We start from the raw sequence: 144,179 nt of genomic DNA, 5'->3' as shown, positions 1-144,179 counted from the left end.
GCAAACACCACAAAAATAAATGTAGCAGACAAGATCCAAAACTGTGTGCTCACATTAGCCAGCAAGAGTTTGAGGAAAAGGATTTTCGTAGACTCGAAGTACTTCTACCACGATACTTAGCAATACGAAACCAACCAGTATAAAGTGAAAGATAGTCACTTTACCGTACAGAAACCCAACAGACACCAACCTAACCATATAAATAACACTGGTAATAAGACATCAACATCCTGAGCCCCATGCTATGAAGTACATCATTATTTTTATGACATTCTTTCTTTTTTTTTTTTTTTTGCGGTACGCGGGCCTCTCACTGTTGTGGCCTCTCCCGTTGCGGAGCACAGGCTCCGGAAGCGCAGGCTCAGCGGCCATGGCTCACAGACCCAGCCGCTCCGCGGCATGCGGGATCTTCCCGGACCCGGGCACGAACCTATGTCCCCTGCATCAGCAGGCGGACTCTCAACCACTGTGCCACCAGGGAAGCCCATGACATTCTTTTTTAAAAAATTTTATTGGAGTATAGTTGATTTACAATGTTGTATTTTGTGATGTTCTTGACCCCCCCAAAAATGCATAACCTAACACCAATCACAAGAAAACATGACAAATCCAAATTGAGGGATATTGTTCAGAATTACTGATCAGGACTCTTCAAACGTATCAAGGTGATGAAAGATAAGGAAAGTGTGATGAACTGTTACAGAAACTAAGAAGTGACAACTAAATAAAATGTGGGAACTTGGGTAGGATCCTGGAACAACAAAAAGGACATTAGTGGGGGGAAAATGGTGAAATTTGAATCAAGTCTGCAGTTCGGTTAATAATATTGGACCAATGTTAACACCTACACTTGACAACTATACTACGGTTATATAAAATCTTATCATTAGAGGAAGCAGGGTAAGGGATAGTAAGGAAATCTTTGTACTACTATTGCAACTTTTCCATAAATTTAAAATTAGTTCAAAATAAAATGTTGAAAAGCAAAAGTCCCTAGCTGAATGGTAGCCAAAGTTGAGAAAAATAATTGGGCCACCCTCAATGGCCCAATTCCTCCCTGCCTCCTTTCTCCTCACTCAAGGAAAATAATTTTTTCCTGTCTTGCCCTCATCAAGTGGACTAGTTTGGGGTGGTTGGGACAGGGTACAACACTAAGTAACAACATCGATGCTACAACCAGAGAAATGTCCACAGTGCGTGCCATGGGACCATATACTTGGAGCGTAAACATAGTGGTAGACACATATGGTACTTGGCTGCCCTGATTCCATTCTGCCTCCTTTTGATACGAGCATCCCAATTTATTTTTAAGGAATTGCCTATCTCCTTTTGATAGTCTTGTCATTCCAGGAGTGGGCTATCCTTGGATTTTGAATCTTGAGAAGAGTAATACAAGGACAGCAATGTCTGGACAAAGCTATCTATTAGCTCCCGTTAACTAGACCTAGAGTTGCTGTGGTTCCAGTACTTTTCCAAGTCTTAATCTCTGGCTTTTACTTTGATTCTCTGAGTTACCAATAACACTTCCTTCTTATTGAATTAGCTAAAATCAGCGATTCCTTGACACCAAGAAACTCTAAGAAATACAGGTGTGCTGACCTAAATCCACTGATCACCCAATCCGGGTGGGAAGCAGACATCTGAATGCCATCCAAAAGCTATTAGTGATACTAAAAGATGTATTCCTGACCTCAATAAGGGTCAAACTTAAGGAAATTGTTAATGTTTCAGGCAGAAGAAGGGGTCTCCCTTACTGGAGGGTCAAATACTTGAGAAAAAAGAGTACACTTACAGAAAAAAAGACATTTCAAGTTATGGCAGAAAGAAATCTCAGCACAGACTATGTTGGAATTGTCTGTCTTCCTACTAGGTTACGAGAGGCTTGAGGGCAAAAGCAAACCAAACATTTATCTAGCGCCTTATTTGTGCTAACACCTAGCACAATGTCTGACATAGAGTAGCTCATGATAAATAATTATTGAATGAATGGATAAAACAATTGCCACAATGACTTTAAACCAGCTTTATTAAAACTCTATGTTAATCTAAAGTTTGCTCAGTCCAAGACTTGTGTAGGTTGATGAACCCAAAAAAAGTCTAGGAGGAAAACAATCTGTTTATGTAATAATGTGGCCTCATTCCTGAAGAGACCTTCATTTTAATAAAAATAATAATTGCATAAAAATCTTTAGCTCAAACTACCACTATTACTGTCCTGCTCACCGAAGTTCCTTACCAACTATTTGGCTTCCTAAAACAGCCAAACTAATAAGAACGGCCTGCATGTGATGTGAATAAGGTAGAAGGAACACTTGAGGAACATTTATGACTACTTGCTGGTCCAGGCTGCTGGCAAGGCAGGAAAGGCTACAAGAACCTCCCTGCTGGCAACCCAAGGACACCACTCAGGACCCTACACAGGGTGGGAAGAGTCTGTACCCTTATTTATAGAAAGCCTCATTCTTACAGAAACTGCATTCTTATATAAGAATGTTAGGACCCTTTATTACACTTAACCATGTTGCATAATTAATGCAAGGGAATCGTGGTGTCAGGGAGGAAGATGACATGAGATAATGGGATGTTTCAGCATCGTACAACTCAGGGTTTTTGTTTTTGTTTTTGTTTTGCGGTACGCGGGCCTCTTACTGTTGTGGCCTCTCCCGTTGTGGAGCACAGGCTCCGGACGCGCAGGCTCAGCGGCCATAGCGCACGGGCCCAGCCGCTCTGTGGCATGTGGGATCTTCCTGGACCGGGGCACGAACCCGTGTCCCCTGCATCAGCAGGCGGACTCTCAACCACTGTGCCACCAGGGAAGCCCCCAACTCAGGGTTCTTCATTGCCAACCACAGAATCAATTCTATGTGGTTAAAGTAGGAAATGATTTATTAAAAGATATTAGAATCCTCACAGAGTCTTTGGAAGAACTAAAGAAACAGGCTGTGGAGTGAGCTTCCAGAAACAATCCCCAGAACCCCAATGTAGAACTGGCTGGGGAGGGAATTGCTGCTCCTGGTGATTCCAGAACTACAGCGCCACTCCCACCATCTGTGCATGCAAAATAGATGCCCTGCACCCCACCTGCTTCCTCACATAAATCACTCCTGTATCCATATCTCTGTATGTGCATCTGATTAGCAGAACCTAAGTCACATGCTCCCTGGAGGCAAAGGAAACTGAGAAACGTTGGGGCTTTGCATTCTATCCTGGGAAGATGGGATTCACACCATGGGGAACCAACATAATGTAGAAGGAGTGTCGAAAGATTTGGCTAACAGGGTAAACTAGAATGATTTAGGCTTTGAAAGGCTCCAGCCCTTGATTAATTACACTAACCTGCCCCCTGGCGTAATGTTCTCAGCCATCAGGTTGAAGTGGGCCTGAGTATCAGCTTCAGGATGCTTGCTCCCAACATCAGTCATTTCCCTGCTAAATATCTCATAAGGGGAAAGAATTATCACATACTGAACACACTCTATGTGCCAGACACTGTGCCAAATGCTTTATATGCATTATGTATTTAATTTCCTCCATAACCCAATTCAATGGTACTGTCTCCATTTATAGATAAAAATTTGGTGTTGAGAAATTAAATAGTTTTCCTCAAAGTCACTCAGTAAGGTGGGGCTAGGATTTAATCCAAAGTCTCTCTCTTGAGTTATGACAGATGGTCCTCAACTTATGATGGTTCGACTTACAATTTTTCAGCTTCACGATGGTGCAAAAGCGATACGCTTTCAGTAGAAACCATATGTCAAATTTTGAATTTTGATCTTTTCCCAGGCTATACTCTCTGGTGATCCTGGGCACCCCCCTCCCAATCAGCCATGCAATCACAAGGGGAAACAACCGATGCACTCACGGCCATTCTGTACCCATATAAACTTTCTGTTTTTCACTTTCTGTACAATATTCAAGAAATTACATGAGATATTCAATATTTTATTATAAGATAGGGTTAGTGTTAGATGATTTTGCCCAACTGTAGGCTAACGTAAGTGCTCTGAGCATGTTTAAAGGAGGCTAGGCTAAGCTCTGATGTTTGTAGTTTAGGTGTATTAAATTCATTTCCAACTTAGAATATTTTCAATTTATGATGGGTTTATCAGGACATAACCCCATCGTAGGTAAAGGAAGATCTGTATATTGGATTCTTATGTAGACCATTCATGAACCCACTGAAGAAGGTACTGGTTTCAGGAGACCTTGTAATTGTGGCTGTGCATCTTTCTCGGGGGTCATCTATAGCTTTTATCAGATTTCCAAAGGGGCATGTGATCCTCAAACAGTAATGAACTACTATACTACCCAAACATATAGTCCATTTGTTTATGATCATAAAGCTGTTGTTGGGAAGGGGGGGTACCCTCCAACTAATTTTTTTTTTTGATCTTAGCACTTATTGACTATGATATCATTTTGTAGTATGAGATTCAAATTTAAAATCTGAGTCAAGAGCCCTATCTTTTGGGGGCGAGGGGAATACATGTCTGTGTAGGAATGAGGAAGGGTTAAAACTGACAAGAAAGGTTCTCTCTGCAAGATGAGAAAGGACTGAGCAAAACAGAAACATATTTTTCATTTAACTACTGAAGTCCTAGCTGTACATCAGAAAGCCTAGCGTCTATTTGTGACTTTGTCACCAACTCCATTTATCAGGGCTTCCATCACCTGTATGATGGGGGTAATATAAAACCTGCCATCGTTTCCTCCATCGCAATGTTATGAGATTGTTTTGAAAGTACTTTCATTTCCCCAACAGAAAGGCATTATAGATCTATCTATCTATCTATCTATATATATACTTGTTATGACTTCTTTGGGGGAAAGAAAAGCACCTCGGAGAAGACTTGGCTTACGACTTCTAGGACTGAACGATTTCTGAGCCTCACAGGCATACGTTGCAGGAAGTTCTTTGTGAAGAACAACTTGTTTACTACTTAGTTTTTCATTTCTAGTAGGTTGCCTCTTCTCCTCTTTCCATTTGTTGTGTTTAAAAAAAAAATCCAATATAAATAATCCTCTCAAATTGCGTTAGCTAGATGGAATGTCGCTTTAGATGGTTCATTATTTATGTCTTGCTGTCAACATGCATATTATTTTCGCAGAACACAGAAGCTTTACTCTAGAAACAAGATAACAATTGTTTTAAATCAGAAAGGTGCAAAGGAGCCCAGGAGAGTTAGCCCGGCCCACTTGTAGACGTAGCAGTAAACCCATAAATACAGGAGCCTGTCTAAATGTAGCATTTTATGAACAGGGTCAACCATCTGAGTGTGAAATGTCCCCTTCTTTGCCAGCTAGTCCCCAACCATCAGTTTTTTAAATGGCATTTTAGAAAGGTAATGAATATCTACTAACACCAGATGTAAACTTAATTTCAAAGCTGTGGAATAGGCCATAAATAAAAACACTGAGTGATTTCCATAGCTCAGCCTGTTCATGCCCATGGAAATATGGGTGATCAACAAGGGAAGTTAAGAGGTCTTCTCAAATAGAGTAAAATGGCAGAGAGTATGAAGCACAATTGGTGTTTCTTGCTGTTCTTACTGTTACTGTTGTACTGTTTTTTTCCTTGAGTGGTTTTCATAAAGAAAAAAACATAAATAGATTAACAATTATGCTGGTATCTAATATAAGGATTCAGCATATGATGTTCATGAAGCAGGTGGCAGGGAAGAGAGACAAAGGAGAAATTTTTAAAACAGTGTCCCCTTGATGTTTTCTTCCAACTATTGTAGTTCATAATTTCAAAGCACAATATTACATATGATATCACTTGGATGAAGATTAATTGTACTCATTCCATTAGATGCCTAATGCAGGAGCAGGCGGTAAGGAACTCTTCAGTTCACCACTGGCAAAGGAAGCCTGAGCCATGTTGTTTTGCGTACGTAGGAAGCAGACAATGCTCCAGCTCTCAGAATTCCCTCCATAGCCAGTCAGTCATCGTCTTGTTGATTTTTCCTTCGTGTAACTTTCCCATTCACTGCTTCTTTTCCATGTTAATTTCTGCTCCCCTGCCTCTGGTCCCCATCACCAATAAGATTATGGCAATAGCTCACTAAATGATTTCCTAGCTTAAAGTCCAGCCCTTCCAATTTATCCTGTATCCCCATACCAGATTAATCTTCCAGAAATACTGCTTTGATCATGCTACTCTCTAACAAATCAGTAAGATAAAGGGCAACATTCTTAGCCTGGCATGCAAGGCTCCATATCTTTCCAGGTTCACCTTCCAAGTCTCACTCCACAGATCTCACACTCATGCCAAACTGGATTATTCATCGTTTGTGACTCAGACGCTAGGTCAGTCTTCTCCCCCATAAGTTTCAATGCACCTAGGAGCCTATTTAGCCCTTCTTGCCACCCATTCAAGTTTTACAACTACTCAAATTCTATGTATTTGCCTAAACTCAACTAAAATCCAGACCCCTTGGTGGCAATTGTAAAACATGTCCTCCAATTCTTTGATACTTCTCCCACTGAGAGGTGGGGTCTAGGTCCCCTTCTTTAAATGTAGGTTGACCTTTAGGGATTCTCTTTTAACCAATGGAATGCAGCAGAGGGGATGCTGCATAATTTCCAAGACTCTGCCAGAAATGGTCATGTACCTTCCACCTGCTTGTCTTGGAATGCTTGCTCTGGGGGCAACCAGGAACCAAGTAAAAAGTTCACATACTCTGAGACTACCACAATGGAGAGACCACATCTAGATACTCCGGTCTACAGCCCAGCTGAGCTCTAGCATAACTGCCCATCAAGGAAGGAGACATCTTGGATATCCAGCCCATAGAACCTTCAGATGACTGCCTCAGTCAACGCCCTAGGAAAGAATTGTTCCACCAAAGCCTGCTCGAATTCCCGACCCCAAATCAGGAGCAAAATAAACAATTATTTTAAGCTACTAATTTTGGGGGGTAATTTGTTAAGCAACAGTAGTAATTAGAACATTCCCACAAATTCCCCCCCTGACCTCCCTAGAATCAACTCTCTTTTAAATTCCAAAGCAATTATTCTCTATTCTCATCATTCCAGCAGTATTAATTGAAGCATCTGCTAAGTCATATAGACCCTGTGTTGGATGCTGGGGAAGCAGCAGATTTTGAGGAAGACACGAATTCCTGCTCATAGATATTTATAGTCTGATGGAGAAAGATGAAAAAACAGGCAATTATATTGTGTCTACAATAAATATCTGAGCATCTATTTTGTGCAGGGCAGTGTGACACAAAGTGATACATTTGAAAATGCTGAGTTTTATAGGCTGTGGGATATCGATGCAGAATTATCCTAGAGATAACTGAGTATGTAAATCTGAGGTTCTGTAAAGAGAAGTGGGCTGCAGAGTTAGATCTGGGAGTCATCAGCACTTGCTGATAGTGAAAGCCATGAGCAGGGATGAGATTCCCCAGAAACTGGGGTGGGAGGGGCAGGGAGCCTAGGCAAGAAGCCTAAGGCAAAGGAAGAGTGTCCTCCAAAGGAAAAGAAGGATCAGAGAAAAGGCAAGGGAACTGCCTTGGTCAGTTCAAGGTCAGTGGCTGTTTCAAGGATGGGGGGAATCAACTGTGCCTAATGATGTGGGGGCCAGATAAATCAGGCCCAAAAAGCATAATGTTGATGTAGACAATCAGAATATCTCTGACATCCATTTAATTGTGGTCTAGGGCAATTATTTGAAAACTAAGGTCTCTCTAAAGCTTGCAGTTCTTTGTGGATAGTGATTGCTTATGTTGCAAATTTCACATAGTTACAAGACTCAGATAGGTAAAATGAAAACTATTTTTTGTTAACTGAAAGGAACTATCTGGTTCCCATTCCTGCTGATGGCAGATTTAATCTTGCCATCGTTCATGTAATGTAGTTCTTTCTATTTTAAAACACACTCCTTTTTTTTTTTTTTTTTTTAAGTACATGCTCAAATCCAATATTACATGGCTTCCCAGGGGTGCTGTTGTATGGTTCTGGCAGGGAATGTGTTTCCCATTAGCGTCCACTGCATGTGCTGAATTCTGCTTGGGTGGAGCTCATTCCTCCAGATCTTGAGCATCAACCTGTGTCTTCATTGTATCCACTGCTAACATCTGAGGCCCCATCGTGGCCTGCAGTTGTTGATCTACACAACCTGAATCATCTCTGTTCTCTCTCAGGTCTGCTAGTCACTCCCTCCTTGCTACTTGCCTTATCCTCCACTATGGTGGCCAGAATCCTGGGAACCCTAGACATCTCCCTCAGTCATTCTTCCTCTACCACCCAAGAACCACAGTGGACATGGAGCTTCCCAAGAGTTCATGGTAGAAATTCTCTAATTTTACACTAAAAAGAAAAAACACTGTTATATATTTCTTATTATGTCTTGTTATATATTTCTTATTATACCAGAAAGAAAAAATACTGTTGTATATTTCTTACTCAATACCAATTCAGATCAAAGAATTTCATACATGAAGCCAAGTTTTCAACATCTCTCCCCAAACCTATTCTCTCTTAAGAGCCTTAAGATCTCTTGAAAATCAAAAATGTTTTAGGCTTTCAGACTACTGTCTCTGCTCTGTACTTTAATAACCTTCTTGAAAGTGAACATTGCTTTATTCTAGACTGTATCATTCACCATTTCTTGACCAATAAATGCCATTGATACAATAGGGAGAAAACAGGACAACTAAGATTTTTCCAGGAAAAAAAATTACATCAGATTATTTATTTATTTATTTATTTTGCGGTACGCGGGCCTCCCACTGCTGCGGCCCCTCCCGCCCCTCCCGTTGTGGAGCACAGGCTCCGGACGCGCAGGCCCAGCGGCCACGGCTCACAGGCCCAGCCGCTCCGCGGCATGCAGGATCCTCCTGGACCGGGGCACGAACCTGCGACCCCCGCATCTGCAGGCGGACTCCCAACCACTGCGCCACCAGGGATGCCCCATCAGATAATATTTTTAAAGTATTATCCAATTCTATTGGTTATATACATAGCAAATAATCAAGTTATATAATTTTAAATATTTGCTGATGGTTATGTGTTATGAGACAGGCAACTGAGTTGGCCTAACGTTTGCTATCTTTTTGTAAATTTGGGTTTCCAAGGTCAATCTTTAAAGGACCCTATTCCATTACTAGGACTTAAACTATAAACATTTAAACTATAAATAGTATCAACCATCATAGTGTTGTTGGTGGTTATGGCTTTGCTGTCGCCAAAAATGATGTCCCATAGGCATTATTAAATGAGAAATGATGATTAGTGTGTTTTCCCCTGTAATTATCATTCTTTACATGAAAGTAAAATTCTTTATTAAATCAGAAAAGCACAAATACTTATTAATATTACTACATAATTGCTGTTTAAATGGGACACATAATTAGGATGTAATTTAAAGAAGTATAAGATTAAATAAATATAAAACTACATCCTCCTTTCTCATAATCTTTATTGTTAATCATTGCTTAATTTAACCCTGGGTTAATTCTGAGTTTAAATTGAATTAACCCACCCTTTACCTTCCCAAAATTCAAACCTCAAATTTCTGGACCACTTTCCCCAACTGACACACCTTGACTATTTCTGATTAAGGAATATTCCTGTATCTGCTGATTTTTCCAGGGTACTGTGAAAGCAATTTCCAACAAATTCTAACTCTCTTCTTCTTAGAGCATATCCTTGTTCTTTTTCTCTTCTTTGTCCAGAAATCTTAGCAGAAATTGAGAGAGAAATAGAGAGAGACGTGTAGTATATCAGCAATTACGGCATAAATGCCCTAAAAAACCTCTTCTCTAGACTAAGAGAAAGTTCTCCATATTACCACCTTGCCAACCCTCTCTACTGAGGAAACATCTTTCATCTAGTAATCAATCCTGAATCATGACTTCATATGTAAAACTGCTTTCAAAATGGGCTAGGTTTACAAAGCAAAGCTTATCAAAGTTACCTTTTCTAGTTAGAGCCTTGGATTTTTAAAAAAGAGATATAAAATAATGTCACCCTAGTTGGGCTAACTTTCCTCTAGCAGAAAAGCAAGGCAATAATTTTAAGGGTGAATACATGCCCTTGACAGTGTTTTTGTTTTGTTTTTTCACAAGGAAGAGAAGATAGAGAGGAGGTAAGAGCCAATCAAATCTTAGGTAGCGAACTACAAATATGGCAAAGTTGGGCAAATAAAGTTATTGAAAATAAAAGAATGGTGGGAGAAAATAATAAGAAAACAAAATGCTACTAAAGAAAACAAGGGAAGAAAAAAGCTGAATCAGACTGCTTCAAAGAGAGATCAAAGTGTTTAAAGTCAGTGAGGGAAAAGGAGGAAGCATATAGATGATTTCAAAACCGGAACTAAGGAAATGTTGGTCCTACGGTTGGAAAAAATATTTTTGTTGTAATATTTATGGTGAGTGAAGCAATTTACAAGCAGTGCCTACTACCTCCCCTGTGAATTATTAATACGTATTTGTTGACTAACAAAAGCTAAGGATGGGGCTTCTTGGAGGACACGGGAGTGTGTGCATGAGGAAGTGGCTGACAATGTTCTGTGCAGGGAAGATTCAGCTGGCTTACCAAAAGGGGGAACGTCTGCGGCTAACACCTGATCTATGACATACTTAAATATTTTAGGGATGTGTTTATCGCCGTGGTATCCCTCCCATGGCTCACAGTGGGTGGGTATGTGGCACACCACACTCTAAAAGGCCTCTTTACTGACTTTAGAGGATCACCCTGAAAAATCCGTCTCCTCATATGAACCATTCCTTCACTCTTTTCCTTTCTAGCTTCAGTGCTAAAAGCACAAAATGAAGTTACAGAAAATGGTATATCATTTATAAAGTAAATACGTCTTCTAGTTACTTTCAACATTTTCTGTCTTTACAATTTGTGGAGATTAGAGGTGATGTTTGTTTATCTAGAAAGCACACTTACTTCCTCTATTTCAGACAGTCTTTGGCTGGAAAGTACCAGTGATGACTCCTTGTCCTCAGACAATCAGGCATAACCTAAATTTTACTTAATTTTAATTAATTTACTTAAAATTAAGAACGGTGTGTTTATTTGAGAACCACATTTTCAACAATGTTCTTTTCTACTTCTGGTGAGTCTTCTAACACTTTCTCTAGTAAATTACTGAATTAAAAATGTCAGATATGTTCAACAAAAAGACCATGAAATGTTATCTGCCTCATACGATCATTTTCCTATTGTGCCTTATAAGACAAAAATGTTCTGGGCTATTTGCTTTAAAATAATCCTCTGGGGAATGCGGATTTGGAGGTTATAAGCAAAACAAGATTGGGATCTGTTGATAGTTGTTGATGCTGGATAATAGGATGAGAACGTTCATTATTCTATTCTGTTTTTGTAATTAAATAAAATGTATATACAAAGATGTTCACAGTAATAATATTTATAACACGACAAAAGTAGAAATAACTGGATTATTTAATAATAGAGAATGGCTAAAAAGTGATAAATGATGATACATTTTTTAAAAATTAAATTATCATAAAACAGAATTATCATATGGCCACTAAAGAAAAATCATGTTTTCAATGAATATTTAATGATATGGAATAATGCTCACAATCTGCTAAGTGAAAAATCTGGGTGGAAATCAATATGTACAGTGTGATATCCATTTTAAAATATAAATGTTTGGGATAAAATTCCCCAGGCTGGCCCAATTCTAATTTTCACCCTAAGAAGATAATAAGAAATGCATAAAAAAGAGTTATGTATACAGGTGTTCATTACAGAGTTAATTAGTTTTTAAAATAGTAGATAATTTAGAAATTGGTCAATTTAATGTGATATGCCTATTTAGTGGAAAACTACACAATCATTAAAAGACATAGTTTTGAAGATATTTAATGAAATTGGAAAATGATGTCAAGTTAAATAGCACAATACCAAACTCTATATAGATAGTGTTGTTCCTATTTATTGAAAAAGGAATCAAATCAATTTATAGCTTGGTAATAAGGAATTTTAAAATTTCAAGTATAGGGCCAACAATTGAAGCAGAAGGTGATTTTCTGGGTTAGAGTTATTCTTAGGTTAGGGCTAAGTCACAGATAAAAACTTAACAGCACTCCTACAGATTTCTAGTTCTTTTCTAAAACTCACAAGGCCAATCAAATTAGGCTCTCTGATCCAGGCTTTAAAGCAAAATCTCTCTTGGACAATATGGTAGATGAAGAATTCCCCATATATGTTCCTTGGTCCCTAGGCTGAAGCTTCTAGGCTTGTGATATTTTGATGACTGACTAAACATCCACTTCTTTCTTAAGCCCCACAATGGCTTCTCCCAGGTGAGATACTTTCCCAAACTTCATCTCCAGGATTGATAAGAGAGACCTACAGACTTGGCCCTGGGGCTTAACACCCACGACCTGTCCTCCACTGGAGATGGGTGCTACTCTCAGGTAGGCATTTTCTTTTCCTGACTTTGTGTAGTTAGGAAATGGACCTCAGTGAATCAGTAAATAAAGGGTCACTTCATCTTAAATCCCTACCTGCCTTCATATTTGTCCCGAATGGGACTTCTGACATTCTTTTCAGAGGGCTTCCCACGCTGATTCATTTGGAACAGGAGAATCTGAAGCAAGATTATGGCCTGACTGCTTACCCTTTTACCAACATTGCTCAGCACCCATGCTCGTTCAATAACCTTCCATTCTTGTTCGTAGCGGGGTATGATGACAGGAAACCATACCTCCAAATGATCCAAGTAACGTGATACTTTTGGAGGGCAAATCATTCCTAAAACCACACAGACACACACACACAACATACACACACGCATCAAATAATCCCTAATATAAAAATAGCTCTCAAAAATCAACCCACAAAAAAAAACTCCTTAACCTCCAATAGAAAATTAGGTAAAAGGCATAAAGAGATAATTACACTAAAGAAGAACCCAAAAGACCAATACATGTGAAAAAGTATATTTAGTCTCTCTGATAATTAAAGAAAGATCAATTAAACCACAGTTAAATATATTGTTTGCCTATAGATTTGGTGTTTTTTATTATATGATAATATTCAGTAGCAGCAAGAGAATAGCTTCATGGGTACCATCCTGTCTTCAGGTGTGGGTGTAGAGAAGTGTAACCTTTCTTGAAAGCAATTCAGCAGTATGTATTAAGACATATCAAGAGGTTTGTTTTCTTTCACCTAGTAGTTTAATTTCTAGGAATCTGATACAAGTATCAGCAATGTTAACAAAGATTTAAATATAAGCTTTTTCATTACAGTAGTATTTATAATGGCAAGGAATCAGATACACCCTACCTGCCCAATAATAAGAGACTAGTTAAATTGGGGCATGTTTATACTGTGAAATATTACGAAGCCATTAAAGCAATCATATTTATAGGCTAGCCACTACTAATCCTTTAGCTATCTGCTCACTTCTAGGAAGTCTTACCAGATAGATGCTACTCTCATATTTTCTATTCCATGTTATGCTACTACCTCATTCCATTATAGTTGCTTTTTAATTGCATGTCTTCTCATTCGACTACAAACTCCAAGAGGGCAAGGGCCATGTCTATTTTTTAATTAGATATATCCCAAGTGCCTGGAAAAATACCTGACACATTGTAAGCACTTAAAAAATAGTTGCTAAGTAAATATTAAATAATTTGAGGAAATTGTCATGATAAAATTTTCCATAAAGAAAACAAGATTCAAAAATATGTATAAAATCTGATCCAAACTCAGAAGATAAAGAGGAGATATTATGTGTGTATACAGTCATATATATATGTATATATACTGAAGAAAAAACAAAACTGCTTGTATTTGAGTGGTATCTAGATGATAGGAATGTAAGTTATTGTTATTCTCCTTTTCAAACTTTTATACATACATTTTCTGCAATAGGCATACATGTATTACTTTTGTAAACAAAGAAAAAAAGTTTATGAATTCCCAATGCAAAACTGAGTGAAAAATCTCCAGAATTAAATTTCAGTACATTTCTAACTTCTCCATCATTTGGAGTTTTTTTCCTACCCTTGAAGTCTTTTTCTTTTTGTAAGAAAAGAAAACAAATTCTACTATTAACATCATTTTAAAAAACAAATGGCATATGAAAATTGTACTTTTTTCTAGTCTCATGGGAGATTGTGTGTGTGTGTGTGTGTCTGTGTGTGTGTGTGTGTGTGTGTGTTTGCCACTAGGATTTTCTAGGTCTGAAACTAAACTCAGTTATCACTGATAATGACTGCTCATGCCACCTACTCAGACTGGGTGTGTTTGGAAACTCGCCCTGCGAATTGGATGAGCTAACAGTCTCCCATCATGCCTTCTGGCTCACTGTGCATTCCAATGTGCAGAGGTAGTTGTCCTAGTTGCTCTGGTTACCAATTTTTAAAATGCAACAACACAACAAAAATTATAGGAAGAATGAAACCTTTGAAGCTGGAATCATTATATTCATGCTATTACTTGAAAATTAAACAAAGACAACTCTTCCCCCTAAAATGTGTAGGTATAGATTACTTGAAGTTTAGTTTCCTACTTTTTATAGATACTATTGACTACAATTTATGACAATATTAACTGTGATTTATTTATTCCAGTATTTATACACACAACACCGAACACTTGTTCAAGTGCCACAAATGACAAAGGGAACATTTTGCAGGTCAAAAAGTACTTCAAGGACAAAGAAAACGATGGTAAAGGATGAGAGAGAAGAGTCTCATGGTGAATAGAGAAAGGGCATTTAGGTAAAAGAGCACTGCCCTGAGCCATTAAAGGTTGAGTCTTCCCTGAAGGAGGTCACTAACTCAAAACTCATCACGTTCACTGAGGAGAGGCACTCTGCCTTGCCCCTCATCTGGGGAACTGCAGCCTCGTCCTCCTCCAGACTTCACCAGCCCTCTATTTCCCAGCCTCCCAAACTCTGCAGGCCTGCAGGTAACCGCAGAGATGAATAAGCACAATGCAACTGAGGGCCTGCATAATCGGTCCACACGAGCCCAGCATGTACTAGGAAGTACAGGAAAGAATGCTTGGGGCTTCCCTGGTGGCGCAGTGGTTGGAAGTCCGCCTGCCAATGCAGGGGACACGGGTTCGTGCCCCGGTCCGGGAAGATCCCGCATGCCGCGGAGCGGCTGGGCCCGTGAGCCATGGCCGCTGAGCCTGCGCGTCCGGAGCCTGTGCCCCACAACGGGAGAGGCCACAACAGTGAGAGGCCCGTGTACTGCAAAAAAAAAAAAAAAAAAAAGCTTGGTCCCTCCCAAGAGCTCAGCAGTGTCGGGACAGCTGGAGCCATGGAGCATTTGGTCTGTAGAATAAAGCAACCCCCTGTGATCATATCTGCCTCCACTCCATAGGCCCCAAGTGCCTACTTCTAAATTGGATGCTGCAGTTTTGAATTATAATGGTCTCTACAATCAAGATACATAATATTATCAGTTTGGAAAAGAGACTGTGTGAGTGGGTGGGTACGGAGTACATCAGGCTCTTCACTCAGAGCAGTGATCCTAACAATTTATTGTGCTTTCCATGTCACTCTCTTTAAGATTTATGAAGTATATTGTTAACACCTTTTGGAAGACATTATCAAAACTCTTAAAATGAAAATAAAAATTTATAAATTTGTCCCAGCAAATATTCTTCTAAAAAATTACTCTAAGGAAATAATCAGTAAACAAATCCTTATGCACAAGGTTATTTATCAAGGTGTTGCTGTAATACCAAACTATGAGAAACAATCTATGAAGTACGATGAAATAAATGATGGTACATACACACCATAAAATATTATTGACCCATTAGATACTAAAATGCAGTCATCTTTATTGTTAACTTAGAAAGAGGTCTAGACTTCATCAAATGAAAAATTTAGGCTAAGAATAGTATGCATGGTATGATCCCATTAAACTTAAACATATACATAGAAAAGAGTCTAGAAGCTTCTCAACCAAATTATTAGCAATATTTATCTCTGGAAATATTGTGGGTAAATATCACTCTCTTCTTTATATATTTCTATGCTGACTGAACAAAGCATTAAATAAAGCAAGTGAAAAAGAATCCAACCCTGCCTTCTGGGACACAGAAAGTTTATTATTAGAATGATCATTTGAATAGCCTAATACCCCATTTTTCTGTGTAACATGCTGTTTGTGTCTGCACTGGGAAGCATTATGATCCTGGCTTGAGTTTGAACCAAGCAGTAGGCATACAGATATGACATATTTTATTCTCCAACTTACTAGCTCTGGAGTGTCAGGAAATCATACTGACTACAAGTTGAATAAAATCAGTCCAAATAGCATTAGCATCTTATCTCCATGCTGTCAGAATATGCCCATAATCTTCCAACTGCAATCTGGCAACCTCATGGATGAATAGTTCTATTCATCAGAAGATTCTTATTCAGGGATTAAAAATACATGGCATGGCTACCACCACCACCTCCTCTCACAACCTTGGCAGACATCATTAATCACACTTTGTCCTGTGAACCCAGATGTGGCCTCAAAATCTTTTCCAACACAGCTGTGCTCCAGGCAGCCCCTATCAATCATTTATTTCAACTCAAGTTGAAACCTATTAGCCATATCTGCTCTGATTACTCTGGCTGCAACATTATTATTCCTTTGACTGGTTCCCAGACTACAGAGTTGAGAAGCATGACCACTTTCCTTCTCTAATGATCTCTCTTCCCTTAAAATGTCTAGAACTTATGAAGGTGTTACTGACATAAGGTTAATTCTCCAAGCAGCTTGTTTTAGAAAGCCCTCTACCTCCAGCCCTGAACCACATAAAAGAACTATCTCCTTCCAAGAATTACAGGACAAAAATTTGAACGCTATTTTCCCTATGATGGCTGCATTTATATTCCACATAGAATAATAGAATATTAAGAAATGTCACAGGGCTTCCCTGGTGGCACAGTGGTTGAGAGTTCGCCTGCCGATGCAGGGGACACGGGTTCGTGCCCCGGTCTGGGAAGATCCCACGTGCTGCGGAGTGGCTGGGCCCGTGGGCCATGGCCACTGGGCCTGCGCGTGCGGAGCCTGTGCTCCACAACGGGAGAGGCCACAACAGTGAGAGGCCCGCGTACCACACACACAAAAAATCAATATGACATCAGACTTCTCAGCAGAAACACTGGTTGCTAACTGACACTAAGAAACCTCCTCAAATTTTTAAGGGAAAGGTATTTTGAACAGAGTATTTTATTCCTAGAAAAACTAACACTCAAGCTAAAGAGCAACAAAAAAAGACAACTTTAAGAGTGAAGAACTTCTTGCATTAAAGAATTTATAAGGGGATTAAAGTTCTAAAATGATAAGACAGTTGGGAAATTGTATTTTAGTTTGAGAGGAAGCAGCATTTTGATAGCTTTTAAAATAGTTCTCAAGAATATTCAGCAAATTTGCTAAAGATGTACATTAAAAAAAGAAAAAGAATGGAGCAAAGATAGTCTTCTCAGCAAATGGTGCTAGAACAACTGGACATCCACATGCAAGAAAATGAATCTTAAAGAAATAGAAAATGAGTCTAGACACAGACCTTATACCCTTCACAAAAATTAACTCAAGTTCACTCTTAATGGCGTTAACTTAATTAACGCCATTAAGAATGGATCACAGACCTAAATGTAAAATTTAAAACTATAAAACTAGAACATAGGAGAAAATCTATATGACCTTGGGTATGGTGATGACTTTTTAGATATGACATCGAAGACATAATCCATGAAAGAAAATTGATAGGCTAGACTTCATTAAAATTAAATTTTTCTGCTCTGCAAAACACAGTATCAAGAAAATTAGAACACAAGCCACAGACTGGGGGAAAAAGACACTTCTAATAAGGGACTATTATCCAAAACATACACATAACTCTTAACACTCAACAATACGAAAACAACCAGATAAAAAACTGGACCAAAAACTTGAACAGTCACTTCACTAGAGAAGATGTGCAGATGACAAATAAGCATTTGAAAAGATGCTCCATCTCATATGTCATCAGGAAAGTACACATTAAAACGAGATACGGGGCTTCCCTGGTGGCGCAGTGGTTGAGAGTCCGCCTGCCGATGTAGGGGACACGGGTTCGTGCCCCGGTCTGGGAAGATCCCACATGCCGCGGAGCGGCTGGGCCCGTGAGCCATGGCCGCTGAGCCTGCGCGTCCGGAGCCTGTGCTCCGCAACGGGAGAGACCACAGCAGTGAGAGGCCCGCGTACCGCAAAAAAAACCAAAACGAGATACCACTAGGCACCTATTAGAAGGGCCCAAATCTGGAGCACTGACAACACTGGAGCACTGGTGGGGATGTGGAGTTATGGGAACTCTCATTCATTGCTGGTGGGAGTGCACCTTGGAAGACAGTTTGGAAGTTTCTTACAGAACTAAACATACTCCTACCAGATGATCCAGTTATCATGCTCCTTGATATTTATCCAAAGGAGCTGAAAACTTATGTCCAGATAAAGACCTACACATGGATGTTTAGAACAGCTTTATTCATAGTTGCCAAAACCTGGAAACAACCAACATGTCCTTCCGTATCCAAGCGAATGGATAAGTAAACTTTGGTACACTCAGGCAATGGAATATTATTCAGTGCTAAAAAGAAATGAGCTATCAACCCATGGAGAGAGATGGAAGAAACTTAAATACACATGACTAAGTGAAAGAAGCCAATCTAAAAAGGCTACATATATTATGGTTCCAACTATACGACATTCTGGAAAAGGCAAAACTATGGAGACAGTAAAAAGATCAGAGGGAATGAATACGCAGAGCACAGAAGATTTTTAGGGAATTGAAAATGCTGTGTAGGGTAACATAAAAATGATACATGTCAGTATACATTTGTCCAAACCTATAGAATGTGCAACACCAAGAGTAATGTCAGCTGTGGACTTTGGGTAATAATGGTGTGCCAACATAGGCTCATAAGTTGTCCAAAATACCACTCTGGGGGAGGTGGTGTTGATAATGGGGGAGGCTATGCATGAGTGGGGACAGGGGGTATGTGGGAACTCTCTGAACCTTCCTTTTAATCTTGCTGTGAACCTAAAACTGCTCTTAAAAAATTAAGCCTTAAAAAAAAGATTATTGCAAATGAAAGGAAGAAAGGGGGAGAGGGGAGAAAGAAAGAAAGAGGAAGGAAGGGAGGGAGGAAGGGAGGGGGAAAACAACTTCCTTCAGAAGCTTAGTTAAGGAGCAGTGAAAAGTCCTTACCTTCCAACAACCATTTAGTGACTTACGTGAAATGAGCCTGTTCTGAAGTCCAGTTTCCTATATTTGGAATTTTGAGTTTTATATTCTCAGCAGATATGGCAAGTGCTCTGTCCATGTCCCCTTTTCCATGGCAAGGGCAAAGGGCACACAAAAAGATCTACTTCCCTACAGATTCCTCATCGTCACCAAAAGAATAGCTGGTTTCCTATGAAGCTGTATGAGACCCTCTTTCACCTATGGAATTAGGTGACAGGAAAGGGCATTGTTTGTCCTACACAGCAGTAGAGCCTTGGCTTCCTCAAATAACCACATAGATAAAATGGTTGTTTGTATGCTGTCTCCCTTACCATGGTGTATATAAAGTGTCATTCATTTACAGTATTTTCCTGATCCCACAATATGTAAACAGGAAGATGGTCCAAGGGAATCATGAGGTAACCTTCTTGTAAAATAGTAACAGCTAGCTTTGTGTCCAAAGTGCTTTCACATAATTCTGATTCAACCCTCACAAACAGCCCCGTGAGTTGGGAAGGACAGATATAATTATTATCTATTACTTTACAGAAGGATAATTTTCATCCCAGAGCATTTAATAAACGTCAAGGAACATTCAGCAAGTCAGTCAGGCTGGCTTCATAAGCACCTCCTGTGTGTCAGTAATTACCATTCTGAACACGGTCCAAAAGCTGGGAAGTCCCTCAACAGGGGGAGTAGCAGGGAGAGACAGGTGACAAACACACGTCTTAGTCCTTTCGGGCTTCTGTAACAAAATACCACAGACCGGGTGGCTTATAACCAACAGAAATGTATTTCTCACAGTTCTGGAGGCGGGAAGTCTGAGATCAGGGTGCCAGCATGGATGGGTGAGGGAACCTGTTCCAGGCTGCTGACTTCTCCCTGCGTCCTCATGTGGCGGAAGGGGTGAGAGATCTCTCTGGAACCTCTTTTGTAAAGGCACTAATACCACCCACCTCCCAAAGTCACCACTTCTTAATACCATCAGCTTTGCGGTTAAGATTTTAATATATAAATTTGGGATGGGGGCACACATTCAGACCATAGCAGCACATACAGATAATTTCAGGCACTGGTAATTGCCACGGGGAGAATAAATAAGTCGCAGATGACGACCTGAACTGTGGTAGGTGGGGGGGTCTCTGCTTTGGCTCTGGTGCAGTTGGGGGAGTTTTTTGAATTGAGTCCTGGATGTTGAGAAGGAGGCAGGTGTGTGAAGATCTGAGAGAACAGCATCCCTAGCAGAGGAACAAATAGCTTAACTTGGCACGTTAGACAGGTAGAATCAGGACCCATGGAGCTGGGATACAGTGAGCAGAGCAGGTCAGGAAGAACTGAGGTCTGAGAGTTAGGTAGGGGTGTAAAGCTTTGCGAACGATGGTAAGGAGTTTGGGTCTTATTCTAACTGTAATGGGCAGTTATTTTTAAAAACATTGTTATTAAGGTATATTTTACATATCTAAGAATTCACCTATTTCAGGTGTGCAATTCAATGATTTTTTTAAATAACTCAACTAAGGGGTGCAACCATCACCATAAATCAGTTTTAGGACACTTTTATCCTCCCAATAAGATCCCTCATGCCCACTTACAGTTATTCCCTGTTCCCACCTATCTCCCTGCAACTGCTAATCTAACTTCTGCCTTTTAGAATTTGCCTTTTGTAGCATTTCACGTAGATGAAATCATAGCGTATATGGTCTCTTGTGTCTGGCTTCTTTCACTTGGCATAACGTTTTTAAGTTTCCACAGCATGTGTCAATCGTTTGTGCCGTTTTATTGCTGAACGTGTTCCACTATATGGATATACCAGGATTTGTTTATCCATTTACCTGTTGAGGAACATGCAGGTTGTTCCAGTTTACAGCTGCAATGAATGATGTTGCTATGAACAGTTGCATGCAAGTCTTTGTGTGGACAGATGTTTTCATTCCTCTTGGGTAGCTACCTAGAAGTGGAATTGCTGGTTGGTATGGTGGTTTCATGTTTAACATTTTGAGAAACCGTCAAACTGTTTTCCAAAGTGGCTGCACTATTTTACATTCCCACCAGCAATGTATGAGGTTCCCATTTCTCAGCACACACACCAACATTTGCTGCTGTATGTCTTATTTATGATAGTCCTTTCTAAGTGAGTATGAAATGGTATCTCATTGCGGACTTAATTTGCATTTCCTTAATGACTAATGAAGCTGATAATTTTTTCTGTCCTTATTACCAGTGGACAAGTTGCAAGCAAGAGAGAGATATATTTTATGCTTTAAAGCTCAAGCTTGTTGCTAAATGGCGGCTCGACTATAGACAGGAGACTAGTTAGGAGACAGCTGCAGTAATCCAGAGGGAGGTGATGGTGTCTTGGACTCAGGTTATAATAGTAGAAGTGGAGAGGAATTGGAATACAGATACATTATGGGGGCAGAGCCAACAGAGTTGGCTGATGAATTGGATGTGGGGTGTGAGTGTGTGGGAAAGAGAAGTATTTAGCTGAACCACTGTGTAGGTAGTGGTACCATTTATAGCCTTGAGAAAGGTTTATAGGGCGTAAATATGGTGATTATACTGGGGGCTGGTAATCAGTACTTATTTTAGTCACATTACATTTTTGGTTTTTATTACACATTCAAGAGGAAATGTTGAGTATGTAGTTGAATATGAGGGCCTGGAGCTCAGAGGAGAGGTATGGGCTGGAGAGATAAATTTGAGAGGCATCAGCGTATGGCTAGTCTTTAAAGCCTCAGGACCTAAGGAGAAAATGTAGAGAAAAGGAGAATAGGGTGGAAAATGAAACCTCAGGGGCATTTCAAAAGAGTTGCTTATAGAGATAAGAGGGTAAGCTACAATTTGAAAGCTGGGATTGGGGTGAGGGCAGGCTAAGGGAAGCATCTAGAAATACGTTCAGTGGATTAGTGAGTCTATACCTGTCCTGTCCTGTAGTCACTAGCCACCTGTGGCTGGTTGAGCACTTGAAATACGGCTCATCGAATTGAGATGTGGGTAAATATAAAATGCACAGTGGATTTCAAAGATTTAATACAAGGAAGAATGTAAATTCCCCTTCATAATTTTATGTTTTTATTTTTACTTTTTGGCCGTGCTGCACGGCACGTGGGATCTTTGTTCCCCGACCAGGGATGGGAACCTGCGCCTCCTGCAGTGGAAGGGCGGGGTCTTCACCATGGGACCGCCAGGGAAGTCCTCTTTCATAATTTTTACATTGATGACATGTTGAAATAATACTTGGATATACTGGGTTAAATAAAACTATCATTAAAATTAATTTCCTCTGTTTGTGTGTTTTTTAATGTGGCTTCTAGAAATTTTTAAATTGTATATGTGGCTCACATTCCATTCCAATTTCTATTGGGCTGGTCTATAATGTTCTGCACACAGTCTCATCCTGGTTTTCCTGAAATGTCATTGCAGCATATTTGTGTACCTTTGAGTTTGTATGAGAATTCCATAGGTATTTGCTACAAGTCTTTCTAAAGACATAGACCACGTCCACAACTTAAAAGTGCCAGTGCCTTGGGTATTTTGGATATGTGCTTACATTGTACAGGTAGACCTATATTTTAGTAAGGACAATGCCACATGGGTCATTTGATCCTTGCTGAACTGAGAAAGTGTTAAAATTCAGGTATCATATCCTTGATAATTGTAAGACTTAAGATGTTCCTGCTGACTATGAAAAAAGTTTAATTAAATAAATCCCTTCTTCCATCTGGTGAAATGCAACTTGATTAAATGAAGAGAAACTTAATTATTTAATAAGGTCACAATATGAGTTAGAAATTACTTGAGTTTTTTCTTTACCATCTCTGAGATTCTTAACATACCACAAAAATCAGTTATATCAAATTCTGTTCCCATTGGTATTATGATAAGAGTTTGCCTTTAGAAATAGGAAAAGTTCCCTTTGATTTGAGATCATAGAGATAAACTGTGTGGATGCAATGTGGTAAAACTCCCCCACTCTTTTCCCTGCCCCCCAGTGAGGAACGTCATTTGAACAAGGTAATACCCCCAAAGGAGTAGAGCTACATAGTTTTTTATGTTTTATAAGACAGATAACTGGGCAGATTTTATAGAGACCTCTGTGAGAACTTTTGTGATCTCAATATAGAGTTTTCCCTAATGCTTACGATTAAAATAACCAATCCAGAGGTATAGTAATAGCTTATTCCTCTAGGTCATTGAAGGGTTGGCTGGCTGTTCCACAGAGATGAATTTTATTTGTACATGTTACTAAGTGGCTAAGCCTTGTACATGTTACTTCTTACAACACTAAATTTTCCTTTCTAAGTACACTACCCATTGCTGGCATGGCTGCCCTGGCAGAAAGTGCTAAACACTTTCATCCCCACTGAATACCTCAGAGAAGCTACTTGTTGTATAAAGACAGTTGAAATTGTCTAGAGACTAGGGAGTCTGATCCTGCTCTGCCATTAGCTTCTCATGATTTAGGGAATGAAACCCAACCTCTCTGGGCTTCAGCATCCTCACCTGCAGAAAAAAGACATCACCCTAGATCAGTAGCTCTGAAATAAACTTCAGCATGCATCAGAGGGCTTGTTAAAACACAAATTGCCCAGACCCTACCCGAGTTTCGGATTGAATAGTGTCCGAGATGGGCCCTAAGAATCTGCATTTCTGATCATTTCCAAAGGGATGTTGATACTGTTGTTTTGAGGACCACTCTAAGAACCGCTGATCATCTCTGCTGTGTCCCTTGTAGCTCAGCCTCCTATGATTTTGTACATGTTAACTGGAAGTTGGTTGGTTGGTTCTTACTTAATGCAGAAATTCCCTAAAGATCTCAGACAGTCTGATAATTCTAAAATAGGATTTCATAAAGCAAACCAGTCATCAGAAATTTTGACATCTCTAATTTTGATAAATGGAAACTAGATTATTAGCATTCTAAGATTGTATATAAAAACACACTTTGCAGATTGGAGAAAAGATAATTCAGTATTAATTTCTTGTCTCAATGTACCAATTACTGCTTCTCCACCAAAGCATTACATTTTAGCTGAAATATAAATCTGGGAAAACATGCAGCACAGACTGCCTAATCACTCCCTACACAACATCCTCTGGTGTAAGGGCTTTTCTCCTTGGGTCATTTCCATTAGACAATCGTGTTTTATTTTTCATTTCTATTACAGTAAAGCTGAGAATCAAAAAGTTTATTTAAAATAGTGTGTTATAAAACTATCTTTATTAATTCAAATCTTTGCAATGGGAATTAACCAGTGTTTTAGTGTTTTAGCACTGAATCAAACATCATTCCTTTCCTATGTCTGGTGCAGAATCTAGTTTTTGGTGCAATAACCACAATACTTTGAAATGTCTTAAATCATGAGAACTTTAGGAAAGTAAATGCTAACTGTGACTCTGCTAGAGACTTGCCAGCTATAGTTGAAGTCATTTGCTCTCATTTTATTTCTGCCTCTTTATTTGTGAAACAAGAATGGCGGTTTCCCTTGTACACAGTGTTTACTGAGGACATATTTCATTTTAAGCAATATATTCCCCCAAGTTACTGACTGAGAAATGCTGGATTCCCTGTCAGAGCAGGTTGTCCCCTTTCCCATGAGTGCAGCTTCTGAAGGTACAAACTCCACAGAGGGAAGGGAAGAAGGTGCCTCTAACCCAATCAGCCAGCTGGACGTGAGTGGTGCAGCCCACTAACCTCACATCCAAATCTCAAGCAATAATGATCATCAGAATCAGAAAAGGCCAAGAAATGCCTCATTGAAAGGACTGAAAATATAGTATTCAATGTGGGCCAGGGCTCAGTGTCAGTAGGAATGAAAGCGGATACATCACTTCTGGAAAGCAGTTTGTCAGGAATCATCACGATCTGTAGAAATCTACTTCCTTTAACTCACTAATCCTCTTGCTAGGAATCCATTCCCAAGAAACGTCAGAGATACCGACAAAGATTTATATGCACAGAGAGTGACTGCAGTGCCATTTGTAATACAGAGAAACCGAAAACATTCTAAGTTACCAGTAATAGAGGGGTGGTGAAATAAATAATGGTTTATCAGAATTTCTTCCAAATTAGTTTAGAGGAATATTCAACGATATAGGAAAATGCTCTTGCTATGTTACGTGGGGGGACAGGAGAGGGGGGAAGCCAGATGAAAACCTATAAAACTGTACGATCATGGGTTGGAATAGGCTGTGTAGACTTAGTGAAATTGGGAATCATGGGTCCCAGAACTCTGAATTCAGTTCCCTACATGGGTTAGAGCTGGCCCAAAGAGAAACTTGTGTGAGATTTAGAAGGCCAAAGTGACAAAGCCACCATGGCTTTCTGAAGGCATCTGTGGCCAGATATAGTGAAGGACAGGTCGAGAGGTGACTAAGAGGCTTCCAGCTCTTCTCTGCTCTGTGTCCAGCATTTCTTGCTTCTGGCCTTGCTGATCACCCAACAGCGGTCCTCAGGCCCAGCACCAGATGCATCTGCAGGTCCATAGAGGACACAGCTACACAGAGGCGATAGCTTTCAATAGCTTTCTTCAGACACATTCCCTTAGTGATCTGACCTTCTCACTGAATGTGTGCAGTTGTTTCCTCTTGCTCCTGTAATGAACTCCAAACTTAGTGGCTTAAGATGACACAAATTTACTCTTTCCCAATTCTGGAGGCCAGATGTCCAAAATCCGTTTCGGTAAGCCAAAGGCAATGTGTCAGCAGGGCTGGTTCCTTCTGGAAGCTCTAGGAGAGAATCTGTTTCCTTGCCTTTTTTAGCTTCTGGAGGCCACCTGCATTCCTTGGCTCAGGACCCATTCCTCCCATGGCTCCAGCTGTCATCACATTTCCTACTGCTACGGTCAAATCTCCTGCTTCCTTTTTATAAGGACACATTATACTGGGCCCACCGGCATAGTCACGATAACGTGCTTGGCTTCTTAGTTTTCTGGTTAACGACTCCTCTGCTCCACCAACATCCCCATCGCGCACCTTTACTTTCCTCCTTACAACTGTGGAAGGTTCAATTCATATAATAAATCCCATAGCATGGTGACTCTGCTCCCCTTGTTTGAACCCTAACAGATAGAAATCCCAATGATGTATAAAATGTATGCTTATGTATGTATAAAAAAGACTAAAAGGAAATATAGCAATATGTTAACAGTGCAATCTCTGGGTGGTAGGAATATAACTGCAGAGAGGAAGAGGTTGAGAGGAGATGGGAGAAGCGCTGCGGAACGAGATCCAGAGCATCTGAGAAGACACTGGCTTAGCAAGGAGGAGAGACAACGTAACAGAAGGAAATGGGCATGAAAACAGGTGCATTTGTAGGTTTCTTGTGGCTCCTATTTTATCTGTGAAGTGGAAAGTGAGTTCACGTGTTAAGATGTGGGGGAAGAGGCTGGGTCTGAAGTTTGAGGAGAACATCTGGGATGGCCCTTGCACAGAATGAGAGAGTGAGCTGGCTGGAAGGGCACCGTGGTATCTGTCGTGTTGAGAGCTTGGTTGAGTACCATCAGCCTGCGTCTGTGATGTTCTCTAGTCACCCTCAGTAGCTGGGGTACAGGGAAGAGAAGGCAGACAGTAGGGCCATCCAGAGCTGGGGTTTTCCAGGCAGCTGAGAAGGAAAGACAATGGGGCAGGGAGTTTAAGCACTCTAGTGCAATTTCTCTCTGTTCCCATGTCCTTTAGGAGAGGAAAGAGAAGCACAGGGTGTTAGATTGACTTATCTGAAGCCCTGGACTTCTAGAAGGTGGAGCTGAAACTAACGCTGCCTCCCCTTCCTCCTTCCCCCAACCCCCACAAACAGCACAGGGTTGTTCAAAATGTTGTCTCCTCACCGAGTCAGAATCACCCGGGATGGGAGATGGGGCCTGCTGGTCAAAACGCAGATTCCCAGGCCCAGATCGCCTGAGTCAGAAACACAGGACAAGTGGCCCAGGAATTTAACAAGCACCTCCAGGGATTCTGAAGCACAGCAGGTTTAAGAACTGTTGGGAAAGGGAAGAGTCCCTGTCTTGCAGAATTATGGCGGGGAGAGCAAGGGAGGGAGGAAGCAGTCACAGTTCAATGTTGAGAAGCAAGTTACATATCTTGTGAACATCTGGGGCAGGCAGTTTGGGCATAACGGAGGTCGATGGATACCAGATGCCAGGTGGGTCTGCAGGGGTGGGTGCGGCTATGTTACAAATGCAGGAAAACCCAAGACACCGCACCCTGTTACCACACTGTTCTCTTTTTTCTTCTGCTGAAGGCTCAAGGGTATCCATAGTCCAAGCAGTATCTCTGTTTCTAAGTAAGACTTAGAGAAATTTAATCTCCTCTCAACTCTCCTACTGACTAAATCTCAAATGCAAATGGAACTACCACAGACTCAGCAGGCTTTCCCTGCAGACCTGCAGCTAGGATAGGCAGGGCTCCCTGACTCCAAGAGTGCCAGAAAGGAAATATTGTGTGCCCCAGCTGGCAGGGGTGCTGTAAGCGTTTCACAAGATGTCAACGTCCAACACCCATGCCAATGGATAGAAAGAATAGATGTACTTCTATGGGTAGTAAGCCTCCTGGGATTTGCATTGTCAGTTCTAAACTAGAAATAGGTTTCATGCAGCAGAGATTTAAAGGGAGAAGCTGTCTTGTTTCTACTTCAAATTTATCTAAAATGTGTAATCGGACACATTTATCTTAAACTTATTTTACCTATAAAACATCCCAGGTCCAGGAAAAACTTTTGTTAGTTTGATTCCGTTTTGATCAATACCTGGTTTTAACCATACTAGCATAGGCAGTCTTGAGATATTGAACATGTAATAAATGTATCTCCTCCTGCCTGCCCATGACCTGCTAGCATCAGGGACCTGTCATCTCTTAGAAAGATGAGTGTTTTAAGAAATAGGAGGAGAAAAATCATAAAATGATTACTTAAATTTCCTGTTTATTGTTACTAAAATTTGGAATCTCAGTGGCTCCAAGCCCTGTCTTTGTGGTGCTCTGGATATCCTAAGTTACCTTCCCAGGTATCACAAAAATATCAACTTAATATAGCACACATGTCATTTTAAGGGTTAACAAAATTGAAAATAATAAGATGCTACCATGCCAAACTAGTTCATATATGTATATAAAAATACAAAGTATCTAGAAGAAACTTTCCTCAGTAAATTAGAGTGATCAACTTTAAAAACATACTGCTATATCTCAAATTTATAAATGCTTTTCCCATTGACATGTCAAATCCATTTTGACAGATACACATGCCCATATACAAAATGATGAAGATAAAAGATGTCTATCCGAAGCATTTTTTTATAATAGCAACAGACTGGAAACAATCTAAGTGTCCACAGTGAGGAACTGGTTTAACAAACTCTGATACATCCACACCATGGAATACTATGCAGCTGTAAACAGAAAAGAAGGAAGCCAATCTCTGTATTGATATGGAAAGTTAGGAGGATATACTATTAGGTTTAAAATAAACAAATCAAAATAAAGCAAAGCAAAACAAACGATCAAGGTAAAGGTCACAGTATAAAGTAGGCTGCTGCCTTTTGTGGAAGAAAGGGGTAATAGGTATTTGTATTTGCTGGTATCTGCACAAAGACCCTGGAAAGACACACAAGAAACAAGTAGATGAGAGGGAGGGAGACTGCTTGGTGTTTACCTTGCTACGGTCTTTCGAATTTTGAACCATATGAATGTATCATTTGTTCAAAACAAATAATAAAATTTTAAAAGACAGAGAATGATGTAAAAATATTTGAAATGTCATATTGATGTTAAAGGAAGGGAACATATCTGTTTATTTGGTTTGTTATAGTTTCTTTCCTTCCATTGAGCACTTACGATTGGCCGAGACAGATTCAGTATCCACCGGCTGATGCCAAGGCTGAGTAGGATTTTCCCCCTCCCTTATCCCTTCCTTGGCCGGTCACCAAATCTAGTCCAAGTAATTACCTGTGTAGTCCATCATTTCTTTTTATCCTCCACTCTCATTGCCTAAGTTCAGGCCACCAGCTTCCCTTCCCTAGTTTATTGCCTCAGCCTTCCCTGGGTCTTCCGGTCTCCAGTCTTATCCCTCCAATTCATCCTCCAGGTATAGCCAGAGTGCTGTATTTAAAATAAAATCTGATCTTGTCCCATTCCTGTTCAAAGGCTTTGGTTATCTCCCCTTCGTCTACTGCCTTCAAGATAAACTCTAACTCATTATTCAGCACAGAAGGTTCTCCATGATCACACCCCTGCTGACCTTTCCAGCCTCATTCCTTCCTGGTCCTACACTCCCCTCCCCACTGCCATATGGAAGGCATAGACGCAGCTTTCCCAACCCACCACCTCTTGTCTCCAGACCTTTCTGAGTGCTATTTCCTCTGCAAGGAACACTCCTTCTCCCCTTCTTGGTTTTCTCTGGCATACTGTCATTTTTTCTTAAACCCTAGCTTTGGTAGGATCTTTGTGGGAAATCTCCCCTGACCACATCATTATATCTCACATTTTAAGAGTTAATGAAATTGAATGATAACAGGATGCTACCTGGATAAACATAGTACAGGATTTACCAGTTTATATTTTCATATAGAACTACGGAATCTTGGAGAAGGTCCCCAGGTTATTTTGGAGTGATCAGCTTTAAAAATTGTGTTATTTAGCAAAGTTGTAAATGCTTTTAGCCTTTCTGGGTTAAGCCACCTTTCTCTATGATCCTATAGCACGTTCCCCGTCCCTGCCCCCGCCCCACACACCTGCACTCCTCATATATCATAGCACTAATCACACCATTTTATAATTGTCTGAGTCCCTCACCAGAGTATAAGCTCCTTGGGGACAGGGACACTGCTCTTTAATTGTTGCATCTCCAGTGCCAAGCAGTGTAACCTACATGATGTTAAGCAAGAAGTGATTAAAGGGCAACACCTCTGAGCTACTCCCTGCCTACTTCTACCAGGGAGGGTGTCAAATAGTGTTGCACAGCAATTGTCATGGACTCCCTAATTCTGAGCTATGACAAAGGTCTTTACAGACCTCCAAACAGGAAATGACTCTTTTGCTTCAAAGGGCTTTAAATGCCCCAAAGAGCTTTAAACGCTTTGGAGTAACCCAAAGCCATAGAGCTGAGAAACAGAATTCCACAGAGAGAACACTTGGAGAGCTTTCATAAACAAGACCTAGAGTAGTCCTTCCCAATGTTAAGAAACAAAGTCTAATCCCTCTCTGGAGCTAGTAATAAGAGACCTGCGGCAAGGAAGTCATCTCCAAACCCATCACAGGAGGACGTCACATAGATACACAACTACACTGGAAGAAAACAACCCAGTCTGGACCCAGAACTTTTCTCTTTGTTATAATAGTTAAAGAAGGATTACCAATTTCTCTGGTGAGGAGAAATTAGAGGCTTATATCAGACTCACTGTTGGAGTCTTTATTATTTGTATACTACAAGATGAATGAGTAAATATACAGTTTTCATTTATAGATTCAGTTATTCTTAACAAAACTTTGTCTTAAACAACCTCTAGTTATCAATTTTATAAACACCTAGACCCAGGGGCTCCCACCAGATAATTAGAATCAAAATTCTAGTCTTCAGAATGGGCAAAACTGGGTAAGTAGCTCCCCCATTCCCCTATCCCCTGTGCATTCTTCCTGCCCCACATCCCTTTCAGATTAGATCTTATTAGGGTTTATTTTTATCTCAGTGCATGACATGCATACATAATTGATGCTTAAGGTTTGTTGAATGAATAAGCAAATGAATGAATGAAATATACATGCCACCTGCCAACATTTCATTTTCTACAGCTTAACATTTTATACCTGTACCACCTTCTCCATTATAAGCATAAAACTAATAAATGGATATCATGTAATTCTGCTATGTTATATTAACAGCTAGTTGTAGCTCTCATGCCAAAGACTGTATTTTCTTCTACCATTAATCTTTCTCCAGCTCATGAGCTGGAAAAGTCATAATGATGGGAGTTGTCATAATGAACCCAAACAGTAATTGTAATAAGAAAACGGAGGAAGAAAATTGAAAAAGAAAATGTCTCTCCCACAGCACCACAGATAAATGACCTTATTCTCTCCCGATTCCAAATCCACAAGGTTATATTTGTTCTTGTCAAGATCATTAGGTACCAAAAGACCATATGACATTAGTGGGAATGATATTTTTAATAGGAGTAATATATTGATGAAAAAAAGAACATACCTCTTATTTCTGCAGGTTCTTGTCTAATTTGCAAAACTTTAAAAGTTAAAATGCATTTAAGATACTTAATATAAAGTTTGTATGAATGAGACATTAAAGTGAGTAACCTGCCTTAGCCAATTTTCTTAAATCGAGATAAGTAATTACTTCTAATAAAGCAATCAAGGACTTGAATGAGAACAGGTTTAATGCTAACTTAGTTCAATATTAACTTGGGGATTTAGAAGATTCTTTCCATAGCTCTTTTCTCCTCTTTTCTTTTTTTTAAAAAAAAAGTTGTTTTCAAAGTCATTTTGATAAGTTACATCTTCCTGTCATTCCAAAGCATTTAGCATACAATGAGAATTACTAGAGAATATAGAGAAATTTATAAGACTGCTAAATCATTCTGACACCTTCTGGGTCCTGATGGATTTAGTAATGAGTTCCACAATGAGATCCCAGACAAATTAAGTAATGAAGCGCTTGATCCAGAGGAAGAAGTGTGGCCTTATTCCGAAGTGCCAAGAACTTACTTTGGAAAGATGGCTCTAACCACTCTAGCCATTTAGCAGTGACGCCCTAAGAAGGCATTACTTACATTAAACTGATATTAATTTCATACTGTCTCCTTCCACAACTTCCTTGTTCTTGCCTTGATGCTTACCTCCCTCCAGGTAAGTTAATGACAGAGAACGATGATCTTGTCCCAACATTTATGCTTTAATTTAGGAGAGTGGAACACACATTCTTAAAATAGAGAAATTATTGCTTCTCCAATCTCTTTATATTTCCCTAGCTTCCTGAAAATGACTACTTCACATTCAGCCCAACTCTTAGACAAAAATAAGAAATCAGAGAAGTAGCGGGTTAAGTCCAGATTCTCAATCCTGGCTGCACACTGGAATCACCAGGGAGCTCTTAAAATAGTCTCACGCTCAGACACCATCTCAGGCCAATGATGTCAGAAGATCTGGGGCTGTGGAGGCTGGATCCAGAGATCTGCTTCTAAAGTTCTCTGAGAGATTCCAGTGTGTCACCAGTGTTGAGAATCCTTAGGAGAGCTAAATCAAGTTGATGGGGTGTGCTCCGAATGACCAAAAACTCAGTTCATTCAGCACTCCGCCCACAGGTAGCATTGGGCCTGCAGATGCTCTAGCAACCTATGAGATACAAGAACCTGAAGGATGATTTATATCTAGGAAAATATCCATGAAAAGACTTTTACTTGGTTTAATTTAAAAGACTTCAAATTCATGCACCATGCTAGTGTAGGGACTCACAGCCACCTACCATAACAGGAGGAATCGGATAAAAAAGTAAAGCGTTGCTATGAACCCAAGGTTCCCAACACCAACTTTTTCATCAAGTTAGTTTCTCTCTGCAGAGAGATCTGCCAAGACCTCACGGACCTCTAAAGGGTCAACGCAAAGGACATAAAAACCTACTGGGAAAATTAAGCCAATCTCTTCTTTAAGAGGAGATAAGGGAAGAAAAGTTCTATCCAACTTGAAGGAGATGCTGCTGCACTGCTATATCACCCAAGGCTGTAGCCCGCACCCAGGGTAACTTTCTGACACCTTAAAATTTCAGGGTTAGAGGACTGGTCATGTGGCAGATGACCAGGAGCAAGACGGCACTTTCAGGGAGCTGGAACTGATTTCACGGACGGATTCCTAGATGGCTTTTTCAAGGACTCTCCCTCACACTGAAGTGAGACCATTAAACTCATAAGCCCAGTGCCCAGTGGGCCAGATGTATGATCATCATGGCGGGTAAAGCTACACTGTATGGTTGGGTTGTATCTGCTCCTACAGCAATGCCTGCAGAAGTGTCTCCATTATTAAGGCCAGTTTGACTCTTTTGGATTCCTACTTCAAGAATGTTTGCTGTGTAGACCTGTCCTAAGCCCAATGCACAGGGATGAGCAAGATTTTCTCCACATTTATTTATCTTTCTTTTTAACTGTAAAATATAAGCTTTTTGAGGATAGGGCCTTTGAAGTCCTCTGCAAGCATTAAAGAACAAAATTGTTTTGGGGTCTCTGTTTCTCTATTAATTTAACAATATCTGGTATAGGTTCTAAATTTTATAGCTTTGCTATTAACCAACACATTTCGCCACGATTTTATTTATTTTTTAAATTTTTTTAGCGTCTTTATTGGAGTATAATTGCTTTACAATGGTGTGTTAGTTGCTGCTGTATAACAAAATGAATCAGCTATACATATACATACATCCCCATATCTCCTCCCTCTTGCTTCTCCCTCCCACTCTCCATATCCCACCCCCCCTCTCCCACCCCTCTAGGTGGACATAAAGCACCGAGCTGATCTCCCTTGTGCTGTGTGGCTGCTTCCCACTAGCTATCTATTTTGCATTTGGTAGTGTATATATGTCCATGACCAGGATTTTATTTTTAATGAAAATACCCAGGGTTAGCAGGTTAATCTGTACAGACTTTCTGAAAGACAACTTTTGCGATATTGATTTAAAAAAAAAATGAAAACCTCTTAAAATATGCATACCCATTCACTCAGAATTTCTGCTTCTAAAAAAAGTGTCCAAAGGAAATAAATAAATAAATAAATAAATAAATAAATATATATATAAGCATATGTGCCAAGATTAACTATAAAGAAGTTCACTGCAGTGTTGTTTATAATAGGAAGTGTTTGGAAATAACCTAAATGAAGACAGATTGGTTAAAAATATTATGGCACATCTGTGATGACCCTTGGGTCCACAGGTTTCCTTGGTGGTACCTTAGGGGACACAGGTAGGTAGGGAAGGAAGAAAGTCAGTGGGAGCCTAAGTGAGTGGGACCCTGGATCTCCCATTCCTGCTTCAACTTCAAAAGCTTGAATTTTATGTTTCATGTAGGGTGGCTCCTTTTGCAAAATTAGTTCTGCTGCCAAAAATAGCTGGAAACTGTCTGAACATGATTGAAATAGATGTCTACAATACCTTGTAAAGTGGAATAAAGCAGACTGTAAAACTACCTCAGTTTCACCTCATTTTTTTTCTATGCATGTATATGTATATAGACATAAAAGATACACACACACCAGGGATTTATACAGCAACGATCATGTTATTCTTTTGAGTAATAGGAAAAATGTTATTTTTAACTTTAAAAATATGTTTTCTACATGATTCTCAACATTTCAAGCTTTTCAACCATTATGATCCCTAAATCAAGTCAATAGTTAACTATCAACTCTTCAACTTAAGACTATAACTTTAAAAAGAATCTTGAAACTAATTGTTGTCTATCGCTTTCAGAGGTAGAGAAACTGAGGAATGAAATGATACTGTGAATTACTGCAAAATTGAAAAACCGCCACAGATCCCACAGATAGTTTCCTTTTCAAGTTATGTTTCAAGTGTTACCACAGAACCGTTCAGTTGGATAAATTAGTTGGTAGGCAGAGGAAAACCATATGTTTCCACAGTAAAAAAACATAAAATTCTAACATGTTTTGTACTCACTGAAATTATAAGAGCAAAGAGATGTTAATGAAAAGTTCATATAACCAGAGGCAGATGGCAAGGTAAGAGGAAACCAGTGGGCAGGATGATGTGTGGCCATTATGAACAGCTGAGGATGGCAGAGAGCAGCAGGGCAGTAGCTTCATCTGGGCATCACAGGCACTGGAGGCATGTAATTCAACTCTAAATGATGGCAGTGGTGATGACGATGATGATGGTGATAGTGATGGTAACACTAACATTTACTGAGAGAGTACAATGTGCCAGGGACTGTACTAAGTACTTTACATGTACTAGCTCTCAATTCTCACCACACCCTTATGGGGTAGGAAATATTATTAGTACCAGTTTCCTAAAGTAGAGACTGAGGAACAGAAAGACTACACAATGAGCATTGATGCCAGGATTTGAAATGTTTCTTTCGTTTTTTTTTGTAAGATCTTTATTGGAGTATAACTGCTTAACAATGGTGTGTTACTTGCTGCTGTAACAAAGTGAATCAGCTACACATATACATATATCCCCATATCTCCTCCCTCTTACGTCTCCCTCCCACCCTCCCTATCTCACCCCTCTAGGTGGTCACAAAGCACCGAGCTGATTTCCCTGTGCTATGCGGCTACTTCCCACTAGCTATCTATTTTACATTTGGTAGTGTATATATGTCCATGCCACTCTCTCACTTCGTCTCAGCTTACCCTTCCCCCTCCCCATGTCCTCAAGTCCATTCTCTACATCTGTGTCTTTATTCCTGTCCTGACCCTAGGTTCTTCAGAACCACTTTTTTCTTTTTTTTTAGATTCCCTATATATGTGTTAGCATACGGTATTTGTTTTTCTCTTTCTGACTTACTTCACTCCACATGACAGACTCTAGGTTCATCCACCTCACTACAAATAACTCAATTTCATTTCTTTTTATGGCTGAGTAATATTCCATTGTATATATGTGCCACATCTTTATCCATTCGTCTGTCGATGGACACTTAGGTTGCTTCCATGTCCTGGCTATTGTAAATAGGAAATGCTTCTTTCATTTTATTACCAGCACTCTAAATCTAAAAATACAAAGGAGATTATTGTCATTGGTTTTATTTTGGAACACATGGAGGCATAATGACAAAAGACCTCTGATGCCAACACACTTAGGTTCAAGTTCTGGATCTGATTTTCCTCTCTGAGGCTCAGTATCCTCATCTGTAATGGGGGCTAATACTACTCATCCTGTAAAGGTGCTGTGAATAAGATTTCATGTATAAAACCTTGGCCCAGAGTGTGCTGCAAGTGGGTATAGAATAAATGGAAGCTAATAAGGTTATTAAAGCAAGAAAATGAAGCAAGTGAAGAGACTTAACTGGATAATATTTTAAGTTATTTTACTACTTTAAAAAGTAAATGAATAAATGAACCCAGGAAAAAGTATGCTTTTATGGTGACTATATAATTTATTATATAAACCAGGAGACTTTAGAGAAGAAAGGGGTTCTATTAATAATTATTCTGAGATAACAGGTATAAGCAGACCCTGTCCTGGGCAAACCAGGATGTGCAGTCATCTACTGGTGAGCAGTCGTTCTGAGCCCACAGCTGTAGGACCTTTCCTGGATCTTCACCTGGCCCACCAGCCCCTACTTCAGGATGGTCATGAGGCCAGGGAGGGAGGAGCACCAAAGAGGAAACTTTCTAGCCTGTACATTAGCAAATGCAGGAGACTGTGAGTTTATATTGCCTTCTGATTAGATGAACTCTGTTCTTAAGAATTATCTTTATTAATTATTGAAAAAAACCAATTCTCATCTGGAATGCATGTTCCAGTATGACATCTTGTCATACGATCACCCACCCCTCTATGGTCTTTGAAAAGAAAGACTATACAAGCTCATAGGTAGAAATTTAAAATCAAACCTCACATACACATCCTCCTTCAGGAGGCTCTGTTGCCCCAACAGCTGTGATTTCGCTGCATGTGCAATATGCTTTCTGAATTTATGTAGCTCTTGCAATGACACGGTACTTGGCTTGCAAATAGCACTTCCCATTCCCATTTCATAGTATAGCAGAGCTTGCAGGCATTCTTTAGTCCAATCCCCTCATTTCAGGCTAAGAGATCTCAAGTGACTTAACTTAGCCAAAGCCACACACCTAGCTAACTTCAGAAGAACCAGAACCCGAATCCAGGATGGAGCTCAGAACACACTATTTTTTTCATTGCTTTACACCTGCTTCCCTGAAAAATAGCCCTACCAGCTCAAAGAGCAATATAGTAATTCCGAAAATAACACATGATTTCAGACATTTCAAGGTTATTAGTAGGAACTGAATATTTCTCCCATTGTAGTCTGTAGCATTCTTATAATTAGACATATTTTTCAGTTTTTACTGGGAGAAAATTAATATTAGATTTATGTTTAAATTCTCTGCATTCGCCAGGTAATAAGGAGGCTAAATAAAACATGTGCAGCAAGGGCCAGATGATAAACATAACCTCTAAGTTGAGACATTTATTTCCAACATTGACAGAGATGGGAATATTTTTTTAAAAATCAGATATCCCAAGCCAGAGTAAGGAAGCCAGGAAAGAAAAACTGATAGTCATTAATCTGGTGGCGTGGGGATGCCAGTCCAGGTATAAAAATGAAAAGTAACCTAAGTCGGTCATTTGTTTGGTTTCTATTGTTTAAAATTTTCATTTTCCCAACCTTTGTATTCAGTATGGTGGTTTAAGGTAAGACAGGAGACTGGGGTGAAAGAGAACTGGATGAATGCTGCTTGCTGGGACACTGGGTAATGTCAACGAACACAGTTTTTTAAAGAAAAAAACAAGTACTCTGCCTCAAATACATAATCCTTTCTAAATAGGGGAATCAGAGAAGAGAGATGGCTTAATTGGGAATGAAAAAAAAAGAACACCAACAAATGGATTTATTTGCAAGATACTGGATTCCTAGACATACTTGGCCTCACCCTACTGAACTTTTTCTCTTCTGACAAAACAAATTCCAAATTCTCCTGACTCTTCTTAAATTGGATTTAAAATATTCAATGAGCCAGGGAAATCAGGCAATAAAAAGAAATAAAAGGCATCCAGAATGGACAGGAATAAATAGATCTATTTCTATTTGCAGATGACACGACCTTATATACAGAAAATCCTTAAAAATCCACCAAAAACACTATTAGAACTAGTAAACAAGTTCAGCAAGGTTTCAGTGTTAAACATTGATATTCAGAAATCAATTGTATTTCTATACATTAGCAGTGAACAATCCAAAAATGAAATTAAAGTCACAATTACAGTTATATAGCATCAAAATGAATAAAATACTTAGAAATAAACTTAACAATAGAAGTACAACATTTGTACACTAAAAAGTATAAAACAATATTGAAAGAGTTAAAGAAGACCTAAAAAAATGGAAAGTTATCCCATTTCATGAAACTAAAGACTTAATATTATTAAGAGGGCAATACTACCTAAACTGATCTACAAATTGAGTGCAATCCTTGTCAAAAATCTCAGTTGGCTTTTTTGCAGAAATTGACATGCTGATGATAAAATTCATGTGTAAATGCAAGGCCCTAGAAAAACCAAACCGATCTTGAAAAAGAAGGACAAAGTAGGAAGACTCATGCTTCCCAATTTCAAAACTTACTAGAGCTGCAATAATTAAGATACTGTGGTACTGACATAAGGACAGACATATAGATAAATGGAATAGATGTAAAAGTCCAATTTATTTTTTGTAATGTGCCAGACAATTCAATGGGGGAAAAGAGTCTTTTCAACAAATGGTGCTGGGACAACTGGACATTCACGTGGAAGAATAAATCCCTATTTCACACCATATACAAAAATTAATGGAAAATCAGAGACTAGATGACCTAAAACCTATAGGATGCAGCAAAAGCAGTTCTAAAAAGGAAGTTTATAGCAATAAAATCTCACCTCAAGAAACAAGAAAAAACTCAAATAAACAACCTAACCTTACAACTAAAGCAACTAGAGAAAGAAGAACAAACAAAACCCAAAGTTAGTAGAAGGAAGGAAATCATAAGGATCAGAACAGACATAAATGAAATAGAAACAAAGAAAACAACAGCAAAGATCAATGAAACTGAAAGCAGGTTCTTTGAGAAGATAAACAAAATTGATAAACCTTTAGCCAGACTCATCAAGAAAAAAGGGAGAGGACTCAAAACAACAGAATTAGAAATGAAAAAGGAGAAGTTACAACTGACTCTGCAGAAATACAAAGGATCATAAGAGAATACTACATGCAACTATATGCCAATAAAATGGACAACCTCGAAGAAATGGACAAATTCTTAGAAATGCACAACCTTCTGAGACTGAACAAGGAAGAAATAGAAAATATGAACAGACCAATCACAAGTAATGAAATTGAAACTGTGATTAAAAATCTTCCGACAAACAAAAGCCCAGGACCAGACGGTTTCACAGGTAAATTCTATCAAACATTTAGAGAAGAGCTAACAACAATCCTTCTCAAACTCTTCCAAAAAATCACAGAGGAAGGAATACTCCCAAGCTCATGCTATGAGGCCACCATCACCCTGATACCAAAACCAGACAAAGATATCACAAAAAGAAAATTACAGGCCAATATCACTGATGAACATAGATGCAAAAATCCTCAACAAAATACTAGCAAACAGAATCCAGCAGCACATTAAAAGGATCATACACCATGATCAAGTAGGATTTATCCCAGGAATGCAAGGATTCTTCAATATACGAAAATCAATAAATGTGATACACCATATTAAAAAATTGAAGGAGAAAAACCATATGATCAGCTCAATAAATGCAGAAAAAGCTTTCGACAAAATTCAACACCCATTTATGATAAAAAACCCTCCAGAAAGTAGGCATAGAGGGAACTTACCTCAACATAATAAAAGCCATATATGACAAACCCACAGCCAACATCGTTCTCAGTGGTGCAAAACTGAAACCATTTCCACTAAGATCAAGATTTCCCACTCTCACCACTACTATTCAACATAGTTTTGGAAGTTTTAGCCACAGCAGTCAGAGAAGAAAAAGAAATAAAAGGGGGCTTCCCTGGTGGCGCAGTGGTTGAGAGTCCGCCTGCCGATGCAGGGGACACAGGTTCGTGCTCAAGTCCGGGAAGATCCCATATGCCACAGAGTGGCTAGGCCCATGAGCCATGGCCGCTGAGCCTGCGTGTCCGGAGCCTGTGCTCCGCAATGGGAGAGGCCACAATGATGAGAGGCCCACATACTGCAAAAAAAAAAAAGAAAAAAGAAAAAAGGAATCCAAATCAGAAAAGCAGTAAAGCTGTCACTGTTTGCAGATGACATGATACTATACATAGAGAATCCTAAAGACACTACCAGAAAACTACTAGAGCTCATCAATGAATTGGGTAAAGTTGCAGGATACAAACTTAATGCACAAAAATCTCTTGCACTCCTATACACTAACAATGAAAGATCAGAAAGAAAAATTAAGGAAACAATCCCATTTACTATCGCCACAAAAAAGAATAAAATACCTAGGAATGAACCTACCTAAGGAGGCAAAAGACCTGTATGCAGAAAACTATAAGATGTTGATGAAAGAAGTCAAAGATGACACAAAAAGATGGAGAGATATACCATGTTCTTGGATCGGAAGAATCAACATTGTGAAAATAACTATACGACCCAAAGCAATCTACAGATTCAATGCAATCCGTATAAAATTACGAATGGCATTTTTCACAGAATTAGAACAAAAAATTTTACAATTTATATGGAAATACAAAAGACCTTGAATAGCAAAAACAATCTTGAGAAAGAAAACTGAAGCTGGAGGAATAAGGCTTCCTGATTTCCAACTATACTAAAACCTACAGTAATCAAGACAGTATGGTACTGGCACAAAAACAGAAACATAGACCTATGGAACAGGATGGAAGGCCCAGAGATAAACCCATGCACCTATGGTAACCCAATCAATGACAAAGGAGGCAAGGATAAACAATGGAGAAAAGACAATCTCTTCAATAAAAGGCTCTGGGAAAACTGGACAGCTACATGTAAAAGAATGAAATTAGAATACTCCCTAACACCATACACAAAAATAAACTCAAAATGGATTAAAGACCTAAATGTAAGGCTGGACACTATAAAACTCTTAGAGGAAAACATAGGCAGAACACACTTTGACAGAAATCATAGCAAGATCTTTTTTGATCCATCTCCTAGAGTAATGAAAATAAAAACAAAAATAAACAAATGGGATCTAATTAAACCTAAAAGCTTTTGCACAGCAAAAGGAAACCATAAACAAAACAAAAAGACAATCCTTAGAATGGGAGAAAATATTTGCAAGCGAAGCACCTGACAAGGGATTAATCTCCAAAATATACAAATAGCTCATACAGCTCAATATAAAAAAAAACAAATAACCCAATCAAAAAAAGGGCAGTACGGGACTTCTCTGGTGGCACAGTGGATAAGAATCTGCCTGCCAATGCAGGGGACAAGGGTTCGAGCCCTGGACCGGGAAAATCTCCCATGCTGCAGAGCAACTAAGCCAGTGCGTCACAACTATTGAGCCAGCACTATAGAGCCTGTGAGCCACAACTACTGAGCCCGTGTGCCACAACTACTGAAGCCTGCCTGCCTAGAGACCGTGCTCTGCAACAAGAGAAGCCACCTCAATGAGAAGCCCGCATACTGCAAGGAAGAGTAGTCCCTGCTCACCGCAACTAGAGAAAGCACACGTGCAGCAGCAAAGACCTAACGCAGCCAAAACTAAATAAAATAAAATTTAAAAATGGGTAGAAGATCTAAATAGACATTTCTCCAAAAAAGACATATAGATGGCCAAAAAGCACATGAAAAGATGCTCATCATCACTAATTATTAGAGAAATGCAAATCAAAACTACAATGAGGTATCACCTCACACGGGTCGGAATGGCCATCATCAAAAAATCTACAAACGGGCTTCCCTGGTGGCACAGCGGTTGACAGTCCGCTTGCTGATGCAGCGGACACGGGTTCGTGCCCCGGTCCAGGAAGATCCCACATGCCGCAGAGCGGCTGGGCCAGTGAGCCATGGCCGCTGAGCCTGCGCGTCCGGAGCCTATGCTCCACAACGGGAGAGGCCAGAACAGTGAGAGGCCCATGTACCGCAAAAAAAATATTAAAAAAAAAAATCTACAAACAATAAATGATGGAGAGGCTGTGGAGAAAAGGGAACCCTCCTACACTGTTGGTGGGAATATAAATTGGTACAGCCACTATGGAGAATAGTATGGAGGTTTCTTAAAATAGTAAAAATAGAGCTACCATGTGACCCAACAATTCCACTACTGGCCATACACCCTGAGAAAACCATAATTCAAAAAGAGTCATGTACCACAATGTTCATTGCAGCTCTATTTACAATAGCCAGGACATGGAAGCAACCTAAGTGTCCATTAACAGATGAATGGAAGATGTGGCACATATATACAATGGAATATTACTCTGCCATAAAAAGAAATGAAATTGAGTTATTTGTAGTGATGTGGATGGACCCAGAGTCTGTCATACAGAGTGAAGTAAGTCAGAAAGAGAAGAACAAATACCGTGTGCTAACACATATATAGGGAATCTAAAAAAAAAAAAAAAAGGTTCTGAAGAACCTAGGGGGCAGGACAGGAATAAAGATTCAGATGTAGATAATGGACTTGAGGACACAGGGAGGGGGAAGGGTAAGCTACAAAGAAGTGAGAGAGTGGCATTGATATATATACACTACCAAATGTAAAATAGGTAGCTAGTGGGAGGCAGCCACATAGCACAGGGAGATCAGCTCAGTGCTTTGTGACCACCTAGATGGGTGGGATAGAGAGGGTGGGAGGGAGATGCAAGAGGGAGGGGACATGGGGATATATGTAAACGTATAGTTGATTCACTTTGTTATTCAGCAGAAACTAACACAACAGTGTAAAGCAATTATACTCCAATTAAGATGTTAACAAAAAAAACTAAAGATAGAGCTAATGTATGACCCACCAATCCCACTCTGAGGCATATATCTTGAGAAAACCATAATTCAAAAGCATGCATGCACCCCAGTGTTCTTTGCAGCACTATTTGCAATAGCCAGGACGTGGAAGCAACCCAAATGTCCATCAACAGAGCAACGGATAAAGAAGATGTGGTACATAAATACAATGCAATATTACTCAGCCATAACAGGGAATGAAATAGTGCCATTTGCAGAGATGTGGATGGACCTAGAGACTGTCATACAGAGTGAAGTAGGTCAGAACGAGAAAAACAAATATCATATAATATTGCTTCTATGTGGAATCTAGAAAAATCATACAGATGAACTTACTGGCTATGCAGAAATAGAGTCACAGATGTAGAAAATATTCTTAATGGTTACTAAGCGGGGAAGGGGGGCAAGAATTGGGAGATTGATATATATATATACTAATATGTATAAAATTAATAACTAATGAGAACCTACTGTTTAGCACAGGGAACTCTACTCAATGATCTGTTGTGATCTACACTGGAAGGAAATCTAAAAAAGGGTGGATATATGTGTACATATCTGATTCACTTTGCTGTACAGCAGACACTAACAACAGTGTAAAGCAACTATAATCAAAAAAACTTTTTAAATGAAGAAAAACGAAAGAAAAATTAAATCAGAGACTAAATGTAAGAGCTAAAACTATAGAATAATAAGAAGAAAATATAGGGACAAGTCTTTGTGACCTTGGATTAAGCAATGGTTTATTAGATATGACACCAAAAGCACAAGCAACAAAAGAAAAAATAAGTAAATGAGACTTCATCAAAATTTAAAACTTTTGTGCATTCTCCACCAAGAAAGCAAAAGACAACACACAGAATCAGAGAAAATATTTGCAAATCATCTATCTGATAGTGGACTTGTATCCAGGAAACACAAAGAGCTCTTATAACTCAAAAATACAAAGACAACCCAATTTGAAAAAGGGCAAAGGGGCTTCCCTGGTGGCGCAGTGGTTGAGAGTCCGCCTGCCGATTCAGGGGACACGGGTTCATGCCCCGGTTCGGGAAGATCCCACATGCCGCGAAGCGGCTGGGCCCGTGAGCCATGGCCGCGGAGCCTGTGCGTCCGGAGCCTGTGCTCCACAACGGGAGAGGCCACAACAGTGAGAGGCCCGTGCAATGAAAAAAAAAAAATGGGCAAAGGACTTAAGCAGACATATTTTCAAAGAAGACATACAAATGGCCAATAAGCATATGAAAAGATGCTCAACCATTAGTAAAAACATTAGCCATGGGGAAACCTTCAAGATGGTGGAGGAGTAAGATGTGGAGATCACCTTCCTCCCCACAAATGCATCAGAAATACATCTACATGTGGAACAACTCCTACAGAACACCCACTGAATGCAGAAGACCTCACACTTCCCAAAAGGCAAGAAACTCCCCACATACCTGGGTAGGGCAAAAGAAAAAAGAAAAGACAAAAGAATAGGGACAGGACCTGCACCACGGGGAGGGAGCTGTGAAGGAGGAAAAGTTTCCACACTAGGAAGCCCCTTCACTGGGGGAGACGGCAGGTGGCAGAGTGGGGACGCTTAGGAGCCATGGAGGGGAGCACAGCAACAGGGGTGCAGAGGGCAAAGTGGAGAGATTCCCGCACAGAGGATTAGTTCCAACCAGCATTCACCAGCCTGAGAGGCTTGTCTGCTCACCCGCCAGGGCGGGTTGGGGCTGGGAGCCGAGGCTCGGGCTTCGGAGGTCGGATCCCAGGGAGAGGACTGGGATTGGCTGCATGAACACAGCCTGAAGGGGGCTAGTGCGCCACGGCCGGCCTGGAGGGAGCCTGGGAAAAAGTCTGGACCTGCCTAAGAGGCAAGAGAACATGTTTCAGGGTGTGCAAGGAGAGGGGATTCAGAGCACCGCCTAAACGAGCTCCAGAGATGGGCGCAAGCCACGGCTATCAGCGAGGACACCAGAGACGGGAATGAGATGCTAAGGCTGCTGCTGCAGCCACCAAGAAGCTTGTGTGCGAGCACAGGTCACTATCCACACTTCCTCTCCCAGGAGGCTGTGCAGCCCGCCACTGCCAGGGTCCTGTGATCCAGGGACAGCTTCCCCGGGAGAACACATGGCACGCCTCATGCTGTTGCAATTTCATGCTGGCCTCTGCCGCCGCAGGCTCGCCCCTCATTCTGTACCCCTCTCTCCCCGCGGCCTGAGTGAGCCAGAGCCCCCAAATCAGCGGCTCCTTTAACCCCATACTGTCTGGGTGGGAACAGATGCCCTCAGGTGACCTACATGCAGAGGCAGGGCCAAATCCAAAGCTGAAACCCAGGAGCTGTGCGAACAAAGAAGAGAAAGGGAAATCTCTCCCAGCAGCCTCAGGAGCAGCGGATTAAACCTCCACAATCAACTTGATGTATCCTGCATCTTTGGTATACATGAAAAGACAACGAATCATCCCAAAACTGAGGTGGTGGACGTTGGGAGCAACTGTAGACTTGGGGTTTGCTTTCTGCATGTAACTGGTTTCTGATTTTATGTTTATCTTAGTTTAGTATTTAGAGTTTATTATCATTGGTAGATTTGTTTATTGATTTGGTTACTCTGTTCCTTTTTCTCTTAGATATAGATATATATATTTTTTTCCTTTTTCTTTTTTTGTGAGTGTGTATGTGTATGCTTCTTTGTGTGATTTTGTCTGTATAGCTTTGCTTTTACTATCTGTCCTAGGGTTCTGGCTGGTTTGTTTTGTTTGTTTTTGTTTTTTTTTAGTATACTTTTTACCGCTCGTTATCAGTGGTGGATTTGTTTTTTGGTTTGGCTGCTCTTTCTTTCTTTCTTTTCTTTTTTTTAATGATTTTTAAAGTTTTAATAATTTTTTTTATTTCAATAACCTTATTTTATTCTTTCTTTCTTTCTTTTTTTCTTCCATTTATTTTGAGCCATGTGGCTGACAGGGTCTTGGTGCTCCAGCTGGGTGTCAGGCCTGTGCCTCTGAGGTGGGAGAGCTGAGTTCAGGACATTGGTCTACCAGAGTCCTCCCAGCTCCACTTAATATGAAACGGTGAAAGCCCTCCCAGAGATCTCCATCTCAACGCTAAGACCCAGCTCCATTCAACGACCAGCAAGCTACAGTGCTGGACACCCTATGCCAAACAACTAGCAACACAGGAACACAACACCACCCATTAGCAGAGAGGCTGCCTAAAATCATAATAAAGTCACACACCCCAAAACACACCACCAGACACAACCCTGCCCATCAGAAAGACAAGATCTAGCCTCATCCACCAGAACATGGGCACTAGTCCCCTCCATCAGGAAGTCTACACAACCCACTGAACCAACCTTACCCACTGGAGGCAGACAGCAAAAACAACAGGAACTACGAACCTGCAGCCTGCAAAAAGGAGACCCCAAACACAGTAAGTTAAGCAAAATGAGGAGACAGACAAACACACAGCAGATAAAGGAGAAGGTAAAAACCCATCAGACCTAACAAGTGAAGAGTAAATAGGCAGTCTACCTGAAAAAGAATTCAGAGTAATGGCAGAAAAGATGATCCAAAATCTTGGAAATAGAATGGAGAAAATACAAGAAACGTTTAACAAGGACCCAGAAGACATAAAAAAGAAACAAACAATGATGAACAGCACAATAAATGAAATTAATACTTCTCTAGAAGGAATTGATAGGAGAATAACTGAGGCAGAAGAATGGAAAAGTGACCTGGAGGATAAAATAGTAGAAATAGCTGCCACACAGCAGAATAAAGAAAAAAGAATGAAAAGAACTGAGGACAGTCTCAGAGACCTCTGGGACAACACTAAACACACCAACATTCAAATTATAGGGGTCCCAGAAGAAGAAGAGAAAAAGAAAGGGACTGAGAAAATATTTGAAGAGATTATAGTTGAAAACTTCCCTGATATGGGAAACTAAATAGTCAATCAAGTCCAGGAAGCGCAGAGAGTCCCATACAGGATAAATCCAAGGGGAAACACGCCAAGACACATAATAATCAAACTATCAAAAGTTAAATACCAAGAAAAAATATTAAAAGCAGCAAGGGAAAAACAACAAATAACAGACAAGGGAATCCCCATAAGTTAATCCCCATAAGGTTAACAGCTGATCCTTCAGCAGAAACTCTGCAAGCTAGAAGGGAGTGGCAAGACATATTTAAAGTGATGAAAGGGAAAAACCTACAACCAAGATTACTCTACCCAGCAAGGATCTCACTTAGATTTGACCGAGAAATTAAAATCTTTAAGGCAAGCAAATGCTAAGAGAATTCAGCACCACCAAACCAGCTTTACAACAAATGCTAAAGAAACTTCTCTAGGCAGGAAACACAAGAGAAGGAAAAGACCTACAATAACAAACCCAAAACAATTAATAAAATGGTAATAGGACCATACATGTCAATAATTCCCTTAAATGTAAATGGATTAAATGCTCCCACCAAAAGACATAGACTGGCTGAATGGATACAAAAACAAGACCCGTATATATGTGGTCTAAAGGAGACCCACGTCAGACGTAGGGACACATATAGACTGAAAGTGAGGGGATGGAAAAAGATATTCCATGTGAATGGAAATCAAAAGAAAGCTGGAGTAGCAATTCTTATATCAGACAAGATAGACTTTAAAATGAAGACTACTACAAGAGACAAAGAAGGACACTACATAATGATCAAGGGATCAATCCAAGAATATATAACAATTGTGAATTTATGCACCCAACATAGAAGAACCTCAATACATAAGGCAAATGCTAACAGCCATAAAAAGGGATATCGACAGTAACACAATCATAGTAGGGGACTTTAACACCTCACTTTCACCAATGGAAATATCGTCTAATGAAAATAAATAAGGACACACAAGCTTTAAGTAATAAATTAAACAAGATGGACTTAATTGATATTTATAGGACATTCTATCCAAAAAAAACCAGTAAACACTTTCTTCTCAAGTGCTCATGGAATATTCTCTAGGAGAGATCATACCTTGGGTCACAAATCAAGCCTTGGAAAATTTAAGAAAATTGAAATCATATCAAGTATCTTTTCTGACCACAATGATATGAGACTAGATATCAATTACAGGAAAAAATCTGTAAAAAAAACCCAAATACATGGAGGCTAAACAATACACTACTTAATAACCAAGAGATCACTGAAAAAATCAAAGAGGAAATCAAAAAATACCTGGAAACAAATGACAATGAAAACACAATGACCCAAAACCTATGGGATACAGCAAAAGCAGTTCTAAGAGGGAAGTTTATAGCAATACAATCCTACCTTAAGAAACAAGAAACATCTCAAATAAACAACCTAACCTTACACCTAAAGCAATTAGAGAAAGAAGAACAGAAAAAAACCCAAAGTTAGCAGAAGGAAAGAAATCATAAAGATCAGATCAGAAATAAATGAAAAAAGTGAAGGAAATGATAGCAAATATCAATAAAACTAAAAGCTGGTTCTTTGAGAAGATAAACAATATTGATAAACCATTAGCCAGACTTATTAAAAAAAAGGGAGAAGACTCAAGTCAATAGAGTTAGAAATGAAAGAAGAGAGTTAACAACTGACACTGCAGAAATACAAAGGATCATGAGAGTTTACTACAAGCAACTATATGCCAATAAAGTGGACAACCTCGAAGAAATGGACAAATTCTTAGAAAAACACAACCTTCTGAGACTGAACAAGGAAGAAATAGAAAACATAAACAGACCAATCACAAGCACTAAAATTGAGACTGCGATTAAAAATCTTCCATGAAACAAAAGCCCTGGACCAGATGGCTTCACAGGAAAATTCTATCAAACATTTACAGAAGAGCTGACAGCTATACTTCTCAAACTCTTTCAAAATATAGCAGAGAGAGGAACACTCTCAAACACATTCTACGAGGCCATCATCACTCTGATACCAAAACCAGACAAAGATGTCACAAAGAAAGAAAACTACAGGCCAATATCACTGATGAACATAGATGCAAAAATCCTCAACAAAATACTAGTAAACAGAATCCAACAGCACATTAAAAGGATCATACACCATGATCAAGTGGGATTTATCCCAGGGATGCAAGGATTCTTCAATACACACAAATCAATCAATGTGATAAACCATATTAACAAATTGAAGGAGAAAAATCATATGATCATCTCCATAGATGCAGAAAAAGCTTTTGACAAAATTCAACACCCATTTATGATAAAAACTCTCCAGAAAGTAGGCATAGAGGAACTTACTTCAACATAATAAAGGCCATGTAGGACAAACCCACAGCAAACATCGTCCTCAATGGTGAAAAACTGAAACCATTTCCTCTAAGATCCGGAACAGGACAAGGTTGTCCACTCTCACCATTACTATTCAACATAGTTTTGGAAGTTTTAGCCACAGCAATCAGAGAAGAAACGAAATAAAAGGAATACAAATTGGCAAAGAAGAAGTAAAGGTGTCACTCTTTGCACATGGCATAATACTATATATACGGAATCCTAAAGAAGTCATCAGAAAACTACTGGAGCTAATCAATGAATTTGGTAAAGTGGCAGGATACAAAATTAATGCACAGAAATCTCTTGCATTCCTATATACTAACAATGCAATATCAGAAAGAGAAATTAAGGAAACACTCCCATTTACCACTGAAACAAAAAGAATAAAATACCTAGGTATAAACCTACCTAAGGAGACAAAAGACCTGTATGCAGAAAACTATAAGACACTGATGAAAGGAATTAAAGATGATACAAACAGTTGGAGAGATATGCCATTGTGTTGGATTGGAAGCATCAACATTGTGAAAATGACTCTACTACCCAAAGCAATCTACAGATTCAGTGCAATCCCTAACAAAATACCAATGGCATTTTTCATGGAACTAGAACAAAAACATCTCACAATTTGTATGGAGACAAAAAAGACCCCGAATAGCCAAAGCAATCTTGAGAAAGAAAAACGGAGCTGGAGGAATCAGGCTCCAGTACTTCAGACTATACCACAAAGCTACAGTAATCAAGACAGTATGGTACTGGCACAAAAACAGAAATATAGATCAATGGAACAGGATACAAAGCCCAGAGATAAACCCACGCATGTAGGGTCACCTTATTTTTGATAAAGGAGGCAAGAATATACAATGGAGAAAAGACAGCCTCTTCAATAACTGGTGCTGGGAAAACTGGACAGCTACATGTAAAAGAATGAAATTAGAACACTCCCTAACACCATACACAAAAATAAACTCAAAATGGATTAAAGACCTAAACGTAAGGCCAGACACTATCAAACTCTTAGAGGAAAACACAGGCAGAACACTCTATGACATAAATCACAGCAAGATCCTTTTAGACCCACCTCCTAGAGAAATGGAAATAAAAACAAAAATAAAGAAATGGGACCTAATGAAACTTAAAAGCTTTTGCACATCAAATGAAACCGTAAAACAAGATGAAAAGAAAACCCTGAAAATGGGAGAAAATATTTGCAAATGAAGCAACTGACAAAGGATTAACCTCCAAAATTTACAAGCAGCTCAGTATCAAAAAAACAAACAATCCAATCCAAAAATGGGCAGAAGACCTAAATAGACATTTCTCCAAAGAAGATATACAGATTGCCAACAAACACATTACAGGGTGCTCAACATCACTAATCATTAGAGAAATACAAATCAAAACTACAATGAGGTATCACTTCACATTGGTCAGAATGGCCACCATCAAAAAATCTGCAAACAGTAAATGCTGGAGAGGGTGTGGAGAAAAGGCAACCCTCTTGCACTGTTGGTGGGAATGTAAATTGATAGAGCCGCTGTGGAGAACAGTATGGAGGTTCCTTTAAAAAACTACAAATAGAACTACCATATGACCCAGCAATTCCACTACTGGGCATATACCCTGAGAAAACCATAATTCAAAAAGAGTCATGTACCACAATGTTCATTGCAGCTCTATTTACAATAGCCAGAACATGGAAGCAACCTAAGTGTCCATCAACAGAAGAATGGATAAAGAAGATGTGGCACATATATACAATGGAATATTACTCAGCCATAAAAAGAAACGAAATTGAGTTATTTGTAGTGAGGTGGATGGACCTAGAGTCTGTCATACAGAGTGAAGTAAGTCATAAAGTGAAAAACAAATACTGTATGCTAACACATATTTATGGAATATAAAAAAGAAAAAAGAATGGTTCTGAAACACCTAGGTGCAGGACAGGAATAAAGATGCAGACGTAGAGAATGGACTTGAGGACACAGGGAGGGGGAAGGGTAAGCTGGGACGAAGTGAGAAAGTGGCATGGACTTATATACACTACCAAATGTAAAATATATAGCTAGTGGGAAGCACCTGCATAGCACAGGGAAATCAGCTTGGTGCTTTGTGACCACCTAGAGGGGTGCGATAGGGAGGGTGGGAGGGAGACGCAAGAGGGAAGAGATATGGGGATATATGTATATGTATAGCTGTTTCACTTTGTTATACAGCAGAAACTAACACACCATTGTAAAGCAATTATACTCAGATAAAGACGTTAAAAATAAAAAAAGCAAACATTAGCCATTAGAAAAACGCAAATTCAACCCCCAAAGGGAGGGGAGTGGCGAGTTATTGTTTAATAGGTAGTTTCTGTTTGGGATGATAAAAAACTTCCAGAAGTGGATGGTGATGATGGTTGCCAACATGCATCTGTACTTAATGTCACCAAATTGTACACTTAAAGTGGTTAAACTGCTAAGTTTTGTTATGCGTGTTTTACAATGATAAAATTAAAAACCATAATGTGGTGCTACTTCATACCCACTGGATAGCTATAATCAAAATGACAATAAGTGTTGGTGAGGATGTGGAGAAGTCAGAACGCTCATATACTGTTGGTGGGAGTGTAAAACAGTGCAGCCACTTTGAAAAACAGGTAGTAATTTTTCAAACAGCTAAACATAGTGTTACCATATGATCCAAAAATACCACTCCAGGGTATATACCTAATAGAGTTTAAAACCCATTTCCACACAAAATCTGTAGATGAACATTCAATGGCTATTATTCCAAAAAGTGGAAACAATTCAGGTGTTCATCAACTGACGAATGGATAAACAAAATGTGGTAAACTCAGGTAATGGAATATTATTCAGCCATGAAAAGTAATGCAGTACTGATACATGCTACATGGACAAACCTTGAAAACATTATGCTAAGTATAATAAGCCAGACACAGAAGGCCACATATTGTATGATTCCGTTTGTATGGAATGTCCAGATTAGGCAAATCCATAGAGACAAAAAGTAGATTAATGTTTGCCAGGGGCTGGAGGAGGGAGGAATAAAAAAACAACAGCTAATGGGTACACAGTCTCTTACTGGGTATGAAAATGTTCTGAAATTAGATATTGGTGATGGTGGTAGCATGCTTTGTGAATGTGTAAATTATATTTCAGTAAAGCTGTTATTTTTTTTAAATGATCAAGTGGAGTGCTGAGTAGGCATGGCACTTTAAAGAGTTTAACACCCTATAATTATAACACTGCTAAGTGCACTGAAAGCAAATATTTTAGGGTTGGAAAAACCACACACCTGACATACCCCTTTCTCTGCCTGAGGCCATTGTTCATCATTTCCAGGTGATTCACATCCCTTTGCTATGATCTCTTGCTCTACATAAGAAGGATCAGCTGAAAGAATGGAAACCTACAGGTGTCTGTGTGTTCCCTTGTGAAATATCGAGAAAAACAGTGACGATCGTGCATGGGACTCACTGCTTCCCTTGTCCCTGGCTTTGGTGAGGGCAGAGAGCCACATTCTTGGGGAAATGAAACCAAGCAAGACATAGTTATAGGTAAGCCCATGTTGGTCAGAGAGTAGCAGTACACACGCATACTTGAGACAGAGTTTGTGCTCTCAGCATCCCCAGAGCCAACTACAGAGAACCCCATGAAATGGATCCTCGCAAAAGAAATGTAAACAGTTCTAGAGAGACTTTAGGCGTAAGTAACATGGTGCTCGGGAAAAGCCTCCACCACACACCAAGACGTAACTATGGTCTGCTATGTGCCCAAAAGACTAAAACCTTAGCTTATTACACTAAACAAAATTTGGTGCAAAATGAAGTAAAAAGAGTAAATGGAGATTCTCTGCCACTTTGGTATAAATTGTGATATCTTTAAGCATTAAATAGCATTTTAGGCATCTTTTCTTAGTAATATCTTGAAATAAACAGAACCTAAAAGTGGTTTTAGGTTATTGGAGAGAGATAATATAATGTACTGGTCAAGTTCAAGAGTTTAAACAACTCTAGCACCTCTTCTTCCTAGCTATAACTTTGGGGAAATTACTTAAACCCTCTGAGCCTCTGTTTCCTTATTTGCAACATAAGGATTACAGTAGCATTGACATCATAGGGTTGTTGAGAAAACTAAAGAAGGTACAGTGCAGGTAAAGTGCTTCAAATGGAGCCTGACATACGATAAGCCCTTAACTGATAAATCAACTCTTTTGAGCAACAATTCTCTTTCACCGGAGGAGGGAACATAAAGGTCTGGGAAGTACCTCCTCCTAATATTACTTGTGTACCAGGAACTCCAGTCTCCTCCCATCCTGGCCTCCATCTCCTAGGGGGTACATTGTGCTCAACGGGAACTTCCTTCTATTCTTCCTACAAATCGCCTTCTCCTTCAAATCTCTCCGTTTCTCTCAATGGCAACCTTATTTGAAATCCTGAAGATATCTTTGACTCTCACTCCATTCCCTATACCCCCAGAAACATTTTAATTCTTGTCAACTCTTCCCTTCAATCTATCTTGGCTCTCTGACTTTCACTGTATGTATTGCTGTTGTCATCCCTGTAATTTATGCCCATTCTTGTCCCTGATGGATCGTCTTACCTGCAGGTCTTTGTAAGGCAAAATACTCTGTTACATATTGGATCAAAGCTAAATATCAATTCTGACTAAAGACCCAATCATTTTGCCTGTTCAGTTTCACCTACCACCATTTCCCAATATGAAATGTCTGCTTTATTTTATTTTTAAAATTATATTATGCAAGTAAAAAGTTTAACCCCTTATTTTCATCAAATTAATCTCCTTATCATCTGTTAAAAATACCAAACAGTTTTTCTGGTCCTAGTTATTTTTTTACATAAATTTTACTTTTAAAATTATCATACAGTAAAATTTACTTTTTTCTTCTGATGTGCAGATGTATACTACATGTTAATACATGTGTGGATTCATGTAACCACAACCATAATCAAGATACAGAACAATCAAAAATAAAGTATGGATGAAAAAGACAGGTCAAACTGGGGAGTCACAAGACTGAGACTCAAGAGTTATGGTCCCATTGCTGTCGATAAAAAAAAAGATATAGAACAGTTCCATTATTCCCCAAAACTCCCTTTATAGTGCTATCCCTTGAGAGTCACCCCCTTCTTTCCACCATAACCCCTGACAGCCTGACATACCTTTTGCTTATGCTAATCTCACTACCTAGAATGTCTCCACCCCTCTGCTCTTCCAAGTCTATAGAACTCATCTGTCAAGATATCACACAAGGGCTTCCCTGGCTTCCCTGGTGGTGCAGTGGTTAAGAATCCACCTGCCAATGCAGGGGACACGGGTACGATCCCTGGCCCGGGAAGATTCCACATGCCACGGAGCAAACAAACCTGTGTGCCACAACTACTGAGCCTGCACTCTAGAGCCCACATGTCACAACTACTGAAGCCTGTGTGCCTAGAGCCTGTGCTCCACAACAAGACAAGCCACGGCAATAAGAAGCCCGCACGCCACAACGAAGAGTAGCCCTTGCTCGCTGCAACTAGAGAAAGCCCGCGCACAGCAACGAAGACCAAACACAGCCAAAAATAAAAATTAATTAATTAATTAATAAAAAAAAGATATCACACAAACTCCATGTCTCTGTGAATCTCTGATTATAAACCATGTGCTGGTCTATCCAGATATTCGCCCACTTATTTATTTATTCTTGATTCAAGAAGCATTTATGAAACACTATATGACAGACACAATGTGAGGCACAGGGAATACAAAGATGGATCAGAGCAGCCTCCTGCCCTGAGGAAGCCCACACAGGGAGGTAGTAGTGGGTATTGATCACCGTACTACGTGCAGCAGGAAGGATACCTGCACGATATACAGTGACAGTCCAGGAAAGGGGAGGTCAGTTCTGTCAGAGGGGACAACATGTACACCATGTCTTCAGAGGAAATGAACATCCCATGAACGTCTTCATGTGCTGCAGGGACAGATTCAGTTTATGAGGCCTGAAGAAAATGCCATTTGGGGCTTTTGATTAAAAAAGAATGCAATCTTACAAATATGAAGATAGGTAAAATTACAAATTTTCTAAATCTGATAAATATCATGAGCATCAAGAATTCCACAAAAACAACACATTATTGTTTTGGGTTTTTTGTTTTGTTTTGTTTTAGTGAATTAACTCTCCGAAACTCTTGTATGATATTTTCCCTCAGCACTTTGGCCTCCTCCTCTGATTGATTTTTTTTTTTTTTTTTTTTTTTTTTGCAGTACGCGGGCCTCTCACTGCTGTGGCCTCTCCCGCTGCGGAGCACAGGGTCCGGACACGCAGGCTCAGCGGCCATGGCTCACGGGCCCAGCCGCTCCGCGGCAAGTGGGAATCTGCCCGGACCGGAGCACGAACCCGTGTCCCCTGCATCAGCAGGCGGACTCTCAACCACTACGCCACGAGGGAAGCCCCTCTGATTGATTTTATATTATCCTTTTCAATAGAGAGGCTGGGAAGACAATTCAGTCTTTCCTCTGTCATGGGTGTGAGAAATCCGATTTTTGTGACTGATGATTTTAGCAGTTCCTTTTGGTTTTACAACTTTGTTATCAGCCATACCTTGTCTGTAACTTGCTCTGCAGCATCTTTCTGGGGCAGAGGAAAGCCTGAGAGGCTCCCCATCCTCTGATGACACCCCAGGGATGGAGGTGGGAGTGTGAGGTGGCCGTGGAGCCCGAGGCATAGTGGCCCCCAAGCAGGGGCACAGGCAGCTTCTAGTTCAGATCTTCCCGAGGAGGTCAAAGACAGGCAGATGCTCAATGAGGCGGTCAGGGGCAGGCTATCACTGAGGTCTGGGCAGGTGGGGAGGCAGCATGGGCAGCCCACTGGCGCTGCCTGTAGTCCCAGGACTACCACCCCAAGGTGTGACAGTGCTCCTTGGCTCAGGTCCCTAGCTGGGCTGTTGCTTCCTCCCTGAGTCCCAAGAATATGCCAAGCCTTGGAAGGTGCACCTGCCAATGATGGGCCCTAAAGCATAAGGTTCATAGCATCACCATAAATCCGCTTCTGTGCAAAGCAAGAGTGTTTAAAACAGCAGGGCATATTCAGAGAACTGCCCATTGTCTAGTATTGCTGGGGGACTGCTGGGAAGTTTGGACTTGATTCTTCAGGCAAAGGGAAGCCAAAGAAGGTTTCAAAGCACGTAAAAGAAGTGGTCAACTTTGTCCTGTGGGAAAGGCAATGAGGTGAAAGCTGCAAGATGGATTAGGGGAAGAAGTCTTGAGAAGGTGATTGCAGTGGTCCAGGAAAGGAATGACAATAGCTGGAATGAAAGCAGGAGGAGCAGAGTTGGAAATGTAATGACAAGAATGAAATTAGGAACCTCAGTAGAAACTATTGAGCATGGTGCCAAGTTCTTGTAAGTGTCTTAACTCATTTAATCTTCAGAGATCCTCAGAAAACAGATGAAGAAACTGAGACTTTCAGAGGTTAAGTAACTTGTACAAGATCAGTATGGAACAGGGATTAGGACTCAGTGCATCTGTTTCCAGCGCCATGGAAAATGATGCCAGATTGGATTTGGGGGTAGAGGGAGACAAAAAGAAATGTTGGAAAGGGAAGAATTTAAGGTGAATAAGATACTGTAAACTGAATCAGGAAATACTTTTCCCTCCTCTTAATTCTTATAGCAAAAAAATTATATTATTGTCTAGGTGTTTCACAGGTGAGTGTGCTATTTCTTCAACCAGACCATAAACTACCTGAGTACAGCGTTACTTATGCTTTGTATCATATACTCAATCAACAATGAGTGGGTGTCCACTTAGAGCCAGAGCCTGGGCTAGTCACCAGGGATACAAAGATGAAGATGACAAAATGCCTTCCCTGAACTTCAAGAGTTATAGCCCAGTGTGAGTGACAAAGGATTTTGATGTGATATTACAGGACAACCCTAGAGTTATAAACACTGTAGTCTTAAGAGCACAGGGGTGAGAGCTCATCTAGACCCACCTGAGCAGGTCATGAAAGTATTCAACGGCAATAACACTTAACTAGGGATCGGCATATATAGAGGAGTTCATTAGATAAATATATTGTATTGAATAGAAGGGCCTTCCAGCCTGATGAAACTAGATGCATAGCAGCTAGAGATGCTAGGTGTATTTGGTAAGAGACAAGAGTGACTTAGATGGAACAGAAACCTAGAGGTGACTGGTTGGAGACTGACAGTAAGTAATTCTGAAAATTACCATTAACGACCAGTCTGTACTTACTAGACTGCCTGGAATAACTGATGCATGGGATGATTTAACCAGGGTGTTGAGAGCAGGTGAAGCAAGATGTGGCTGCTCACGGTAGATTGCCGTTCCTTATATGCACACCCTTTTCAGTGTGACTTCGCTATTCTTCCCATCAAAAGATGGGTCTATTTCTTCATTCCTTGAATTTGGGCTTGGCCATGTAACTAGCTTGGACAAATGGGTCACTAACAACTGTGACGTAAGCAAAAGCTTGAGAAGTGCTTACACATTGGGGTTTACCATCTCTTGCTGTTCTCTGGGAATTCTTCTACCACTGTGTGAACAAGCCCAGGCTTGCCTCCTGGAGGATAAGAGGCCTAATGGATAGAAGCTCTATCCCAGCCATTCCTAAATCATCTAGACATCTGAGTGACACCAACCTAAATGATCCAGCCTCAGCTAAGCTGGCCTAGATAAGAAATGGCCATTAAACCCACAGAATAGCAAGAAAGTAAAAATATTTATCGCTTTAAGCCACTAGATTATGGAGTGGTATGTTACATAGCAAAAGTAACAGACACACTGCCCTACTGACTCTCTTCATTTTGACCACAATCAGGATTATGAACATCAAAAGCAGTTATTCACTTGGGTTCTTTCCTTAGACTTTGGGAGGGTAAACCAGTGAGTCCTTATGATTAGAAAAAAAAAAAAAAATCTTCCAAACCTGGATGCCATTACTATTTGATTCTAGGATTCCAATGCCATTATAATCTGTGAGTTAGTACAAGGACTTTGCTGGACTACTTACCAGCTCTCTCGTCTCTCTAACCACATCTTTTCTGGAGATGTTAAGTTGGGTTTAGGCTCAGGGGTAATAACAGCAAAGCGGACTCTTGTTCTATGAGGAGGATGGAATCTTTCTCCCCTTTGAGCTTTATTGAAAAATTGTGGAGAGATATTACGAGGCTGATTTTTCCACTTCAAGGGGAAAAACTCTGGGTTATTGTCTTTTCATAAGCCTATATTTTACCGGCTGTTCTACAAAAGAAACAGTCTCTTACTTATGATCCCGATGGAGTAAAGCTTAAGATTTTCTTTGTTTTCTACATAGTTAAGTTCGTCAGTTACTTTCATTAGTTAATCTGAAATATCTTGGAAGAGGGTTGAAAGGGGTTTCACAACAACAAATAATTCTCCTAGAGGGAAATGTCAGGAACTCAGCTACAGATGAAATAAATGTGAAACATGCCGTGTCTATCTGATCCACTCCCCATTCCATCCTCTGAGAAATGAGTAAAGATAAAGATGAAAGATAGTAATTTTTGATACTTGAAACTTTTCTGTAGTAAAACTGACTTGAGGCTAAAAATCAAAAGATATTTCTTAAGTGCATTTGTTTAAACACAGAAGTTGAAGACAGTGAGAGCTACAGAAGAAGGAACTAAATCTGTATACCTATCTCAGGGTTCTGAGACTTCAGGGCAAACCACCAGGAGTCCAATTTGCATGAGAGCAAGAGACACCAAGATTAAGACTTTTAGGCAATGAGAGGAAGCAGAGGTAATATTTCAGTATTCACTCTCTCAGAAAGTCGCTCTCCAATTTACACAGTGGAGAGGCCATTCATATCTCCAAACTCAACTCGAACATCACCTCTTCTAGAAGCATTCCTGACTACTGTACCCTAAAAGGGAGTTCATAATTAATTTGTGTTTCTATCTTTGCACTTACCAGCCTGCTTTATAATGTACTTTCTCACATATCTGCTTCTTCCACTAAACTGATAATGGCTTCAGATAGCACGGGATGGAGGGGCTGTGTCTCATTCATCTAGCAAAGGAGTTATCATACAAGAAATAGAAAATAAGTAATTGTTGAATTAATAAATTAGACACCAGTTAATGGAGAGTGAATAAGATAGAGGGCAGAGCTACTCAAATATTCTTTGGTACAGACACTAAGGAACTTATTCCAGGTTCCTCAATAAATGTAACAGACAGAAGGCATGCAGTAATCCAGATCCTTGCTATTCAAAGGGTAGTCCACAAACCAGCAGCATCAGCATGATCTGAGAGCTTGTTGCAAATGCAGAATCCCAGGTCCCACTCTAGACCTACTGAATCAGAATCTTGATTTTAACGAGATCCTTAGGTGATTCACATGCACATTAATGGCTGAGAATCACTGATCTAAGACAGTGGCTTTCATAGTTGCCTGTATATTGGAATCACCAGGGAAGCTTTACAAAATATTGATCTCTCGGTCCTACCTACATAGATTCTACTTTGAATGGTCTGTGACTTCTTTCTAGCCAAGACTGGGTTGCAGAGACCTAATTTACCCTTTCTGCCTTAAATGACAGAACAAAAATAGCATATACGACACAGTGATTTTCAGACTGCATTAGTTACCTATTGCCGAGTAACAAGTTACCCCCAAATTCAGCAGCTTAAAACAACACGCATTTATTACTTCGCAGTTTTTGTGGTTCGGGAAACCAGGCATGGTTTGGGAAACCAGGCATGGTTTAACTATTATGAAATTGCCACAAATTATCAATATCAAGAATGACCCAGGGTCTCTCCCAAAGCTGCAGTTGAAGTGTTGGTCAGTGCCATGGTCTCATCTGAATGACTGAATGAAAAAGAATCCACTTCTAAGCTCACTCATGTAGTCACTGGCAGGACTCAGTTCCTCGTGGGCAGTTGGACTGAGGGCCTCCAATACTCTCTGGCTGTTGGCCAGAGACTGCTCTCAGTTCCCTGTGCTTCATCAAGCAAGTGAGAGAGAGAGTGCGCTCTAGCAGGATGGAGGTTAGAGTATCTGTAACCTTCTGTAATCATAGAAGTGACATCCTACCACACATGCCATATATTTGTTAGTTACTGGATCTAGCATCCACTCAAAGCATGAATACCAGAAGGTGGGGATCATTGGGGGCCACCTTAGAAGCTGCCCACCACACAGATATTGAACAACAGATATCAAGGCACTGTGATTTCTAACAAAAGGGTAACAAGCAAAGCCAGTTGAACAACTGTACCAGCTTATTGTCAGAAGGCAGTTCTGGGTTGCAGTGCATGAAAGGGGAAATCAACAGAGTTCTCTATGAAGTGGTCCCTATGAAGTGAAGATACAGAGAGGCCAAGCTGTAAGAATTTATGAGTCAGAGTACTATTGGCAGAGAGAAAGCTCAGGAAATCTACTGAGGGGTCCCCTTGAGTCTCTGGCTGTGCTAATATGTGCATGTCTGAAAAGAAACTACCTGAATACAGGGAAATGACCATGAGAAAGGAGTAAACAAAACAATTTCCAGAGTTCACACACAGGGCAAGAATGGAAGTGATCATAATCCGCAAGACATAGAGTAGAATCCTCAGATATTCTTTAGCCTATACTAAAGGCTACACTGGACGTGTCCTAACAACATTTAAAAGGAAGTCTCTAAAGTTTCAACTAATTCCAAGTAAATTAATTGAGTGCCAGAGCAAAATCCACCACTATTTGAAAAAATACCACAAAATCCAAGTCAATAATGTAAAAGTCACAAAGTCTAACATCCAACAAGAAATTAGCAGGTATGCAAAGAAGTAGGAAATAGGCCTAAAACCAGGAGAGAACTCAATCAATAGACACAGATCCAGAAGACAGAGAGAATGGAACTAGCAGATAAGAATCTAAAAAAAAAATGTTAGAACAGCTATTGTAAATACGCTCCAAATGTTTAAGAAGGTATGGAAAAATAAGACCATGATGTCGAGAAAAATGGAAGATATAAAAAAGACCCAAATGAATGACAAAAAAAACAAAACAAAACAATCCAACATGTGAAATGAAAAGTACACTGTTTGGGATTAAGAGAAGACTAGACACTGAAAATTTCAATGTTTTTGAAGACACAATCATAAAAATACCCAAAATGAAGCAGAAAAACACTGAAAAAATGTGAAGAGAGCAGCCGTGATCTGTGGGACACCATCAGGCTAATATACTTGCAGTTGAAATTAGGATCTATGAAGGAAGATTTTAAAAGGGTTGGAGGGGCTTCCCTGGTGGCTCAGTGGTTAAGAGTCCGCCTGCCAATGCAGGGGACACGGGTTCAAGCCCTGGTCTGGGAAGATCCCACATGCCACAGAGCAGCTAAGCCTGTGTGCCACAACTACTGAGCCTGTGCTCTAGAGCCTGCGAGCCACAGCTACTGAGCCCAAGTGCCAGAACTACTGAAGCCCACGTGCCTAGTGCTCCGCAACAAGAGAAGCCACTGCAATGAGAAGCCCACGCACCGCAAAGAAGAGTAGCCTCTGCTGGCTGAAACTAGAGAGACCCCCCGGGGCACAGCAACGAAGACCCAACGCAGCCAAAAATAAATTAATTTATTAATTTTTAAAAATAAATAAATAAAAAGTGTTGGAGGTAATTTTGCATGAAAAAGAAAAAGATAAAGAGCGACTAGCTGTTTTCAAACAAATTAAATAAGAGTAATTACCAATAGATAACTAACAGTATTGCTCATTCCTACTATACAAGATAGAAACAAGAAGAAATGATTTTAAATTTCAACAGTGAAATTTGGTCACTGAAAGTAGAATTTATTGACCAGAGGGTGATTAAGCACAGAGAAAGCTCTAGGTTTGCAAAACATTTCAAGTGAAGCTATGCTCTCCTGACAGCAAAGCATCTGGTGATACTGAAAATTTCATCCAGCTGACCTTTTAAAGTCACGTGGATAAAACATCTGTAAGATAACTGGATTTTTTAATGGATTAATTGAACCGAGAAAATGTTTTGTGGCTTTGGGGAAATTTCACCTAAATAATGAAAAGCAAAGGAGTCATATTCTGTTTGACCTTTTGGGGGGAATAATTTATATTACATAATTAGAATAACAATGTCCATCTGGCAGTGGACCCATTCCTATGGGCTCATACATACAGCAGACACAGCTCCACCTAATTAGTCAAGTGTTTTCAGTGAGATTACAGTAAGATTTACTTAAATTACTCAATGTCCTGACTCCCAGTGATTCACTGCTCTCTGCCACATAAAAACCAAAAGCTTATAAAAACCCTAAACAAACTGATCATTTTTTTTTAGAACAGAGAATGAAGGTATTGAGAATTCTCATCATGTTCCAAACTCGTTATCTTCTTGGATTCAGGCAAGAAAGGTCTTTTTTGACTAATGTTTTAGAGCAAGTAAAAACTAAGATGAAGTGAAGTTGGAGGACTGTCATGCATCCATAAGCTCTTTTTCCAGAAAACTAATCACCAAATGATCAAGGCAGTGGTTCTCCAAGTGTGTTCTCAGCATCAGCATCACCTGGGAACTTGTCAGAAATGCAAATTCTTGGGTCCCACCCAAGACCTACTAAATCAGAAACTTTGTAGGTGGAGCCCAGCAGTCGGTGTTTAATAAGCCTTCCAGGTGATTCTGATACACACTGCGGTCTGACAACCTGTGGGTTAAAAGAATGATCATGGGCTTCCCTGGTGGTGCAGTGGTTGGGAGTCCGCCTGCCAATGCAGGGGACACGGGTTCGTGCCTCGGTCCGGGAAGATCCCACATGCCGCGGAGTGGCTGGGCCCGTGAGCCATGGCCGCTGAGCCTGCGCGTCCGGAGCCTGTGCTCCGCAGCGGGAGAGGCCACAGCAGTGAGAGGCCCGCGTACCGCAAAAAAAAAAAAAAAAAAAAAAGAATGATCATTCCCAGCTGAGCTGAAGCTGGGTTTCAGCGTCTGGCTCCTTGTGTAATCGGTGATCCTTATGGGTCTCTCTCCATGAACTGGGATGCACAGGAGTTTCAGGTTTTCTAGATGAAGGAAAGGGACATGGAAGATGGGAGTACAGCAAGATGTCTGGACATTAAACATTATAGTGTATATTAAGTCTACTTAATTTTAAAATTGTTTACTGATTTAAAATCTACTCATTTTAAAAAACAGAATTTTACACATAACAGAATCCATAATTATTTGTTGATTATCTAATTCAGCTTAGTCCTTCTGCCTAATGAAGTGGTTTTGATCCCCAAAGGAGTGGGGAGGGCCAGAAACTGAAAGATTGATGCTCATTGAAACAAATAAAAGAACAAAAGCAAAACCCATTAATGGGACTCAGAGCATAAGCGACTTGCTTCGGGGCCCAGGAAGAAAAGACGAGGTCAGCCCTGGACCACTTTGGAGCCTGGGCCCTTTGGGGGCTTGGAGCAGCTCCAAGGAAAAGCCAGCTGTTCCTAGTTCTAGAGTGTTCTCTTACAAGACAGCAGCAGTAGAAACAACGGTAAGAACACCAGAGAAACCTAGAGAGGGGCTGAAGTACTACAGCTGCTCTGATCTGAATATCAATATGACCATATCTCTTTATCCACAGGTTGGTAAGGCCTGGCACAGTCAAATTACAAATATAATATAAAACAACACTAAACTCAACTGGGAGAAGTGAAAAAGCATGTTACCCAAGTTCCCTTCTGGGTGTTACAGAGATGGTAATTTGAAGCTCTGGCAAACATGGTCTAGGTGCTTTCAGATTCAAAGCAGTACAGTCATGTCAGGCTCAATAGCTAGCTATCTGCTGATGTCAATAGTTTGGGAATTATGCACCCCTCAAAACATCAATCCTTATAAAGTTTTTTATATGGAGTAAGCTGTAGTAGCTTCTATATATATGGTCAGTAGAACAGAGAATATTGAAGCCATGAGGCTTCAGGTCTATCTTGAACCAGGGGTCAACACACACTTATCGCTTTTATAATGTGTGTCATTCATTCATTCTAGAAATATTTGTTGAGTGCCTCTTATGTGTCAGGAATGGTGCTGGACTCTGTGAGCCATTGGAATCAGACAGACTGTGGTCAGGTGCTCTAGAGCTGCTCTCTTCAATACAGTAGCCACTAGTCACATCACATGTGACTACTGCGATTCAATTCCTTTGTCACCTTTGCCACATTTCAAGTATCAATACTTAACAGCCACGTGTGCCTAGTGGCTGACATCTGGGAGAGCACATATGCAAGACAGAAGGTAACAGAGAGGAGTTTCCCATTGTCTGTCTTCCCAATTCCTAGTGCTGGGCTTTTCCTTGCCCACTTCCATCTCCTCCAGGGTCTCAAAGCCCTCCTCCATTTTTCCAGGCTGATGTTGTCATGAGCATCCTGGACCAGGGCATTGGCAGAAGGTGTCTATGGGAAATATTTTGACTAAGTCTCAGAAAAATCTCGAGGCAGATGCAGGCCTCCATTGGCTAAGTGGACCATAGGCAGTATGCCACATTCTCTTTCCAATTCCATCGTTATGGCATAAACCCTGGGTATGGTATAAAGCCCTCAGACTTCCCCATTTGATTCTCAAAAACTCTGTTTTGAAAGGTAAGGAAAAAAAGAAATCTGAAACATTAACAGTTTCCTGCTTTTCTCTTACTCCCGTTTTTTTTTTCCCAAGGCAGTGTAGATGCCTCTGCTTGAGAGGCAGAAAGTCACTTGCAAGGACAAGAGGAAAACAACAGCATGAAGATTAATATTTCAAGATACCTTGCAACATCAAAATAGTAGAAAACATGATTCTTGCCTCCAAGCTGCCTATATGACTGAGGAAACATGAAAAATGGGGAAATTCATGAAAAGTTAATAACTGTAAAGAGTAAAGGAACAATATTAAACAGAAAGGAAAGAGATGTCACCCAGATCTACATGATTCATAGCTCAGGGCTGGTACAGACCCTAAGTGTGGATTTTCACCAAAAGGTGAGGTCTGAGCTGCACAGATTTAGATGAAGAGAGGGGAGAAGAGGCAGAATTTCAGGTGGGGCCACACTATAAGCAGATGTGTGAATGTGCGGTGCAAGTGTTGTTTAAGGTACAAGGAAGGTAGGAGTTTGTCATGCAGGGCGAGGGGAACTAAGACTCCAAGAGTAGGCTGAGGAAATACCATGGAAGACCTTGACTGTCAGGCTGAAGGATTTGGTCCTTATCCCATAGCGGGATGGGGATGTCATTGACGATTTGAATAGGGAAGTGATGTAGTTAAAGCAGCATTGTGTTGATGAATCCAACATTGAACCCTAGCAATGATATTTTGATCTACTGAAGCCGAGGCAGTCTGGAGAGCAGAGGGTGGTCAGGAGGCTACTGCAGAGGTGTAGGCATGAAATGCCACGGGCGTGGAACAGGTGGGTAGCAGTGGAATGACAAGGGTGCAAGGAGTGAGCAGCATGTTGAAGGAAAATCAACAGGGCTTTGATTTTTGGAGCTGAGGGAGAGAAAGAAATCAAATATACTATTAACTTGGGCAAATTACTTAGCATCTATAAATAGCGATAATGGCTATGTTTTACAGGTTTGCCATGTGAATTAATAAAAAGACCTTTGTAAAATATAAGAAGTCTCTGGCATACAAATGCAATTGAGATCCACTGTTTGGAACTCAGATGGCCCAGAGCTGTCCTCCCCATTCCAGCAGTCAGGGCCCCAGGCAAGCACATCTTGCTTCAAGGGCAAGACCAACGTGCCCTCTTTTCTTATGGCCCTGGAGTCATTGAGCCTGCGTGCAGACCCACATTCTGAACACTCCTGCTCACACAGGGTTTACATCCTCTTAGTCCAACACTCAGTGATGGTCTCAGGCCAGAACTCACTGGCATATGATAGAAGTTGTCAGAATATACTGGGTCCCTCTGTTCTATTTCCAAGCACGTGCCAGGTTCCAGGTCCCTCTTAAAGATTTCTTTTTTTTTTTTTTTTTTTTTGGGCGGTACGCGGGCCTCTCACTGCTGTGGCCTCTCTCTCCCGTTGCGGAGCACAGGCTCCGGACGCGCAGGCTCAGCGGCCATGGCTCACGGGCCCAGCCGCTCCGCGGCATGTGGGATCTTCCCGGACCGAGGCACGAACCCGTGTCCCCTGCATCGGCAGGCGGACTCTCAACCACTGCGCCACCAGGGAAGCCCTCTCTTAAAGATTTCTGAGGCCCCTCCCCTAACAAATAAAAGATACAGCTCAAAACCTGATGTGCTTTTGTCTTTTATTGTCTCAGACATTTAGTTCCCTCCTGTAAGCCACCTCACCACCTGCTTTCCCTTGGTTTCTAATCATTCCTAAGAAAATGGTGCTTATATTTCCACATAGTCCAGAGAACCTTGGTCAACACACAATATTGCTGCATATGCCTTAGATTTACGATGAAAACTAGAAAAGGGTGCTGTTATGTTAGCTATCATTTTTAAAAAGTAAAGAAAATAAGAAAAAAATGAGTAGGAAATTATTTTCTTCTATTTATGTTGAATATTAGTACTTGAGGAAAGCTGGTTAAATTAGTGAACAATAAAGGGGCAGATAGATATTTTTGTAAGAAGTTTTTAACATCTTTATTGGAGTCTAATTGCTTTACAGTGGTGTGTTAGTTTCTGCTTTATAACAAAGTGAATCAGCTATACATATACATATACCCCCATATCTCTTCCCTCTTGCATCTCCCTCCCACCCTCCCTGTCCCACCCCTCTAGGTGGTCACAAAGCACAGAGCTGATCTCCCTGTGCTATGTGGCTGCTTCCCACTAGCCATCTATTTTACATTTGGTAGTGTATATATGTCCATGCCACTCTCTCACTTCATCCCAGCTTACCCTTCCCCCTCCCCGTGTCCTCAAGCCCATTCTCTGTCTGCATCTTTATTCCTGTCCTGTAAGAATTTTAAAGGAAATCTTCTGAGCACTTTCAAGTGGTCTAGAAATTGAAGGTCCCGAGTCTTTATTATGTTTAATGTAAAATCCCTGACCATCATTTTTACTTCAAACAGGTATATATCAGCAATCTGTGAGGATATAGATATGTGTGTGTGTGTGTGTGTGCGCGCGCGCATGCACACAGGTGTACACACACACATATGAGTGTATATACCCATAAAAGGAACACGGGAAGGGAAAGAGAGGATAATATATCAGAAGAAAGATTTTCCTGCGGTACCTCTAAATAAGGGCAAAGGGGGAAAGAAGTTAAAAAAAGAGCATGTGTGTATAGAAAAAGGAATGAATTGATCTGTGAAAAAGCAAGAGCGGGAAAAAGAGAAGAAGATAAAGACATAAGTCCGGCACCAGGAGGTCTTTGGTGGTGGTCTAGTGAATGAGACCCAGATGCAGAGGCAGTGCAGCTGTACGGTGCCAAGAGGAAAATCAGTGTCTGCCTAATCATAGGAACGTTCAAGGTCTGAGGTGGTAACTTGGAGAGTGTCTCCTTTCTGGAAACTGAATAGAAGTAGCACAAATCGAAAGTTGGATTATAAATAATTGGCCCTCTCTTCCGAAGGACACCGTGCCTCTTCCTGCTTTGGTTAGACAGGAAGTACCACTGAGGCACTAACTAGAGCACCACTGCCAGATTTCCTTATTGCCCTGCCCCCAAAATATTCCAATCTGCTGTCCTCTAATTTCAGAACACTGTTCTAAGTGATGGTTTGCTAAACTTACCCATACACATCTGAATGGGAATATTAATGAGTTAATCTGCAGTAGCGCTTATGATTTGCTAGATGATTCTAGATTTTCTAGATGATTTTAGATGGTTTTCTAGAAATATCTATTTAGGCTCCAAAGATGTTGGAGTTGACAAGTTGACAGGTCTGTAGGAAAGACAAGTTTGGATAGGGGAGTTTCTATTGGCACAACTTGTTAGGTCACAACATGTAGAACTTTGATTCAGCCCGAACAGGGGAGGCAGGGCTTTCTTCCATAGGTCATTGCCAAGGGGCAGGGCCAAAAAACAGAGAGAGGTCCCGTGAGCTGGGGCTATTCTGCCCTTTTACAATTAATTCTCAGAGGATCCAATCAAGACTGCTGGCAGCCCTTGGGCGACGGAGGGCAACTATCCCAGTGAGTCTGGAACTGAGCAGCTCCAGGGACATGGAACTCTCAGTATCAAAGCCAGGAGAATTCTAGGCAAACTCACTCTGTTGGTCACTCTAATATTCCTTCTCACCTAGGCCAGGGCTTGACTTGAGTGAGGAATACCAGAAAAGAAGAGCAATCTTCATCTGCACCTCAGCTAGCTCTTTAGTAAAGACGTGGTAGAGCTCAATATATATCCTATCAAGTCTTTACTATTTCCCAATGTCTTCCCCACCTCCATCCCCACTCCCCAGACATTTGCTGTTCTGTAGTAACAGCAAAAGCTGTTCTGTAGTAACAGCAAAAGCTGTTGTTTGGTAGCGTCAGTGCAAGTTAAAAGGGCAAGTCTGAAATTATAGAAGGTCACAAAGCATCCCATGCAATAGTCTGAGTTTATAAAGCCCAAGGCTGGCCCTGGAAAAAGTTACAATGTTCCGATTTTAGGTGTCTCAAGTCCATTACTATCTTCTCTCAAGCAGGACTGGAGAGCTTCATGCCCTTTCTTCCTCGTAGTAAAACCTGTGCCCAGGGAACTATCTAATACCAGCAATTTACTCATTAGTGTGAATGAAGTCGTATCTCTCCCAGGCTGAATTAAATTGTGAAGTCTTATCTTTAGTTATATTCTTTCATTCCTTCTCCTAAGAAATATTCACTGAGAGCCTTCCATGACTAAGCTGGAATACCGTAAGCGAAAGCAACGCAGAGTCTGCTCCCAGGGAACGTAGAAATTTAGCCTCCATTAATTGCAGGCATCAGCTTGCCAGCAAGAAAGGAGCAGTTTAGGGCAGGGATGGATTTCCTAAATGCCCCTGAAACGGGAGCTCTCAGGCTGGCACTGAGAGAGGTTGTTGTGTCAGGGTGAGAGGGTTACGAACCCATTGGAGGAATTAATATGGATATTAAAGCTTAAAATCTCAGAGTCTTGTCTTACTTCTCTCTGTATTATATTTGTTTTGAATTGAAAGATGATGTGAAGAGCAAAGGGGAGGGAGATTGGAGAAGTGGTCTCACCAAAGTCTAGACAAGGAAGAAAATTTTAAAAAGGAGAAAATTTTAAATAGAGAAACATAAACTCTTGATTGTGGTCCAAAAAGTCATTTGATTTCAGAATTATGGTAAAATCTCCCCCAAAGAAACCGTTTGACATGCAATGATAGAACCACCTCAAGGTCTGAGACAAAGAGTGGGTGAGTAAATATGGTATATCTTACTGTGGAACTTAATGCAGCTATTTTAAAGTATAATTACAAAAAATAATACAGTAGCTTGGGAAAATGTTAATATGTTAGCCTTCAAAGTCAGGATATGAAAAATTGTCTAAGCTATGCTGAAAACTATATAAAATTTGTATAAGCCTATGAGCAAGGACTAGAGAGGAACTTAGACAATTAAAAATTGCTGATGTGGGCCTAGTAAGATTCTAAGTCACTTATTTCATTTTTAGCAGGCTTTTCATGATATTATCTGTACAACAAATATTATAATGAATCAATTGGGCAGGTAAGGATGGGGGAAAACAAAGGCTGGTTTGCAAAGCATCTGGTGATTGGACTGACTGCCAACTCAGAATAAGCCAAATGACAGTATTATGAGATTACTTCTTTAAAAAACGGATGAAATCAGACTTCATTAATGGAAATATAATGCAGATCCAACAGAAAATATAAGCTTCAGCATTCTGTGCACTAATACAACCACATCTGGAATATTCTGTTTAGCTCTGGTGACTTATTTTAGGGGAGACGCTGATAAATTAGAGTACAGTAAAAGAAGACAACCGGGCTTCCCTGGTGGCGCAGTGGTTGAGAGTCCGCCTGCTTAATGCAGGGGACACAGGTTCAAGCCCTGGTCCGGGAAGATCCCACATGCCGCGGAGCAACTGGGCCCGTGAGCCACAACTACTGAGCCTGCGCGTCTGGAGCCTGTGCTCTGCAACAAGAGAGGCCGCGATAGTGAGAGGCCCGCGCACCGCGATGAAGAGTGGCCCCCGCTTGCCACAACTAGAGAAAGCCCTCACACAGAAATGAAGACGCAACACAGCAAAAATTAATTAACTCCTACCCGCAACATCTTAAAAAAAAAAAGAAGACAACCAGAAGATCTGGAAAGACCCAAAAAGAATAGTAAGGGACAAATGGCTTTAGAAACTTTGGGATTCTAACTTGGAAAAGAAAAAACTCAGAGCAGGTACATCTGTTGGATTGTTATTGTGAAAATTGTATCAGGTTTTTGTAAGTGTAGAGGGTAGAATTAGAATCAAAAGATAGAACCTTTAGGGAAGCAGTTTCCTGGCTAAAAATAAAGAGGAACTTCCCAATAAGAAGTAGCCAACATTGCAATTAGCTGTTTCAAAAGTGACCTTCCCAGTGTGGAAAGTGTTTAAGTAAAGACAAAGTGCTGACATTTGTTGGCAGGTTGTTCTAGATGGTACCTGAAGACCCACTGAATCCTTATATGGTATGTGTCTGTCAAATTTGAGAATGAGAGAAATTCGATTATGTTTCTACAATTCTTTAGGTATAGACATGAGACAGGTCAAGTTTTCCCTTCCATATCCTCATTCAATTTAGAGACATAAAATGTAATTAGACTGAAGCCAGATGAGAAGAAACAGATTGTTGTCAGTTCCCACTGGATTGTGTGGGTGTCTCCTCTGATTTTATTTTAAAATTCCATTGCTCAATATCCATGTGATTACATCTCAGCCTAATTACTTTTGGCCACATTGTAATTACATTCTTGATATTTAGTCTAATCACTGAGGAAAGAGTTAAAAGAAATAACTTTTATGAAGCATCCTCTATGTGCCAGGCACCATATTATGTATATTACATACGTAATTTAACCTAGTCCTCCAACCACATGAGGGAAGAATTATCATCCCCATTTTATAGTTAAGCAAACGCACCTAAGTTCCCATAGCAAGTGCCAGAGCTGAACTTCAAACCTTGAGTCCAGTTTATTCCAAAGATCTGTTGCCTATGCTACTGCTTCAGCTTTCCCCAAGTCAAACCACTGTGAGGCTGAAATTCATCCAGAAACAACTACAGCCCTATCTCTGGGTAAGTCTCTGCCTATGTGTTTTTTTTTTTAATTTGTTTATTTATATATATTTTTGGCCACTCCATGAGGCATGTGGGATCTTAGTTCCCCTACCAGAGGTTGAATTCATGCGCCCTGCAGTGGAAGCTTGGAGTCCTAGCCACTAGACAGCCAGGGAATTCCCTGCCTATGTGTTTTATTTGTTTTGTCTTTGGAAACTGAGCTCATTCCCACAAAAGGACCTAAAGCTGCTTGTTCTTTGAATGAGAATGTTCAAGCCAGTAACTTGCTTCTGGGGTTACTGGCTTCAGAGCTGTAGTAAAATAATAAAAATAATAATAATAATACCCCCAAAGAAGTCCATGTGGCATGTAAAAGGGACTTTTCAGATGTGATTAAAAGTTTTGAGATGGATTATCCTGGATTGTCCTAGTAGGTCCAATATAATCACAAAGGTCCTTATAAGAAGAAGGAAAGAGGGTCAGAGAAGGACAAGTGATGATGGAAGCAGAGGAGGGGGGAGGGAGGGAGACAGGGGGAGGTAAGGAGAGGGAGGGAGGGAGATTTGAAGATGTACTACTGGCCTTGAAGGGACCATGAGACAAGGAACGTTGGTGGCCTCTAGAAGCTGGAAAAGTCAAAGTTACAGATTCTCCAGAAGAACTCAGCCCTGCTGATACCTTGATTTTTAGGACTGATTTACTTCCAGAAATAAGATAATAAATTTGCGTTGTTTTAAGCCACTGGATTTGTGGTAATTTGTTACAGCAGGACAGGAAACCTCGGCCTTACATATTCTGTTTGAATAAAGAGAAATTACCATATTGAAGAACATCTTGACAACTGTGGAGAGGCTGGGAACCTCTGTCTCTTCTCTTTTCAGTTCTGTTTGCTGATGAGAGAACTAGGTTGGCTGTGAAGGTCCCTGGCAGGCCTAAGACCCAGGTGGGAGAAAAGGGAAAGGGGGAAAGAAAGGGAGAGAGGGAGAAGGCCAGGAGGAAGGTGGGATCAAGAGAAAAGGAAGGATAAAAGAGTAAGGGTAGAGGAGAAAGAAAGAACAACGTACAGGTGGTAAGGAGCAGTACCTCATCACTAACTTTTGTCCCACTAAGAATGATGTATTTCTAAGTAGTCTATTCCTGAGTGAACTTACAATGTCAAAGTTAATACTTCTGTAATATAGGTACTGTATTAATACAAAGAGCATCAACTTGCTTCAAACTGTTGGAAGGGTTTTAAGTTGTTTCTAAACTGCTTGGATTCACTCCAGCATTACTCTGTCCACACACACACAACCAAGGAGGAGGGGCAGTCAGAAAGCCATGCTACAGGCAGGGATCACCGCGAGCTCTGAGTAGAGAAGGCATGCGTTACCCCTAGTTTCGAGCCCACGCAGGCAAAGTGCACTGCAGTCCAGCCCTGCTCCGAATCAAGAGGCAGCACTCAAGCTCTCAGCCCGGTAGCAAGTCCCTGATTCTAACCCTTCTCAGCTTTTCAAAAGACAGCCGCAAAGTGCAGTCCCTGAAGCACCCCCTCCCCTCCCTCCTCTGCCAGGGTGATGATTTGCATTCTCACAGGGCTGTAGGCAATCCTAATTCTACTGAAGCAGATGGATTTGTCCTTAGGTGCTCTGTAATATTAGGAACTTTTGTCTTCCTATAAGGTTTGCCTCATTTATCTCAACCAAGCCATAACCTGACTTGAGATGATATAACCAGAATCCGTACAAAATGCTGCACTTGATTCTACATGATCGCTGACTGTAAAAATAGCTAAGGAACTTCTGGGATTCCAAGGAACTTTGGAAGCTTACTAGCTGTGGGGTCCCGGTAGATTTATGTTTAAGTAAATACTGCTTCAAGAGTATTTAGCATACTGCATTGACAAAAATCAGCTCAGACATTATTTCACTGTGTGACTTTGAGTAAATTACTTCATCTCTTTGTACCCCTGTTTCCTCATCTAGGGTTCAGCTTGTGCTGGGATTCTGTGAGTCTAAGGAAATGCAAAGTGCTTTGTTCCTATTTGCATTTCAGTGACACTCTCCCTGGACCCTGTATTAGATGGTACATTTTTCGAAGTTGTTTGGTATAAAACGCTCTCTTCAATGCCAGGAAATACATCTTCTCTCAATATGAAATTCAGCTGTTCCTCTGCTCGCCATCTATTCTCCATTTAAAATGCTCTCATCATCTCTGTAAATCCAAAAGTCATCATTTGTGATCGTTTGCTTGGTCACTTTGAATGCAGGAAAAAAAAGATTCAGAGCAGAGTAACTGGAGAGCCAGCCCCCAACAATCAATAATAACAAAAATATATAACCATGCCTTTACTGAGCTCCTCCCATAAATATTAGTTCTTTCCTTCAATGAATACTTATTGAGGGCCTCCTATGTGCCAGGCACTTGGGATGCAGCAATGAACAACACAGAAAAAGTTCCTGCCTTTCAGGAAGTTACATTCTAGTGGGGGAAAACACACACTAAGCAATAAGCACAAATCAGAAAAATAATGCTGGGTGAAAGGATAGAGAGGGATGAGGTAGGCAGAGGTGGGCGGGCGTTGCACTGTGCTAGGCAGGTGTAATGGCAGGAATCATAAAATATCACCCACGCAATGAAAACTTTACAATTTGGATAAAGAGATCGAACACCACAGGTTGACATTTAGGGGACCAAACAAGATAGTTTACGTATTTTGAGCTAAATTCAAAAAGCTTTTGGGATACGCTGAGGAATTAAAGAAATTGGGAGGGAAGAGAAAGACATAGAACTCCCCCCAGAAGGTCCCTTGGATCCACTGCATGGATCAGAAACAGGGGGTGTGCTGAATTAGTAGAGCTACTCCCCTGCTGGTTCCCAGGTGCAGGAGCCCCGCCATGGACTCAGGAGCCCACGTCCCTTTCTCAACTGGGACCCACACCTCAGAGTCACGTTCCTAAAAGAAAAGGCTGATTTCTGCTGTCCCTTCCCTAGCACACCTGACCTCATCTCTCCCAAAGGACCACAAGGGAGGATTGATGAGGTAATGTCTCCAAATGTGTGAGTTAGTGCTCTGCTGACTCTCTCAGTAAAATGCAAATTATAACCAGGTGAAGTCACACAGTCTAAAATGGAAATCCTGAAGTTCAAATATTCTAAACATAACACCGAATAATCTCTCCCTAATCAGACAGTTGAGAGTACATAAGATGTGGCAGGTTTTCTTGTCTTTCCTTACCATTTAGAACCCTCTAACCTTTGGCAGTAGTATGTGGGTTTTGGGATGCAATGTGGAAAAACTACAACTGACTCTTTGTGAGCCATGGAACGGCGTTCCAAAGTAAATCAGGACACACATATATCAGGCATGTTCATTTCCTTGGCTCTGTGTTTGGCCAGATGATGTCAATACTTAGTTTGCCATAACTCTAGTTCCAGCTGGCAAGCTGTGTCTGCACAGGTTATAGGATTTTAAGGACTGAAAGTTGCAGCGTGACCCAGAAGATGAAGTACAGGACGGTGAGATAGAGAAGCTTTCACTTTCAACAGAAACTCCACAAATCAGCTTATCCTAAAACTTCAATTCATCATCTAAGTGAAAGCCTCTTGTAGAGCTGTGAGGCGTCTGATTAGTAGATGCTTTCAAAATACAACTCAGATATGAAATTCTATGGTAATGCTGAAGGACAGTCAAATTACATCCTTTAACTCTCCCTTCTGAAGGTGCTGCCTTGTGAATTGGAGGTCCTAACGGGGCTGTTGAAAGTGGTAGGCTTAAACATGAAAAACTGACCAAAAATACGTATGTTATTCTTTTGTGATAATATATTTTTTAAACATTTAGGATATGTAAAAATACATATAAAAGTAAATTTGTATCATCCATAATCCCACTGCTCTGAGATAATCATAGAAATAATTTGGAAAATAGCTTCCTGTATTTTTGAAGGCACATATGTTTTTAGTAAACTTAGGATCATATTTTCTATGTTTTGTAACTGGCTTTTTAAAATAATTTTGAATCAGAATAGAAATTATATGTGATGTGACTGGTTCCTTGAAAGGCAGCTCAAAGCTTGACCTTCTCAAATACGCTTTCCAGTGTTCACTTAACGAATGCCTAGGAGGAACAATAAAAGCCCCAGGCTAACCATAGAACAGACATCACACAGGGAGTGGCTATAATATAGGACTTTCTTCTGTATAACATAGGACTGTACCAATGAAGAGAACATATTGTTGGAGTGACGGACATCAGTCACTGTGATGGTTCAGTGAGGTTTTCCATAGCATCTGCTTCTTTCATATACTTACTAGACTTTCTAACTGGGTTGTGTAGGAATTGAATTGACCCTAAAAAAACATAGGTTTCCCACTGCAGCTAACAATAACCTACACATAGGCATTTCTTTCTTAATCAAAGTAGTTCACAGATATTTACTAACCTCTATTTCAACCTAATTTATTATCTCAGCGTGCTGTGGAACTTGTGAGGTGAGGTGGGTGAAAGCTATTTTAACTCTAATTTCACAAGTTACCAAAGTGTGGGAAAAATATACAGAATTTGTCTAGAGCCATTCAATAAGCTGATTAGTAGTCCCTTAATAGGAACTCAGCTCCCCAATTACTGCACTGATTCCTCTGTGCTCCTAGCTTACACTAAAGACTTACTAATTCTTTAATGAAAGTGTCCTTGTTCGAAATAATATATATTTTCTCTACTTTTTTCTTTCCCTGACTTTAATTTCCATGAATACTTAAAATGATATATTTGTTTTTAAGAGTTCATCAGCTTCTGCTACATACACTGCAGGCATAATATTCTTTTAATGTTGGCGTATATATGACTGGAGGGAGGAACATGTATAGAGGGGGAAATGAGCTTTATTTTTAAAGGCCTATTTCCTGTTTTCTCAGGTAACCTTTTCTTTTTCTCTGTCATACATTTTAGGTGGACTAGTTACTCTGCAATCCCTCTGTAAATGACTCCTATCCCAGCCAGAAACCATGCGGGAACTTGTTGCTCCCACCCTGGGTCACGCATAGGGATCTGCACAGCCTCCCTGCTGAACACTATGGTCAGAGTGGTGTGCTGGTAAACTGGGTCTTTGGGAAGAAAAGCCTTGAATTGTAGCATTTGCCAATTTCCATGGTGTAAATATTAGCACCAAAGGTAATTTCGATCTACCAACATTATGTCACTAAGCATGGAGTTGGGATGAGATGCACGCAGACGACTCAGACATAAGCCAGGGTTGGTACACCATTGCATGGAGCCCTGTGGAACATGTTTGCCTTTCTCCAGGGTGGCACTGGGGGAGCAAACCCTTGTACTAACACACAGTGAGTATCCCTAGATGCCCCCCCAGCAATCTTCTGCTTAATGTACATAAATCCAGGGGTTGTTTTGGACCCACAATGAGTTCTCAGAAGCCCTAAGAATAACCCCTTCCACAGGGTGTTCCTGGTGAGGCCTGTACCCAAAGTGTGGTCTTTGGACCCAAAGTGTTGGCCACACCTCAGAGCTTGTCAGAAATGCAGAATCTCACGTCCTCCCCAAGCCTACTGAATCTGAATCTGCATTTTAACAAGATTCCCAGTTGAAGAAGCCTTCATTTAGTAAATTTCATCCAATCTCAAAGCTATGATATGACCCAAGAACAACACTGCATATCCCATATGTAATTCTCCAAGGTAAGCATTAAACAGAATCTAAGACCAGAGACTGCAGATAAAATGAGCCCCCTGAAATGAAAATAAGTATACTAGTAAACTTATTAGGACAGGTGGATTTTAGGATCCCAAAATTGCTAAGGGGAGAAAGCCTTCATTAGAGTTTGGAGATCTTTCTCCTACCAAGAGCCACAGACTCATAGGAAATACATAATCAACAGAGAGCCACTGAATTTATCTGACTTGCCTATCTGCTTTTATGTTATAGTTAGATGTAAAATATTCTTTTACTTTATTTTAATGAGGAAAAGGGAATTAAAAGTGCTTTCCATGTTGCTTATGTAAATTTAGTGAATTACCTCTGACTGCTGCATAACATTCCATGCATATAACATACTGCAGTGCTTGAGTTCCCTGGTAAAGGACATGTAGAACGTTTCCTACTCTTTGCCACTACAAATAATGCTTCCATGAACATCTGCATACATTTCCCTTTTTGGATCAATGTGAGAGTTATTCTGGGTGTGCATCCAGGAATGGGATCACTGGAATTGCAGGATACGTACACACATAATTTCACTGAATACTTTCAGACGGCTCTCCAGGATGGCTGCACCAATTTACACTCCCACCAGCAGTGCTTCAGGGGGTCCTCTTCTCCACTTCCCTTTTATTTTCTGACTTTTGAGTTTTTGCCAATTTGATGGACATAGAACGTTATAACACTTCTTTTCGTTTGTTTTTTCTGATATGAGATTAACCATCTTATCATATATTACTGGCCACTAAGATTCTACCTCCGAGTAATTGCCTACTCATCTCTTTTCAGTGGGATTCTGCTCCTTTTCATGTCTTTTCAGGAGTCTGTTCACTCAGTTACTTAAATTTTTATTGAACATCTACTGTATCAAGCTTTGTTCTAGGGGCTAAGACAGTAAAATGAACAGAGTAGACAAAAAGTCCTGACATCATTGAACTTAGAATATATTGGGGGAAAAGACAATGAAAAAATAACCATACAACATTGGATTTTGATAGGTGTTATGAAGAAAAATAAAGTAAGTTAAGGGGATTAAAAAGTAAGGAGGGAGTAGTGTTTTGGATAGAAATTCAGGGAAGTCCTCTCTGAGGTGGTAATGTTTGACTAGAGAACTGAATGAGGGATTTCTTTTTTTTTTTTTTTAACATCTTTATTGGAGCATAAGTGCTTTACAACGGTGTTATTTTTTGCTGTATAAAAAACTATACATATACATGTATCCCCATATTTCCTCCCTCTTGCATCTCCCTCCCACCCTGCCTATCCACCTCTCTAGGTGGTCACAAAGTACCAAGCTGATCTCCCTGTGCTATGCAACTGCTTCCCACTAGCTATCTATTTTACATTTGGGAGTATATATAAGTCCATGCCACTCTCTCACTTCGTCCCAGCTTACCCTTCCCCAACCCGTGTGCTCAAGTCCATTCTCTACATCTGTGTCTTTATTCCTGTCCTGCCCCTAGGTTCTTCATAACCTTTTTTTTTTTTAGATTCCATATATATGTGTTAGCATACGGTATTTGTTTTTCTTTCTGACTTACTTCACTCTGTATGACAGACTCTAGGTCAAACCACCTCACTACAAATAACTCAATTTCGTTTCTTTTTATGGCTGAGTAATATTCCATTGTATATATGTGCCACATCTTCTTTATCCATTCATCTGTCAATGGACACTTAGGTTGCTTCCATGTTCTGGCTATTGTAAATAGAGCTGCAATGAACATTATGGTACATGACTCTTTTTGAATTATGGTTTTCTCATGGTATATGCCCAGTAGTGGGATTGCTGAGTCATATAGTAGTTCTATTTTTAGTTTTTTAAGGAACCGCCATACTGTTCTCCATAATGGCTGTATCAGTTTACATTCCCACCAACAGTGCAAGAGGGTTGCCTTTTCTCCACATCCTCTCCAGCATTTACTGTTTGTAGATATTTTAATGATGGCCACTCTGACTGGTGTGAGGTGATACCTCATTATAATTTTGATTTGCATTTCTCTAATGATTAATGATGTTGAGCATTCTTTCATGTGTTTGTTGGCTATCTGTATATCTTCTTTGGAGAAATGTCTATTTAGGTCTTCTGCCCATTTTTGGATTGGGTTGTTTGTTTTTTTGATATTGAGCTGCATGAGTTGCTTGTAAATTTTGGAGATTAATCCTTTGTCAGTTGCTTCATTTGCAAATATTTTCTCCCATTCTGAGGGTTGTCTTTTCATCTTGTTTATGGTTGTCTTTGCTGCGCAAAAGCTTTTAAGTTTCATTAGGTCCCATTTGTTTATTTTTGGTTTTATTTCCATTTCTCTAGGAGGTGGGTCAAAAAGGATCTTGCTGTGATTTATGTCATAGAGTGTTCTGCTTATGTTTTCCTCTAAGAGTTTTACAGTGTCTGGCCTTACATTTAGGTCTTTATCTGTTTTGAGTTTATTTTTGTGTATGGTGTTAGGGAGTGTTCTAATTTCATTCCCTTACCTGTAGCTGTCCAGTTTTCCCAGAACCAGTTATTGAAGAGGCTGTCTTTTCTCCACTGTATATTCTTGCCTCCTTTATCAAAAATAAGGTAACCGTATGTGCATGGGTTTATCTCTGGGCTTCCTATCCTGTTCCATTGATCTATATTTCTGTTTTTGTGCCAGTATCATACTGTCCTGATTACTGTAGCTTTGTAGTATAGTCTGAAGTCCGGGAGCCTGATTCATCCAGCTCCGTTTTTCTATCTCAAGATTGCTTTGGCTATTCGGGGTCTTTTGTGTTTCCATACAAATTGTGGAATTTTTTGTTGTAGTTCTGTGAAAAATGCCATTAGTAGTTTGATAGGGATTGCACTGAATCTATAGATTGCTTTGGGTAGTATAGTCATTTTCACAATGTTGATTCTTCCAGTCCAAGAACATGGTATATCTCTCCAACTGTTTGTATCATCTTTAATTTCTTTCATCAGAGTCTTATAGTTTTCTGCATACAGGTTTTTTGTCTCCTTAGGTAGGTTTATTCCTAAGTATTTTATTCTTTTTGTTGCAATGGTAATTGGGAGTGTTTCCTTAATTTCTCTTTCAGATTTTTCATTAGTGTATAGGAATGCAAGAGATTTCTGTTCATTAATTTTGTATTGAATGAGGGATTTCTTGTGTATGATGTATACTATGTCCATTGGGATCCTCTGTCAATTTTAGATGCTGTGAATATCTTTTCCCAGAAGGTTACTCATCTGTTAACTTTATCCATGGTTCTCTCTGTTATTCAGAAATCTTTAATACTGATATAGTCAAACTCATCATTTTTTCCTTTATGGATTGTGCTTTGTTGAGTCTTGTTTATGAAATCGTTACTCAAAGTCACAAGGATATTCTCCTCCATTTTCTGCCAGTAACTTTATAATTACCTTTACACTTAGGTTTTTACTTCACTTGATATGGAAGATCAAATTTATTTTCTCAGACAGAAAGCCATTTGTCCCAGGATGATTTATTAACTAACCCCTTACTTCTACATTGATTTTGGATGTCACTTCATTATATACCAAATTTTAAGATACTCGTGAGTCTTTTAATGAGTTTTCTTTTTTGTTTCACAGGGGCATCTACCTGTTTCTCATGAGCACCACACTTTTGTCTTGTCTTGTTGAACTATGGCTTTGTAATATATATCTTCATATCAGCTGGGAATCTGCTCTTGATAATAGATAACTGTAAATTTCTGAAAAAAGAAAACTTTAACTTGTCGAAAGGAAAGCCTATGATTCATTCATTTTTGTGTTCTTGGTAGAACATAGCATATGGTCTTACAGGCAGGTGTTGCTCAATTATGACTTTAAAATTATATAGAGGTAACCTTGTTCTTCAGATGTTGCTACTCACTTGGGCTTTGAACATCATAAACAGTTACCTATTGTCCTGTCCATTTGTAGTGCTAAATTTACTTTATCTGGATTGGGAAACTGATTTTCTGCTTTTATCTTAGCATAAAAGCACATTTTGAAAAACAGGCTTATTTTATCATGTAAGTCAGAAGATTTTACATGGGTGAGTGACAATGGTATAGGAACTTAAAATGAGTCTATCCATTTATGATTGAAGTTTTTCATTACCTCGAATTTTGTGAAAAATTAAGATTCACACATTCTATCATATTTTAAAAGTATCATGAAACTGGCATGTATTTCATTATTCTTAGCATTTTTTCTGAATCAATTCCAGCTCTAGTGAGGAAAAGATAAAATTCAGTTTCTTTTATCAGTATTAAATTAAGTACTTTGAGAATAGGACTCCTGTTTCAGTTAATGTTGGACTGGGTAATGTAGAACAACCCTCTTTTTTAGAAACATTGAGACCATAGGGGAGCTAATAAGACAGTGAAGAATTGTGAAGCAAAGATACAGAAGAAGGAAACACCAGAAAGTTATGCCTAGCATTTAAATCTGATTTTCCCCTAGGAGCAGCTGGCAATTAAAAGAGCCATCCATGAGAAGTTAAACACAGATCTTTGTCAGTCTTACCAAGGGAATAAAAATGAGAGTCAAGGACCCACCAAGGAAGAGGAGCCCTCCTGTGCTTTTGGTTAGGACCCCTAAGGGTTACATCTTAGAAATAAAGGTGAAATAGAATAGTCTGGCCCTCACTTAGACTGAAGCCCAGCTTTTTTTTATATATATATATTTAAAATTTTTTTTTTATACAGCAGTTTCTTATTAGTCATCTATTTTATACACATCAGTGTATACATGTCATTCTCAATTGCCCAATTCATCACACAACCACCACCACCCTTCAGCGGCTTTTCCCCCTTGGTGTCCATATGTTTGTTTTCTATATCTGTGTCTCAATTTCTGCCCTGCAGACCAGTTAATCTGTACCATTTTTCTAGGTTCCACATATATGTGTTACTATATGATATTTGTTTTTCTCTTTCTGACTTACTTCAATCTGTATGACAGTCTCTCGATCCATCCACGTCTCAACAAATGACCCAGCTTTGTTCCTTATTATGGCTGAGTAATATTCCATTGCATATATGTACCACATCTTCTTTATCCATTCATCTGTTGATGGGCATTTAGGTTACTTCCATGATCTGGCTATTATAAATAGTGCTGCAATGAACATTGGGGTATATGTGTCTTTTAGAATTATGGTTTCCTCTGGGTACATGCCCAGTAGTGGGATTGCTGGGTCATATGGTAATTCTATTTTTAGTTTTTTAAGGAACCTCCATACTGTTCTCCATAGCAGCTGTAATAATTTACATTCACACAAGCAGTGCAAAGGGTTCCCTTCTCTCCACACCCTCTCCAGCATTTGTTGTTTGTAGATTTTCTGAAGATGCCCATTCTAACTGGTGTGAGGTGATAACCTCCTTGGAGCTTTGATTTGCATTTCTCTAATAATTAGTGATGTTGAGCAGCTTTTCTTGTGCTTCTTGGCCATCTGTATATCTTCTTTGGAGAAATGTCTATTTAGGTCTTCTGCCCATTTTTGGATTGGGCTGTTTGTTTTTTTAATATTGAGCTGCATGAGCTGTTTATATGTTTTGGAGATTAATCCTTTGTCTGTTTATTCATTTGCCAATATTTTCTCCCATTCTGAGGGTTGTCTTTTCATCTTGTTTATGGTTTCCTTTGCTGTGCAAAAGCTTTAAAGTTTCATTAGGTGCCATTTGTTTATTTTTATTTCCATTACTCTAGGAGGTGGATCAAAAAAGATCTTGCTGTGATTTATGTCAAAGAGTGTTCTTCCTATGTTTTCCTCTAAGAGTTTTAGAGGAAAAGTTTTAGTTTTAGTGTCCAGTCTTACATTTAGGTCGCTAATCCATTTTGAGTTTATTTTTGTGTATGGTGTTAAGGAGTGTTCTAATTTCATTCTTTTACATGTAGCTGTCCAGTTTTCCCAGCACCACTTATGGAAGACACTGTCTTTTCTCCATTTTATATCCTTGCCTCCTTTGTCATCGATTAGTGGACCAGAGGTGCATGGGTTTATCTCTGGGCTTTAAATCTTGTTCCATTGATCTCTGTTTTTGTGCCAGTACCATACTGTCTTGATTACTGTAGCTTTGTAGTATAGTCTGAAATCAGAGAGTCTTATTCCTCCAGCTCCATTTCTTTCCCTCAAGACTGCTTTGGCTATACGGGGTCTTTTGTGTCTCCATACAAATTTTAAGATTTTTTTGTTCTAGTTCCATAAAAAATGCCATTGGTAATTTGATAGGGATTGCATTGAATCTGTAGATTGTTTTGGGTAGTATAGTCATTTTCACAATATTGATTCTTCCAATCCAAGAACATGGTATATCTCTCCATCTGTTGGTAGCATCTTTAACTTCTTTCATCAGTGTCTTATAGTTTTATGCATACAAGTCTTTTGTCTCCTTAGGTAGGTTTATTCCTAGGTATTTTATTCTTTTTGTTGCAGTGGTAAATGGGAGTGTTTCCTTAATTTCTCTTTCATATTTTTCATCATTAGTGTATAGGAATGCAAGAGATTTCTGTGCATTAATTTTGTATCCTGGGGTTTCCCCGGTGGCGCACTGGTTGAGAGTCCGCCTGCCAATGCAGGGGACACAGGTTCGTGCCCCAGTCTGGGAAGATCCCACATGCCGTGGAGTGGCTGGGCCCGTGAGCCATGGCCGCTGAGCCTGTGCGTCTGGAGCCTGTGCTCCGCAGCGGAAGCAGCCACAACAGTGAGAGGCCCGTGTACCGCAAAAAAAAAAAAAAAATTTGTATCCTGCAACTTTACGAAATTCATTGATTAGCTCTAGTAGTTTTCTGGTGGTATCTTTAGGATTCTCTATGTATAGGATCATGTCATCTGAAAACAGTGACAGTTTTACTTCTTCTTTTCCAATTTGGATTCCTTTTATTTCTCTTTCTTCTCTGATTGCCATGGTTAGGAGTTCCAAAACTAGGTTGAATAGTAGTGGTGAGAGTAGATATCCTTGTCTTGTTCCTGATCTTAGAGGAAATACTTTCAGTTTTTCACCACTGCAAATGATGTTTCCTGTGGGTTTGTCATATATGGCCTTTATTATGTTGAGGTAGGTTCCCTCTATGCCCACTTTCTGGAGAGTTTTTATCATAAATGGCTGTTGAATTTTGTCAAAAGCTTTTTCTGCATCTATTGAGATGATCATATGGTTTTTATTCTTCAATTTGTTAATATGGTGTATCACATTGATTTATTTGTGTATATTGAAGAATCCTTGCATCCCTGGGATAAATCCCACTTGATCATGGTGTGTGATCCTCTTAACGTGTTGTTGGATTCTGTTTGCTAATATTTTGTTGAGGATTTTTGCATCTATGTTCATCAGTGACATTGGTCTGTAATTTTCTTTTTTTATAGTATCTTGGTCTGCTTTTGGTATCAGGGTGGTGGTGGCCTCTTAGAATGAGTTTGGGAGTGTTCCTTCCTCTGTAATTTTTGGAACAGTTTGAGAAGGATGGGTGTTAGCTCTTCTCTAAATGTTTGATAGAATTCACCTGTGAAGCCATCTGGTCCTGGACTTTTGTTTGTTGGAAGATTTTTAATCACAGTTTCAATTTCATTGCTTGTGATTGGTCTGTTCATATTTTCTATTTCTTTCTGGTTCCGTCTTGGAAGGTTATACCTTTCTAAGAATTTGTCCATTTCTTCCAGGTTGCCCATTTTATTGGCATAGAGTTGCTTGTAGCAGTCTCTTAAAAATGCTTTGTATTTCGGTGGTGTCTGTTGTAACTTCTCCTTTTTAATTTCTAATTTTATTGATTTGAGTCCTCTCCCTCTTTTTCTTCATGAGTCTGGATAATGGTTTACCTATTTTGTTTATCTTCTCAAAGAACCAGCTTTTAGTTTTATTGATCTTTGCTATCATTTCCTTCATGTCTTTTTCATTTATTTCTGATCTGATCTTTATGATTTCTTTCCTTCTGCTAACTTTGGGTTTTGTTTGTTCTTCTTTCTCTAGTTCCTTTAGGTGTAAGGTTAGATTGTTTATTTGAGATTTATCTTGTTTCTTGAGGTAGGCTTGTATAGCTATAAACTTCCATCTTAGAACTGCTTTTGTTGCAACCCATAGCTTTTGGATCATCGTATTTTCATTGTCATTTGTCTCTAGGTATTTTTTGATTTTCTCATTGATTTCTTCAGTGATCTCTTGGTTACTTAGTAACGTATATTTTAGCCTCCATGTGTTTATGTTTTTTACGGTTTTTTCCCTGTAATTCATTTCTAATCTCATAGCGTTGTGGTCAGAAAAGATGCTTGATATGATTTCAATTTTCTTAAATTTACTGTGGCTTGATTTGTGACCTAAGATGTGATCTATCCTGGAGAATATTCCATGCACACTTGAGAAGAAAGTGTAATCTGCTCTTTTTGGATGGAATGTCCTATAAATATCAATTAAATCTATCTGGTCTTTTGTGTCATTTAAAGCTTCTGTTTCCTTATTTATTGTCATTTTGGATGATCTGTCCTTTGGTGTAAGTGAGGTGTTAAAGTCCCCCATTACTATGTGTTACTGTCGATTTCCTCTTTTATAGCTGTTAGCAGTTGCCTTATGTATTGTGGTGCTCCCATGTTGGGTGCATATATATTTATAATTGTTATATCTTCTTCTTGTATTGATCCCTTGATCATTATGTCGTGTCCTTCCTTGTCTCTTGTAACATTCTTTTTTTTAAAGTCTATTTTATCTGATATGAATATTGCTACTCCAGCTTTCTTTTGATTTTCATTTGCATGGAATATCTTTTTCCATCCCCTCACTTTCAGTCTGTTTGTGTCCCTCAGTCTGAAGTGGGTCTCTTGTAGACAGCATATATAAAGAATAAAAGTGAAATATAGATAATTTTATATGAAAAGATAAATTGGGGTTGGGAAATTTATTTCTGGCAGACACATTACAGGATATACTAGAGGATACACAATGAAAGTGATCCCAGTTTGAAGCTCAAAGATACAGAAAGGAATGACAAGCAACCAAACAGTAAGTGTGTGGCAAAATATAAATGAATACTGACTATATAAAACAGTGTTAATAATTTCTTACATGACTTAAACTAGATATAGAAGTAAAATACATGACAACAATAGCATATATGTAATAATGGAGGGATTTAAAGTATTCAGTGAGTTACCGCACACCTGTTAGAATGGCTATTATTAAAAAAAAAAGACAAGAAATAACAAGTGTTGGGGAGGATGTGGAGAAAGGGAACCCTTGTGTACGGTTGGTGGGAATGAAAATTGGTGCAACCACTGTGGAAAACAGTATGGAGTTTCCTTAAAAATTTAAAAACAGAGCTACCAAATGATCCAAAAATCTCACTTCTGGGTATTTATCCAAAGAAAATAAAAACACTAACTTGAAAAGATATGTGCAGCCCCACATTCACTGCAGCATTATTTACACTAGCCAAGATATGGAAACAATCTAAGTATCAGTCAGGGGATGAATGGATAAAGAAATTGTGATATGTAGATATAGGTGTAAAATGGAATATTATTCAGCCATAAAAAGGAATGAACTCTTGTCATTTGTGACAACATGGATAAACCTCAAGGGCATTACACTAAGTGAAATAAGTCAGACAGAGGAAGACAAATATCATATGATCTCTCTTATTTGTGAAATGTAAAAGAAAACCAAAGGAAGCTCATAGAAATAGAGAAGAGATTGGTGGTTGCCAGAGTTGGAGGGTGAGGGGTAGGAGAAATGGGTCAAGGGGGTCAAAGTGTGAAAAAAGATTTTTGCATGGGCCGAGATAAAAATGTTGGTTTCTAAACCATGATAAGTCAGCATACATGTTTTCATCTCCGGGTAAGCACTAGAGCAAACAAACAAAAACAGTGAAGCAATGTATAACTGTATATAGTGTATAATCTATGGTAGACTGTACTTTCCAAAGATGGCCACAGCAATATCTTCCACATGCTTTTTACAATGTGACCTTGTCTCTCCCCTGATAAGTTACAGACTCTATTTCTCCACTCCCTTGAATCTGGGTGGCCCCTGTGACTCCTCTGACTGGTAGAATATGACAGAAGTAATGCCGTGTCAAATTCAGGAAAGCTGTGACCTAGATTGACAGCATCTGCTTCTGCCTCATAGAAGCCTGTCTTCATGTGACAAGTGTGATTATCCTGAACAACTACGCAGTGAGAAGCACAAGCAAAAGTAAAGAGACTCTACAAAATGAGATGTCACGTGTGGAGAGAGAAAAAAAAAGAGAAAGAGAGTCCAAGGAGCACCACGGTATCAGATATAAGAGTAAAGACACCACCTTAGAAGTTGACCCTACAGCTATGCCATGTGCATCAGAAATGAGTTGCCCAGCTAAGTCCTTCCCGAGTCTCTGACTTACAAAATCATGACAAAAATGAAATTATTATTACAAGCTATTAAGTTTTGGGGTGGTTTGTTATGCAACCATAGATAACCAGAACAGCTACCAAGCTAGGAAGTAGGGTGAGGAATGAAATAATAACTACTCCAATCAACCTGAAAAGTGGCAAGAAAGATGGAAATAGAAAGAATATAGTAAGAGGGTAGATTTAAATCTTAATATACCAGCAGTTACATTAAATGAACCAAATATCTCAGTTAAAAGAGAAAAAAAAAAATCACCAGCCAAGATTTACAAAAAAACAAAAATATGATCTTATAAGAGATAACATCAGAAATATAAGGATATATAAATATTGAAAGCAAAACAATGGAAAAATATATAGCATCCAAACACTAACCAAAAAAAAAATACTGTGACTATTTTAATATCAGAGAAAGTAAAACTTAAGGCAAAAAGCATTATTAGAGATAAAGAGGAACATTTTTATAATGATAAAGTGTTCATCAGAAAGAAAAATTACTTTAAATTTGTATGCATATAATAATATATTGTTTAAATATATAAAGCAAAAATTTAAAGCACTTCAAGGAGCAATGGATGAATCCACAATCCAATTAGTTTGAGAATAAATTAGCTAACTCATTTATTCATTTAATCCTCTTTTGGATCCTCATTCAACAAATAAGAACTGTGCTAGATGGTTGCTGTGGGTGTTATACACTCTGTATTGAAGGGTGTTAACACTGTATTATTCTAAGTGATGATTCACCACTCTGTTCAAGCCAAAGAAATTAAGGTAAGGCCCAAATTTCTTCTGAAATCTTAAGGTTTCTCACCCATCCTCTGCCTAGACTTTATTAACTGATAGATTTTTGAAGGGGTTGGGGAAAGACTAGCCATCTAGAATCTCAAGGAGTTAATTTTCCGCATCATCTTATTTACGGACTTATGGGACTATCTCAGTACTTCCCCAGGGACCTCTCCTTTTCTTTTAATCAGATGTCAGATGAACTTACTAAACAGCAGTATTTACCTATTTGATTAAGCTCTAGGCCTTTTGCTATATAGTGGGTCTCACTAATTTCTTTCTTTTTTTTATTGAAGTATAGTTGATTTACAATGTTGTGTTAGTTTCAGGTGTACCGCAAAGCGATTCAGTTATACTCTAATATGTACTTAGCAGGGGTGAGGTACTATGTCACAATGAGCTAACCAACAGATCAGAAGGTGGATTATCATCCAAGACACATCTACGCATTCTGTAGAGCAGATGGGCTGATCTTACTCCTCTGTGGCTTAGTTTTCTCCATTACCCCATGGTGATAATAATTTACTTCCCAATAACGATCACTACAGAGCTTATACATATATTCAATTAACAGCCAAACTAACCCATTTTCCTCTATTTGCTTGTTGATAACCACTATATGACAGTTCTGTTGCATTTGAACCATCTGTTTAATCACACTTGCTCATAATGGTTTAGCTCTGTTTATACCATTCTGTTCCTTAGGAATCACAGATTATCTTACTATTGACTGTGGTCCATCAGGAATATGGTCCCTTGTCTTACCTTGATTAGAGAGCACTGTTTCTTACCTTAACCAAAAAGACAAACATTCAGAAGCCTTCAATTTAATAATCCTACTTGGTAACATTTTTGCTTATCTAGGTATGCACATCACTTGTACTGCATGAACAGTATGGTTCATTTTGAGCATTGTTTTAAATGTTCCAGTATTGAGAGGAATATAGGCTCCTGGCAGCTAGACAGAGTACTGGCAGTCTATCACCCTCTAGCTCATGCAGGTCTCCATTAAACAGAGTCTGGACAAATCTGTGCCGTTGCTCCTGCCAAGTCTTCCTAACATGACTGTTACCATCACTCCATGGTCCTGATTCTCAGCCAACAATACATTTATTTAAGTCTGCTAAATTAAAATGGAGGAACAGGTTTTTTGCTTATCTGCCAGATAAGCACTAAGGGTTACTCATGGAAGCAGTCAGAGGAAATCTTTCTACAAAATCCCTGTCAATGGGATATAGATCCTGTTTAGGTAGAATAGCTCCTCTAACAGGGATGATGAATTCTAGCCTCCAAAATCTCTGGTGCCTAAGCTCTCTAGAACATCTTTTACAAAGTTAATATACTTTTTCCTCAGTTTCTAACCCCAATCTATGGGTAAATCTATCCTTTTTGCTCAGTTTGGTTATCTTTACTCCAAAGCCACCTAATCACCGTAGAGAAGCAAAGTGTCTATCTCACTCTAGTAAGTAGGATGTGTCTCCCCTGCTGAGAGTTAATACTCTTCACTAGGCTAGGTCTTGTCTTTGATCTGCTGACACAATTGATCTTGAATTTCTATTGGTTCTGATGCATCTTGTTTTGCAATTTCTCTCACTAGGCTTTGTTTAATTCTCTCTTGCTTGTCGTTTTATGTCTGAACTTTGAACCCCCGAAGGGCTTGATTTCTACTCCCCATCCCCATTCCCTTTTCTCTTCTTACTTTTTAAGCTGATTTAGCAAGATCTTCATGTAGTGTTTTAGAAACAATGTGTGCATTGGGGGCAGGGGTGGGGGGGGTGGCAGGAGAGTAGCATTGGGATCTTAGCAGGGGTGTATTCACAACTAGGTTGCATTTTTAAATGTCTGTCATGTCCTCAGGGAATCTTTGGAGGCTTTCTGCTTAGGGCAGTTGTATATTTTCCACAACTTAAGAGCAAGCTAACTAAACAGTCATTTAATGTTGTGGTTTAGTTCTGCTGCCTTTATTGTAGCTTCCTGCGATTCAAAGACACCTGCGGTCCATGGCTGGTGCTACCAAAATTTTAGTTATATAGAGTAAAATAATGCCTTAACTTTGTACTTTAAAATTGAAAATCTGCATTGACACTCAAATGACTTTCGGTGCGTCCTTGCATATTGGCAGAACAGGAATAGACGTGGAAACACCGATAAGCCAGAGGGGTCAACAGGAATCCCTCCAGGAGGCTAAGCCCTCTTCCTTTTCACTCCTCCTCAACAGAAATGGATATTAACCTGTGCCCTTAGCCTAAAAAGAATCTAAGGCCAACTGAAACACAGAAGCCAACATGAAAAAATGCTTGCCGGGGGCATTGTATGCTGTCTTTAGTTTACAAATTACACTTCCCTAATGGGGAGCAGAGAGGTGAGCTACCTCCTTTGCTTCAGTGAACAAATTATGGGGAGGAGGCTTTAGTTACATGCACATTTCCAGGGCCCTGATAGATAATTAGCCAAGTGACTATCATTAAGGTTAATGGACTTCCCTCTGTTAAATTCCCTTCCATCCTATGCCATTGGAAATAGATGCTTTGGGTCAGTGAAGCTATTTTAGGGTCTCTACTGTTATCCAAAAAAAGTACAATCCCAGAGCCCACCTCTGGTTTGGCTTCACTGATGAATTAACAACAGCTTCTAAATTACTCAGGGATAGAGTCCATTTCCTGGACCAGACTGTGGAAACCAAGCACTAAGGAGAGTTCAACACAAGCTAAGTAGATAGCCTGAAAGGAGCTACCACGCGGTGGTGCAAATAAGAGCACAGCTTCTGGGAATAGCAGGTAGGAAAATGGAGCCAGCTATGGGGGGGAAACAACTCATGAAGGTGCCATGAAAAATCACCTGTCTACTAAAATTACAGCAAAACAGCATGCTGGGAAACTTAAGAAGGATTTTTATGCAGATGGGGATTTACTCTTTTTTTTTTTTTTTGCATCTGCTGCCACTAAGCATTAGATCATAAACATCAGCAAACATTGATTAAGCATATTGCCTTGATGAAAGTCCAGGCGAAAGAAGAAAGTAGTTCAGCGACTCCAAAGCCCAGAAGACAAATTACTCTTGGTATAGCAATTAGAATGGGGAAAATTACTGCACCTTTTTGAAAAAGCACTCTGAGCTTGGTTCTGTAGACAATCTAATAATAGCCAATATGAATTCAGAGAAAGCACTAGCACTCCTAGTATGGACTGTAATTTTCTGAAAAGTATTTCAGCTTTGTAAAATTCCACGTCACCAAAACTATAAAGGTAAGCTATTTCTAAGCTATACCTCAGACTGGATGTTTTAAACTAGTTTGCTTCAAGAAATATATGGTATATTAAGTGAAATAACAAAGACTTTAGGGACCCAGGATTCCTGTACTTCCTGGAGTTATGTCCATCCTGAGCTGAGTTTTCTGCCAATTTCCATCTAGCAAGTCAATAACATGAATGTTTCACAAGCAACTTTAAAATGCATTAGTCATTTTGGGATGCATTTCTTCAGTGTTCTCGCTACTTCTTTTGATCATGCAGTTGCAGTTGGGCTGTGAGCACAAAATAGTAACACTCTCAGTTGAGAGGACCTATGTATGCAGTGAACACAATTCTAGTTTACTTCTAGCTTAAACACACCCACCCGAATACATGTGTGAATAAAAGTAAGGCTGTATAAGTTTGTGTTTGTGTGTGTGTTTGTGTGTATGTGTTGTGCACATAGCCAAAACTGGACACACTTATTCTTAAGTCTACACTGCTTCTCTCCTTGAAGTGGAAGGAAAATAAAATTCATGTTTATTGTGCATTTATTATGTGTCAGGCTTTGTGCTGGTCCTAATCAGAGCAGCCTAGTGCTTAGGTATGTGGTCTCTGAAGTCAGGCTGCCTTTGTTGAAATCCTGACTCTGCTATTACTGGCCATGAAACATCAGAGAGGTATCTAACCTCTCTAAGCCTCTGTTTTCTCACTTGAGAAACATGAATATTAACAGAGTATATGTCATAGGATTATTGGGGTGATTCAATGAGGTAAATTATGGAAAGTGCTTAGCACAGGGTCTGGCACATGATAATGCTCAATAAATGAGATACTATAATATCTCATTTAGTATGACAATAATCCTATGAAGTACATACCATTAGTCCCATTTTATAGATGTGACAAGTGAATCTAAGGAAAATAAATTGACATATCCACAATTTCAAAACTAGTAATGATCTCATCCATGAAAAAAATTAAATGAACAACTATATTCATTAGGGGAACGCTAGCTGCTGCAACAAATAAACCTCAAGATTTTGAAAGCTCAAACACAACAGAAATTTCTTCCATGTAACTTTTGACAGTGGTTGTTCCTAGTTGGCAAATGATCCTCCTCCTTGCCATGATTCAGACATGCACATTTCTTCCATCTGGGAGGTCTGCCATCCCCCAAGGCCTTGAAGCCATTTATATCCAGCAAGCACAAGGGGAGAGAGAGAGCATGGAAAAGGTATAATGACTTCTGAAAAGCCCTGGCTCATCAGACATCATTTCTGCTATTCTATTGGTAAGAATTAGTCACATGGCCACATCTAGACGTGGAAGGTGCTGGGAAACATAGCCCCTAGCCAGGCAGCTGATTCCCAGAGACAACTCTATTCTATGTAAGGGGGAATACAATGTCAAAATCATACAGCTTTCATTCCATGCTGTCAGTGGATCAAATGATAACATCTTTAAATATGATAGACATTATTTATTTTCCTCTTAGTTCATGAAATTTCTCCAAATTGAAATTTCATTCCTCTTCTGCCTATCATTTTCCTTACTTCTTGCCAAAGGAATTTCAGATCAATGTATTTCAGGGCTTGAACAATTTATCTTCATGGGTCAAGGTAAGTTTGCTACGCTAAGTCTGACAGAGAAAAGAGCAGGAAGAATCTGGCCAATTCAACTTATAGCCCGAAGCTTGTGGGTTCGTTATGTGTGTGCTTTTCTGGGCTTCAAGTATTGATAAGGGCCATCAAATGAGTCCATCTTAAAAAAAAAGTCAGAGCCCTGTGCTGATTGTGAGCTAGAGGGATTTGGCATTGAATAGCTAATAAAACCCACAGAAAAACATACTAAATGCCTGGAAGTGAAGTGCAGCTAAATGAATAATTAAACATGACCACACATATAATCGATGAGCCCTGTTTCAGTTAACTATTGTTGTGTAAGAAACCACTTCCAAACAGTGGCTTTAAACAAGAATCATTAATTACCCTTATGATTCAGCGGGTTGACTGAGCTCATCTGGGAAATTCTGTTCTACATGATGTTGGCTGTGGTCATCTGTGGACCTGATTGAACTGGAACATCCAAGGTGGCTGTCTCCTATGACTGGTGCCTGGGTGGAGACCACGGGAAGGTGGGTACAGCTGGGACACTGGGACAGCTGGGGGCTCCCTGTCTCCGCATGTAATCTCCAGGCCTCTCCCTCTCCATGCAGCCTCTCCAGGAAGTGTATCCATGTCATTTCTCCAGGAGGGTATCCACTTCTAATATGGCAGCTCAGGATGCCCAAAAGCACAGAAGTGGAAACTGCAGTCTTACCAAGACTCAGTCCCAGAACTAGCAAAAGGTCATTTCTGCCGAATGCTATTGGTTAAAGTGAGGCACAGGTGCAGCCCAGGTTCAACAATCTGGAAACATAAAAGGATATATACTAGGAGGTGTGATGCACCGGGCACCATCTAGGAAGCTATTACCACAACCTGAGCTCAACAATGAGAATAAGAACCATGTTATCGTGCTTATAACCATGTTATAGTCAAGGTCTAGAGCGGATAAGAAGCTTGATATACTTGGCCTCTAATCTTTTCCTTTCAGTATACTCTTTCCTAAGAGTTGGTTTTACAGGGGAGCACTGTGACTCCATAGCATTCTTGATTTCAGAGTGAGAATAGGCAGACGGTGGTAATCTGAGTGGTGATGATACAACTTAATTCCATTTATTTAGAGATGCTTCCTTCACTGTTCTACTTTTTTTTAAATCTTTTGTTTAAAAACATTTTTATTGGAGTATAATTGCTTTACAATGGTGTGTTAGTTTCTGCTGTATAACAAAGTGAATCAGTTATACATATACATATGTTCCCATATCTCTTCCCTCTTGCATCTCCCTCCCTCCCACCCTCCCTATCCCACCCCTCTAGGTGGTCACAAAGCACCGAGCTGATCTCCCTGTGCTATGTGCACTGTTCTACTTTTAGACAGCTGAAGAGATGGGATTAACAAAGCTGAAGAAAGTAGAACTAGAAACATGAGGAGGGCAGACAGTCAAATAATCCCATAACAAATGGGATGGCAACTGTGACAAGGGCCATGGAGTGGCATTAGAGGCTGGGAGAATAGTTAGGGAGGCCCTGTGTAATCTAGACAAGAAACAATGAATTCTGGATCTGCTGTAAACCCCAGAGGGCTTTCAGAAAAGGAGATGCATTTAAGGAACATTTATAATGTATAATCCACAGGATTTGATGACCAGGGGCTTTCAAAAGGGAGGGAGAATAACTCTGAGTTTAAGGACTTGAGTGGCCAGATGAATGAGTTCCATCAGATACCAAAACAGGAGCGAGAATAGGAGGTGTAATTTGGTGTAAATAACGGAGATTTCATTTGGGACACTTTTGGTCAGAACTGGAGGCGGCTGTCAATGATCCAATGAAGTACAGTGGGCAAGTGGATAATTGGCTCTGTGGTGGCTCTTTGCTTGTTTTTCCTTTACTTTACCTTTCTTTGTTCCCTTTTCTCCCTCATTTCTATTGCCCATGTCCCTCACTTTGTGTAGGTGGGAAATTCTCCACTGAATGAGTCCCAGTGAGGGACAGCCCATGTCCCAATCTAAAACCTTAAAAGGCCAGATGTGTGTTTTCCCAGACCCCTTACAGCTAGGATACGTAACCATGATCTAGGTTCGACCGATCAAATGCACCCACCTAAGACTGTGAATTAGGATCGAGTGACTCAAAGAAACAACGACAGTGGAGAATTCATTCTGGAGATGGTAACACCACCATTTTCCAAAGAACACCACTGAGAGTGCAAACTGCAGTGTCCATTGCCTCGGGCGGCAGGGACCTCCCTGGACTAATGTGGCTTAGCTTTGGCCACCCTTTCTCCCCGTCCATTTTCTGAGTCTTGTTCTTCAGTTTTCCCACACTTCTGAGAGCTACACAGTATCTCTTTGATAATTCACGTTTCTGCTCCAGTCAGCCTCTGTGGCTTACAGCTGAGATCCCTGGCCGGCCCATGCTTGGAAACCTGGAGGAGGGACTGGGGGTTCATCAGAGAAAACACAGAAGTGGAAGCCACAGGGGTGAATGGAATTGCGCAGGGAGAGGATGTGAGGGTTAAAAAAGAAGTGGGCTGAGGACAGGGGCCTGAGAAGCAGCCACGCATAGAGGCTGAGCAGAGCAGAAAGACAACACTGGGCAGTGAGGGCAGTCACTTAAAGGGTTTGCTTCCTCTGCCGCTCTATCACAGTGACATAATCCAGGGTATAGTGGATTCAGGTGTCAGGGGCGTTTAGAACTCAGAGTCCCACCAACATAAAAGATCTGTTGGTACCTCAGGTCAGAGAAACCGTGAAGGCCATCAAGGGGAAGAGACAGAACTGGAAGCAGGAGGCCAACCTCAACAGTCAGACAAGTGGCATCTGGAGAAGGGGAGAGGCAGAAAGGATGGGTGCAGCACACATCTCGGTGCCCCCTCCCTGCCAGCGCTGTTCTCCCCAGCTCTGGACTCGGAGGTCCCCATGCCTACACCTTTCAGCTGTACCCAGGATTAGCTACCCTGTCCTTTCACACTTTATACCACCAGGAGGTGCCTGGTCAGGGCCTTATAGGTACATACGTAGAGCCAGAGAAAAAACAAGGGCCCGCACGGGCAAGGATTTATAACTGAAGCAGGAGAGGAGGGCTAGGCCTCCTTGGAAGTTCCTACTCCAGGCAACACAAATGACTGAGTGGTTGAAATAATAAAAAGATTTTATCCAAATATGTCTGGGTGTGAGTTCATCGCTGGTGTCAATAGCCAATATCAATAGTTGGCACTGCTTGGTTTAGCCCTGTAAAACACACTGTCTTGGGCTTCAGTTGTAGTATATCTAAGTCTTTTCAACTTGGCTGGAGCATCTCATAGCATTTAATACCTCTTTTGTCCTTCCCCAGAGTAGCTGGCAAAGCACTAATATGTGTAAGTATTCAGTAGGTACCTGACCTGGGTGGCTTATACCTCTAGAACAAGTTTTTATGCCAAAACTTCAGATCAATTCTTACCATAGATCATGGCATATTTTTCTTACCATAGCCTTTTCTTTTTTGCTTTAGTACTTGTCAGAAAAAAACTAGGACACTGAAATTTGAGGACTTACTGCAGTTTGGAGTCTTCAGTTATCTGATGTCTATGAAGCCTGACCTGTCTACTTCTCGTCAATAAGATCATATGAAAGCTTCAGTGACAAGCTTCTACTTTGCTAACGATTTTAAGATCCTGCTACCCATTGTAATTGCTTAAATGGCATTTTAATTACCTGCCTTAAATGACTTTGCTTTTTTCCTAAAAGCAGTGTGTGCTTCAGTTTAAAATATGGGCCACTGGTGTTTCCCTTTACAAGGTGGCTATGTTTAGTACAAGGGGAAATAAGCATATATTTGCAGTGGTTTTACTCAATCATTTCTGTATCTCAGGTTGATTTCTGGCATATAAATGCTTCAATACTTTTGTGGGTTCAGTGTTGTTATGTAAAGATTTATTACATTTTCCCTGATTTTTAAATACTGTTAATTCATTCATGAGCTTTCCACAGTTCCAGTTTATTTCTGGTACCTGCAACAAGTCAATCTGCTGAGTTGATGATTAGACACAGTTTTAGAAAGGAGAATTGACTTAGTACATGATGTGCCAGGAAAAAAAATAAAAAGAGAGACACTTACTATGGATACAGATTTGTCTTCCCTGCATTCATTGCTTCTGCCAAAACTACCATCCATGGCCTTATCTACTGTCATGGTATTAGTAAATCACTTCACAGCAAGTGAAGTGCAGCAATGGGGCCATACTCATGGAATTCACTGGTCTTAACATGGTCCCCACCATCCTGAAGCAGCTGGCTTGATAGAACAATGGAACAGACTTTTGTAGACTCAATTACAGCACCAGTTAGATGGCAGTATCTTGGGCTGGGACAAGGTTCTCTAGGAGGCTGTCTATGCTCTACATCAGTCTCTAATATATGGTGCTTTTCCTCCTCTATGGACAGGATTTATGGGTCCAGGAATCAAGGGATAGAAATGGGAATGACACTCCAATTACCCCTAGTGACTGACCAGCAAATTTTTTGCTTCCTGTGCCTGCAACCTTATTCTCTGATGGCCTAGAGTTCTTAGCTCCAAAATGAGGAAGGCTTCCACTGGGAGACACAACAGTGATTCCACTGAACTAGAAGTTAAGACTTCCACCCAGTCGCTCTGGGCTCCTTATGTCTCTAAATCAACAGGTAAAATAGGGAGTCACTGTGTTGGCTGGGGTGATTGATGCTGACTACCAAGGAGAAACTGGACTGCTGTGCCACAGTGGAAGTAAGGAAGAGTGTCTAGAATGTAGGAGATCGCTTGGGACATCTCTTAGTATTGCCACGTCCTGTGATTAAAGTCGATGGAAAACTACAACAACCCAGTCCAAAAAGGATGACTAATGACTGAGATCCTTCAGGAATGAAGGCTTGGGTCACCCCACCAGACTAAGAACCATGACCAGATGGGGTGCTTGCTGAGAGCAAAAGAAATACAGAATGGGTATTGGAAGACAATAGTTATAAACACCAGCTACACCCACATCACCAATTACAGAAACAAGGACTGTAATTGCCATGGGTATTTCTTCCTTATTTTGTTGTGACTATGTTTCTGTGTGTATAGCAAATATCTTTGTTTTCATCCCTCTCTTATTCCCTTATCATGTAACATAAACTGTATTGATTTTATATCATAGTATTTAAGTATTGTTAACTTCACATCATAGTATTTCAGTTAAAGGATATCAAGGAGAAGAGTAAAGATCACCAAGGACTTTGTATCCTTCTCTGGGGAGAGGGTTAGTGTATTTTCAATTGTATATAGGATAGCTGTATCATGCTAGGCATAAGTGTGACCTTATTATTATCTGTATTTGGAGAGTAGGCACGATTTAAGATGAATATGGGTGCCAAGTTGTCAAGGGGTAGATTTGTGATGGTTAAGTTTGTATCAACTTGGCTTGACCACGGTGCCCAGATACTTGGTCAAACATTATTCTGGATGATTCTGTGAGGGTGATTCTGGATGATATGAACATCTAAATTGGTGGACTTTGAATAAAGGAAACTGCCAACCATAATGTGGGTAGATCTCCTCCGAGCAGTTAAAGGCCTGAATAGAACGAAAGATGCCTGCGCAAGGGGGAATTCTGCAGCAGACAGCCTTTGGACTTGAACTGCAACATGGGCTCTTCCCTAGGTCTCCAGCCTGCTGGCCCACCCTGCAGATTCTGGACTTGCCAACCTCCATAATTTTGTGAGTCAATTCCTTAAAATAAAAGGAATCTTCACTCTTTGTACGTATATATTCTCTTTCTCATTCTCTTTCCCTCTCTCTCTCTCTCTCTCTCTTCATCCCTTCCTCCCTCCCTCCTTCCCTCTGAACTGGTTCTGTTTCTCTGCAGAAACCAAATACACAAGATGATTAGATTACTTGTTGATGGCTGTCATGAGTATATTGATTAGGATGGTGTATGAAAGGCTAGGCAGACTTCTGGTTCTAAAAATATGGCAGACTGGCTAACCAACCCCTACCCCTGATACACATACATAGAAATGCTACACATAATATAACAGAAAAATGCCAAACTGAAAAAAATTACCCAGAATTCAGCAAAGAAAATAAAATTATAGAAAATTAGGACCCGAGATTAATAGATGCAAGAAGTTCACTTATGTCTAATAGAAGTTCCAGAATGAAAGTGTAGCACAGACACTGACATTTTTTTTCTGTAGAGAAACAAACAATAAATCATTTAGGCTTTGTGGGCCATATAATCCCTGTCCCAACTACCCTACTTTGAAGCTGTAATACAAAAGCAGCCATAGACAAATTTATAAACAAATGGGCATGGCTGTGTTCTAATAAAACTTTACAAAAACAGGCAATGACAAGATTTTGCCCGTGGGCCATAATTTACTGACCCCTGGTCAGAGATAATGGATGAAAGCCAATATTTGATAAAAGAGTAGACATTTTTCCTGAATTTTAAAATGCTTGATCTTTAGGGCGAGGAAGCATACTGAGTCTAAAGCAAAATAAATATAGATAAAGCAAAATAAATATAGATAAAGAAAAATAAATATAGATAAAGCACACTGTGTCACATAGTAATGAAGCTACAGAATGCAAGGATCAAGAAAAAAATTTTATACGCAACCAGAGAAAACAGAGTATCTCTAAAGAATGAGCTGCTATCACATTTCTCACCAGCAACAAAGAGAATCTGAAACAAAAGGATCAAGTCTTCACAGAACTGAAGGAAAATAGCAAGCAATCTGTAATTTTACACCCCGAAAAACTATCATTCAAGAATGAGGCCAAAAGAAAGATATTTTGAAACAAATACTGAAAAAGTTTACAACTCACATACCCTCGCTGAAAGGACTAGTGGAAGACACTTCAGAAAGAAGGAAATTGAACCTAAAAGGAAGGAATCGTGTGCAATGCTGAGCAGAGACCCATTTTCTGTGGGTAATTTAAATATGCTTTAATGATAATAACTGATGTTCAAGATCTTAAAAATAAGAGAGAACCACAATGCTAGGCAACAATAATTTAGATTTTTAAGTCAGGCGGTGCAAGTTAAGGAAAAAAACAAAAAATAGAACTAGAATGTTTAACTTCCAAAAAGAGTAAAAGGATTAAAAGTTAATTTTTCAAAAGATTAAATCCAATAGAAGTTGAAAAGGAAAAGAAAAAAGAATGATACATTGGAAAATACAAAATAATAGGCAGAAATCAATTCAAATACACCAGAAATTGCATCAAGTGGGTTAAACTTCCCTGTTTAAAAGATGGAAGTTCCCAGGTTATTTTTTTTAATATGACAACTGAATCAAATTATGAGCTGTTTAAAAGAGTCACACCTAGAACTTAACAACACAAAAGGTTTAAAAAGATGGAAATGATAAACTAAGAAAATACTAATAAAAAAGATTTGTGGCAATATTGTTGTCAGACAAACTTCAAGACAGTGACATTAGAGCTAAAACAGGTCATTCTCTGATAAAAGGAAAAAATTAAAATTAAAAAAAATTTTTTTGAACTAATATGCATCTAACAATGTAGTCTTAATATATACAAAGCAAACTTAGGCAGAATTACCAGGAGATGGTACTATGAATGGAATGTTTGTGTTCCCCTCCTCCCCCAAATTCATATGTTGAACCTTAGCCCTCAAAGGTAATTAGGTCTAGATGTGGTCATGAGAGTGAAGTCTTCATGATGGGATTAGTGCCCTTATAGGAAGAGACCAGAGAGTGAACTCTCTCTCTGTCTTTCTCTACCATGTGACAATACAGCAAGAAGGCAGCCATTTGCAAACCAGGAAAAGGGCCCTCACCAGGCCCTGAATCTTATGGCATCTCAATCTTGGACTTCCAGCCTCCAGATCTGTGAGAAATAAGTATGTGTTGTTTAAGCCATCCCACCTATGGTATTTTGTAATAGCAGCCTGAACTAAGACAGATGGGAAGAGCTAATTATTTCAGAAATACTTTACCAGTTGTTAGTGTCTTTGTGGGATCACTGTTTGCCAAGAGTTTAATATTCTTCAGTTCAAGAAGGGTGCTAAGAAACTGCTTAACTAATAATGTACAAGCAAGGAAAAAAATGTACTAATATTCTGTGATTTGTGCAGGTGTATTTGCTTTCATACAATCACCATCTGCATTACCCTATATTTGGCTTGTATTTATATGCAAAGGGAAACCAGATAACAAAATGGAAAAGGCAAAGATTCATGAGTGAGGAATTAAAGGAGAAAATGCCATAAGGAGTCAGGGATGAGAAATATCTCAGGTAGCAAGGTCAGCCTTGAACAGGTAGAGGGACAGCTTCTCCACTGAGATGTGGAGAAAGATGTATGTGGATACAGAGATGTGTATTTATGGAATGGTTTGGGGCAAATAGTTGAGGTGTTTCCCCCCTGCCAACCTGTATTTGTTTGCAAGTTATCCAGAGGATGTAAACTCTAGAAAGGCAGATATTTTCCTATCTTGTCGTCATTATATCCTCAATACCTAAAACAGGCTACATGTACATGTAAATGTATTTGTTAACAAATACAAATGTATTTGTTAATGTATTAATGAGTTGTTGAATGATGTGCTGTGACGGAGGGTGGGAGAAGTTAGAACAGAGAGCTTGGGGAAGTGAGCAAGTTAGCCCTCAGAGGGTAACGGGGCTTTGCAAATGAGTCCAGGACTGAATGCATCTCTCACATTAAACTTTGGTGGCAGGGTTTGGGGGAGGGAGTAAACTGTGTCCAATAGGAATCACAATCTTTGAAATAAGAAGTGCTAGAAGGCACTTTCAGACATATCATCTTAGAACCAGAGGGGAAGCAGTAGCTCTTTACCTGAGAGTAGAGCCACCTTAACTACCAGTTAATGCAATTATAAAGCCAATGAAACATGAAGTAGCAGCTCAGTGGAGCCTGAAGAGGTCTGGAGAGGTGTATTAAGCCAGTCATTGGGACCTGGGATTTCAGGCTTAGATAATATCTTCATTCCATGTACAGGTCTGGATTAATACTCAACTTGCCTTTTGGAATATTCTGTATTGCATCATTAAGACCTGTCCTTACTCCTCTCTATTCTGAAGCTTATAGAGTATCTGTAGGCTACAGTAGTTGTACGTAAGTTGATGGTTTCCTTTTAAGATCATCACCTAAAACCCCTTTCTGAAATTTGGAAATGCCCAAGTCTTAGCTGTAGCCCTAACCAATCATTTCCTAGGTGGCCTACTGCTGTGATGGTTTTCCCAGATGTCTGCTGGTACCTATCTTCAATGAGCAGTTTCAGACAGTGACATTCTTGTAACTTATCAGAAAGAAGTATGCCATTTTGGAATGAGGTTTAGGATCTAAAACATCTTCATTTTCATTTCTTCTCAGACCCTGAGAAATCCAGTTCAGTGTTGCTACCCAATGGTCATATTTTAATTATTTTCCTTTAATGCTCAATTTTTTTTACAAAATTTAGATATTTTCCAGATAGAGTACCCTAACTCTATGTCAGAATAAGTATTATGGAATTTGATAGATCTAAGAGAAGTTGCAATTTTTGACTCACCTACAAGATAATAATTGGTTTCCTGTTAAGAAATCTTGAGTAAACAGTATTAGGCCATCCCTATTAGAAACAGATGTTTTTATTTTTCAAAATATCACTTAGTTTTTGATTAGCAGCTGAACACTTTTCAGAGGCAGTATCAGCATTAGCACCAGGATAAATTTGGGCAACTGGTATATTACATTAGTCAAAATACACAGATAGTAAAATAGTAGAGACCCAAATCAGAATAGCTCAAGGAAACAAAAAAGGGTATGTTTCCCTTATGTTAAAATGTCCTCAAATTATATCATCACAATGGCTTCATCCTCAGACAAGCTCTCTCCAAATGGTGGGAAAGATGCCCCCATTAGTTCCAGGTTTACACCATCTTTTGGCTTCCAATCCTAGTAGAGAGAAAGAGAACCCTCTCTCCCCCAGCATCTATATCAATCTATGAAAATACTCTAGCCCCCTTGGTTCATATGCTCTCCCAGACAGTTCACTAAGCCCAGGGATATTGAGTAATCTGACTGGCCAGCCCAAGTCCTGCCACTCCCTCCCTCCCTCCCCTCAACCCCACAATGGGAAAGGCAGGGCTACATGATTGACAGCCCATTTCCAAAGGCTAAAGATGCTGAGCAGACAAAAATAATTGATCTTCATCTCATTCTTTCCAGGGACATCTCAGTGCAATGGATCTATACTCAGACATACCTGCACCATTCACTAGTTCGAGCATGTTACCTAACCCCTGTGGATCTCATTTTTTCTCATTTGTATGCAACTTGCAGAGCTGGAGGTCATCTATGTAAAAAAGCACTATTCAGCTACTTCCATTCCTCCCTTATGTCTGTCTCTGTTCTTGGCTGATAACTGTGTCCTCAGGTGGATCCCCTCAAATGCCAGTCCTCAGCCTGTAGAAAGGAAGACAGTGTTCATCTGCTCCTGGAGCTGGCCTCCCCCCGAATCCCAGCTCCTGGAGCTGGCCCTGGCTCCCTGCAAGTCTCGCTTAATGTGTCCTCATAACCTTTCCTGGTCCTCATTAAATTAGGTAGAGTTCCCTGCGCCATTCTTGGTCTCTTTGTCCATTCCAGCTGCTATAACAAAATACCACAGACTGGGTAGCTTACCAACAGCAGCAATTTATTTCTCACAGTTCTGGAAGCTGAAAGTTCCAAGATCAGGGTGCCAGCATGGTTGGGTTCTGGTGAAGGCCCTCCTCTGGGTTCTCATCGTATTCTCACATCATAGAAGGGACAAGGGAGCTCTCTTGGGCCTCTTATAAGGGCATTACTTCTATTCATAAGAGTTTTGCCCTCCTGACCTAATCGCCTCCCAAAGTCCCCATCTCCTAATACTATCACATTCGGGGGTTAGGATTTCAACATATGCATTTTGGAGGGACACAAAGATTCAGACCATAGCACTTGGTCATTGTCTCAGTAATCTATGCTGTGCTAATTCCTCCTCTCCCCCTGCTGATGTGTGAACTCCCTCTTATGAGGAGGCAGACAGGTGCTGGGAAAGAGTTAGGAGTACAAAAATTTTATTGGGGAATCTGCCTGTGAAAGAAAAGGAAAGGAAACAGGGCTGGGCAAAGAGAACTCTCAGACTGTGATGCAGACAGGACAAGCTCTCTGCCGTCCCAATAGGAAGCTACTCTCTGAGAGGAGACTACAATATCAGGCAGAAATACCTAGGCCATGGATCCATCGTCTTCCTCAGTCATTGCCTGGGGGCCACCCAGAAAAAGTACGCCCTCAACTACCATCCACTTGCTCAGGCATTGGTGGAGGGATGCCCCAAGAAGATTATGATCTGGGCTCAAAAGCTGAGGCCAACCCCAAAGAAACACCTGGTGCCTGCAACTAATTACATTCTTCAAGCTGGGCAGTGAGACCTTCCTTGAAGGGGGATCTATGTGGTGTCTTGCCACGTCTGTCATATCCTCCAAGATCCTGCTTAAGAGGAAGTTTTAAAGGAATCATTGTTTGACCTCAAAGGAGGCATCCTGATTATGGCAGGTAGATGGAGAAGCCTTAGAGCAGGGGAACCTTCCTAACCACATCACCTAGAGGTCACCTGCTCAGCCCTCCGAGCCAGCCCTACCTACACCCTGATTTCCTCCAGGACCTCTTGAACCAGGGATCCTTCCAACTTCATCAAATATATCCTTCTATGCCTTCTGTGCCCCTTCCAGGTATTGTATTTTCCCAGATCATGTCCATCCAACATTTGGAAGATTCGGGTCAGGGTGGTGGCCTAAGAGAAGCCAATAGTGAGGAGTACTTACTACGGGGTAAAATTAACCAATACTTACTGAATACTTACCATATAGCTCAATTATGCCCATTTTACAGGTTAAGAAACAGGTTAAGAATACTTACCATATAGCTCAATTATGCCCATTTTACAGATTAAGAAACTGAGGCTCAGTAAGTATAATTAACCAAGGATACTCAACTAGTAAATGGGGCTGGGGGTATTTGTTCTCGTGCCCTCCAAAGTCTATATTCCTTCTAGTGGCCATTCAGGAGAGTATGTAAAACATTTTCCAGAAAATTTCTTACCCAACATGGTTTTTGAATATTTTGTATGTTGTTAGACAGATTTCTGGCTATTCAGGGTGCATGGCTATCTAGAATGACCCATTCCAAAATGGTACTAGAAAGCTGAGATTTTACTCTCCCACAAATTCCATGCAAGAGGTCAGCATGAAAACTATTCAGAAGGGAGCTCTCTTTTAAAATATAGCTAACATTTGCTGGTTAACTCTTGATAGCTAATCCCCTTCAAACTGTGAAGGCTCTTTCTCAGTCCCTCCTCCCCCTGCCCAGGGGCGTTCCAGTTTCAGTTGACCTTGGCTATGACATTGAACGGTGTTCATTTGTGAAAACCCTGTTGACCTGAGCATCTGATCCTCTATTTGTTATTCAGACCATATCCTCTCTGCCTTTATGTGAGGAGTTAATATACATATGAGGACAGCAAGGTCCAAACCTTACTCGTTAAAATGAGTAGGCCAGAATTACTACAGGGACCAGTAACAAAAGCATCTCACGCACAAAAACAGTCCCTGGTTACTTTCACTTGTTTATGTCTAAGAGAGTCTGACAGCCTTTTTCATGGAAAAGTGCTCTTCAAGACCTGTGGCTTCCACCAGCTCCAGGGGAAGGGCAGACAGAGAAGCAAAGTGCTTGGCTAATAAGGACAGAGACATCTGCATTAGATGTTTGAAGAAGACAAAGGGAATTGGGAACATATTTGTTTAATCACATTACTTATTTCTTTATTATTATTCCCACTTAAAGTCTGGCTCTACTCATGTACACTCAACACTGGAATCCACAGTTTGAGATATTTAACTCCTTACTCCAAAACAAACATGCGCAACTGAGGAGCAGAGGACGTGATCTGAAACTCAACACCCGACCTGCACGACGCAGAGATTATTGGTAAAAGAGAAAGGCATGGGGTTTTCATGCATGTGTTTTTTTTCTGCCCTAGAACCACATTGATCCTCATCTTAAAATGCAGAGTTAATGAATATACTTCAAGCCAAGCGACCTAAAATTAAGTTACCTAACCAAAGTAGGATGCAAAGATCTGAGGCTTTCTGGTCAGGGGAACCTGGGGTCACATGTGTTATATTCCTTGGTTTTTTGATATAAGCTGCTGCTTTGGGAAAGGCGAATGGTAGAAGCTGGTGGTTCACAGCTCTGAGCAGCCAGCGTGATGCCGAGCTGATCTCTGCCATCATCAGTGTGTTTAGGCTTCCCTGTCATCAACACTCCGGCTCAGTTAGGATGGTGCTAGGTTGGTGTCAGCAAGATTGCTTCCGCATGTGATACCCATCTCTGCATGAAAGTCAGTTCACTCTTGGAAAAGTGTTACTTGTTACTTTATTTTTAAAACTTCCTTACAGAAATGCAGAAAACCTCACAAAACAAATGTATAGCATAATGAATGATTAAGGCAAACACTTTTATAACTATGATTCAGGTCAATAAATGGAACTTTGGACTTTGTGTCCCAGTCATAAGCTCTTCCCTTCCTCCTAAAGTAATAACCATTCTGATTTTTATAGCTGTCTTTTTTTTTTTTTTTTTTTTTTGTGGTGTGCAGGCCTCTCACTGTTGTGGCCTCTCCCGTTGCGGAGCACAGGCTCCGGACGCACAGGCCCAGCGGCCATGGCTCACGGGCCCGGCCGCTCCGCAGCATGTGGGATCTTCCTGGACCGGGGCACGAGCCTGTGTCCCCTGCATCGGCAGGCGGACTCTCAACCACTGTGCCACCAGGGAAGCCCTACAGCTGCCTTTCTTGTGTTCCTGTATCGTTTTTCACTCAAGTGATAAAGATGTACTTTGTCTCCTTAAACCTACGAAAAAAAAAGAGAATGCAATTCTTCTCTTTTCCTTATAATTTATCTGTTGAAGAACTCAGGAAGTTGGATGGGTAGAGTCTGCCATAGTCTGGATTTTGCTGATGGCATGCTGATCATACAGTCCCACAGTGTTCTTCTGCCCTAGGTGTTTCCTACAAACTAGAAGCTGGAGTCATTACACCGCTTGACTTTTACAAGTCTGGTGACCAAAATTTCCTCCTTTTCCCCATCCCCGCCGCCCCGCAAAGGAAGGGGCCTTTCCTCCAAGGTGCAGACACAGCCTCTTTGGACACATTGCCCTTTCATGCTTCTATATTTTCTGCCCAGCTTGTTCCACTATCTGAAGTACCCTCCCTGCTTCTCTACCTGGAAATCGACTACTCGGTTTTCAGGGCCCAATTCAAAAGTCAGTTGCCACTCACAGCTCTGTGACATCTTCACACATCCCCTTGGCAGAATATGTCACAGCGTCCCCACCGCGTTCTCACTCTCTTCAATCATAGCACTTGCCCACCATGTCACAACTGCCTGAACTCATCACTTTTCCACCCCACACTGTCCCCACCCCTACCCCCTCCTTGACAGCAGTGACCTTCTTATCTGAGTAGAAGCAGATATTCAGTGTGGGCCACACCCTTCCACCCCGCCTCTAGGGAACACCTGGATCCCTATCAAGCCCTCACCCACCAGCGGTCCACAGAGGACCACTCTCCTCCAAGGGCCCTACTTCCTTTCCCGCTCCTCCAAGGTGCCTCTGCTCTTTAGCAACTCTTTTATTTCAAAATGCACAGCATGCTCTCCTGCCCTCAACTGCCTCTTCTTTTCTTAAGAAGGATCTGTACCCTCACCTGATCTGAAGTTGCCTTGAAACCCAGCATTCAAAAAGAAGGGTCATAGAATATTAGCCCACCCCCTGCCTGCTCTGTAGCTCGGCACAGCAGCATCTACAGTGTAATGAGGCCTTGCTTCAGTCATACCATTAACCAGGATAGCAATGGAAAGACAAGCCCCAAATTACACCAGCCCTCAAGAGGGGGATGGACCAGCAAAGAAGGAGGTATTCTCTCATACCACTCCATTAAACTCTCTCTCACCTTTCAAATCTGGCTTCAAAATCACTTCCTAAGAACTTTCCCTGATTAACTTGACCTAATTCTCTTAATTCCTGTACTCAGTGAGCCTTCATTAATTATGTACCTAGAGATTTTCCACTATTCATATGCTCTCACTATATATTAGTCTATACATACGCTTTTCATATGCAGTTTCTCATATGCAGAGAGGAAAGTCTGATCTTGCAGTTCTTTTGAATCTCTCCCGCCACATCAGTTCACATTTCTGCACAGAGGACAGACCCAATAAATGTCACTGACCGACAAACGTATGTTCCTATTCATGCACGAGGACTCTTGGAAATTTCTGTTACAAGAACTGAAAGAGCTAGGGAAGGAAAGATGATAACATTTCTAGCCCCTCTGAAGAACATTTTATCCAAAATGTCTGTTTTTCTTTTCCTGAATGATTTTTTTTTTTTTCTCACTGGTCTGCTGAAATTTGCTAGTGCCAATCTTTTGAGCTCTTGAAAAAGACTTGTTGAGCAGATTTTTGACTTTTGAAAAAAGGGTTTCAGAACCCAATTTAAAGCCCTAAATATATTAAAGTATATTACTTCAAGTATTGCTATAGCTATTTGTGTTCATTGTAAATAAACAGCATTGAGTCAGTGTTTTTTCATCAACCCGTAGAATTTTCACGAATTCTCCTCCCAGTTCCCTATGATATCGTTAACCGTTTCTCTGAGGCAATGAGCCCTGGTAATAATGTCGTGAGTCAAATCTGAATTATTTAAATTTTTTATTACTTTTTACTTTACAAAGAGTATTCTTCAGGTCCTGCAGCACCATGATAGTTTAGAGTAAATGTTGATACTTTTCTGAAGACAAAGGGCACTTGCCCAATCTGGACTGGAGAAACTCGGTATTTCTTCTCAGAGAAAGTAAGCCCCCAGAAGACTCAAGTTATCTATTCATTTACCCAACAGTTTATGAAAAAACTAAGGAGCACGCATGTGTGTGTGTGTACGTGTACGTGTGAGAAAGAGAAAATGTTCAAGTTCTACAGTGAAGGTTGGGGTCCCTCCTGCCAAGCTGAGGGAAAGACATCATGTATTCTAGAGCAATGACAGGAAGTTTCTTTGGATCTTTGCTCATGTTTTTCCAGTCAATAAATTAAAGAAGGACCTAGATAACGTACAGAAAATTGTAAGGTAAGATTAGCAGTGTGTGTGCACACATGTGCCATATGCACGTTTTGGCGTTCAAATCATTAGTTAGTAAATGCATACGTTAGACTTCACCTATTAATTTTAATAAGAATCACAGCCTTGATTATGCTAACCAAGGTGAAACACGTTTTGTTTACTTACGGTAATTTACATATTTAAATTGGAAGATATTACTTAAAAGAAAAGAGAAGTTAATTTTGATAAAATGAATGAAAGAACTGAGTTCACGCTATTTGCAGTGGGATCTCCCAGACTGGGTTCCCCTAGCAAAGGGCTGGCTGAGCACCCAGGCTCAGTCATTCATCCCTGACGGGCTTTCTAAGCTCTCTTCCTTTCTCCCACCCTCCATCTTCTTCCAAAACTAGTTAATACTTCTGCCTTTCTTATTTCTAGCTGCTCCGACAGCCTCCCCCCAGGGTTTATTCCCTAAACCTCTCTCTATGTTCCCTCTTTCCATTCTCCCTGAAATAATCGATCTGACCCTTATAGTTCCAGGTTATTAGTTGTCCCTAAAGGAGAGGAAATAACAGGTTCAGAAAATCCTAAGAAGTTATAAACGTAACTTATTGAAACATTTACAGCTTCTTTCTAGACCTGCATTGGCCAATATGGTAGCAACTAGCCACACATGGCTGTTTAAATATAAATTTAAACGAATTAAAGCTAAATGGAACGAAAATTCCAGTTCCTTAGTCTCACTCACCACATTTCGAGTACTCAATAGCCACAGCTAAGGTATTAAATGACACAGAATATTTGCATCACTACAGAAAGTTCTATGGGACAGAGCACTATGCTAGATGTCCTTCTCTGAAGGACAGCCCTAATGTTTTTATTCTACCATTTCTTCCTTTCAGCAAATGTCCTTCACTCTTGTTGAGGTGGTCATTCCATTCACCTTCAGACGTAGCCAGACCTCCCAGCGGTGTGCTGAATCAGATCAGCCATCCTATTTCTGAATCAGGTGGACCATTTACCCCTCAGTGCAAGGCATATTATAAGGGCTCCATATGAAAGAATCTTAGAGGGACTCATACCTAGAGAGACCCAAGGAAACCAGCAAGAATTATGGAGCTTAGTTTTCTGCCAGAACATTAAGTATAGAGTAGGGGAGGGACAGTAAAGCACATTTAAGGTTCAAAGACAGAGTACTCTCTCTCGTTAGGAGAGGAAATTTAGAATTCCAGTGCTATCTCACTTTATGCAACACTTAATGGTGTGTAAACAAATAGGTAAAGAATGCAGAAGCTCACAATTGAAAGAACAGCTGCAGCGAAAACACCACAAATTTAAGAATCCCTTTTCAAGTGTAAATTGCCACCCATTTAAAGGATCAGGCTTTTACAAAGCCATGGGGCACATCTGTTACCAAGACCTCAGGGAGTCTGCTCCCAAGGCCCCAGGCCACTATGCCAATATTCCTGGGGCTTCTCTTTTCAAGGCTCTCTTGGGACCCATTTCCTGGACTTTTTGTCGTTGCCTGTCTAGATCTACTCTTATTTTGCTAGAGAACATCTTCTAGCTGTTTTTGGGGACACTGTTTGGAATGAATGTAAGTATCTGAAAATGTCATTATTCTTTTTTTGTTTTGGCTGCATTGGGTCTTCGTTGCTGCACTCGGGCTTTCTCTAGTTGCGGTGAGCAGGGGCTACTCTTCATTGTGGTGCGCGGGCTTCTCATTGCGGTGGCTTCTCTTGTAGCGGAGCATGGGCTCTAGGCGCGTGGGCTTCAGTAGTTGTGGCACGCAAGCTCAGTAGATGTGGCTCGCAGGCTCTAGAGTGCAGGCTCAGTAGTTGTGGCACGTGGGCTTAGTTGCTCTGTGGCATGTGGGATCTTCCCAGACCAGGGCTCAAACCTGTGTCCCCTGCATTGGTAGGCGGATTCTTAACCACTGCGCCACCAGGGAAGCCCCAAATGTCATTATTCTACCCTCACATTTGATGGATAATTTGTCTGGGTTAAGAAGTCACTTTTACTCAGATTTTGAAGGCCTTGTTCCATTGCCTTCAACCTTTCTGTGGTGCCAACAAGAAGCCTGATATCATTTTGATTCCTGATCTGCAGTGTTTGACCTGAGATAAAGTTAACTTGCATATCAGGACCCACAAAATGGAGGACTCCCCAGTGGTCTGGCTCAAGTCACAAATCTAAACCTAAGTCATCCTGCACTTACAGGAAACATCTGACAAGGAAACCAAATGCCAATCACGGTCCTTCACCTCAGCTTCAGCTAGCTCATCTTACACTAGAAAATAGGACCTGCTAGCCTTACAAGGAAATCCCTGACCTCCTAGCCAGTCATGCCCTGCTTCCCCATTGCCTCTTCCCTATAAAGCTCTCGTGCCCTAATTCCCCTGGGAAGCGTCCTCCACTGCTTGTGAGGCGCTGTAACCCACCTCCCACCACAGTCCACGGATTGTTTTCTCTTGAATAAAGGATCTCCCTGACTAAATTGTTTTAGCTTTGTCATTTGATGCTTGCTTTTTTTTTTTACCTGTTTAATGTGCATTCATATGGATTTTTTTAAATTATTATTATTCTTTGAGCAGGAAATCTGATGTACTCTATGTCTGGAGGCGTTAATCCTTCACTCCTGGTAATTACTGTATGCTTTCAATAATAATTTTCTCTCAATTTTATCTGTTTTATCTTTCTAAAATTCTTCTTACCTAAGTGTGAGACCTCTTTAATTGAAATGTGTAAATATTTGACATGTACTGCCTTTTTTGCCTCTATTCAGAGTAATTTTCTTTACAACTCATTTTATAGGATAAAACTTGTCAAAGACTCTGTCTCTGTTTATCATTAAATGCTGTTTTCTGAACAAACTGCAACCAAGATATAAAGGACTCATTTACAAAATAATATAATACCATTGTAGGTCACACTTAGGTGGATTTATAGTTCTTCAAAGATTCAAAATTTTCTGAATTCCATTTGGTGACAAACAATGAGGAGGGAAAACACTTGTGGCCAGGCTGAAATAACTTTCTGAATTCAGCATCAGTTCTGTCACCAAAATTTTTATGGTTCAGTTACTCTATGCATATAAAAAAATATTTGTAAATCTTAACAACTACAACTTCTATTTTTATGGGAAGGATACTACAGCTTGTTTGAACACACAGTTATGAATTATGCATGCACACAACCAGTTCCAAATACATTTCTGCTCCATCGTTTTCTAATTTAGTAAAAACAATTGTTAATGCTATGATTCTGTGCCTTCCCAAAATTTGTGTTTGTATTATGACTACAAAAACAAATCATTTTATCTTCAATGTTAAACTTTTGAACTGTAGTCATAGTGATGTTCACTATAATGTCAAATATTTCAAATTCAACACAATGAACTTTCAAAAGCTTTACTCTGACTCTATTAATTTGATTAAAAAAATGACTCCTTATTGGTATTAATTCAACTGATTTCTGTCTGAAGCATCGGCTGTCACAGATATTATTCACTTGCAAATTATTTCTTTGCTAACGGAGACAACATATTGACAGTTATCACTTCAGTTTTTTGTACATGTGCAAGATAATTTAGGATTAAAAATGAGACAAATGAATTTAGAACAAGAGTCATCTTCATGCTCAACATCACTAACCATTAGAGAAATGCAAATCAAAACTACAATGAGGTATCATCTCACCAGTGAGAATGGCCATCAACAAAAAATCTACAAACAATAAATGCTGGAGAGGGTGTGGAGGAAAGGGAACCCTCTTGCACTGTTGGTGGGAATGTAAATTGATATAGCCACTGTGGAGAACAGTACAGAGGTGCCTTAAAAAACTAAAAACAGAATTACCATATGACCCAGCAATCCCATTAGTGGGCATATACCCTGAGAAAACCATAATTCAAAAAGGTCATGTACCACAGTGTTCATTGAAGCACTATTTACAATAGCCAGAACATGGAAGCAACCTAAGTGTCCATCGACAGATGAATGGATAAAGAAGATGTGGCACATATATACAATGGAATATTACTCAGCCATAAAAAGAAACGAAATTGAGTTATTTGTAGTGAGGTGGATGGACCTAGAGTCTGTCATACAGAGTGAAGTAAGTCAGAAAGAGAAAAACAAATACCATATGCTAACACATATATATGGAATCTAAAAAAAAAAACATTATGAAGAACCTAGTGGCAGGACAGAAATAAACACGCAGACATAGAGAATTGACTTGAGGACACGGGGGGGGGAAGGGTAAGGTGGGACGAAGTGAGAGAGTGGCATGGACATATATACACTACCAAATGTAAAACAGATAGCTAGTGGGAAGCAGCCGCATAGCACAGGGAGATCAGCTCGGTGCTTTGTGACCACCTAGAGGGGTGGGATAGGGAGGGTGGGAGGGAGATGCAAGAGGGAGGGGATACGGGGACATATGTATATGTATAGCTGATTCACTTTGTTATAGAGCAGAAACTAACACACCATTGTAAAGCAATTATACTCCAATAAAGATGTTAAAAATAAAATAAAAAGGTAAAAAAAAAGTCATCTTCAAAACAATGTTACTTCAAAGGGTGATGTATAAACACACTTTGTGCAGCTATATGTGTTAAATTGTCTTTAAACATGGTATTCTTAGAATAACTACCAACTTTTCAAGTAAATGATAGTTCTTCAGCAAATTTCTGTCTCCTGTTTTCAGTGGTCAGAGCTGTCACTACTGACTCAATGGTAAATGTATAATGGAAGTGTTTTTGCTCAGATTTCATATTGACCATTGACTTTCTTGAGAAATGAAAATTCAGTTCTTAATTTTTCATTAAACATGTGTTTTAAAAAGTTCACTACTGAGACAAGATAGGGGTATAAGGAATGCTAAAATCTTACCTCTCCATAAAAGCAATGAAAAACTGACAAAAATGGTAAGAACTAAGAACTTTTTGTGCTTTGGAAACTTGCAGCAGTATTGCAGCAACCAAAAGCTTGCAGCAACCCAGGCAACACTTATTCAAGAAAAATGACTGAATCTCAATAACAACAGTGAGCTTTGTGGCATCTTACTTTTACCCCATTCCCCATCCCCCAGCTCAACTGTAGTCTTGAAAGTAGCAGCTTGCATTCCTGGTACTGGTAGAGGAGAGAGAAGAACAGATAACCTTTGCAAATTGTTCTTAGTTGTTCTGCCTGGTGGCTTTCTGGAGGAGCTTCTCAAAAGGCTGTCTTTCATACAGATTGCAAACAGGCACATGAAAGGACGCTCAACATGGCTACTTATTAAAGAAATGCAAATCAAAACTACAATGAGGTACCATCTCATACTGGCCAGAATGGCCATCATTAAAAAGTTCACAAATAACAAATGCTGCACAGGGTGTGGAGAAAAGGGAGCCCTCCTACACTACTGGTGGGAATGTAAATTGGTGCATCCACTCTGGAAAACAGTACAGAGGTTCCTCAAAAAACTAAAACCAGAGTTGCCATATGATCCAGCAATCCCACTCCTGGGCATATATCTGAAGAAAATTGTAATTCAAAAAGATACATGCACCCCTGTGTTCATTGCAGCACTATTTATAATAGCCAAGACATGGAACCAACCTAAATGTCCATCAACAGATGAATGGATAAAGAAGATGTGGTACATATATAGAATGGAATATTACTCAGCCATAAAAAAGAATGAAACAATGCCATTTGCAGCAACATGGATGGACCTAGAGATTATCATACTAAGTGCAGTAAGTCAGAAATAGAAAGACAAATACCATATGATATCACTTATATGTGGAATCTAAAATATGACACAAATGAACTTATCTACAAAACAAAAAACAGACTCACAGAGATAGAGAACAGACTTGTGGTTGCCAAGGGGGAGGGTAGGGGGAGAGATGGATTGGGAGTTTGGGATTAGCAGATGCAAACTACTATATACAGAATGGATAAACAACAAGGTCCTACTGTATAGCACAGGTATCTGTATTCAATATCCTGTGATAAACCATAATGGAAAAGAATATGAAAAAGAGGGTATATATATATGTATGTACATGTATAACTGAATCACTTTGCTGTACAGCAGAAATTAACACAACATTGTATATCAACTATACTTCAATAAAATAAAATTTTTTAAAAAGGCTTGTCTTGGAGACCTTCAAGATGGCGGAGGAGTAAGACGTGGCGGTCACCTTCCTCTCCACAAATACATCAGAAATACATCTACGTGTGGAACAACTCCTACAGAACACCTACTGAACGCTGGCAGAAGACCTCAGACCTCCCAAAAGGCAAGAAACTCCCCATGTACCTGGGTAGGGCAAAAGAAAAAAGAAAAAACAGACACAAAAGAATAGGGATGGGACCTGCACCTTGGGGAGGGAGCTGTGAAGGAGGAAATGTTTCCACACACTGGGAAGCGCCTTCACTGGCAGAGACAGGGGGTGGCGGGGGGGTGGGGAAGCTTCGGAGCCACGGAGGAGAGCACAGCAACAGGGATGCAGAGGGCAAAGTGGAGAGATTCCCGCACAGAGGATCGGTGCCGACCGGCACTCACCAGCCTGACATGCCTGTCTGCTCACCCGCCAGGGCGGGCGGGGGCTGGGAGCTGAGGCTCAGGCTTCGGAGATCAGATCCCAGAGAAAGAACTGGGGTTGGCTGCGTGAACACAGCCTGAAGGGGACTAGTGCACCACAGCTAGCCGGGAGGGAGTCCGGAAAAAGTCTCGAGCTGCCGAAGAAGCAAGAGACCATTGTTTCAAGGTGCGCGAGGGAATTAAAAACGTCGCTTAAAGGAGCTCCACAGACGGGCACGAGCCGCGGCTATCAGCACGGACCCCAGAGACGGGCATGAGACGCTAAGGCTGCTGCTGCCGCCACCAAGAAGCCTGTGTGCGAGCACACGTCACTCTCCACACCCCTCTTCCGGGGAGCCTGTGCAGCCCGCCACTGCCAGGGTCCCAGGATCCAGGAACAACTCCCCCGGGAGAACGCACGGCGCGCTTCAGGCTGGTGCAACATCACGCCGGCCTCGGCCGCCACAGGCTGGCCCAGCACTCCATACCCCTCCCTCCCCCCGGCCTGAGTGAGCCAGAGCCCCCGAATCAGCTGCTCCTTTAACCCCGTCCTGTCTGAACAAAGAACAGACGCCCTCCAACGACCTACACGCAGAGGCGGGTCCATATCCAAAGCTGAACCCCGGGAACTGTGCGAACAAAGAAGAGAAAGGGAAATCTCTCCCAGCAGCCTCAGGAGCAGTGGATTAAATCTCCATAATCAATGTGATGTACGTTGCATCTTTGGAATACCTGAATAGACAACGAATCATCCCAAAATTGAGGTGGTGGACTGGGAACAACTGTAGACTTGGGGTTTGCTGTATGCAACTGACTGGTCTCTGGTTTTATGTTTATTTTAGCTTTGTATTTAGAGTTTAACCATTTGTTTATTGATTTGGTTGCTCTGTTCCTTTTTTTTATATATATATAGATTTTGTTTTGTTTTTCCTTTGTCTCTTTTTGTGAGTGTGTATATGTATGCTTCTTTGTGTGATTTTGTCTGTAGGTTTGCTTTTACCATTTGTCCTAGGGTCCTGTCTGTCCTTTTTCCTTTTTTAAAAAAAATTTATTTATTTATTTATTTATTTATGGCTGTGTTGGGTCTTCGTTTCTGTGCGAGGGCTTTCTCTAGTTGTGGCAAGTGGGGGCCGCTCTTCATTGCGGTGCGCGGGCCTCTCACTATCGCGGCCTCTCTTGTTGGGGAGCACAGGCTCCAGACGCGCAGGCTCAGCAATTATGGCTCACGGGCCTGCTTGCTCCACGGCATGTGGGATCTTCCCAGACCAGGGCTCGAACCCATGTCCCCTGCATTGGCAGGCAGATTCTCAACCACTGCGCCACCAGGGAAGCCCTCTTTTTTTTTTTTAATATAGTTTTTAGTGCTTGTTATCATTAGTGGATTTATTTTTTGGTTTCGTTGCTCTCTTCTTTCTTTCTTTCTTTTTTCTTTGTTTAATACTTTTTATTTTTAACAATTAAAAAATTTTTTTATTTTAATAACTTTATTCCTTTTTACTTGCTTTCTTTCTTTCTTTTATTCTCCCTTTTCTTCTGAGCCATGTAGCTGACAGGGTCCAGTTGATCCAGCTACGTGTCGGGCCTGTGCCTCTGAGGTGGGAGAGCCGAGTTCAGGACACTGGTCCACCAGAGACGTCCCAGCTCCACATAACATCAAATGGCGAAACCTCTCCCAGAGATCTCCATCTCAACACTAAGACCCATCTCCACTCACGACCAGCAAGCTACAGTGCTGGACACCCTATGCCAAACAACGAGCAAGACAGAAACACAACCCCATCCATTAGCAGAGAGGCTGCCTAAAATCATAATAAGGTCACAGACACCCCAAAACACACAACCGGACGTGGTCCTACCCACCAGAAAGACAAGATCCAGCCTCATCCACCAGAACACAGGTACCAGTCCCCTCCACCAGGAAGCCTACACAACCCATGGAACCAATCTTAGCCACTAGTGGCAGACACCAAAAACAATGGGAACTAGGAACCTACAGCCTGCAAAAAGGAGACCCCAAACACAGTAAGTTAAGCAAAATGAGAAGACAGAGAAATACACAGATGCTCCAGATGAAGGAGCAAGGTAAAAACCCACCAGACCAAACAAATGAAGAAGAAATAGGCAGTCTACCTGAAAAAGAATTCATAGTAATGATAGTAAAGATGATCCAAAATCTTGGAAATAGAATGGAGAAAATACAAGAAAGGTTTAATAAGGACCTAGAAGAACTAAACAGCAAACAAACAATGATGACCAACACAATAAATGAAATAAAGAATTCTCTAGAAGGAATCAATAGCAGAATAACTTACGCAGAAGAATGGATAAGTGACCTGGAAGATAAAATAGTGGAAATAACTACCACAGAGTAGAATAAAGAAAAAAGAATGAAAAGAATTGAGGACAGTCTTAGAGAGCTCAGGGACAACATTAAATGCATCAACATGTAAATTATAGTGGTCACAGAAGAAGAAGAGAAAAAGAAACAGACTGAGAAAATATTTGAAGAGATTATAGTTGAAAATTTCCCTAATATAGGAAAAGAAATAGTCAAGTCCAGGAAGCACAGAAAGTCCCATACAGGATAAGTCCAAGAAGAAACACGCCAAGACACATATTAATCAACTATCAAAAATTAAATACAAAAAACAAATATTAAAAGCAGCAAGGGAAAAACAACAAATAACATACAAGGGAATCCCCATAAGGTTAACAGCTGATCTTTCAGCAGAAACTCTGCAAGCCAGAAGGGAGTGGCAAGACATATTTAAAGTGATGAAACAGAAAAACCTACAACCAAGATTACTCTACCCAGCAAGGATCCCATTCAGATTTGATGGAGAAATTAAAACCTTTACAGACAAGCAAAATCTAAGAGAATTCAGCACCACCAAACCAGATTTACAACAAATGCTAAAAGAACTTCTCTAGGCAGGAAACACAAGAGAAGGAAAAGACCTACAATAACAAACCCAAAACAATGAATAAAATGGTAATAGGAACATACATATCAATAATTACCTTAAATGTAAATGGATTAAATGCTCCCACCAAAAGATATAGACTGGCTGAATGAGTACAAAAACAACACCCATATATAAGCTGTCTAAAAGAGACCCACTTCACACCTAAGGACACATACAGACTGAAAGTGAGGGGATGGAAAAAGATATCCCATGCAAATGGAAATCAAAACAAAGCTGGAGTAGCAATTCTCATATCACACAAAAGAGACTTCAAGGAAAGACTATTATAAGAGACAAAGAAGGACACTACATAATGATCAAGGGATCAATCCAAGAAGATATGACAATTGTAAATATTTATGCACCCAACATAGGAGAACCTCAATACATAAGGCAAATGCTAACAGCCATAAGGGGGGAAATCGACAGTAACACAACCATAGTAGGGGACTTTAACACCCCACTTTCACCAATGGACAGATCATCCAAAATGAAAATAAATAAGGAAACACAAGCTTTAAGTGATACATTAAACAAGACGGACTCAATTGATATTTATAGGACATTCCATCCAAAAACAACAGAATACACTTTCTTCTCAAGTGCCCATGGAACATTCTCCAGGATAGATCATATCTTGGGTCACAAATCCAGCCTTGGTAAATTTAAGAAAATTGAAATCATTTCAAGTATCTTTTCTGACCACAATGATATGAGACTAGATATCAATTACATGAAAAAAAATCTGTAAAAAATACAAACACATGGAGGCTAAACAATACACTACTAAATAACCAAGAGATCACTGAAGAAATTGAAGAGTAAATCAAAAAATACCTAGAAACAAATGACAAATAAAACACGACACCCAAAACCCATAGGATGCAGGAAAAGCAGCTCTAAGAGGGAAGTTTATAGCAATACAATCCTACTTCAAGAAACAAGAAACATCGCAAATAAACAACCTAACCTTACACCTAAAGCAATTATGGAAATAAGAACAAAAGAAACCCCAAAGTTAGCAGAAGGAAAGGAAGCATAAAGATCAGATCAGAAATAAATGAAAAAGAAATGAAGGAAACAATAGCAGAGATCAATAAAACTAAAAGCTGGCTCTTTGAGAAGATAAACAAAATTGATAAACCATTAGCCAGACTCATCAAAAAAAAAGGGAGAAGACTCAAATCAATAGAATTAGATATGAAAATGGAGAAGTAACAACTGACACTGCAGAAATACAAAGGATCATGAGAGATTACTACAAGCAACTCTGTGCCAATAAAATGGACAACCTGGAAGAAATAGACAAATTCTTAGAAAAGCACAACCTTCCAAGACTGAACCAGGAAGAAACAGAAAATATAAACAGATCAATCACAAACACTGAAATTGAGACTGTGATTAAAAATCTTAACACAAACAAAAGCCCAGGACCAGATGGCTTCACAGGCAAATTCTATCAAACATTTAGAAAAGAGCTAACACCTATCTTTCTCAACTCTTCCAAAATAAAGCAGAGGGAGGAATACTCCCAAACTCAGTCTAGGAGGCCATCATCACCCTGATACCAAAACCAAAGATGTCACAAAGAAAGAAAACTACAGGCCAATATCACTGATGAACATAGATGCAAATATCCTCAACAAAATGCTAGCAAACAGAATCCGACAGCACATTAAAAGGATCATACACCATGATCAAGTGGGGTTTATCCCAGGAATGCAAGGATTCTTCAATACACACAAATCAATCAATGTGATAAATCATATTAACAAATTGAAGGAGAAAAACCATATGATCATCTCAATAGATGCGGAGAAAGCTTTCAACAAAATTCAACACCATTTATGATAAAAACTCTCCAGAAAGTAGGCATAGAGGCAACTTACCTCAACATAATAAAGGCCATATATGACAAACCCACAGCCAATATTGTTCTGAATGGTGAAAAACTGAAACCATTTCCTCTAAGATCAGGAACAATACAAGGTTGTCCACGCTCACCACTATTATTCAACATAGTTTTGAAAGTTTTAGCCACAGCAATCAGAGAAGAGAAAGAAATAAAAGGAATCCAAATCAGAAAAGAAGGAGTAAAGCTGTCACTGTTTGCAGATGACATGATACTATACATAGAGAATCCTAAACATGCTTCCAGAAAACTACTAGAGCTAATCAATGAATTTGGTAAAGTAGCAGGATACAAAATTAATGCACAGCAATCTCTTGCATTCCTACACACTAAAGATGAAAAATCTGAAAGAGAAATTAAGGAAACACTCCTATTTACTACTGCAACAAAAAGAATAAAATACCTGGGAATAAACCTACTTAAGGAGACAAAAAATCTGTATGCAGAAAAGTATAAGACACTGATGAAAGAAAATAAAGATGATTCAAACAGATGGAGAGACATACCATGTTCTTGGATTGGAAGACTCAACATTGTGAATATGACTATACTACCCAAAGCAATCTACATATTCAGTGCAATTCGTATCTAACTACCAATGGCATTTTTAACAGAACTAGAACAAAAAATTTCACATTTTGTATGGAAACTCAAAAGACCCCAAATAGCCAAAGCAATCTTGAGAAAGAAAATCGGAGCTGGAGGAATCAGGCTCTCGGACATCAGACTATACTACAAAGCTACAGTAATCAAGACAGTATGGTACTGGCACAATAACAGAAATATAGATCAATGGAACAGGATAGGAAGCCTAGAGATAAACCCACACACATATGGTCACCTTATCTTTGACAAAGGAGGCAAGACTATACAGTGGAGAAAACACAGCCTCTTCAATAAGTGGTGCTGGGAAAACTGGACAGCTACATGTAAAAGAATGAAGTTAGAACACTCCCTAACACCATACACAAAAATAAACTCAAAATAGATAAAGACCTAAATGTAAGGCCAGCTACTTTCAAACTCTTAGGGGAAAACATAGGCCGAACCCTCTATGACATAAATCACAGCAAGATCTTTTTTGACCCACCTCCTAGAGAAAAGGAAATAAAAACATAAATAAACAAATGGGACCTAATGAAACTTAAAAGCTTTTGTACAGCAAAGGCAACCATAAACAAGACGAAAAGACAGCCCTCAAAATGGGAGAAAATATTTGCAAATGAAGCAACTGACAAAGGATTAATCTCCAAAATTTACAAGCAGCTCATGCAGCTCAATATCAAAAAAACAAACAACCCAATCGAAAAATGGGCAGAAGACCTAAATAGACTTTTCTCCAAAGATGATATACAGATTGCCAACAAACACATTAAAGGACGCTCAACATCACTAATCATTAGAGAAATGCAAATCAAAACTACAATGAGGTATCACCTCACACCAGTCAGAATGGCCATGATCAAAAAGTCTACAAACAATAAATGCTGGAGAGGATGTGGAGAAAAGGCAACCCTCCTGCACTGTTGGTGAGAATGTAAATTGATACAGCCACTCTGGAGAACAGTACAGAGGTTCCTTTAAAAACTAAGAATAGAACTACCATATGACCCAGCAATCCCACTATTGGGCATATACCCTGAGAAAACCATAATTCATAAAGAATCATGTACCACAATGTTCATTGCAGCTCTATTTACAATAGCCAGGACATGGAAGCAACCTAAGTGTCCATCGACCAATGAATGGATAAAGAAGATGTGGCATGTATATGCAATGGAATATTACTCAGCCATAAAAAGAAACGAAATTGAGTTATTTGTAGTGAGGTGGATGGACATACAGTGTGTCATACAGACTGAAGTAAGTCAGAAAGAGAAAAATAAATACCGTATGCTAACGCATACATATGGAGTCTAAAAAAAAAAACCAAAAGGTTCTGAAGAACAAAGGGCAGGACAGGAATAAAGATACAGACATAGAGAATGGACTTGAGGACACGGGGAGTAGGTAGGGTAAGCTGGGACAAAGTGAGAGAGTGGCATGTACTTATATATACTACCAAATGTAAAACAGATTGCTAGTGGGAAGCAGCCGTATAGCACAGGGAGATCAGCTCGATGCTTTGTGACCACCTGGAGTGGTGGGATAGGGAGGGTGGGAGGGAGATGCAAGAGGGAAGAGATATGGGGATATATGTATAGCTGATTCACTTTGTTATAAAGCAGAAACTAACACACTGTTGTACAGCAATTATACTCCAATAAAGATGTTAAAAAAATTTTTCCAAATATGAAAAAAAAAAAAGGTTTGTCTTTATCTCACCTGACTAGCACTCTCATCTAAAGAGTGCTAAACCTGATAATGGGACACAGAATTTTTGTTGAAAATATTTATAGGCAAATGTTTTAGTGTTGCTACCCAGTGCAATGAACAATAGTTGGAGCAAACAGCAGATGAACCAAAAAGCTTGGGAGGAAAATCTCAGAGTGGGAAACTTAGACAGACACATGTACCCAGGTTCAAGGTCATATTTAGCTGTGTTCATCCTCAGGAAAGACCTGAAAAAGCCCTACACTCTCACCTCTGGCTGACTTTGAGGCTCTGAAGAAGCAGGAAGTGAAGGTTAATGCAGGGTTGTCAGCCCCCTGGCCGAGTGTTGAAGGCATGTCAACACACACACAAGCCCCTCTGCAAAGCCTGGGAGTTTGTTTGGTTCTAGGCATTGAAGGAAATCCGTATCCAATCATTAGCTGATCACTAAGCTAGGGCTATTCAGGGAACTTGAACAGCCAAAACAATTATGACAAGAAAAACAAAGCTGGAAGACACACACTTCCTGAGTTTAAAGCTTATTACAAAGGTAGAGTAATCAAAATAGTGTGGTACTGGCATAAGGATAGACATATAGAACAATGGAATAGAACTGAGAGCCCAGCAGTAAACTCATATAACTGTGGTCAACCGCTTTTCAAAACGGATGCCAAGACCATTCATTGGGGAAAGAATAGTCTTCAACAAACGGTGCTGTGACAACTGGATATCCACATGCAAAAGAATGAAGATGGATCCTTATCTCTCACCATATATAAAAATGAAGGCAAAATGGATAAAAGGTCTAAATGTAAAACTAAAAATGTTTAGAAGGAAATACAGGTTTAAGTCTTCACAACCTTAGGTTAGGCAACGGTTTCTTAAATAAGACTCCAAAGTCACAAGCAACAAAAGAAAAAATAGATAACATTAGACTTCATCAAAATTAAAAGCATTTGTACATCAAAGGACACTACCAAGAGAGTGCAAAGACAGTCCACACAATGGGAGAAAATATTTGTAAATCATGTATCTGTTATTGGGCTAATATTCAGACATATAATGAACACTTACAACTCAATAATAAAAAGACAAACCACACAATTGAAAAATGTGCACGGGATTTGAACACACATTTCTCCAAAGAAGATTTGTCAATGACCAATACGCATAAGAGAAGATGCTCAACATCATCGGTCATTAGGTAAATGCAAATCAAAGACAAAATAAGATACCAACTCACACCTACTAGGATGGCGCTAATCAAATAACAGATAATAACAAGCGTCTGTTAGGATGTAGAGAAGTCGGAACTCTCATACTTTCCCGATGGGAGTGTACAATGGTGCAGCTATTTTGGAAAACAGTTTGGCAGTTTCTCAAAAAATTACCATACGATCCAACAGTTCCACTCTCAGGTATATATCTAAGAAAATGGAAAACTTACGTCCACATAAATACCTGTACACAGATGTTCACAGCTACATTATTCATAGTAGCCCCAAACTGGAAACACTACAAATGTTCATTAAATGAATGGAAAACAAAATGTGGTATATTTATCTACACAATAGAATATAATTCAAAAATAAAAAGGAATGAAGTACTGATATATGCTACAACATGGATGAACCTGGAAAACATTGTGCTAAGTAAAAGAAGCCAGACACAAAGGCCTTCATATTCTGTGACTCCATTTGTTTAAAATATCAATAATAGGCAAATCCCTGGAGACGGAAAGTAGACTGATGGTTGCCAGAGAATAGAAAGAGAGGGAAGTTGGGAGTGACTGCTAAGAGGTACAGAGTTTCTTGGAGACATGATGGAAAAGTTCTGGAATTAGGTAGTGATTATAGTGCACAGCATTGTGAACATACCTAAAACCTCTGAATTGGACACTTCATACTGGTTGAAATGGTGAATTTTATGTTATGTGGATTTAATCTCATTCATAATAATAAAGCTCATGTTGACGACAGGCTTTCTTTTTGTAAAATAAAAAGTGCTGCCAAGCAACAAAATAAATCAATGTTGGTTTGCACCATATGATAAATGAGAGAACTGTTGCAACAAAAGCATTCCAACAATGTTCTCTGTATGCACTATGGCAGAATTGTTCAGCTTTTGTTTTCTGGACATATTCCATGGTACGACCTATAATTTCCCCAATTTCCCACTGACCCTCATGCCAAGCGGCCTGGAGACCTTGCTTCTTGCCCCTACAGGTCCTGGCATATCTGGCTGGATGACGAGTGTCCAGCTGGAGCGACAGTGTCAATCATTTCCCCCACCACTGTAGGCTGCCCTGAGCACGCTGGCCTTCACTGCTTGTGTCTGCAAGCACTTGTTTTCATCACCGAGCGTCCTGCTTGCTGTCCTTGAAAGGGAAACGTTAGCTGACACCGTATCTTAAAAAGGTTAGGAAAAGAAGTTACTGCTGGTCATCTTTAATTTAACTACATGTTAAAGTGAGAACTCTGTACGCGTGCCTCACACACTCCTAGATGCAACCTTGGTGGAAGACAGAAGTGCATAGTGGAGGCCCACCGAAGCCATCCTGGTTATTGTAACGTCATTACTAATAATAAGGCTTTGTTTAAAACAAAACCCCAAAATCTGAGGCAAATGCTAAATAGGAAAGGATGCCAGGAAAAGAGGTGAATCTGGACTTCCCAGTCAAATCAGGGCCTGTGTCGTGCTAACTTGCATGCAAGCCATTGAAGGATAAGTGTCAAATGCCTGGCACAGAGATTAAGTCTACGGAGGTAAGGGGTGGAGACCATGTCTGGCCCCTTAAAGGCTTGTGTTTTGTGCTGTAATAATATCATGTAATAATAACAGGTAAAGGGAGGGGAGAAAGGACAATCTGAGAAGAGTGGAAAAGGGGCAGAAAAGCAAAAGGTTCATTTAGAAAGGAACAAACAGAGAAGTTTCCCATGGGGTTCATCTGTTATTGAGTATTGACAGAAGCCATGTTTTAATTTGATTACCTATATTTTCCCCCTGTCTGTATACAAACTATGCCTAGGTACTATTCACATTATCAAACTTCTGGCTCGATGCCTCGTTTTCAAAATAATAAGGAGAAGAACAGGAAAAAGTATTAAACAGCTTGCAAAAGCAAGGGCATTTTCTCTATCTCCTAGTAAACATGTAAAGTCCTCAAAATACCACATGAATGAATAACCATCATTGGTATGGATAACCCTTAAAATTCCTGTTAAAACATTGAGATTTATTTTTAAAATACTTCCTTCCATTAGGTTTATTAAAGACTTAGTACCCACCAAGATGAAGCATAATAATGAAGGAGGCTCAAACTGAGGGTATGTCATGTACTTTCCACCCTGCCCAAGTTAACAGCTGCTTCTGGCTTTCGAAGCTCCTGTGCAGAGCCATGAAATCCTTCCCAGAAAGCACTAAGTGCCGAGCTTTTCACCTCTCCTCCCCACAGATTTCTCCAGAGCCTTTGCTGCCACAGAGACCACAAGTGGCTGGATGTTTACCAGGACATTTGATCCTGTTTTCAGTCTACAGTCTGAAAGTTCTTACTGATGTAATTTGGTATTTCCAAAGTTTTGCCAGAAATGTGTGCAAATAACTACTTTTGTAATTTAGGTAGATATAATTCAATTTCCAGAGTAAAACTAGTCACACAAGAGTTTCCAAGGAAGCTGCTGCATAGCACAGGGAGATCAGCTCAATGCTTTGTGACGACCTAGAGGGGTGGGATAGGGAAGGTGGGAGGGAGGCTCAAGAGGGAGGGGATATGGGGATATATGTATACATATAGCTGATACACTGCTGTACAGCAGAAACTAACCCAACATTGTAAAGCAGTTATACTCCAATAAAGATGGAAAAACAAAAAAGAAGAGTTTCCAACAGATACTCCTTAATTGATCTTCTGTCCTCTAAATTATCTCCCATCCTTCTCACCCTATTACGTGTAGCTTTCTGAAAATGGCACTTTCCTGTAGGAATTAAAGTGTTTCAGTGACCATCACACTTACAGGAAAAAGTTAATTGGGCACAAAGGTGTTGTTTGTTTGTATTTCAAATTGTTGTTTGTATTCCCTGAAGCAGGGAACTATTATGGATCCAAAACGTATTTTCATCTACTATTCAGTTGGATTTTCATAGAGATTATAAATCTTTGGACAATAAATTTAGAATATGGGATGAGCATCATAATTAGAAAGTCTGAGCTGAAATCTGTATTTTAAAATTTATGAGGCATCAAAATGAGGTTTTTCAAGTACGATAAAAGTGGAGGAACTATATGCTTTATCTACATAATCTTGAAACACCAACTTACTTAAGCCATTTCTGAGGGAGAAAAAGTCTATTAAAACAGCTGCTGAGCTGCCTTAGGTCAGAACATGAAGTAGAGGTTCTTGTCCCAACAGAGTGATGACTTGTAGTTTTATTGTCAGAAAAATTCAGATGTGTCAGTGATGAAACCAAAAATGAAAAAACAAATATTCATTTTAAAAGTTAGAAGTGACCTATATAAAATAGTTTAGACTTAGTAAAACTTCATGTTTAGCCCGAGACACTTGTGACATGGTGTCAGACTTCTGCTCCATGGAGAGGCAGGCGGCTGGCTAGAGAGTGGCAGGAAGCCAGTCAGGTCAGAGAGCAACTACTTTTTTATGGTTTTAAGAAAAATTCAATCTAAAAATTAGATTTATGAGAAAGGGTCATGAAAATTGAACAGTTTCTCCCAGGAGGAGACAGAATGGCTGTCACAAGAACAGGACTTTTTATTCTCAAGGATGGTAACCTGAAATTAAGTGCAAGGTCATGGCCAAAGCTGGCCGTGGGCTGAGTAACTGAGCTGCCTTGAGTCAGGGTCAAGCTAAGTGGGAAGCACTTGGGACGGTGCCAGGGGTTAGAGCCCTTTCCTCAGAAAACCAAGAGAAGGCAGATTGAAATGTGGCAATTCCTGGAAGAGAGAGGAGACATTTTTCTTAAGGGTTAAATCCAAAGGAAATGTTATCCTTTATTATCTCAGGTATACTGGATATCGATATTTTCTGCAAATGTTCTCCTCCTGGTTTCTTATTCTGTGAGCTCTTAAGAGCAGAGTGCAGAAGCCCAAGGCCTGGTGCTTGCAGGGCTGCCTTGGGTTAAGAATGCCTAGTGACCAATGTACCACCAAAGTGTAAGGGAGAAGAGATGCTGCTGCCCTCTTCTTTACGAGTCACCAGTGAAAGGAAGGTTCATTTGATGCCACTAACTTTGAAGGAGCTGTTCGGGTCTACTGTGGTTTCCTTAAAGCTAAACAGAGTCAAACTCCTTTTGGTATGGAGACACAGGCGTAAAAAAAATATCCCATCTTCTTACATACAGATGGCCAACAGGCACATCAAAAGGTACTCAACATTGCTAATTATTAGAGAAATGAAATCAAAACCACAATGAGGTATCACTTCACACTGTTCAGAATGGCCATCATCAAAACGTCTATAAATAATAAATGCTGGAGAGGGTGTGGAGAAAAGGAAATCCTCCTACGCTGTTGATGGGAATGTAAATTGGTGCAGCCACTATGGAGAATGCTGGAGGTATGGTATGGAGGTTCTTCAAAAAACTAAAAATAGAGCTACCTTGATCCTGCAATCCCACTCCTGGGCATATATCCAGAAAAGATGAAAACTCTAATTCGAAAGGATACATGCACCCCAATGTTCACAGCAGCTCTATTTACAATAGCCAAACGTGGAAGCAACCAAAATGTCCATCGACAAATGAATGGCTAAAGAAGATGTGGTATATATATATATATATACACACACACACACACATACACATACACACAATGGAATACTACTTGGCCATAAAAAAGAATGAAATTTGCAGCAAAATGGATGTACCTAGAGATTATCATGCTAAGTGAAGTAAGTCAGATAGAGAAAGACAAATATTATGATATCACTTATATGTGGAATCTAAAAAATAGTTCAAATGAACTTATTTACAAAACAGAAACAGACTCACAGGCCTAAAAAACAAACATATTTACCAAAGGGGAGGGTGTAAGGGATAAATTGGGAATATGGGGTTAACAGAAGCACACTACTATATATAAAATAGATAAACAACAAGGATTTACTGTATAGCACAGAGAACTATATTCAGTATATTGTAATAAACTATAATGGAAAAGGATTTTTAAAAGAATATAGACATATACATATATATGTATAACCAAATCACTTTGCTGTACAACTGAAATTAACACAATATTGTAAATCAACTATACTTCAATAAAAAAATTTTTTTGAAAATCCCATCTTCCTCTAATTTGTCAAAGCTAGATTTGGTTTTGCCTTAGAAATGAGGACGATAAGCCTCAGTTAAACCTTTGAAGTGCTCTGTGTTCAACACTTTGTGTCCAACTTCTAATCAAGGCCCCTAGACTTAATGCCACCCCATTCTTGGGTTTGCAGCTGTGATTATGGATGAATTGGAGCCAGAAACATACACCTGCCTCAAGTCCCTGTATTAATACTGAACACCTTTTCTAACAGAAACAGGCCAGGAGGATACTCCTTCTCTCCTGTGCTATCCTGCTCCACACTGATACACAGAACAGCCCATCTTGAGAAAGGCATAGCCGTTTGAAAGGTGAGATTACATAGGCATAAACGCAAATTAGTGCCATATGTTGAAAAGCCTTTGTTACTTATGCCTGAACCAGATGCTTCTATCCCCTACATTATATTTGCAATCAATCATTTTTAGCTCTTTTTCCTTATGCAATGTCAATTTAATAAAAGCATGGTGCTTACTTTTTTCTTCATGACTATGAAAGCTCTCATGACCAGATAACCTCACTATTTCATCTCAGAAAGGTTCCCCTTGGAATTAACTACTTTGAAATCAAAGTATCCACAGCTCCTTTTAAAAACATCATTGGCACTTCTTCCCAACAGATTATCCACCATAATTGAATCAAATTTTCGCCATGATGTCACAGAGAAAAATTAGAGCCATAAAAATACATGGTGAACCATTACAGTTTAACCCAATTATTCTATGGCAGTTTTCAAATGATATTCTTATTATTACTTTACCTTGTAAAATGGATTTTTAAATGTCCTGCTGTGGAATTAAGCCTGAAACTTAAACACGGACATATGGGATCCATGAAATTCTGCCTTGAGTGTAACATACATCATCAACATTGTGTAAATGTATTACTACTCGTTTTTTAAAAAATATTAACTGAAGTATATACACATATTGCTCTTTTGAAAGTTTAGAGAAAGTTGACTTTCAAATAAGGTGACTCTCAGATAATAAAACCCATTCCCCAAGCTCCCCAAGAACATCCCTCCCATTATGTTGTTTTCTGTCTCTTAGTTCTTCCTTTCTCCGCGCGCTACCCCAGCATCTGCCTCTTTCACTACTTCCTAATGAAAACCTATATCAATTTTCTTGATCTTGAGCTGATTCAGGTTGAAGACACACTCATCTCAGGCTTGTTTCCTTGTAGACCCACTGAGCATTTCATCCTCATCTGTTACTGAAAAATTGGATATGGGGCTACAAGGTATGGGGGTATAGGGCTGGATTCAGGCACAATTAGATTCAGGGATAAAATAATTCATTGTATTGGGTAATTATTTTTCGCCATCCCATGGCTGAGCCTCCTGCTACACTGGCTTAATGCTTAGACTCCATGATGAATCCCTGACAGCATGAGCTCTCTCTTTGTTGCAATTAAATTCATACAGTGGCTAAAACATCTCAGGTGGGCAAAAGAGCAAGAGTTTTCAGAAAATTCTCTTACAAGTCTGAGGTTCACTCTGACTGGACCAGGTTAAGTCATATGCATCTCTTGAATCAATCATTGTAGTCAGGGGAATATGATATAGTAATTGGCTTAAACCATGATCATATGTTGACCCTGAACCTTGGGGGGAAATCCCCCAAGACTACATAGATCCAGCATAGAGGGTGGATTCCTCACCCCCAAAGTCAGAGACCATAACCAGAAAAAGAATTGAGTTGGGGAGGTAAATGACTAATATGGTTGAGAATGATCTTTCTACCCAGTCTCTATAGCCTGAGCACCTAGTACAGTGCCTGGCACAGTGTAGACTGTTCACTGAAAGAGTAAATGTGTGGTACATATGCGTTACTGTACCCTCCGTGTTTCCTTCCCTTGTTCCAGCCCAACAACTCTTCCAGCGCAGTAAGGCATCTGTCTGGTGAATTCTTAGCTGACATCCACTGAGTATTCCTTTAACCACATCTTTCCTTTTTTTATACAGCTGAGCTCTGCCCTAGAAGGTGAGAGTCATTTGAGTTACTCTGGAGCAACCCAGTTGTTTCTGAAGAAATCGAGTGCAATTGAGCTGCTTGTTGATATCTTCAGGGGCAACTGAATAGTGTCTGATAGAGTTGGGAGCAATTCAGTTGCATCAGAAAACTTCTCACTGTTCAACTGGGCTTAAAAATTATTATGCCCATACATAACTCTGCCTCCATGACATGTAATAATTGTTCTCTGCATGAAAGCCAGCCTAGGGGAAGACTTTTTAAACAATTTTTGACCCATAATATTAATCTATTTTTTAGTCATCAAAAATAAATCTGAATGTTCTTCTAATGGCTATAAAGAAAGCTAGAGAGTTTTTCTAAACAAATAGCTATTTAAATAGGTGGAACTGTGGCAGTAGTGGCCAAAAGCATAAATCTAGCGGAAGGTGCAGATTGCAATCCTAAAGTTAGAGAAAGAGGCCTTCTAGAAGAGAAAAGAGGACATTACAGAAGGCTTGCTCCAAGAGGTTTTTTCCTGTGGACCTAATTAGGGGTAAGGAATGTGCTGTTCAAGACCTCAGTTCAGAGAATTCTACTTTGATTTATTATGAGGCTGAGAGTGGATGTGATAATAACCAATTAGGTAAATTCACATAAGTGAATTTTCAATACTTTGGGCTCACCTACTCTGACTTTGAAGGTTTCATGAGTTTCATCCCGACTTTTGTTCTCATTATTATTTGCAACAAGTAACTGAATATAGGGAATGGAACACGGTGGTGTGGGGGGAGGCAAGAGGGTCACATTACTCTATTTAGTTACCATAGCAGCCTGTCCTTTGATTAACTATCAAACAGGCAGTTTGTCTTTGGCAGTCAAGGTCGGCTTCCTCAGCCATGTCTCTCAGAACTCTCCACCCCTTGGTGGAGACAATTTTTATCCCTCAACTGCCCAGTGGCCCGTGCCCTCCCTCCCCCCATTTACCAAACTGTGTTCTTCAATAGTTCACACACATTTAGCGATACATGACAATGACTTAAAATGCTGCACCACTGTGGATATTTGAGTTTTGATACGTATCCGAGCCTTAAAGTCATTACATATCAGCAGTGGAATTGCAGACCCCGTCATGGAGGAGACAAGACTCCAAGGGATACTGAGCTGCTTGACCTGAGCACGGGCCATGTGGATGTAGTCAATTGTACACTAAGGATGTACTTTTCTGTGTGCATCTTATACTTCAATTCAGCATTAAAGAAAAATATCCAGGAGAGAGATAAGGAAGTCTGCATTAAAGTCAGAGTGGAGAGAAGTAGTCTCATTTCAGAGATTTCAGCAATCAAATCAATAGGGCTTGACAATTAACTGAATGTCAGCAAGGGAGCCAGGAGTCATAGTGTTTGGGATGTCAGGTTGATAACATTAGCATTAACCAAGATGGGGTTTATGGAAGAAGAATATAGGAGAAGAATAGGTTTTAGGGGAAGATAACAGGTGTTACTTTTGGATATGTTGAGCTTGAGCCACTGAGGTAATAGACAGCTTTGAAATAAAGTTCAGTATCTTGGGAGAGAAGAGGAGCCCAGAAATAGATGTAGATCATTGATGTGTCAGTGGTAAATGAAGCGATTGTCAGTTGAAAGTTAGCCAGGAGAATGTATTTGAATGTATTCTTTGAGAAGAAAAGTAGATTGAGCTTGGACCCTGGGGAGCATCAATATATTACACATTCTCTCTCTCAGTAGATTGATAGGTAGGTAGAGATATAGATGTATGTATATATATATATATATATAATATGTATGTATGTCTAGACAGAGAAAGAGAGAGGAAATGAAGCCACACAGAAGACCAGAGAGGGCTGATCAGTAGGACCAGATAGAACAATTTCATGGAAATCAACCATTTTGGCAATCTCTCAAGATGCTTTGATTGGATACCATGTAGTAAAAATGTTCTCTCCTTCTTATATGGAGAATGAAGGAAATGGATTAAAGCCATCGTAGAATCAAAATTTTTAACCATCCATATAGCATGGGTACCCACCAATCAGAATGGACCTTCAACCAATCAGGAAGCATGCTGGCACATAAACCACCTGTGAGGTCACACTGGTGCATGTGGCTGAGCGCGCACCTCCCAAGACCCTCACTGATTGCTACTGAGGTGCAGTATAAGGTAGAGGTTAAGAGAGTGGGCGTCAGATCCAGTCTGTCTGAGGTTTATTTCTGGTTCAGCCATATTCTAGCTGAGTGATCTTAGAATAGTCAGCTAGACACAAACTTCTCTGTCTCTATTTCCTTATCTATGGAATGAGGATAATCACAGAGCTGTGAAAAATGAGTTTTAAAACGTTTTTAGAACAATGCCTGCCATGTGGAGAGCACTAAAAAATGTTAGTTGTTAATATTTTTTCTGGAAAATGACCTAGGCCTTGGGGGAAATCAGCCTCCCTAAACCCACAGAGTTGAGTCTTGCTCTTTCAGATGTGTTGAATCCATATGCACAGGCAATGATGCATTCATGCAACCATGATCTCCTCTTGGACGAACTCCTAAATTCAATTAGCATCTTTAGTTCAGCTAAACAAAATGTGGGAAAAAATCCCAACTGCTTCAGATACTTTAGTTAGATGAAATCAGTAAGGGAGAAAAAAATCTTTGAAATGAAACCAAAAACTCACATTAGACACATTTCATGGTTGGAACTACGAGAACTTCAAAGGCATTTGCTTTTTTGGAGCAAGGTTTGGGGGTTTTGACTAAAATGCTATTTGAGAAGTGGAATTCAGAAGGGAAGAGACACTTTGTGGTACAAGTGTTTCATCTCTGTATCCTGAGATGGACTTTTGCCAGAGTACTTGCTTAAGTTCTGTTTACAGTGGCCATTAATTTGTGGGAAAATAAAAAGAGCTCTTAAATCACAAATCAAAGAAAAAATCGGAGAAGATATGTTTGAATGAACAAGGAAGAGATCATAAAATGTTCTCTGTGGCTTGCAGAAAAATCTGCTTGTCTGTACTATCTTCTACAATTTGTAAAATCCTACAGAAGTGAAAGCTCTGAGAAACCACAGTCGTGGGCCAGCTTAGGAGTAGTTTCGCGGGGATTGTAGGGTAATTGATTAAAAATGAAAATTTCCAGGCTTCCTCCCAGAAGAGTGGGGATAGACCAAGAGAAGGAGAAGTGGGTTCTCATAGTGGGTTCACCATCGATAAAGGTGGTAGCTCAAATGTCACCTGTGCAGCCTGGCTCACACTTAACACTCAATATTAAATGATCCCCTTTGTTGTTCTTCAATCTCTTGCTTTCATTTTCTTTACAGCACTTCTGTTAAGTAGATTGCTTGCTTTCTTGCTTATGTCTATTTCTCCTCTAGACTATAACTCCCTGAGGGCAGGGACTATTCTGTTCCTCATTGTATCTCCAGTTCCCAGAACACTGAGAATACAGAAGGATGCTCAGGTATTTTTGTCGAATGAATGAGTAAATGAATGAGTGAATGCAGTTGCTGTAGTGACTATTTTGAATAAGCTGTTGTGTAAATTCTGTGCCATGTGTATGTATCTAATTGGCATCTGATCAATTTGATAGGGATTTTCACCAAATTAAACAGTACAATCAAAAAATGATCAACCCAGGAATTTCATTCGGAGCCATAGTTTAGACCTGTTCTAACTGTAACTTTTTTTTTTTTTTTTTGCGGTACGCGGGCCTCTCACCGTTGTGGCCTCTCCCGCTGCGGAGCACAGGCTCCGGACGCGCAGACTAAGCGGCCATGGCTCACGGGCCCAGCCGCTCCATGGCATGTGGGATCCTCCCGCACCGGGGCACGGACCCGCGTCCCCTTCATCGGCAAGTGGACTCTCAACCACTGCGCCACCAGGGAAGCCCTGTAACTTTAATTTAGACAGAGAAGTTGAAAATTGTCTTCCTGGTACACCTCTTTCATAATTTTCTTTTCTACTTGGTTGATTTCACAGTCATAATAATAACTAATAATAGAATAACTGATAATAATAACTAATAATAATAATAGAAAACAAATAATATATTATATTGCAGAAAAATTAGGTTGTTGAGGCAAAATGGTCCATCTAGGTAAGTCAAATCAAATCAGGGGCTTAGTGATTATGGAGCAATTGACCTGCAAGTGGCCAGTATACTGAACATTGAATCACCTGATTTAGAGCTTGGACAGAACTCATAACACTAGACCACACTCTCTGCATCCTTATTTTAAATAACTAAGAAGAACTTTCTAGAGTTTAATAGGTGCTGAGTCTTACTATTTGAAAAGCATATAGGTATCATTCATTAGTTTGGGAAGAAAGTCTTAGAAAAAGATAGATAAAAAGGAAGAAAGAAGGGAGGGAGACTGGCAGGTAGTAAAACACACACACACACTCATACCTCTAAAACAAATTCAAACAAAACTCAATTCCCTAAAATCCGAAGCACTTAAAATGAAATGAAATGGTGTGTCTAAAGCGTATTACCAGAAGCAACATACAAATGAGGGACCAGCATAGTATCCTGGATGTTTTTATGAGGAAAAAATATAAACTATCTAGCAGCTGGCTCCACTGTTGGAAAAGTTCTCTAGAAAATATATTTTACCAAATGCACTGAATTAGGTAAGTGAGAAAAGGTCTCTTAATATGAAGAAAATGTGAACCATTTTGTTTGCTTGATGTCAACTCTTTGTGGTTCTAAGTGTAAAAACAGAGCATTCTAAAACCACATAGACGAAGCCCTCCGCAAAATCCATGAGGGAGTTTTTGTTCATATCATAATAATGATGACTATTATGGTTCTTCACTGGCAGAAAAAAATTCTGTTGAGGAAAAAGATATTTTCTTCTAGGGGTTAAGTTGTATAAAATCGAAATAGTTCAGTATAAAGTGATGAAGAACTGTGCGGGGGAGAGGATGAACAAAGGTAGTTTTACAGCATAAATGGAATTCCTTTCCATGCTTTGTAGGTATTTGATGACTAAAGGAATTAATTATCATTTTCATAATGTATGCCAGCCTCCATACTAAATATTTTACTTAAGTTTTTTGGTTTTAGCCTCATAATCATCCCATGTGGTACATATCATCACTCCTGTTTCTCAGATGGGGATATAAAACTCAAGGTCAAACAGCTATTGAGAAGTAGAGCCGTCTGGCGGTGAAACCCATACTCCCATGTGGCAGCCAGCAGCTTGAGAAGACTTCAACAAGAGAGTCTGATTCTGGCCTGCCGTGAAGATTGGGCTATCCTTCATTTGCTGCAACATGGATGGACCTAGAGATTATCATACTAAGTGAAGTAAGCCAGACAAATATTATATCATGTCACTTATATGTGGAATCTAAAAAAAAAAGATACAAATGAATGAACTTATTTACAAAACAGAAATAGGCCCACAGACATAGAAAACATATGGTTACCAAAGGGGAAAATGGGGGAGGGATAAATTAGGAGTTTGGGATTAACATATATATACCACTGTATATAAAATAGATAACCAACAAGGACCTACTATATAGCACAGGGAACTATACTCAATATCTTATAACAACCTCTAAGGGAAGAGAATGTAAGAAAAGAATATATATATTTTTATATACCTATATATATAACTGAATCACTTTGCTGTACACCTGAAACTAACACAACATTGTAAATCAACTATATTTCAATAAAAATTTTTTAAAAATTAAATAAATGGAGACAACTAATCTAAATAAAAGGCACTCCTTATTGTTCCACTAAAAAAAAAAAAAAAAACCTGGGCTATCCTGAACTTTGGGATAAGCCAGTTCCCCCCAGAACCTTAATTATCTCGCTCCCTGGAGAGAACAAGGAGGTTAACAGCGTAGAAGACAGCCCTGGTCAACTAGGCAGAACCAGAACACAGCCTGAGGACAGATGATACTTGGGCACCATGTGAGGGGTCGTGTTTTGTTCCCACAGCATCTGTAGGCAGATTTTCATACTTCTGACACTATGATGGATTCAAACCTACCAAGAAAGGTAACAGTCAATTCCAACATTTAAAGATCTAATGGGAAACTAAAGGGGAGAGGGAAATTGAGGTGGTCATGCTAGGATTACAGAATGAATTAGGTTTACTTGGTGAGATTTACCGGAGGAAAACGATTTGGAAACCAGAGTTTTAGGTAAGGTGGCAAGGCTAACGGGAAGCTGTCCCAGAGACAGAGTAAGGACTTGGAAGAACAAAATAAGAGGAAAGTGGGGAGAAGGGGAAGAAGAGGAGACCTAGAGGAGGGGGCATAATTCAAACTACCAATGAGAGAAGAGGACCAGAGCGACCAGCCTCAGGAGAGGGTCCATGTGAGGGGTGATGAATTAGATTGAGGGGCATTTGGAGAACTGTGGGCTCCATCCTCCTTTTCATCTCTTTACATGAAAATGAAAGATAATTTGTTTGGCAGGAAATAAATAAAAACAAACCCTCTGGGTCTCTGAGTGCACTTGGATTCGTGCAGCCCTGCCCCAGCTGCTTAGAAATAATTTCTGAGTCCTCAGCCTTGTCACCAGCAATGCAAACCCCTAGCTTCATAATGCGTGCAGCAGAACAAATGAAAATCAAATGGGCAAAGGCAGGAGAACTCCATGCTGCTTGCCAAGAGACGGGGGGGAAGCAAAAACATAACCTTGTAATAAAGTGATCAAATGATTGTTAAAACATCCCAGGTACAAGATAAATCATCATCTCAACGATGTGATTGCTTGATTCCTTGGCAGATAATACGCCAGGTGAACTTATCCCTTTCCGAATAAAGCAATCTCGCCCTGAGACAACAACAACTTCCCTGCATATTGCAGAGGAAGTGAGAAGTGGCACTTTGGATAAGGGATTGAAAGCACCTGTCAGACGTGTTCTCAGAGCCTGACGTCCATCCCAGGCTCTGGACACCTGCCGAGAGAATTCTTACTGTTCCAACTAATCCAGCCCCACAAACTGGCGATGGGAATATGAACCTGCCTGGAACTCACCAACGGACTGGTTGTTCTCAAGGAAACAAAGAAACAGTTTGGGTTGCATTGCAGCCCATCTGCATGTCTGTATCCAGTGTGTCTGGCAGAGTTGTCTCATTTTTTACTGTTTCCACACAGAAATCCAGCCACATGCCACTCCAGCCTGGGTCGGGGCTGTGGAAATGCAGTGTCTTGGCACTTAAGTGGGGTTTAACTGATGGTGAAATTGAATGTGAATTTCAAGCAGGCCATTTCCTTTGAGTACTTCAGGGAAGTGCTGTCATGAAGAGAGGTTTTTAAAACCAAAGAGGAGAGCTGGTCATTAAGCCTGAATGAGTGGCTGAATGTCACTGAAGGTGTTTACAGACTTTGGCCATAATTATATTATTATTTATACATTTCCATAATGAGAACTTAGTTCCACGGGAGCTCAAATTGTTTTATAAATGTGAGTTTCTTAATCTTTGGAGTATTCCTAAACTGCAGATTGAGGATTAGTTTTATTAGCTCCATTTAGAGATAAAGAAAAGGAAGGCTTAGAAAGGGTAAGTTTCTAGCTTCTGGTCACTGAGCACAACAAGATGTAAGTTGTGGATGGAACTCATGTTCCTGCCTTCCAGGCCAGGGCTGTTTTCCATTCCACTGGTACAAATGAGAGATGTACGAAAAGGTCTTCTTGTGGCAATAAGACAGGGTTCAGAATATAAGAACAGAGCCAAGAGTAGGGGTGGAGGATGTGAAGCCACAGCTCTGGACAGCACGGCTCCCAGGTTGTTGCTGCTGCACACCCTGCCCCTGGGGGCCCTGAGAACAGGAAGGAGGCAGGTGCGAGGGTGGGGATTCAAAGGCCTTCTCTGCAGCCTAGGAACGAGCATCACAGTGGAAATTCCAGAAATCCCTACCCCTGTTTTCTTCCTGGGTTAACAGGGAGAGGATGGCAGCCGGGGCAGATGGCGCTATGTGAAGCGTGCTTCTCAGAGGTGCGAGACCAAGCCCTGGGCTCTTAGGCAAATCCTTTGCCTCCTCCCCAGGGGCAGCCACAAGCCTGGAACAGCCCACCAGCGGCAGTATCTCCTGGGAGCCTGTCAGAAATACAGACTCCCAGGCCCCACCTCAGACCAATGGGATCAGTTTCTGCTCTTCACGAGATCTCTAGGTGATTCGTATGTTCATTAGCATTTGAGACTCCTTCTTACAGCGGTTAAGTGCAAAGGCTGGATTTATAGCATCTGAATTAGCATCCCTGATTCTCCACTTAAACCATCCGTGTGACCCCAGGCACGTTCCTTAACCTGCCTTCACTCATCTGTGAAATTAGAGACAATAAGGCTGTCTGCATCAGAGGTTATTATGAGGATTAAATGAGAGAATCCCTTGTATGTAGGTCTACAAGAGAAAATTCACACCATATATTATGAACAATGCCCACTACACAGCAAGTGCTCAATACACATTGCCTTCAGGGTGCCTCTTCTAATTCATTCTAATGTGACTGTAGGTGGTAAAATATTTGGAGGGTAACACATGGATTTGCTCTGGGGCCCCCATTCTTTTGGGAATGTTCTATCTTATAATCCATATACTGTGTTGGATCTTTCCTCCAGCCAACTCCCTGCCTACCTCCCCACTCCCAGATTTTCATTTGGGGAGGGGGCATTTTCCATGTCAGGGATGCCTGTGGAGGCACAAGACCCTCCAAGAGCTTGAGTCAGTCCCTGCCCCACAACTGAGCTACAGCCTCACCCACACCGGCTTCCACCAGGATCCTGAACGCTGTTCAGAACAATGAGTGTAAATAGAACAACGGGACACAGAGCCACCTGCAAAGCCTTGTATTGTCAGGAATGTTTGGAGGCTAAACTGGCTTGTGATGAGGCAAGGACATAATGGAATGAAACAGGCTGCCTACTGTTCCCTTGACCTTTATTTAGCACACAGAGGTTTCGTATAAAAACACGCACGCTATCAGAATGAATTCTGCCAACCAGGCAAAGGCCAACCCAGGTTGGTCTATCCACGGAAGATTGCCCTTTCTTTAACTACTAGGAAGAGGTTTATAGGAAGAGGCCCACTTCCATCCGTAAACCCAGAATTACTTTACACAGGCTTTCATGAAGCAGTGGAACCTGGGCCAGTTCCTCACTTGGACCCCAGCATCCTCAACCAGGAGAAAAGGGGGTGGCACATAGGGGAGCCTCCCTCTTGCCAGCCAGAGGGAACCACATCTCACATTTTTAAAGTTAATTTTCCAATGAGAACATGGCTTCAGGACCCCATGATGAGAATTTCTGAACAAAATATCTAAAATTTTCCCCCTTCTTTCTCTCCTTCCTTCCTTCAGACCATAAGAAAGAGAGCAGAGATCTCAGGGTGAAGGGCTAACATCAGCTGTCATGAATGAAAAGAGGAACAGACTTCATTAAGCAGTTAACCATCTGCTAACCAGAGCACCACCTGGAAATCTGAGACTTCAGAGCTGACAGACCATGTTTTTTAAACCGGTAAGATCCAGAAGTGGTAGTGATGTCTCCCCAGACAACCGGCTCAATTAAGAGGTGTTGCTACCCAGGGCTGCTGATACAAGTTCAGATCTTTCTTTTCTCCCACTCTTTCCTCTGCCTCTCAGCAGTCTGTTTATTTACCCTCTTTATTAACCCCATAAATACACTACGAATATAAACAAGGAGTGGGTGGGATCAAGCCCTGTCATGGCAGGTCCACTGGGGTTTTTAATCCAGACCCCTTCATCCCTGGACTCTTCCTGGAAGGTGGGCAACCTCTTAGCTTCCAGGTGTGGACTCTTGCAAATGTTACTTGTCATTAGCGGGCACACATATTTACAGCAGGGATAGGATGTAACAGGAAGAAACAGGCTTCCTGCTGTTCTCCTGACATTGATTCAGTTGGAGTGGGGTGCATGTTTATATCAATGTAAAACAGCTGTCACATAAACAAGCCTGCCATAAAGAAGAAAAACAAGAACCGAGTGACTAAACAGGGAGGGAAATACCCGAGATTGAAATATTTACTGGGTGAACACCACACACATATGCAAGCGGATAATTTGTTACTTTAGTTATTAAACATTTAATTTGGTAAAGTTCTAGTCATAAAAGATGAATCCTATAAATGGTTGGGCTTCGGCTTTCTCAAGTAAAACTGGAGCTGGCAAAACTGCTGTGTTGACAGCCTTGCAGGTAGAAATATGCAAAAAGCTGCTGCTTTGGGGGTCTTGGGACGATTTCTGCAAGCAGAATCCCCGTTCATGGCATATCATGGGTGTGCTGACATCTCCATTTTTCGTTTATGAAAAATCTGGGTGCCACTTAAACCTTGGCAAGGCCTCAAGAAGCCAAACAGAAAGCATCTAACAGCATTTTCTACTTACTGCTCTGTCTTCCGGGAAATCCCAGCAAACTCTGTAGATTCTGGATGCAGAGAGAGATGGCGTGGACCAGCGCTGGCTTCCATAAGGTCTCTCCTCTCTGGGGGAGTAGGAGGCTGGGCAGTCAAAGCTGGACATCAAACCAACCATTAAACCCAAGCCATTCTTCCCACTCCTGAATGTCTTCTTGGGTCCTCAGCCTCAGTATTGCAGGCAGGGCTCGTTAAAACACTAATTGCTTAGACCCCTCCTACCCCCAGAGTTTACCATTCAATGCTTCTGGAGGGGGAGGGAGCGGGGAGAAATCTGCATTTCTAAGGAGTTCCAGTTGTAGTTCTAGCAAGTGCTAACAAGTGATGCAAATGCTGCTGGTCAAGAGATCGCACTTTGAGAATTCTATGTTAGGAAAACTAGGGGAGCTGGGGCATTCCCTGAAAGTCCTGCTCTGTCTTCAATATTTAAGCCTAAACTGCCTTTGGTATCCTGGGGAAAAGCGAGAGGGATTGCCTCTGAAACAATGTCCTCAGGACCAGAGCTGACAGGAATGAATACGGCTATTCCTCGAAGAGAAAGGCAGAGACACCTTGGACTTCGTAGACGTACTGTGGGACTTTATTTGGTATCACATCAAGCTGGAACGTCTAAGTCGCATGGATCCAGGTCCCCCCACGGCCTGCATGGACCTGCAGGGAAGCCATGCCAGAGACGATGTACAATTCCTTCCCCACACCTCTTACCTGAATGGGAAGATGAATTAGGGATCCTCTCTCCTTCCTCATAATCAGTGTTGCTCAGATGATTTAGAGCAAAAGATCAAGGGAGACTGTCAAATATAGTGGAATGAGTACAGAATACTCCTGTTCTTCTTGAATATTTCCCCAAACACCTCTGGGGCGGGTTGCTGAAACCATGGAACACTCCGTGAAACAATTTCTCATCCCTGATTCACGTCACCACCCAATTTCACAGGCCACTCGAATTTATCTGAAACTTCATATTTTGACAGGAAACTTCACTTTCTTGGTTATCTTTGTTTGCTCATGACTTTTTTACTTTTTTGCTCATTTGCGCATTAACTAATACTTTTCATAATGAAAAAGAAGTTGTAACACATCACCAGAATTCCTGTGTTCTCCGCAAGCGTAGAACTTCAAAGACTGTTTGAGACGTGGGTATTTGCTTGAGAGCTCAGGGACTCACTCCCACACGTTAGCCTTGGAGCATGTGTTTCATCAAAATTATAAATTACAACACACCATGAAGCTTTGAGGTTGAAAGAACAAAGTTAAATCTCTGCAGGCCAAGGGTTGACTGGCCTAGGCTGACTAGAATTCTGGGTACCAAGCCAGGACCCCTACACTAACTGGCTATGCACTCTTGTCTAGGTCATTTAATCTTTCTGGGCCCCATCTTCCTTATCTGTGCTTTGGCAGTTCCCCTGACTGGTTGGAAGATCACTGTTTTGCAAGGCAGTGCATTCCATTGTTGGGCAGCTCATTCCAAAGTCAAAAGGTTCTCCTGTAATTTATGCCCAGGTCTGACACCCTTTATCATCTACTCACTTTCCCTACTGGTGTCCTCTGGAAAAACACAGATAAGCCTCCTCCCTCTTCACATGCTTGAAAACAGCTGTCATGTCCCCTTTAAATCTTCCCTTTTGGTAGTACAGCTGAAGTTCCGTCAGCTGTTTCTTGTAGCAGATAACAACAAAACATACTATAGCTATTGGCAAATAGGAGCATTCAATAAATGTAAGTTAAATAAATGAATAAGTGAATAAAGGGATAAATGCAGGGGTGGACACAGATGTTAACCTTCCCATACTCTCAAGTTAGTGAACAATCCTCTTTAAGTAAGACCTGGCCTAGACCTGGCCTCAGTACAGCTGACTTTTCATAATAACCAAGACAACATTTGCAGTTTTAACTAGTCACAATGACTCTAAAGGCCTACACCTGTACAAATGTCATTGGGTTATGGCAAAAAAGAAATCTGAACTGATGCCACCAGGTTGGTGTGACAGTTAAGTCATTTAAACCATTTGGCTAGTGAGGGTACCTAGCTGATGCTCCAACATCCAAATCTCAATTTGATTTTTATTATGCACGTGTTTTATAGTGCAAATGATACTCTATCATGGTATCAGAAATTCTGGGAATTTGCAAGGATCTGTGGTCAGATTCCTCTTGAATTATAAAGGTGAAAGATTTTCCAAATGTACTAACAAAGAATCTAGTGGGCTGATGATTTTCCATCATCTGGTCCCTCTGATGATTGTGGAAGCTGAGCTTTCATCAGCCTTCTTTCTTTAGCTGGTCACACCATCAGATCACACAGGGATTTTTCATAGGAACTGCTCTGCAGTAAGCTTTCCCTCATGCTTTGTTTATGCTTACCACAGATAAAAAGAGGACCCTCATCTATCCAAGAGAGATTGGCCGGCTACTCCACTGGCCTCAGACGGAGATGGGACCTAGGTAGACACTGCTCCTCAGCTTTGCGTGTCAAGAAACTCATCATATCACAGCAGTCATTGATTTCAGGCTCTTGGGCCTGAGTCACACAAATCTAACTCCTGAAAGCCTGATATATAA

The sequence above is a fragment of the Pseudorca crassidens genome, chromosome 3 (assembly GCF_039906515.1).
Source record: "Pseudorca crassidens isolate mPseCra1 chromosome 3, mPseCra1.hap1, whole genome shotgun sequence".
Classification (NCBI taxonomy): domain Eukaryota; kingdom Metazoa; phylum Chordata; class Mammalia; order Artiodactyla; family Delphinidae; genus Pseudorca; species Pseudorca crassidens.
Note: the sequence above shows the minus strand (reverse complement) of the source record.